The 140,768-nt window shown below is 49.4% G+C and overlaps 5 protein-coding genes across 12 annotated transcripts in view; 3 read left to right on the top strand and 2 right to left on the bottom strand.

Annotated features, from left to right (window-relative positions):
* Positions 1-21,302, bottom strand: part of Xkr7 (XK related 7) — a 24,226-nt gene extending 2,924 nt beyond the window's left edge. The window contains exon 1 of the mRNA XM_059259686.1: positions 20,719-21,302. Coding sequence (XP_059115669.1) covers positions 20,719-21,302 — 584 coding nt within the window. The remainder of the gene's footprint in view (positions 1-20,718) is intronic.
* A 16,791-nt stretch (positions 21,303-38,093) lies between these two features.
* On the top strand, positions 38,094-44,931 carry Pdrg1 (p53 and DNA damage regulated 1). 2 transcript variants are annotated; one of them, XM_059259684.1, is made up of 5 exons: positions 38,094-38,270; positions 39,548-39,623; positions 40,650-40,724; positions 43,482-43,562; positions 44,110-44,931. In XM_059259684.1, exons 1-5 carry the CDS (start codon positions 38,184-38,186, stop codon positions 44,190-44,192), a joined length of 402 nt encoding a protein of 133 aa, XP_059115667.1. In that variant the 5' UTR covers positions 38,094-38,183; the 3' UTR covers positions 44,193-44,931. The 2 variants fall into 2 exon arrangements, with proteins under 2 accessions (XP_059115667.1, XP_059115668.1); XM_059259685.1 differs by lacking the exon at positions 38,094-38,270 and adding an exon at positions 38,354-38,447.
* A 1,703-nt stretch (positions 44,932-46,634) lies between these two features.
* Positions 46,635-96,550, bottom strand: Ttll9 (tubulin tyrosine ligase like 9). 6 transcript variants are annotated; one of them, XR_009378932.1, is made up of 15 exons: positions 96,467-96,550; positions 85,571-85,614; positions 80,190-80,282; positions 73,538-73,649; positions 72,381-72,566; positions 65,273-65,341; positions 64,851-64,925; positions 63,234-63,324; positions 59,041-59,081; positions 58,122-58,209; positions 54,118-54,176; positions 53,233-53,358; positions 51,439-51,552; positions 50,744-50,868; positions 46,635-47,036 (listed from the first exon to the last, which is right to left on the bottom strand). XR_009378932.1 is itself a non-coding variant. In XM_059261648.1 (15 exons), the coding sequence occupies exons 1-15, from the start codon at positions 96,542-96,544 to the stop codon at positions 46,960-46,962; spliced, it is 1,449 nt and encodes a 482-aa protein (XP_059117631.1). In that variant the 5' UTR covers positions 96,545-96,550; the 3' UTR covers positions 46,635-46,959. The 6 variants fall into 6 exon arrangements, 5 of the variants coding, with proteins under 5 accessions (XP_059117631.1, XP_059117633.1, XP_059117632.1 ...); XM_059261648.1 differs by having other exon boundaries at positions 53,162-53,358; XM_059261650.1 differs by having other exon boundaries at positions 51,439-51,572.
* A 10,241-nt stretch (positions 96,551-106,791) lies between these two features.
* Positions 106,792-118,545, top strand: Dusp15 (dual specificity phosphatase 15). 2 transcript variants are annotated; one of them, XM_059261654.1, is made up of 8 exons: positions 106,792-107,204; positions 107,840-107,873; positions 109,451-109,533; positions 112,498-112,547; positions 113,438-113,512; positions 114,830-115,001; positions 115,943-116,211; positions 118,257-118,545. In XM_059261654.1, the coding sequence occupies exons 1-8, from the start codon at positions 107,184-107,186 to the stop codon at positions 118,366-118,368; spliced, it is 816 nt and encodes a 271-aa protein (XP_059117637.1). In that variant the 5' UTR covers positions 106,792-107,183; the 3' UTR covers positions 118,369-118,545. The 2 variants fall into 2 exon arrangements, with proteins under 2 accessions (XP_059117637.1, XP_059117638.1); XM_059261655.1 differs by lacking the exon at positions 118,257-118,545 and having other exon boundaries at positions 106,794-107,204; positions 115,943-116,405.
* Positions 118,546-134,957: 16,412 nt separating this feature from the next.
* On the top strand, positions 134,958-136,166 carry Foxs1 (forkhead box S1). Its single transcript, XM_059259683.1, has one exon. It carries the CDS (start codon positions 134,983-134,985, stop codon positions 135,970-135,972), a length of 990 nt encoding a protein of 329 aa, XP_059115666.1. The 5' UTR covers positions 134,958-134,982; the 3' UTR covers positions 135,973-136,166.
* Positions 136,167-140,768: the final 4,602 nt, after the last annotated feature.

Below are 140,768 nucleotides of genomic sequence, written 5' to 3'. Positions count from 1 at the left end.
CCATTCCGCACCAGCCCTTGGCACAGTGGATTGAACTGTCCGCTAGGCACAGCTGTAAACTCCATGCCAGTGACTACATCATCTGCTAAACACAGCACACTCAGCTCTTACTGCACAGTAGGTGCTCAAGTCATGCGTTTACAAATGAATGAATGCGTAGTGGCAAGTTTGTTGACTTCTGTGGCTCTGATAACCTTGGAGTAGATAGGAAGGATCTAAGCCCTGAGATCAATTCCTGACTCGACTTCTAATTTACTCGGTTGAGTCTATGCTCATCCCTGCCCAAGTAGCAGAGAGGATGGATGTTAAAGAGCAATGCTCACATGGTATGAGGAATTGAGTCTCATTTCCCCCTGTGACCACAGAACCTGCCTTTGCCCAGACCCTGAAAATCTTTGAATATGGCAGGTTAGCTCTTTGTCCAAACCACAGAGGGATTCTCTAAAAGCGGCTTCCCAGAAAACAGGCAGAGAATGTCCAACACAGACCCAGTGACCTATTGCCTGAACCTCAGACTGAGGCACTGGGGATGGGAAAGTGCTGGCATTTCTAGGACATTGGAACCAGGGGATCGATGGTGTGCTGACAGCTTGCAGAAAGAATCATGGTGCTACAGGGTCTCTGTATGATAATGAGAGGGGTGGGCTTGATGGCTCCGACCCTGGACTCTCTTCCCCAAAATGTGGCCAAGAACATCCAATTTTGGGTCCTCTCAGCCCCAGCTACTGCTGCTGGCACATCCCCAGGAGGACACCTGGCAGCCAGGAGGGAAAGGGGCTGTGTCCCTTGGCTGCTTGGCAACCCCAGGACTGGACTGCGCTTCTTCTGATGAGTGGTGGTAAGTCATCTCCCTGTGTCACCCCATTTTCGGAGTCTCCTGCTCCCGCCCCCCACTCTCACATGGGATGCAGGCAGCATCATTCAGGCATACAGCAGATGTGCTTCAGCTTAGCTCTGTACTAGGTTTTGTGCCCCTTCATATCTCACCCTTCCATGAGAGGGAGATGGGGAACTTTGGCAGGAGAGGGGGGCAGTCAGGGAAGATTTACTACAAGAAATATCCCCTCAACCTCCCTCTTCTTCCTGACAGTATCTCATGTAGCTCAGGCTGGTCTAGAACTAACTAAGTAGCTAAGGATGACTTCGAACTCCGAATCCTCTTGCCTCCACATTTCGAATGCTGGCATTACAGGCATGTACCACCATGCCAGGTTCTGTTGGTTTTATTTTGTTTCTGTTTTTAAGGTAGATTCTCATGTAACCAGGCTGACATCAAACTCTTTACTTAAGCTCAAGCTGGTCTTGAATTCCTAATCCTTCTGCCTCCTAGCTCCCTTTCCATAGGCACCGAAATGCCTGGTTTTAATTTCTGTTTTCAAGTACATGTTGGCACTGGGCATGGTGGTACTGTCTCTAATCCCAACATTTAGGAGATTGAGGCAAGAGGACCACAAGTTCAAGGCCAGTTTGTGCTACAAGAAGAGACTTTGTCGCAAAAACAAAAAACAAAAAACAAACAAAAAAACCTATCAAGTCAATCAACCGATGGAGCAGTAAAATACAATAAAAAACACTAGTGGTGGGGGAAGCTGAGGGGATGGCTCAGTGGTTAAGAGCACTGGCTGCTCTTCCAGAGGACCCAGGTTCAATTCCCAGTACCCACATGATGGCTCACAACCACCTGTAACTCCAGTTCCAGGGGATCAAATGCTCTCTTATGTGGAAACTGCACTCACATGGTGCACAGACATACATACAGACAAAACACCTATACACATAAAATACAAATAAGTACATCTTACACACACACACACACACACACACACACACACACACACGGACAGACGGACAGACGGCAATAGAGGAGGGCATTCAGGAGAATTGGCAGATGCAAAGTGCAGAGGCAATGGGAGCCCACACCCTTTCAGGGGAATAGGCTGGGCCTAGACCGGAGGCCTCTAATCAGATGGGGCACAGAAAGACCAGAATTTTTATAATTCATCACATTGTGGAAGTTTGTTAAATTCTGCAGCCATGTCTAGGCTGCAGGACTAGGGGCATTACTCAGCAGCGGAGGACATGCTTAGTATGCACAAGGCCCTGGGTTCTGTTCCTGAAAAAAGGAAATCTGGACTGGAGAGCATAGGTTTAATTTTTAATCTGAATCCCAGAATTGGAGGTGATCAGATCAGCTCGGAGCCTCGAAAGCCTACTCCGAGGGCTGGCTTGGAGGGAAGCCAAGGAGAGACTGGGGCTGGTCCCGGCTGGAGTGTCAGGGCTGAGCTAAGGGAGTGGTGCACCAGAGCGGAAGAGAACAGACCTGGAAGCAGCCAGAGGTGAGGGCTATGGGGTGGGCGGCAGGTGGCCCCAGGGCTTCTGAGGGCCCTGGAACCCAGACCTTCATCCCAGGCCTGCTCCACAGCCCACTCTCTTCCTCATTCCTGTGGCTCTGACTTCGAACAGGAAGGAGAGGCCAGCTGGTCCAATGTGAAAGGACCTGGGGAGCTGGGGAAGAGCAATACCCTGGAAGTTTCTCTGAGGCTAGGAGACCATCTGTTTCCACCCAGGTTAGGATGAGGGCGGTGCCAGCCCCGCCAGCATCCATCACCACCTGGCAGACCTCCCGTTACTGCCCCGCCCACCCCTGATCTTTCCTCTGCCAGCTTCCAGCCAACCGCAGACAAAGGGCTCCCGTCGTCCAGGACTGGGATGGAGAAGGCTGGAAAGGAGGCTTCTGCCACCTGTCCATGGTGCTTGGGGGTCAGAGGGTAGCATAGAAACCACCCTGCACCCTAGGGACAAAAGACCTAGCCTTTTTGAGCCCAGCCTCTCTCGGGTCCTTTTGGCAACAGGACCAAAGCAGTGGCTGTTCCTTCCAGTCAGACTCACTACTCGCTGCCAGGGGCCTGGGAGATGTTCATGGGCTTAGGAGAGTGTTTGAGGCTTGTGGGGGAAATTTGGCTTCAAAGCCCAGGGAAAAACTGCAGAATCAAAATTAATAAATGTTTAATTAAATGTCTGCAAAAACAGAACATGATGTCAGCTAGTCATTTGCAATTTGGCTTTTATCTGGTTATATATAATTTACATTTGATGTTTGATGTGGCTATGTTTTAATATGCTTGATAGATGTTGAGCCACAGAGGTCTTAAGACAACACTGTCCAGGACATGAAACCTCATTTCCCTGGCCTCAGTTTCCCCTTCTCTGAAACAGAGCTGGCACCTGTCATCCTGTCTGCACCACAGTCACCAGAATAAAGATCCCATAGGCAAAATGGAGGTATACTGGTGTGTGGCTTTGTGTCCCAGCCCTGCCCTGAACCCTGCTTTGTGGCTTTGAATGGTCTCTGCTTCCCTGAACCTTATTTTTTTTTCCCTTGTAAGCATCAAGTGATAGAGTTAACAGTAATTTCCAAACTGTAGAGGGATGTGCACACAGTGGTGGCGGAAAGAAGAGGAGCATATCTTGGGTGGAGGTCTCTGGCTCCTTCTGACCACCAAGCAACTGCTCTTGGAACCTCCTCCAGGAATCCCACTGCACTCTCCACTGCCTTCTCTGTTTGAAAGGAAGTTGAAAGAAGCGGATGTCACCACGGATGGGACTGGTAACACCCACACAGGACACCCCATCTCAAGACAAGGAACCCAGACTTGCTTTTCTCCAAAATGCATCCAGTCCTACTCCCATCCACCTCTCCAGTCCCTGCCCCATCTGTCTCTCAGGTGGGTGCTACACCCTGGTACAGGCACCTCCCATCGCCTCTTGCTAGGACAGCCAAGTCAGCCTTCTCTGTGGGTCTCCACGAAGCCACTCCTGCCCCCTACAGTCCATTCCACACATAGCAACCAGCAAGGAATTCCTAAAGCCTGAGGGATCAGGTCACCCCCTTTCTGGAAACCTCACACAGGCCTCTAATCACACTTACAATGAAACCCAAGCTTCTCCCCTCAGCTCGCAGGCTCCCAACCATCTGGCCTGCCCATTTCTCTCACGGTGTCTCCAACCACTGTCTGTTCCCCACACCCCAGCTGCATCGGAAGTTCCCTGCCAGACTTGCTCCAGCCTCAGGACTTTCTCACTTGCTGCACGCTCGCTCAGCCTGGAACACTCTTCCCCAGATCCTGCTCTGGCAGGCTCCTCATCAGCTCTCCTGACACATTCTTTGAGGAGGCCACCCGTCCCACATTGCTGCTTCTCACTTCCAAGGATCCTTCTAGTCCATCACACGCCTGCCTTACTTCTGATCCTCCAGCCTTATCTCCTGAGTGCTGGGATTGCCGGTGTGAGACACCACATCCTGTTTATGAAGCGCTGGGATCAATCCCAGGGCTTTGTGCATGCTGTGCAAGCACTCTGCCAACTGAGCTCCATCCCCAGGCCCTAGACGTTTTCTTTCCATTCTGTCACTGGTGCTCATGAGGCAGGGACCTTGCTTGTATTGGTCACCAGAGTTGAGTCTCATATATGTCTCCTTTCAGGTCTCAGCAGGCCCTGGGCCTCTGTCTCAGTCAGCACAAAGTTAGAACACTTCCCAGAACCCCACTTTCCATCCATTCTGCTGTTCTTCCTCCGGGAAGTCTTCCCTGGTGCCCCTCTAGCCTGGTTAGGCTACTTTCCTCTATGATTCTCAGATGTCAGTGCGAGCTCTTAACCTACAGGCCACTGTAGGTTGTGTTCTTATTTTATAGGGGTATGGAGACATCTATTGGGACCAAACTTTCTGGTTCCCAGTCTTCATCTGTTTTTTTGAGATAGAGTCTTGCAAGATATATATATTTGGCCTGGTATTTGCTAAATACTCCAGGATGGCCTCAAACTCACGAGATTTGTCTTCCCAAGAGTTAGGATTACAGACATGAACCCTGTTGTGTCGTTTCTGACTTCCTGTCTTTAAAACAAACAAAAAATTCATTGGTGTGTGTGTGTGTGTGTGTGTGTGTGTGTGTGTGTGTGTATACACACGTGTATAGGTACGTTGTGCCATGTGTGGAGGTCAGGGGACATCCTGCAGGAGTCAGCTCTCTCCTCCCATGAGACCCAAATCAAGTGGTCAGGCCTGGGGATAAGGGCCTTTGCCTTCTGAGCCATCTCGCCAGCCTCCAACTCACTGTCTCATGCTAAGGAGAGACGAAGCATGCTCTCGAAGAGAAATCTGAAGAACCAGTAAGCATAAACAGGTGGGCTGGGAGCAAAAATGCCTGGTCTGAGAAGTAGCGAGGCCAACAGTTAGTGTTTGAATCCACCTGCCCAAAATCGACAGCTACCTCAGGACTCTATAACCCCCATGGGCAGGCAGCAGGGTCAATAAATGCGGAGAACTCTCTCTTCTTCCCCTACCAGGTCACCCCTGTGACCCAGCATCTTTCAGAGCCCAAGGGATTTGCTTTAATGGACAGAAGGAGGGGGAATGTGAGGGGTGGGGCTCAATGTTCCTGAGAAACATCTGGGCTTTTCCCATCTCTCTCTCGTTGCTGAGCCACCCCAGAGTCTCTAGCATGAGGTGATGTGTCTGTCACTGGTTTTAGACATTGAGACAGGCAAACCTGGCCTCAGACCCCAGGTCAGTGCCTGTCCCTTGAATGGCAGTCTTCTCTATCCATTCCTGTACCATGGTGGGTCAATCTATGAGTCTTTTGCAGGGACTCCAAGCCAGCCCACCTGTCTACCCCGTGAACTACACATCATTCTGTCATCCAGTCATCTGACTGTCTGCCCTGTGGACACAAGCTATGCTTTCTCCTTGTGGGTCTGTCTGCCTGGGGCTCCCAGTCCGTCACTGACTGGTCCATCTGCTGGCCTGCTGCTCAGCTCGTAGCTCGGCATGACTGCCCGTTTTCCAGCCGTCCTCCCCTGCTTGATTCTCTTCTTCCTGACTCTGGGTTCCTTTCTGTCTGTCTGTGTCTCTCACATCCTCAGCTCCTCCATCTGTCGGTCTCCGAGTTTCTGAGCGTGTGTTCTCGCCCCTCCCCACTCCCCCTCAGGGCTCTGGGCCAAAACCACAGCAGCTTCCAGAGGCTCCCCCGCTCTGCCTGTTCCATCCAGGAAGCAGCCTGCTAAAGACCTCTGTCTCCAAGATGGACCCCACCCTGTGACACCTGCAGGCTGAGGGTGGGGCTGGGGAGACAGCAGGACTCCCATCCTCCAAGCTCTTTACCATCTTGTAGGATGACAAAGGACAGTGTGCAGGGCTTATCGAGAATGATATCAACTCACATTAAGCAGCAACCTCCCAGCGCAATTAGGAAACGGGAAAGTGGTAATATGGTATAAGACACTTAAGCCAGGCCTCTTGAAGGGGTTGTCCACTCAGAGGCCTTATCAGAAAGGAGGCCTAGTATTTTCTAGCCAGGTATGATGATATTCGCCTGTAATCCTGTGCTTGGGAAGCTGAAGCAGGAGAATTGCTGGTCTGAGGCCAGCCCAGACTGTATAGTGAGACCCCATCTCAAAATACAAAATAAGGAAGCTGAGGCAGAAGGATTTCTGTAAGTCCAAGGCCAGCCTGTGCTACACAGTAACTTCCAATTAGTCTGTACTTCATAGTGAGACTCTGTCACTAAACAAAGCCAAAAGTCAAAATTACTAACTGAAGGAGGGTTGGTAGTTTCTGGCAAGGCTGAGACTGCTTCTAGGCTGGCTGTCCCTGAGAACAGAGGGTCAGAGGAGACCTGGCTAGGTGAGTTTCTCTTTGTGGGGTGGGGTGTCTCTACCCCCTGCCGAAAGTAACTGCCATTCATTCAATACATTCTGTTTTGTACCCTGCTAAAATCTTCACTGCGACCTATGACGTCTGTGGATAGGAATCCATTCATTTGATGTGGGGTGTGTGTGTGTGTGTGTGTGTGTGTGTGTGTGTGTGTGTGTGTGTGAGAGAGAGAGAGAGAGACAGAGACAGAGACAGAGACAGAGACAGACAGAGACAGAGAGAGACAGAGAGACAGAGAGACAGAGAGAGAGACAGAGAGAGAGACAGAGAGGAGGGACGAATAAGCATGTGCCCTGTCATTGAACTATCTTTTCAACTGCACTTGACATTTATTTCCCAAATTTTTCTGAGAACCCATTATGTGCCAAGAACTATGGTAGACACAGGGGTGGGCAAGAGGAGACCCAACCCGTGTGCTAGGGACTCTTAAATAATGGACGTCTGGACGTCGATGAAATCTGCATGCAAACAGAAGAACATGTTTCCCAGGCTCCAGTCATGTCCCAAACAGGGTCAGCTCAGCATAGAGGAAACCAGTGGGACTGGAGAAGGGTTAGCAGCCAGGAGAAATTTTCTGGAAGTCGTGCTTGCTGATCAGTCCGAAGCAGGCACATGAGCTAAGCAGGTGAAAAGGGAAGAGGAGGGAGAGTCTGGGAGAGGAAACAGCTTGAGCAAAGGTCCTGAGGTTAGCGAGGGGGAGAAAGGGAGAGACGAGGTGGGCTGTGTGTGAGATGGTCTTTACCACGTGACCCAGGAAGGTTTTCAGTGGGGCAGTAGTTTTAGAGGTGACACTTAGCTGTGGGGAACTCACTACAAGGGGACGAGAGTGGAGGGTATGCTGCCTGACAGGTGAGAGTGAAGGATGGCCTTTTATCAAAAAAGGAAAAAAAGGAGGAGAGATCGGGCCCAAGGTCCACAGATGGGAACCACTGGAGGCGTGTCTCAAGACGGGGTGCTGCCCCTCATTCCAGCAGGGAGGGTGTGGGTCAAGCTACCCAAGGAACCTGGCCTCCACCTGTGGCTTCTACGGTGCCGCCCAGGAAGGGGGGCTTCAACACCTCTTCCCATTGGTTTACCCCTCAATTCTGAGCGCTCCTGCAAGGATGCGAAAATAGGCCCTTCCTGGGGTTGGCAGCCAAAAGAATCCTAAATGTCAGTAAAGAATGTGATTTTACACGTTTGGCTCCCATTTCACGTGGTGCAGGGAGCCAGGCTGTCTCCCTCCTCCTTCACAGCCCCTGCAGAGTCACATCCCCTCTTCCTTGCTGGCCTCAGGCCAAATACTTCCGGCCACTGACTTTAGGCCCTAGCTAAAAACCCGTGACTTTCTCCCATCCCGCCCTCTCTCATCAGCTCCCAGCCAGGGCCCGTATTCTTGCCTATGAGTAGAAAAACAGACAGCTGCTCTGAAGCAAAGTATTTGGGATCAAGTTCTGGTCTCCTTTCTCTGGACCTCAACTTTGCCATCTATGTTATGGGTTGGTGATGTGCAGGAGAGACTAAAACTCAGCTCCGTGTTCTCTGAAGGTCCTTTTTTGGCTCTTTCTCTTCCTCTCTGTCTCTGGGTGGAGCTAGGCTGTCAGGAGACAGTGGGAAAGGCCTTGATTCTAATCTCCTGGTGACATTTGAAGGTACCGGGAAACTAACGCAGAGAGGAAGAATCACATCTGGTTGTTTGTGGTTTGACAGAGATTTCAGAAGTAGAGTGCTCTGAGCACTGAGCTGATTTCATTTTCTGGGGCTCTGGGAAGCTACAGAGGCATGTCCCATCTGAAGTGGCAGCCATGCCTCAGCTCTAACCATCTATGCCCTGGGAGAATATGGAATTCATTGACAGAATATGGAATTCAATGTTTTCCCTTATGCATTTCTCAAGCCCAGCTGGCAATTAGGATATCAATGGAAAAAGGAAAGTCCTGGGCTGGAAATTACGGCAACTAAATAAAGAAATATCACATGATTTTAAAAGAAAGCCTTCCTGGGTTAATACGCATCGCATGCTCGGTGGTTTAGAGCACTGGCTGCTCTTCCAGAGGACCTGACTTTGGTTCCCAGCACCCACATGGTGGCTCACAACCATCTGGAACTCCAGTTCCAGGGGATCCAATGCCTTCTTCTGACCTCTGCAGGCACCAGGCACACACATGGTGCACAAGCATCCATGCAGGCAGAACACTTTCATACATAAAAATGAAACTTTAAAAACCCAGGCATGGCAGTCCACACCTGCAATCCCAGTGATGGCAAACTGGGAGCCTAAGACAGGCTGATCCCCAGAAGTTAACTGGCCTGATAGTCTAGACTTCTTGGTGAAGCTCCAGGCCAATGAGAGACTCCTGTCTCAAACAAAAGGAGAAGCGACCCTGGAGAATGTCCTCTGACCTACACACACACCTGCACACACCTGCGCATGGTACACACACACCTACATGGAAAACCCTCGTGCACATACAACAAAAATAAATTTTGAGACATTTAATTCACTTAAAAATGTGTTTCGGGGGCTGGAGAGATGGCTCAGAGGTTAAGAACACTGACTGTTCTTCCAGAGGTTCTGAGTTCAATTCACAGCACCCACATGGTGGCTCACAACCATCTGTAATGAGATCTGGCTCCCTCTTCTGGCCTGCAGGGATACATGCAAACAGAACACTGTATACATAATAAATAAATAAATCTTTAAAAAAAAAAAAAATGTGTTTCGGCCGGGCGGTAGTGGCGCACGCCTTTAATCCCAGCACTCGGGAGGCAGAGCCAGGCGGATCTCTGTGAGTTCGACGCCAGCCTGGGCTACCAAGTGAGTTCCAGGAAAGGCGCAAAGCTACACAGAGAAACCCTGTCTCAAAAAACCAAAAAAAAAAAAAAAAAAAAAAAATGTGTTTCATCCATCCCTCTGCTCCCATTCCAAGGGCCGGAGGCTACCACGTTAGATACCGAAGACACAGAACACTGTTGACCCCACAGAGTCGGCAGACAGCCCTGAGGTCTACAAAACCAGGCTGGCCAGCAGTCAATGACATTAATGATACAACGTGAGGTTCGTCCACCTAGTCACTCTGCTTTTGTATGTGTTTAAAATTTTGCATACTAAAAACTAAAACACTACTTTAAGAAGCAGGTGATGCCAGGGATCTAGCTCAGGGGTAGAGCACTTACCTAGCATGTGTAAGGTGCTGGATTTGATCCCAGCACTGTAAAAAGTAACAGGTGAAGTAAATTTAAAACGTAAATACACAAAATGAAAGCAATGGAAAGAAGGTGAGATAACATTATGCGGAACGAACACATCCCGGGCTGGGTCTCCTCGGATGTCTCTGGTTTGCGGCCTGCAGCCTAGCAGTCCAGCAGCATGGGACTCGGTATGGTAAGACCCCAAGTTAAGGCCGTGGGTTGAAACCATAAGGGGCTTTACAGTCATCCAGTTTGTCCTTTAAACTGAAGTAAAGTTACTGCTTACAGCATCTCTGCCAGCTAGGCACCTCTTCCACACCCTCGGCTGGTGGGCACTTGTGCCCTTGCAAGAGCACCGAGGTCTTCTTGCTATTATGCAAAAGACCCCACCTCAGTTTAACCTTGGATCATCTGTGTGCACACTACCTTGGGGCCACAGAACAAGGATCCTTCCTTGGTGGGGCTCAGTAGGTGAGGCTTATTGAGAATTAGGACCCCAAGGGCTCCTCTCCAGCCCCTCCCCTTTTGTTACTAAGCTATAGGATTGGCTGCAACTCAGACCACAAGGGCAGTGCACCCCATGTTTTCAGAGGATGCACCCTGTGACAAGTGCTGGCATCTCTGGAAGAACCCAGAGGCTGAACCATCATCTCTTCCACTTTATAGACAAGCTCGGGCTGATGAGGCCATTCTGACCGGGATCACACAGCTACAAGGTGACAGGATCCTGACCTGCCCAGCACCAGAGTGCTCTCTGCTGCTTTGTTTTCTTTCCTGAGCCCTGGGAAAACTCAGGCCAAAGTTCTCAAGGCCCCATATGAACTTTGCAGACAGAGAAAATGACTTGCCTAGGACTCTGACCTCAGAGATGCTTTTCAATTCACGTTAACATTACTAAGCACCCACTTCACACAAGGAATCTTGCTTCTTCTGTTTCCCAAGTCAGCTATGCCTTTTTCCTCTGGGGAACTGGACTCAGGGTTGCTATGTTTAGTCTTACCCTCAGCCCACGGGCAGCAGAAGGCTGAGACTGGAGTTCCAGCAACCTCACTGCTGTGCCCAAGCTGCAGGCTTTTACACTGCCTTAGTTCTGATACCACAGCTACGGAAGCCAAAGCCTGTTCCAGCGGGCTTCTCATCCAGGAGCTGGCTGGACGCAAGGCCAGCAGAGGTAACAAGGACAAGGCCAGGCCTCCCCTGGCTTGTGATCTGTGGGAAAACCAGCCAGATGGGCTGACAGGAGTGAGTGATGAGCCCAGGGGACAGCAGAGAAAGAGCCCAGAATGTTAACAGCAGGTACTTTATTTTACATTAAAATAAAACATTTTAGATGCTTTTCTGATTTGTTTCTTCCCATTCCCAAAATAATACCTGATTGATCGGTCTACAAGAACACACTCAACCCGGCTGGGGGATGGGTCAATGGGTAAAGCACTTGTGTAAGTGTGGAGACTAGCATTTGAATCCCCAGAACCCACGTAAAGTATTTGTATGTGTATGTGGTGAGGGCAGTGCAGGAGTGTGTGGGCCTGTAATCCCAGCACTCCTATGGTGAGATGGGAAACAGAAACAGGAGAGTCCCCAGAAAGTGGTGGGCCAGCTAGCCTGGTGTACACAATCGCAAAGCAACAAGAACCCCTGTCTTAAGGTGTAAGGCTAGGACTGACCATCCAAGGTTGTCCTCTGACCTCTACACATGCCCAGAGCGTGTCCACTCTTGCACTGACATATGAAGGCACAAACACACACTCACACATGTGCACACAAAAGATTTAAATATATATATTTAATCAACACTGGAAAGACGGCTCAGCCATTAAAAGCACTTGCTGCTCTGGCAGAGGACCTGAGTCCAGTTCCCAACACCCAAAGCAGGCAGCTCATAGCTGCCTGTAACTTAAGCCAGGATCAATTGACCTCTGCTAGCTTCGGAGGGCAACTGCACTCAGAATCACACACCCACACATCCACATGTATACATATAACTTTTAAAAATCTTTTTAAAGAAGCATACTCTTAGCCAGCAGAAGGAGGGATGGCTTAGAACTCACACACAGTCGGGGGGAGGGTAGGTTTGACCACATGGCTTTCACCCCTGGCTTTGCTGCCAAATGGGAGGCTATTCCTCTCTGTAACTCAGTTTCACATCTATAAAATGAGTCAATAATGCTAGTTAACACTGAACACTATCATGGGCTGAAAAATGCTTAAAAATGTATAGAATGTGGTCTATGTATTCTCTCACCATGCCAGCACAGTGGCCATTCACACAGGAACTAGTATCCCTTCCTCACAGATGAGAAGAAACCCAAGGTTCAGAGAAGTCAAGTGGCTCATTGAAAACTATGGCGGTGGCAGGAGAGGGTTTTGTTTCTGTGGGTCCTTGTGCTTCATCCTGTCTGTCACAGATGCGATGATATAATCTGAGTCTTAATAAACAATAACTCCAATTTTTAGTAATATTCTTTATTTTTTGAGACAGGGTCTCGCTATGTAGCCCTAGCTGACTCTCTACATAAACCAGTCTGGCCTTGAACTCTCAGAGATCTACTTGTCTCCCAAGTGTTGGAATTACAGAGGCAGGTGCTACCACACCCATCAAAATAGCTGATTTTTACAACAGACATGAATGTATACATTTGTGTCCTAGTGAACTAAAAATCAGAAGTAAAATCTTCAGACAATACAAGAAATATCTAACTGTGGGCTGGAGATGTAGCTCAGGCCATGGAGTGCTTGCCTAGCATGGACTGAGTCCTGAGTTTGATTCCTAGCACCACATAAATCAGAGTGTGGTGGTGCATGCCCTAAAAACCTAGATCTTGAAGAGATTAGAAGTTCAAGGTCACCTGAGGCCACTTAGTGGCCATCAAGGCCAGCCTGGGACACAAAAGACTCTGTCTCAAAACATAAGAAAACCCAAAATCTAATCAGCAAGTGGAAATCTCCCTTAATCACACCTCTTCCCAACGAGACAATTGTGGGTGAGGCTGGAGTGCATAGCTCTTCCATAAACAAAACTGCCAAGCAATTTCCACTTTAGGTTATTAAGATGACCTTTGCTTGGTTGAAGAAATGGGAGATGGTGTGAGGGGCTCAGGGCAGTTTTGAGTTTGTTTGGGGAAAGCTTTGAGAAAGAGACAACACGGAGTGTGGTCTTGAAGGGTGTCTTAGGGTGACTATTGCTGTGATGAAACACCATGACCAAAAGCAAGTTGGAGAGGAAAGGGTTTATTTGCCTTACACTTCCACATTGCTGTTCATCTCCAAAGGAAGTCAGGACAGTAACTCAAGCAGAACAGGAACCTGAATGCAGGAGCTGATGCAGAGGCCATAGAGGAGTGCTGCTTACTGGCTTGCTTCCCATGGCTTGCTCACCCTGCTTTCTTATAGAACCTAGGACCACCAGCCCTGGAGTGGCACCACCCACAATGGAGTGGACCCTCCCCCACTGATCGTTATTAAGAAAATGCCTTACAGCTGGATCTCATGGAGGCATTTTCTCAATGGAGGCTCCTTTCTCTCTGATGACTCTAGCTTGTGTCAAGTTGACATAAAATCAGTCAGTACAAAGAGTGTATAGAAGTTCCCTGGTGGGGAGTGAGAAAGGATGCTGCTTGAGAAAGCAGCCCCTGGGCATCAGGGACCAGTGGCTTGCTTCTGGGGCCTGGAGACAGAGGGTGAAGCCAAAAGCTCTGATGCAGGATGGGGAGGAGGGGAGCCGGGAACATCTTGGGGCTCCTGAATATCAGATCCAGGATCCCCAACTGCCTTTGGCTGTGGGGAGAGTCGGGTGGGGGTGAGGTGAGGTGGGAGGGACACGGTGGAGGAAGCTGATAGCATTTCCCGGGACAAGAATTTGGACACCTTCACAAAGACAGGGTGGTGAATGGAGTAGATCTCAAACTGCCTCCTCCTCTCCCCAGGGACGTTTGCCCCAGCTGCTGGGGTTCAAAGCCATTTCCTTGCAGCCCGCCCTCCCTGGCTCCCCAGGGTTTCTCCCCTGTGTGGTCTTTATAGATCAAACAGAGGACAGGGCCTAACTGCCGCCTCTGTGTCTGTTAGGAGAAGCTCTGGTGCACTGTTGCCGCCCTGATGGCAGGAGGAAGGAAGGGTGGAGCGGAGGGAGCCGCTGGCCAGGGTCTCCCTGGAGGTGGGCGGGGAGACCACACTGGAACAACCCTGCCAGTTCAGCACAGGGAGGAACATTTGTGAAGGGCCGCAGCCAAGTCCAAGCAGTCGTAAACATGTTTCAGATGTGGGTGTGATGATTCAAAATGCTAGACTCATAACCAACGCAAGAAAAATGGGTACCAAGGCTAAAATGACAGTGAGAGGACCCTGACGCAGTCTGGAAAGACTACAGACCCTAACTTGCGACCCCTGTCACAGGTATTTATGAAAATAGCCAGGGCTGATTACAATCGAGTGCTGCTGTGTTCCAGGCAAGAGGTGCTAAACATGATACATATATTATTTAGCTTATCACACCCCAAGCCAAACGATGGAATTATTGTTACCAAGACACAGGTAAGTTACGGCTTTACCCAAAGTCACACAAAGTGGCAGATGCAAGGATATAGCCGGTTCTGGCTAATGGGTTGTGGACATTTTCCCCATGAATGAGGAAACCAAGGAAGGCCCAGAGAAAGACAGAGATCCTGTGGACCCAGCCTGATGTGGAGTCCTACCTCTGCTGCCACCACTCTGGTTCAGCCCCATCCTTGCTCACCTAGATCTTATGGAGACTTCTGTGTCCCCAGACTCGCCCCAACCTCCCAGCAGTCCGTTCTTCACTCAGCAGCCAGAGTGGATACTGCAAAAAAAACGAGTCCATAGCTTCTCCTCTGGTCAGACTCTCTGGGCTCCCCCATTGGAGTCTAAAGGCCCTGTACCACAAGCCTCACTTCATCTGCCCCTCACTGATGCTGCCTCTCAGCACTTCTGGCTGGTCTGTTTCTCTATGCCTGCAACACCCTTGCCCTTCCTGAGACCCCTCCCACACCTCTCCCTGACTAGTCCAGCCATCTACCCACATGCCACCTCTTTAGTGAGGCTTCCCTTCCCAGATCACCTGCCCTGCCACTCACTAGTTCCTTGCCCTGTTCAGCTTTGTGTGTGTGGTGTACGTGCCTGGGTGCACGTGCAGTTGTACACACGGAGGCCACAGGAGGGTACCGAGTATCCCGTTCTTTCCTTTTCCGCCTTATTCCCTTGGAACATGGTCTTTCACTGACTGTGGGGTAAGACTATCAGCCAACAAGTCCTAGCCATCCTCCTGTCTCTGCACCCCCAGCACTTGGGTTACAGGCACACATGGCTTTTTATGTGAGTATTAGGCATCAGAATTCAGCTCCTCACAACTGTGCAGCAAGGGCTTTCGCCCGCTGAACCATCCCCCCACCCCAGCCCCTACTTCATCTTTTCCCGTAGCATTAATACCATGTGACCCACTATTATTCACACTGCCATCTTAATCACGCTTTTACCCTTGGCACTTTTAACAGTTCCAGGTATACAGCAGGTGCTCCATAAATACCTGCTGAATGAGTGACCGCAGATAAAATACATGAGTGCCATGTCACTGTGGCTTACAGCCCCCTGCCCTCACCCCTGGCTACTGCTCACAGAACAATAACGGTGCTAACGGCAGCTACCAGTTTTTAAATTATGTTTAAATTAATTTACTCTGTGTGCATATGTGTAGGGGTGGCATATGTGTGCCACAGCTCACATGTGGAACTCAGGGGTCCTCTCCTTCCACCATGTGAGTCCCTGGGATTGAATTCAGGTTGTCAGGCTTTATGGCCTTCGCCTTTACCTGCCAAGACATCTCACCTACTCTGCTACCAGGGTTTGAATACTTAAATAGTGGGACTAGCCCTTGCTAAGTCCTTGGCACATGACACAAAACAACATGAGAAGCAGACAGGTACAGTGTTAGTCTCTGCTTTCGAAGGGATGGAGACTATGTGGCTGGACAAGGTAGTGGGTGCAGGATCTGAGTGGAGACAGACCCTGAATCCAGAGTTCGTGTTCTTCACATTACACCAATGATCCAGCTTCCCAGAGGGGAACCCGGAGCCTGATTTCACAGCAGCACTGACTCACTGCAGAAGCCCTCTGGGGTGTACGGCTCACTGGCACACACAGGCAGAGATAGAACAGCTGGACTCGGTGAGCTGTTAGAGGGACCTAGAAGCTCACCGCTGCCTCCCTTCCTCCCCACTTCAAGGTGCTCAGACTCTGACAGCTGGGAGGAATCCCATGCCAGGTCTCCTCACACTAATTGGCTTAGGAAGCCATGCTTATCTGGGTAAAGCCGGGGCCCATGAGTTCAAGATTAGGGAGAGCGGGATTCATGGCTTACTGCTTTGCTGCCCACAGGGTCAGAGGAGGCAGAGTTGGGACTTTAATTGGCTTAACAGCCTTCAGTGGCTTAACAGCTCAGAGGGCTGGGGTGGGAGGTGGATAAGGACAGCCTGGTGTCCAGCCAATGGCCAGATTCATGCCCCACCAAGGGATCTGTTTGCTCTCCTCCCCAGAACTCAGTCTGCTGCTGCCTCAAGGCATTTCCCTATGATTCTCTTAACACCCAGTGTGTCATGATAGGGATGGGGCTGGGTTTGGGAACTAGACAAAGGGGTAGGCACCTTCCCTCCCCCTCACTCCTGTGACCTCAGCCAAGTTCCTTGACTTCTCTGGGTTTTGCTTCCTTGTCGGATGAATGAATGTATCAGTCACCACTGAGGGAGGGTTTTAATGCAAGCAAGATGTCTGGAACATTCCAAATTGCCCCTGCTGCAACATGGTAGGTGTGCAGTGTCTATGAGCTCCCTCCTTTTACATTTCAACTAATAATGTCTGTGTGAAAGGACTTTATCTCTTGGGAAATGTTTGCCTGGGGTTATGTAAAGAAGACACCCCCGCCCCCACACACACTCCAAAGTTTCTTTTGGCTGATACTACTTTTTAATCTCTCTCTCTCTCTCTCTCTCTCTCTCTCTCTCTCTCTCTCTCTCCCTCTCTCTCTCTCTCTCTGTGTGTGTGTGTGTGTGTGTGTGTGTGTGTGTGTGTGTGTACCTGTACCTGTACCTGTGCCACTTCACAGGTGTAGAGGTCAGAGAACAACTTTTGGGGATCAGTTTCTCTTTCTGCCATGGTGTCCTGGAGAGTGAACTCAGATTGTCAGACAGACTTGGTAGCAGGCACCTTCACCCACTGAGCCATTTCATTGGCCCTCACTGAAACTATTTTTTTCTTAAAAAAAAAAAATCTTAGTAGTTGATTTCCCAATTTCCTAATTCCCATTTCCCTTGAGAAATCAAGACCTGGCCATATTAGATCCATGATTTCTCATGGCATCATTAGAGGGACCAGGTGGTACCTTTGTTGTGTCTAGGACACTTGTTTCCCAGAACTTGTCAGACACCCCCTTGTCTGACACTCCATGCACCCATGTCTATGTGATCCTCCTGGCCTTTGAAGGCAGTCTACAGGCCTGAAAAGTTGAAATTATCTTTATGATTGAACTTCAAAACTAGGGTACAGGATCCGGAATAGAATAACCTGCAGTCTCCCAGATTTCAATCTGAAGAGCTCAGGTGCAGTTCCCTCCTTGTCATCCCAACCTCACCACTCAAAACATCTGCAGGAACAGCTCATGTGGTAAAATGTTGTGCCAACACCACTTAATTTCCAGGCATGCCAAACCGGATGGCTTCTCTCTACCTTCTCTGAATGTTTAAGAATCCAAAGCTTGTGGGACAAGGGTCTAGAGTATTCAGTGGCAACAGACCCAGAGTCAGAACTGTAGCCTGGTTAATGTGGCTTGGTGTGCACTTCTCAGCCCCAGTAGCCATTTCTATGAGATCTCTCCTAATTGACTGCAGATTCTGAATTTAGTGAACAGTCAAGCTGTCAGTAATTGCTTTCCAGCTCTCTGTAGACCCCAGCCTCACTTCTTTCTTTAAGTGATTTCTATTCTATGCAGGGAAGTACCCAGCAGGTGACCAACTCATTTCAGGACCTCTCCAAAGGGCAGGCGTATTAGGAGGCAGAGGAGACAGAATTGTAACCTACATATAGAAGGGGTATTGGGGGAGGACCCCAAATTGACCCTGATGACCTTAAACCGTTCTGGGCAGCAGGTGGTCATATGGCACTGTACCACATCGTCATGGGTCATGAGAAAGATATAATACCTTAGGATCACTGCATCTAATCATATCATTTCACACACACAGGGAAACTGAGGCTCAGAAATGGAAGAGCCTGACTCAAGGTCACTTTCAAACCAATATGAAAACATAAATCCTCTGAAAGCACAGCCTCCCCAAATCCAGCATTTTCCCACAATCCACAGTTTCCTCATCGTTACCCACAGGGTTCCACTGCCTCCCCCTCTTTTCACATTCTTATCTCCACACAACAGAAGCTGGACTTTCTGTCATCATGCAATCTCACAATCTCAGACTCATAATTCTTCAAGCTTTGGGGGACACTTTGGTGCCAGAATTGCAAGGTGGATGAATTGAACTTGGTTTTTGAAGATGCAGACTCTTGAGTTCCAAAGCTCCCAATTGCTCACTGTGTGACCTTGGGCAAGGGTGCCCCACTCTCTCAGCCTCCGCTCCCTCATCCGCCAAGTGAAAATTATAATACTAACCACATGACAGAATTATTAGAAAAGATACAGGAGAGAAGGAAGGTAAAAAAGGCAACCAGTGGGCTTGGCAGAAAGTGAGTGCTTAATAAAATAATTGCAATGGCAGTGTAAATCAGGGTTTGAGTGCCTAAGTGAATGGTTAAAAGAAATGCAATCAAGAGGAAGAATTCACAAGCTAGGGCCATGCAAACCCTGTCTAAAATGCTTACAGGCCTGATACCACTACAGCCAAATTCTTTTTTTTTTTTCCAGGAGAGATTCTGAGTTTTTCAAATACCATATACTATGGACACAAACCACTTCCATAGTTGGGTTTCCCCACGCTCATCTGACTGTTCCCTCTCTGGTCATCTCATCCCAACTCTCACCTTCCCAGTGTAGAACAGTGCAAATAGTAGATAGAGTTCTTTCACTCTCAGAACCACAGAGTCCAGTGGACTCTTAGCCACTTCCAGCCAGCCCCCAAGATGTCCATCTATGGTCATTTTCCCCCCATATTTGAGAGAAACTTGGTTTCTGTTTAAGAAAGAAGATTCCTATTAGCATCATGTAAGTGGATTCTGAATGGGGAGGAGGAGGGTAGCCTGTGAGTTGTGGGGCAGCTGGCCCACTTTAGGCTGAAGGGAAAGGGGGACCAAGCTTTGGCTACCCAGAATAGGAAGTTACCATTTCAGAATCTAAAAATAACCCACCATCTGTCCACTTGGGCACAGAATGATAAATGCAGATTAGTTCCTGGATGTAGACATGAATATTTTTGTGTGTCAAGCTAATAATAATAAGACCACGGATAGTGTTTTCCCCTTCCCTGACTCCAGAGCAAGCAAAGTAGAATATGCTCATCATCTTGTCAGACGAAGATGGGGAAACTAAGGCAGAGAGAGGAGGATCGACAACATAGCAAGGATGACGCACAACAAGTGAGCAGCTGGGCCAGACACCAGGGGTCCAGTTTCCAGTGCTCAGTCCAACCGTATCTTCTGAGTCAGGCAGAATATAGTGAAAAGTAAATTTAGTGTACAGAGTAAATAACCATCCTGTAGATCTGTAGAGGGACTTTCCCCATGCTCTCCACACATCTGTTATGATAATTCCTTACATCCCCAAATAGGTTCCAATCTGCAGAGTCCTCACACAGACCTCCTCTTGCCTAGTCATCCCAACAGGTTAAAAAACTGTAACAGTAAGTCAGTGAGACAGGAAGGTAGAGAGTAAGTCAGTGTGAGATGAGAAGGATAGAGAGTAAGTCAGTGAGACGGGAAGAGTAGAGATTTCCTCTCACTTCACAGGTGAGGAAACAGACCTGGAGGGAGGAGGAGGAGGAGGTGTGCCTAAGATCACACAGTAAGCAAATTCATTTTGTCACGGCAGGGAACAGCCCAAGGAACTAGAGTGATTCTGATTCCAGAGGAGCTGTGGTCTAGAATTTCCCCCCTCTCCAATTAACTCAGCCCAGCAGGCACCCTACTTGCTGGCAAAGGAAGAAGCCTGGAAGTGAACAGTTTGAATGGAGCCCCAGCATTGTTTTCCGATCTGAGGACTAAGGGGCAGCCAGTAGCTTGCTAGTGTCAGAATCAAGATTCGAAATCTCCTTGGCCCCTTTTGTTGGGGGTGGGGTGGGGCTCTCTGGAACTCCTTAGGAAGTAGGAGCCAAAGAGTGATGGACTGGATTCACCACACCCTTTCTCAACAAAACCAGGAAGTTTAGACCGGATAGTCATTTAGCTGCCTCACATTCTGCCTCTCCCAGGTTGTTGGGGGTGGGCTGCAATTCTGAACTGAGTGCCTCTGAGAGCTGGAAAAGACTTGTGAATATTTCCACAAGTCTAGGCTTGGTACCTGGACATGGAGGAGGGATCAGGACTGGAAGGATCCCTATGCCCTGTTCCAAGCATAACACTTGTCCCCGTGCTCCCCAACTCCTCCTTGCTCACGCATCACTAAGGGTCCCTGGCCCCTTCTTGCCCTATTAGTCAGATCAAAGCTATGGATCTGGTGTCCAACAGAGTTTGGCAGAGGCAAGGAGCTGACTGAGAAGGAAGCAGAGCTGCGATGGAGTGGGTCGGGGTGAGGGTCAGGACAGGAGCAGGGCGGGCTAGAAAGGCCAGAGCAGATCTGGGGCAGCATTCCACTCCAGGACTCAAGCTTCCTTCACCTGCTCTTTTCCTACCTCCAGACCTGGCCGAGCTGCAGGAGGTGAACGAGGGTCTGCAGCAGCCAGACGCAGAGGCGGCAGCAGCGGCGGCGGTAGGTGCTGGCCGAGGACTGCACGGGCCGGGGGACCAGCTCCGGGCTGCCTTCTTTGGTCCTGAAGGCGACAGCGCTGTCCTTGGTGCTGATGGCGGCTCCGCCGATGTCGCTGTCCTTGGTGCTGACGGCGGGTCCCGGGGTCCCCGCGGGCTCCGAGTAGTCGTAGACGAACCAGCGGAAGCTGAGAAGCTGCACCACCAGCGAGGGCAGGAGCACGAAGAGCAAGGTGAGGCCGAAGTAGGTGTTCTGACCCTGCAGGTAGTAGGAGGCCGCCAGCCACAGGTCGGTGGCGCCGTCGGAGAAGAACACGAGCAGCGCGCACAGCACCCAGCAGCAGTCTCGCAGCTCGTAGCGCGGCCCCGGGCCCCCCGCCGCCGCCGGGCCCGGGCCCGCGATCTCCGCCGCTACCTCCCCGCGCCCTCCTGCCCCGCCCCGGGCTGCTCCCGCCGGCCCCTCGGGCCCCGGGCCGGCCGCGGCCGCCGCTCCATCCGACTTCGCGGCCATGTTGGCGGAGCAGGAGGCGGGGAGCGACTTCCGGGCGGCGGAGCGGGTGGGGTGCGGAGTGGGGAGGACCCTGCGCGGGCGGCTCCCGCCTCCCGCTCTTCCTCCGCCGCTCCTCTTCCTCCTCCCCTCTACCTCCTCCCCTCTACCTCAATTATTCATCCTTGCCGGCGCCGCCCCACCCGGACTCCGGCCTGGATGTGGGCCGCCCCCCTGGGAAGGGAGGGGGCCGGGGCGGGGAGAGCATCCCGGGTCACCCTTGCATGGCTTCCTCGGAGGCGTGGGCCCCAACCACATGCATTCTGCCTCTGGCCTCCCCCCGGACCCTACTTCTCTTTGACTGCTCCCGCCCTATCCTCTCCTCTTCCATTGATCTCCTGCGGTACCTCCGGTGATTTGGGTCTTGCAATGCCCCAAGGAGGGTGAAAGGCCAGGGTCTGCGAACAAAAAGGAGTAGGAGCAGCTGCTTGGGTACCTGCCGTGACCCTTTAGCAGTCACTCCATTCCAACGCCACTTCCTAGTTCCCCCGTGTTCACTTATTGTTCCATCCCCTCCTTTGATCTTGAGAGGTCTCTTTTTTTCATTGTCTTTTTCAAGCTGAGAAACTGCAGTTCTGAGTTGCGGTTTCTTGCTCACTCTTCCTTCTTTCAGGAACCGCGTTCGTCTGGCCACTAGCCCGGTTAGGGAAGGCAGAGAGAAGGGGTGGGAGGGAACCCCTGGGGGAGGAAAGAGCAAGTGCAAACTGCTACCCCACCACTACTGGAGGCCACATTTTCTAGGATGACCGGATGAGAAGAAAGAAAGAACTGGCGATTTCTGATGGCTAGGACCCTGAAAAGCCAGAGGTGGCAATCAGGGCACCCACTGCAGAATGTCAGCTGAGGACATTCTTATGTAGCTAGGGCAGGACTTAGCAAGAAGACTTGGCACCCAGAGTAGAGCAAGGATCACAAAGCAGCAGCCTGGAACTGGAGAGACCAGAGAGACATAAACATGGTCTGTGAGAGGAGGTGGGGGGTCCCTCATGTGCCTGGGCACTTCCATGCCACCACCAACGTTGGCTTGGGTCAGATGTCCTAGGACATTGTTTATTAAACGCTGGAACTGTTTCTTTGTCATTATTCTCAGCAATGTGGAATCACTCATCATTTTAGTCTCACAATCTATGTGGTTTATATAGTCACCCACCCATTTTATAGATGAGGAAACAGAGTTGAAGAAATTCATTCAGTGGCTCAGAATTACACAGTAAGTGCTAGAAACGAATTCAAATGTGGCTCTTGAACAGGCTTTGAAAGCTCAAGGGCATGAAGGGGGGGGGGGAGGGGAGGAAGCGAGGTGGAAGGACCACCCTGCCTCAGAGTGACAGGGAGGAGAGAGGAGACAGCTGGCCTGGGCTGGGTGGAGCCGCCATCTGCTGCCCTGAAGCCTGGCTTCCCTTTCGTGTCCAGGGACTGTTTTGGTCTCAGTGATGCTTGGGAGGTTGGGGTACCAGCTGTTGCCTAAAGCTAAAAGCAGAGGGGAAGTGTTAGGGGCCAAGGGAGTTTTCAAGGCTGGATTCCAAGCCAGCAGCCCACATTTAGACGGATGGGAGGCTGGAAGGTCTGAATTAGGAAGACTCATCTCTGCCTGTTTGTCTCCTACAACCCCAGACCTAGAAGCCAGTCGAATACACAGAACCTTAGGTGGGGTCAGCAGAGTGAGACCTGCTCCGGCCACCCCCCTGTCAGTTCTTAGTGGTCCGTATCACCACCTTCACAGGTGCTTGGATGGGCCTTGGATAGGATCCCACCTTTGGGCCAAGCTAAATGGAAATCTCCATGCAGCCCATAACCGGTTTAATCAAATCTGCAGCAGCAGAAGTCAGGCTGTAGGGTCTGTTTTCTGATGCCAGGAAACCTGGGTTCGAGACCCACAGTCCTTTCGTGAGTCTGTGGCTTTTGGTTTTTCTTGGCTTCGTAGAATAACAGATATAGAGAAGATCACATGCTTTCCTGCTAGGACTATGCTGCAGACAATTAATGGGAAATTTAAATAGGGGTAATGCTTCCCATAGGAGCCCCGCTGAACATCCAGTGGTGGCCTGCTCTCTGTCCCTCAGAGACATCTTCCCAATACTTTGGCTATGAGTGCCATAGCACCCTGGCCTTTTCCTTCTTTGCATTGACACACCAGCAGTTTATCTCTTCGTGTTTGTCTGGTTAGAGTTGTCTGAGATCTTCCTGAGACTTTGGGAAAGTCACCCATTTTTCTTTACCCTGAGACCTTTTAATGTCCAGAACTGGGTGTGGTGCTCAGTAGGGATCCTATTAAAATATGGAGATAACCTTCTATACTCTATGTAGTAACATTTTAAAAAAGAAAGGAAAAATAAATAAATAACCATTCAATGAAACCCAGGCATTGTCACAAGCACCTGTAATTCCAGCACTTGAGATGAAGGGTGGGGGCTAAGGCAAGAGAATTGTGAGTCCAAACCTAATCTGGGGTTCATAGTGAGTACCAGACCAGCCTGAGTTAGGTAGCAAGACCTTGTATCAAAAAGGAAAAGAACAACAACTATAAAAACCCTCCAGAACGTCGGACAAGTTAATGAACAAGCAAGTGATAAACTCGGTGACACATGTGACCTTTTTCTCCCCAGTTTATAAAGGTGAACTATTCAGACAGAGGTGATGGCCTCTGAACTTCTTAGTATAGTCTTAGCGGTTCGAAGATGTATACATTGTTACTAGTTGTTATTTACTAACTAGCAACTTTGGGGGTAGAAACTGAGCCACTGGGAAATGCCGCCTCAAGGCCATGTTTTAGGAAGTAGCAACATTGGCATTCAGGAGCCCTATGTAGAGTTGGAGCGACTAGACCAGTTGAAACCACACGAAGGAAGGGCTTGATGGAAGACCTGAAGCACGGGTCAAGTAGAGGATACTGTAGAGGGAATTCTGTCTGACCTGGAGATTTATACTGCTGTGCTCTGAGGATGGCACTTGAGTTTAGATGTCATGAGTAGAACCAAGGGACAAGGGGACTGTGTTTCAGAGGCAGCTGAGTGGGGCTGGAGACAGCTTGGGCAGATTCTATAGTGGGGCTGAGCCAGGTATAACCAAGAGTCTGGCTGGTGTGGAGGGAGGTGGACCACACACAGCAGGTCAGAACCAGACAGGCCCTTTGAGATCTCATCCACTTCCCTAAGCCTCTCTCACTTCACGGATGGAGACACGGGGGCCCAGAGACACAACCTAAGTTAACCAGTGGCGATGGTAAATCCGGAGCCTTGCCCTAGCTCCTGGAGACATGATGGTCTCTCTAAGTTATGTGGAGAATCACTCTTAGAAATCGTCTTTGTCACATTTCCTTACTTGGCCTCAGGATGCTGCTGAATGAGGGCTTCACCCCGCCTACTGTACCCTCTGCTTGGGCAGTTCCTGAGAGTTTCTAAATACTTGCATGTGTGCAAACTATGCATGGGATAATCGATACTACACTGTTTATAGAAGCAAGTATTGAGCATGACCCAAATGCCGATCATGAATCTGGCTAAACAAGCCATGGGACTTGTGACAATGGAGTGGCCTGGAGCAATGAACGATCTGTCCTGACATGGAGAAATCCTCATGAAGGAGAAACGAGGACAGAAGACAGGTGAATCTATGTGAGAGTGGGAAATAACAACCTTTGATTTTATATGTTTATTTAAGCATAAAGAAACCCTGGGGCTGGTGAGATGGCTCAGGGGCTAAAATGCCATGGACAAGCCTGAGGACCCCAGTTCAGTTCCCAGAATCCACAGGGAGGAAGAAGGGAAACGACTCCTCCAAGTTGTCCTCTGACCTCCACATGAGCCACGGCGCGTGCCCCCTCCTCCCACATGCACACAAAATAAATAAATAAAACTGTAATAAAATCTTGTTTAAAAAAAAAAACAAACTTTGGAGTTACATAATAAAGATTGCTTTAAGAGGCCACTGAGAATTGGAGATAAGGATGGAAGGGAAAATGCATTATTTTTCTCTGTATATGTTTTTTTGCAGTCACATGAATGCATTTGCTTGTTAATAAAATAAAATTACATTGGGGACAGCTGCTATGTAAGTCTGGCCGGATGTTATATCACAGGAATAAGCTGTCAGTGTGGTCAGATTTTCTAATTATTCAAGAGAAGACAGAAACTGCAATTTTACTGTAAAATTTCCTGAATTTTAGACGTCAGCTCCAGGTTTCTTCAAACACTTCTCTGATTGGTAAGTAAGCCAGTGGGGCAGATGTGGCCTGATCTTCGGCCCCAGCCCCAGTGACTTCCTGCCCCTGGCCTGGAGTCATCAGTACTCCAGGTTTTCCTTCTTCTGTGGGCAGCTGTAGGCTGAAAAGTGACTCCTTCTGCCTCTCCTGACACCCTTCAATCGCTGCCCCTCGGGGCTGTGGCACTGAGGGCTTTTAACTCAAGATCTAGAAGGCAGAGAGAGGCTGTGAACTCTCGGATAATTCCCTCCCCTGGGACCCTGTCGGCATGGAGGCCCAACTGCCTCCTCCTGTCCACCCATCTGTCCCTTGGAAGCGGGGAGAGGAGCGAGGCTGGCAGCAAAGGGGTGGAAAGGGCTTCCCATCAACACTCACACCACAGGGCTCTGGTCAGTCGTGTGAGGATCAGATCCAAGAGAGGAAACCTGAGAGCCTGTCAGAAAAGAAAAGCCAGCCATACACTCTCGGTGAGTGTTGCGGTAACTCACCAGATTCCAAATGCTGAGGCTACCAAATCCCAAACCCAGAACAACCTTTAAGGGCCATCTCGTTCAGCTCCCTTTGATAGACAGGGAGACAGACTGCTCCCAGCTCCACTCCCCACCTCAAGACCTTGTTACCTTTTTCCTGGCTGGCTAGATGACCCAGCCTCCTCCCTGGGCTCTCTGTATACCCCCCGTCTCTTCCTGAGGTCAAATCTCTACCCTCAGCTAGAGAACGCTCTTAACAGGGCCTCATGTGCACTGAATGCCTTCCAACTCTTCCCTGCCTCGCTTCGGCTCAGCCCTGCAAACATCTCTGTCCTACCCATCTCTCCTCTCCATCATCAGCTTCTTCTCTTACCACCTTCCTGTCACCCACCCTGTTCCAGCTACACAGGGTACTTGCTCTTCCTTTTATGTCATTTAAATTATTTTTGTATTTGGTGTTGAAATTTGAACCCAGGGCCCTGTTCACGCTAGGTGGCTTACGTACCCCTGAGCCGCCCGGCAGTCTTCCTGGTTCGTAACAAGCCAATCTCCTCCCTTTTCTGGACCTTTGTTCCTGCTCTTCTCCCAGGCTTCAAGCCTTTGCCTTTTCTCTAAGATGTGGCCTGTGCAGGGGTCTTCCCTGTCCTCAGCCAGAGCCTCCCCGGTGCTGGATGACAGGTGAACACCACCAGGCCTGGCTTCGAGGGGCATTTTGTTGCTCACCATATTCAGGACACCGGTCCTTTCTCCTGCCTTATTTTTTTTTTTTCATCCTGTGTGTCACTACCTGACTGTGATACACATGCAGTTGTTTCTGGTACACAGTGGAAGGCCTGCATGCCTGGGTGGTTACTCCCCATTGAGGCCTCAAGACTTTGGGGAGCCAGCAGGCTCAGCTGTGGCAGCAAAGGGCAGAGGCCTGCGACTGTGGTGACAGCCAGTTCCTCAGATTAACAATCCCAAACATCCTGTTCTTCTCTGTAGGATCTGAGAGTCACTCCAATAAACACAATGTCTTCATTCATTCATTGACTTCTCAATATGTCCTCAGGATTAAAAACTGAATGATACCAAGGGGGCACACTGGGAAAGCTTTCTCCTGTCCTGTCCCACAGCCACCAACTTCCTCCCAGAGGTAACTGATGGAACAAGAGTGTTTCATTTGTTTTGTTTTTGACAGGGTCTCATTGGCCCAGGCTAGCCTCAGACTCACTATGCAGCCTAAGATGACCTTGAACTTCTCATCCTCCTGCTCGCACTTCTTACAGGCTGGGGATTGAACCCAGGGTTTCGTGCATGCTAGGCAAACACTCTGTCAACGGAACTCCAGCCATCCCACCTTCCCTCTTTTGAGACACGGTCTCACTAAGCAACCCTGGCTGGCCTGGAACTTGCTCTGTAGACCAGACTGGCCTTGAACTCACGGAGATCCTCCTGTCTCTGTCTCCTAAGGGTTGGGATTAAAGGTTAGTGCATTGCCTCTTCAAGTGCTCATCTACCTTCCTCCATACCCATCCACACCATTTCAAAACAACCAGACACTGACCTGTATCCAGTCCCATGTCTGGCCTTTCCCCTATATGACAGGATTTTCAGAATCTGCTCTGTTCCAGTGCATAGAGAGTGCATCATTCTCTGTTGTAGAATCAAGCATTCCACAGCGATGGATGTCCTGTAAACTACTTTACCCATCCCTTAAATGCTGGGCTCTTGAGTGGCCTCCAGCCTGTGACAATATGCCAGAAACTTGATGGGTACGCCAATTTAGATACCTATTAGAATAAGTTTCTAGTTATAGGCCTGTTGATTGAATGATATGAATGCTTCTGATTTTGATAGATGCTCTCCTTGGGGACTGCTCCAGTCTATCCTCTAGACAACAGCATTAAAGAGCTTGCTTGTAAAGGCCTTTTAAAGGGTGGTCTTCTGTAGCAGTGCTGCAGGGAGCCTGAAAGAATGGACCCTGGTGGGTAGAGAGTTCTCCAGGAGACCCTATGCTGAGAAAGAATGAGCTGAAACCTGGTATCTGAGCTGAGAACCCCACATGGCTGGCTCCCAGCTAAACCTCCAGGTGGATTTCTTGGCTTTTGTTTGATCAGTTTTGCTTTGTCTGAAACACAGTCTCACTTTGTAATCCAAGCAGCCTCAAATTCTTGAGTGATCCTCCTGCCTCAGCCTCTCAAATGCTGGGGTTAGAGGTGTGAGCTACCCTGCTGTCTTTGCATTGTCTTTCTTTATTATTACCATTTTATTTTACTTTATTATTTTCTTTTACATGTGTGAGTGTTTTCCCTGCATGTATGTCAGTATACCATGTGGGGGACTGATGCCTGAGGAGGCCAGAAGAAGACATCAGATACTCTAGATTTGGAGTTCCAGATGGTTGTGAGCCACCATGTGGTTGCTGGGAATCAAACCCGGGTCCTCTGGAAGAGCAGTCAGTGCTCTTAACCACTGAGCCATCTCTCCAGCCCCCACCGCTTATCTTTCAGTGAAGTTGTAACATGACTTGTAGAGGGGTAATCACTCCACCGTGCTAGGTCTCAGCTTCTGCTTCAATTGCAAGGATACCCTACTTCATATGGGTGTGGGGATCTAAGGGCACGCTGAAGGAAAGTGCTCGGCGGGGCTCCCAACACACAGTAGGTGCTCTCTGACTCCTCATCTGCTTGGTGTACACACTACACTCCCATCAGGGACATATCTCTTTTGGCTAGTGATATAGCATAGGCCCTGCTTAACAGTAAGTATTCAATAAGCATTTTTCAGCGGGTGTGTCCACTTGGTAAGTCCTCTCTGTCCGCCAGGCCCTTCATCATGGCCTAGCCCATTACCCCATTGTCTCCAGCCACATTAGCCTTGTCCAAGTTCCCTCCTGCCATAGTGACTTGCTCTTTACTGTTTTCTCTTGCTGAAACACTTCCATTACCCCGTCCCTATCTATAACTTCTTTTATGAGTGTGTTAGTTCAGAAACATAGGTGGACACTGTGTGAGTTTCCATAATATTAGAATTTATTGATCAACAATAAATTAACGAGCTTTGTTGATATCTTTGACTGCCATTTACCAGGTCATCCCAATTTTCTTTGCTATCTGGCAATCATAAATAATCGTGTGTGTATGTGAGAGAGAGAGGGGGGTTCTCTGTGTTGCCCTGACTGTCCTGGACCTCGCTCTGTAGACCAAGCTGGCCTTAGACTTACAGAGATCCACCTGTCTCTATTTCCCAAGTGCTGGGATTAAAGGCATGTGCCACCACCACCTGGTGCATAAATTCTTTTGTTCCAATCTTAATTACTAATATTAATTCTCAGATCACATATTACACTTCATGCAGGTGTTATAGGATGACTATAATGGGGTTAAAGGGATGCAGAGTTCACAGAGATCTCCCTGGAGACAAAGGCAGAGAGCAGATATTATTGTAGGTGACTAGACAAGACAGCAGAACATCTAGGTGGGACACTGACAGAGGCACGCAGAACTCCAGCACACTTGAGAAGAAGCACAGGGCCAGTCTGGATAGTTGGAATTTCAGATATTGGGCAGTTGTATAGATAGAAAGATGGGAGGTCAATTCCAGTGGAATCAAGCAACGGAGACCACTGTATTGAGCTGAAACCTGGGGACAGTAGGGAGTCTCTGCATGGTCCCTACACACACACACACACACACACACACACACACACACACACACTTATACACCATACACCAGGTGAAAGGTGAGTGGGATGGTGAGCAGTCACCCCCCACCCAATGTTAGGTGTCCTTTTCTCCACAGGGTTCAGGGAGAGTGCTACATACTTCATTCTTCTGGTATATTCAGTAAGCCCTCAGGCTTGGTTTTTCTGATATGGTTTTGATACACCCACGTGCCCATATGTTCTCAGTCTACTTTGTAAGTTTATAGGTGACATCTTTTTCTTTGGAGGAGTACGTTGTCACTTTCTGCCTGACAGCTGGTGCCTCTGCCTGGTGCTACACAGTGGTGGGGTCCATGCCCCATAGCTGGTTCTTTATAGCAGTGGGGTCTGTGCCTCATGGCTGGTGCTTCATAGCAGTGGGGTCTGTGCCTCATGGCCGGTGCTTCATAGCAGTAGGGTCTGTGCCTCATGGCTGGTGCTTCATAGCAGTGGGGTCTGTGCCTCATGGCTGGTGCTTCATAGCAGTGGGGTCTGTGCCTCATGGCTAGCGGTGGGGTCTGTGCCTCATGGCTGGTGCTACACAATGGTGGGGTGCATGCCTCATGTCTTAGTGCTACATGGTGGTGGGGTACATTCCTCATGGCTGGTGCTTCACAGTGGTGGGGTCCATGCCTCATGGCTGGTGCTACACAGCGGTGATGTCTGTGTAAATAATGAAGATGCAGAGTCATCCTTCCCTTTATACTTGCAAGTGCAGCCAAATGATACTTGTAAAATGGAGTCTCCCAGGGCAAGGCACAGCTTGAACCCATTCACATGGCTTAGAGCATCACACAGCTCCATCTCCACATTTTTCCTTTGCTTAGTTTATTTCTAGTTATCCTTAGATCTCAGCTTAAATGTCACTTTCTCAAGAAGCCTTCCTCCACCCCTAGATTTAATTTAGGACCCTCCACACAATCTCACGGGACTGTGAGATTTTGTCTGAGCATTATCACAATTAGGAAATGGTACATGAATAAATGTCAAACACGTGATGCTCATGGCTGAAAGCCTATACAACCAAGGACTGGGCTTGTCCTGTATACCACTGGGTCCCTGGGGGCCTAGCACGGTGTCAATACTCACAGCCATTGTCCCGAATGCCAACACTCATTTCACAGAGGGTCAATCCACACATTCCTACCCAAGAGTGAGGACATTTTGACCCCTCCATTCCATTATCACTCCTTAATTTACCTGTAAAGGTAAAAGGGTGGAGGAGAAAAGGGAAGAGAAGAGGGAGAGAAAAATAACAGGATCCTGGGGCTGAGGATGTAGCTAGGTTATTTTTAGAGCACTTCTCTAGCATGCAAAAGCCTTGGGCTCAATCCCCAGCACTCTGTAAAACTAGGCATGCCTGCAATCCCAGTACTCTGGTGGTGAAGGCAAGATCAGTTCAAGGTTATCCTCAGCTATATATTAGGTTTGAGGCCAGCTTGGGCTACATGAGACCCTATCCCAAGACAAAACAACAAATTGGGTCCCTAACTTGCCCCAAGATTCTTAGGTTGTGGTCATGCTCAGTCATTCAACAGATTTTTCTGGAGCTCATTCTGAGGCCCTTGACCCCTGAGAGGAAGTTCCTGGAATCCATGTCTTATACCGCTTCTGTCCTGGTGAGAATACCACATACACAAAGGAAAAAAGGCCCAGTCCAAAACAGGGAGAGTGGGTGAGGCCAGAAGTGAGACCCAAACTGGCTGAGAGTTGATCTGGGGAGTCAGGATCGTGTGTCCTCAAGGGAACAGTGGACACCATTGAATAAGGAAAACAAAGGGCATGCCAGAAAGGGCAGTGGGGGGCACCTTTGAGGACCTGGACCCAAGAAGAGTGGAGGAAGATGTGGAAAGACTAGGACAAGGAAACCCACCTTGAGGAATGTCTTAGTCACTGTTCCATTGCTGCGAAGAGTCACCATGACCGAGGCGACTCTTACAAAAGAAAGCTTACAGTTTCAGAGGTTTAGTCCACTGGCATCATGTCAGGGAGCAAGGTGGCATGCAGGCTGGCATGGTGCTGGAAAGGATCAGCTACATCCTGATCCACGACCAGCAGAAAGAGAAACTGACTGGGCCTAGCATGAGCCTTTGAGACCTCAAGGCCGCTCCTAGTGACACACTTCCTCCAACCAGGTCACACCTCCTAATCCTTATAATCCTTTCAAAGAGTTCCATTCCCTGGTGACTAAACATTCAAATATATGAGTCTATGGGGGCCATTCTTATTCAGGGGACCATTGTACCAGCTCTTCTTATCATCCACCACAGAAAGCAGTTTAGATGCCTGCCTGCAAGAGATCAACAAATACAATACTTACAGCCATCGCCAAGGGCAAGCCACAGAAGACGGACATATGTGGACCAGTGAGGTGGCTCAGAGGGTGAAGGTGTTTGCTGCACAAGCCTGAAGAAGACCTGAGTTCCACCCCCAGAACCCATGTAAAGGTGAATCTGAGCTGGACTCCCTGATACAGACCTACGATCTCAACTCAGCAATGTTACCTGAGAAGCTAAGAGAGGAGGATCCTAAGTGCAAGGCCGATTCCGGCCATTGAGTGAGTTCAAGGCTAGCCTGAGCTACTTAGTTAGACCTAATCTCAAAGTAAAAAGTAAAAAGCTAGAGCTCAGTAGTAGTGTGCTTGTTCAGCATGCAACTTTCAGTCCTGGGGGAAAGCAGGACAGCTCTAATCACAGAATTTCACATGAAAACATTTAGGATTGAGGTTGTATAAAGATTCGCTCCTAGAGGCCTGGAATATTCTGGACTTGTACTCTTTTGGGGGTCATTTAAGATGTTTCAAGTCAAGCCACAGAGCCATCTGTTGCCTGGTGAAAATCTAGGCATGGGGAATTGGAGACATGCCCCCACCTGGTGTCCCCATCTGGCTGCATGACCTCAGGAGGATCCTGTCCCCTTTCCTGACCTTAATGTCCTCATCTGCCCAATGGGAATCATATTTCTGCGTTATCCAGAGATGTGGGAGGATGAAGCAAGGGCACAGGAGAATCTCATGAATGAGAGAGATTGTGCTCTGGGTCATGGGAAGAGAGGAATGGATGCCTCCTTTCCACCTTCCAAGCTCACAAAGGAAGTAGAGGGAGGAGCTGGGGACCACCCAGGCCAGCACGCAGCCCATTCTTAAGACAAGAGCAGGAGTGTGGGCACCTGGACCATGGACCAGAGCCATGGACCAGAGCTGGTGAGGCAGCCACCCAAGCTGTCTGGAGCATGGGGACACTAATAAGTGCTTTGCTGTACTCTCCACCCCCAGTGCAGCTGCAGTTGCAGCTGCAGCTGGTCACCTCTTCAAGGGCTAGAGGCATCAACCTCCCGCCCACAACAATACACCCACCACAGCACAGATGAGTGCGGTACACTTGCCCCTCTCAGCCTACCATCCCACCTGAGTCAGAGGGTCTCTCCCAGACAGAACCCATCACACCCATCCTTGCTCAAAACCTTCCACAGTTTCTCTTCCATCATTCCCTTCATCAGTAGAGCCTGGTGGGCAGTGCCTCTTCCTGTCCCCACCCCAGGATCTCAGCACAAGGTTAGGAGCCTAGCCTTGTGAAGAAGCTGCCTTGGTTACAATTCTGGTTCATCACCTTATTCCTTCATCAGAAACATTGCTGAGCACTTACTCTGGGCCATACGCTGTTCAGGAACATATCAATGTGCAAATGAGATGGATTCGTGGCTTCACAGTCTCCTTTATGGCTCAGGGATATTGACAGGTGACACCCCAAGTTAAATACACAGCATACAGGACAAATGAGCAGAGGAAGCTCTCCAGGAATTCTGGGAAGAATGGTTCTCCCTACTTCTCTGTAGCCCAGACTGACCTTGGGCTCTTTGTGATCCACCTGCCTCAGCCTCTGGAGTATTGGGATTATGTGTACCATCTTAAAAAAATAAAAACCTTCTTAACGTCTCTGTTACAGTGGTGGTAGGTGGGTCATCTAGGGTAGACTAGGGAGGAGGTGAGAGTCGTGGAGAGTTTCAAAGCACTAAGGAGCCAGGGAGGCAGACAGAGAGGTCAGTACAGTACGGCTGTGATCTCAGCCAGAGGCACAGATGGTGGCTTCATCTGCCTGGTGCTTAGGGGACCCCATCTGTAAGTTAGACGTGGAAGCATCGACCCCTACCCTTCACCTCATCCAAAAAGACAGGCCTCCAAGTCCCAAGCTGATGGCTATAGCTAGGAACGAAGGTTTATCCTCTGAGAGGTTGCAGTAGCCTGAGGGCCATGCTTCCCAAGGAGAGTCGTGGGTGCTATCACTGAACACATAGAAATGGCAGGAAGGACTCCAGGGGATGGACAGAGCACTCTTGCTATTGGCTTCAGTCCCCAAACACCAAGACCCAAGAGCCATGCCCCTAAATTGATGTGGTTAAAGTTGTGGACAGACCCAAGTAAGACCAGGTAGAATTTTTTAGATTAAGAAGGAACAAAATAAGGCTGGGTGGTGGTGGCCCACATCTTTGATGCCAGCATTCAGGAGGCAGAAGCCAGCAAATCTGAGCTTTAGGCTAGTCTGGTCTACAGAGAAAGCTCCAGGACAGCCAGGGCTACACAGAGAAACCCTGTTTCAACAACAACAACAACACAGAGAAGGAAAAAAAAGAGGAGGAGGAGGAGGAGGAGGAGGAACAAAAGGTCCCCCGCCTAGAGCTTAAACTGCCTCTGCAGTATGTTAGCCATGTGGGCCCCTACCTTGGACTTAACCTGCCGGTCTCCTGGGCTGGCTGTGCCACATTCAGTGACTGAGCATGACGGCACCGTGCACACTCTTGGTCCAGAGATACAGCAATGAACTCGACAGCCAAGGTCCTGTCGGGCAAACCTAGCCGTCATCTCAAAGGGAATAATACAGTTTATTCTGAGCCACCAACATGAGAGCCCATAGTCCCAAACACAGACTCAGTTTATCTCAGATGACTGCTCCACCATGGACAGAAGTTACATGAGTTATTTTGTTGCTTGTTTGTTCCTTTGTTTCTGAGACAGGGTCTCACAATGGCTGCCTGGTTGGCCTGGAAAACTCTATGTAAAGCAGGATGGCCTTGAACTCACAGAGATGTCTCTGCCTCCCAAGTGCTGAAATTAACGGCATGAGCCGCCAAGCCCAGCCCAGGTTACATGCGGTCTTATTAGTCTTAGAACAAAATAAAGGCAAAATTCAAGCCATTTATTAAATACGTTGGTGGGGACTGTAGTTAGATGAAGCACAACACAATGAGGTTTTAGACGCTCTCTGTCAACATCTTTAGCGTTTGGGTGTCGTGGGATCTAGTGGTCTACTTAAAATATATTCCAAAGGTTTTTACTTGATACCCAAAAAGATGTTGGGTCACAGAGGTGGGCAATGAATGGCTGGTAAGGAGAATAAAGACAGCACAAGGTAATTCATCTCTGAATCTACAACATTCCAACTCTCCACAACCACAAAGGTTGAATCCGTCAACCAGCCTCACAGAGTCTTTCAGATGGGTGTGACTTCTGTCTGGTAACTTCCATCCACAGTCTCCATTTCAAGAAGCTCAGAAAGGGAGCTGTCTAGAGAGAGGAAAAAATATGATGTGGTAAGTGCAGAGGTGAGGACACAGAGCAAGCTAAAGGGGCCCTCGGGATGTGGAGACATGGCACGGCTGTACAGGAGCAAAGGGCCGGGAGGAAGTTAAACCAGGCTAAAGGCAAGTGTGTGCAAATGTCCTGAGAATCCCTCCATTGGCCACGACTCCCTTACTGCCCGCTGGTCCAGTGACCCTTCACTCTCTGGATGGATGGATGCAGCAGCCCCATGCGCAGAGCATCATTGGCAACCCCACGGAGGAGTAAAGCCCCTGGGGATACCATCCCCCTTTCCTCTCTCCTCTTCCCAGGGCTTCATCCCTGCAGGCCTCACCTGGTAGTCTCCACTGACCTTGCTTCAGTGATCAGAGACAAGTACCAGGTCTGGGCAGCAGGGAGTGCGGCTGACACCCAGTGAGAGCCTGTGGATTAGGCATTGACACTCTTCTCTCCAGCCATATATATCCAGTGCCTCCTTCGCCTCTCTGGCCTCATCACCTACCTTTCTTCCTCACCCCTCTGTTCCACTTGCATTAAAGCCAAATGCTCACCCCAGAGTCTCTGCGCTTGCTGTGGCCTCTGCCTAAAGTGCTGTCTCACCTCACCCAATAGCCACACGGCTCACTCCCTCACCTCCCCTACACTTCTGTTCCAAGGCCACCTCCACAGAGAAGCCCTCCCTGACTGCTTTATCCCAAACAGCTCCTGCACCACCCCATCTCCACTTGACATTGCTGGGCACCTGACAACACCTATCTGCACTTGAGACAGGATACATGTGCTCGTTTCCCTGTTCATTGTCCACTTCCTGCCCCAATCTGAAGGCGGGCACACCTGGCTTTGCTCATGGTAGACTCATTCATGGATCTCCGTGCCTGGGAAATTGCTACATTTTTATGAAATGAATAGAATAGTTAGGAAATATCAGAGATGTCCCAGAGTCCACAGCCTGTTCATCTTGACTCTTGGAGATGATTGTGACCTCCTCTCCAATGTCCGGTGACCAGATGTGGCCTCTTAGGGATGGTCAGAGCCAAGAAACTGTTAACATGGGGCCTACCCCAATCCACTCCATGTAGGCCCACCTGGCAGGGGTCAGAGGTGTCTGCCTGTCCAGCCATCTTTGGCCCCAAGGTGGAGAGACCCAGGGCTAGGGTCCAGGCCCCAGGGATTCCTGGAAAGGCTCATTTCTCCTTTGGCAAATATCCCCACTTCCTTCCCAGGGCTTGTGCCTGCATTTCTGAACCAGAAGGTGTTTACACAAAACATCCTGGGTTTGGCGACAAATTCACCCTCCATGAGGAATCCTTAATGAAGCTTCTCCTTCCCCACACCAGGCAGCTGCAAAGTAAACCAGCTCAGTCTCCGGGAACTGAAGGCAGCCCAAAGCCAGACAAAGAGGAGGTGCTTCTGGGCTTCAGGCGCCACAATTTGAGAATGTCCAAAGACAGTTGTGCTGTAGAGACCAGAGCGCTTCCCCCACCCCGCAATCTCTGTCTGACCTGCCCTTCTCCCAGCCTCAGCCTGCAGCTATAAAACTAAAAGGTAATGATCCTGTCTATACAAAAGTGGCCATGAAATTTAAGGGAGGCAGAGCATGAAAGGCCTAAGTTGCCAGGAGTCAATAAGGGAGACTAAAAAAATGACCATCAGAGCTAGGCCTTAGGGCTGGGGAGGAGGCTCAGTGAGTAAGAGTGTTCACTCTGAGAGAATGAGGATCTGGGTTCGAATCCAAAGCACCTACACAAAAATCCAGACATGGTTGGGTGGGACTGTTACCTCAGCATTGGGTAGCTATAGAGAGCTCACTAGCCCCAAAGAGAGGTTCTGGTTCAATGAGAGGCCCTATTTCAAGACAGTAAGGTGGAGAATGCCAGGGAGACACCCGTTACCGTACACTGGCCTCTGCATTTGTCTGCATATGCACAGGTACCCCCACAATTACGTGCATGCACCATACACACACAACGCATACACCCACACAAAGTAAAATGAGATGGGATGCAGCTCAGTGGTAGAGCTGAGTGCGTGAGAGGTGCTGGGTTGATTCTTGTTACACACACAGAAAAGCAAAATTGCATCCGTGAGGCAAAAACTCCCAGGCCTCACCTCTGAACCCCGAGCTTTGCAACCTACAGTAAGAGGTTGGGGGACCCTCTGGTTCCGCTGAGCAGCCATCCCCCCCACCTCCTCTGGGAAGTCTTGAATACTAATTTACTCTTCAGCTCTTACTGACACTTCACTGTTCACCCTGGACAGTTTCCAGCTCCTTCTGTGTGGGGCTCGGCTTGCTATTGTGGACATTGGATTCAAGAAACGCAGCGGCCAAATGAAATTTTAAATGATTGCTATTTCCTTTTCATCTTTCGGAGAGAGAGAGAGTGAGGGGATTTCTTTCACCCATTATTTACAAACTGGAAGCTGAAAGCGTCATCAGTTAAATGCAAATCTCTGCCACACTAAACATAAACAGCGTCATTAAACAGGACTTAGGATTTCTGTGTCTCCAAAGCCCTTATCTCTAGAATAATTAATATGCAATTATTTTGTCATCAGTGTTCGTTGTTTCCCACTAGGATGACGTTCCTAGAATCGGGATGTTTTATTCGTTGCTGCATTCTTGACACTCAACCTGGCATACGGTGGATGCTCAAGAACCCTTTGAAGGCAGGGAGAGCCAAGAGGCAGCGCACTGGGCGCTCGCTCAGAGACTGAAGGGGGCGCTCCTGCCCCGCTCCCAAAGCTAGACCCGCCCCCTCCGGCATTCCGCTGGTGCGCATGCGCCACCCCTCTAAAGCCAGTGTTCTTTTCACTGCGCAGGCGTGCCGGAAGTCCTTAGCGCGGCGCGTGCGCGGAGGGAGCCGAAGCGGGGTTGAGGCCGTGTGAAAAGCGATATTAGGAGTTGCGTGTCGCCATGCTGTCCCCCGATGCGGAGCGGGTGCTGCGGTACCTGGTCGAAGTGGAGGAACTGGCCGAGGCTGTGCTGTCGGACAAGCGGCAGGTGAGTGACGCGGCGGCGGCTAGCTCCGTGCGCAAGCGCGCGGGGTCCCGGAGCGAGCGCCCCCTCTGCGCTGGGCAGTCGCTTTCCTTCCGCCCTGCCCCTGCCGGCCCCCAGATCCTTACCCTCTGCATGCTGCTTCCCCGACACCGGTTTCCAAACGCAATCCAGACCCCCATCGTGAGTCAGGTTGCGGCATTTGGTTGGGCAGTAGGATGACGAGGAGGGGGCGGGGGAGGTTGGAGGGTTTCGTAGACCCGAGAAGGGAGCTTGGCTCCGGTTCTGTGGTAGGTGGTGAGTCTCTAAGTTCCTGCTGGGGATGTTATCAGTGGATTTTGATTGATTGGTTGATCTAAACTTTAGAGGGTCTCATGTATCTTGGGGCTGGCCTAGAACTCACTACGTAGTCTGGGATATCCTTGAACACAGTTCGTGGTCCGCCTTCGTCAGCCTCCTGAGTTCTGGGATTATAGGCATTAGGTTTTAAAAGAGTTTTCTCTGGCTGCTTCCTTGCGTGCAGAGAACCGTTTAGATCACTGGTTCTCAGCCTTCCTATCGCTGCGACCTTTAATACAGTTCCTCATGTTGTGGTGACCCGCAACCATGAAATTATTTTCATTGCGACTTCAAAGCTGTAATTTTGCTGCTGTTATGAATTGTAAATATCTGTGTTTTCCGATGGTCTTAGGTGACCCTGTGAAAGGATCAAGACCCACAGGTTGAGAACCACTTATTTAGTTATCCAGATGATCTGGATTTGGACCAGATGGTAGTGATGGGGTGAGAAATATACTGTGAAAATCGTCTCCAAAAGCTGTCATAATTACTCCTTGTGGTCTATAGTGAGAAGGCTCGATGGTTTACAAGCAGCAGGATTCCTGTGTACTCCAGCCCCAGAGTCACCACCTGAGTAGCTGTCATGGTGGTGTCCTACCATACTGTTCCAGTCTAGGGTGGTTGAATGTCTGGTGAGACTGTCAGAATTACCTACAATAGCCTGTCAATAATCCCTGTCTAGAGGAGACACTCACCTCCCTGATGGCCCTGGTATACGCTCAAGTTTGAATGGACAAATGATTCTTCATTGGTAAACATTTTCCTAGCACCTGTTCTGGAGGAAGGGGGCTCCTGTACAAGCAGAGGAGCTGGCAGCTGAGTGGGTGAAGAACACAGTCACACTTGAGTCCGTCCACGTTAGGCAAGACATTGGGAGTTAGCCAGGAAGGATGCTTTCAGGTTGGGGCAGGAGACAGCTGAGTTCTCTCTGCTTCTGTTTTCAGATTGTGGACCTGGACACCAAGAGGAATCAGAACCGAGAGGGCCTGAGGGCCCTACAGAAGGACCTGAGTATCTCTGGTAAGTTGTGACATCCTCACTGAAGCCCTGGAAACTGGTTCAGTTCTCTTCTGAAGGCCTTTGTTGTCGCTGGTAGAGACCAGGCAGGAGGCTGGGACTGTGACTCAGCCTCACAGGAAACTAAAACAGCTTGCGGAGAAGAGCGGGTAAACGTTGCAGGTCAGACATGTGCTGTGACTCAGGATTGTAGCTGCTCACTTCAGTGACAGGCCATTAGCTTATCACTCATTGATGGCAGATGCTGAGAGTGCTCACAGCACATAAAAGCAATAACAGTTCTGCCCTTATGTTCCACACGAGGAAAAGCAGAGTAAACGTAACTGAAAATTGTGAGAAAGCTAACGCTGGAGTTGGCCGTGAGTGGGTGTTGAGACTGCCTAGGAGGGAGGAGGAGGGGCTCTTTAGATGAGGCCAGGTGGCTGTGGCAGTGTGCGCAAGCAGGGGACAACATGAAGCACTTCTGGAAAGATGGGCAGCATTCAGGCCGTAATGAAGGGCACCGACGTGCATCCCACCGGCTGCTCATCTCACCAGAGTAGAACCCAGAGTTGTCCTGCAGGACTCCGTGACCCAGCCCCACAGGAGCTCCACCATGGTAGCCCCACTCTCCCACTCTCCCACTCGTTGACTCACTGGTCTCTTGGTTGTCCTGGCATCAAAGGACTGCCGATTCCAGCTGTTGCCGTTCCCCTGCCTGCCTCTGTCTGCCCAGGTATCTAAGGGAGATGTCCTTCCTTTCCTCAGTTCTCTGCCTGGATGTCACATCTCCAAAGAGGCCTCATACTTCTCCTCTCATGCTTCCCATCACCCTTAAACAGCTTTATTTTTTTATAGTAGTTTTTAGCAGTGTGTGGAAAAACAGCTTGTTTATTTCCCGCCTTTTGCTCTAACGTGAGTTCCACAAGGGCAGGAACTGTCTTACTGGGCTATGTTCTTAGCATCCAAACAATGCCTGGCAGATAGTCAGTGCTTCAAAAAGAAGATATAAAACATGTTGAAGAAATAAATGTCTGTTTGCTGTTTCAGAAGATGTGATGGTTTGCTTTGGGAACATGTTCATCAAAATGCCTCACCCTAAGACAAAGGAAATGATCCAGAAAGGTAAGGTGTCCTGGGAATGCTCCCCATCAGTCATAGTCCAGCACTGAGAGTCCCGCTTTGGCAGTTGGAGAGGCAGCTGTGCTGGAGAGTTGATGTGGTTTTGGTTCCTGCTCTGCCACAGTGGGTCAGTTCCTCACCTGTAAGTGGGGCTCTACACAGCACAGTTGGGAAGCTGAGATAAACCGTATGTCTAGCATGATTCTTGTTTGCTAGTGAGAAGTCAGTTGGGTTACAAAAACTTGACAAATTGAGCTTGAAATACCATTCTGTTTTCTTCATTAAAAAGTTGTCCAAAGGAAGGAAAGAAAACCAACAACAATTTTTTTTTTCCCTAGAGTGCTGTTGAGATGGCTCAGCAGGTAAATGTGCCTGATGATGACCCGAGTTCAGTCCTCTAGACCCACATAGTAGGAGGAGGAACCAACTCAAGTTGACCTCTGTGCTCCCGCCACGCACATACATCACACAAAATAAAGACAACAACAAAAGCAGTTTCCCAGATGCTCAATAGTGGCCTCATAGTGTAGTCCCTTGGTCATTGAGTATCATTGTAGTATTGCAGGCTTTATATCTGTATAGCAGGCTGGGGAAAGGACTTTTGTCATATGCGGTCTTTGTTTTCTGTTTGAAAATAAGGTCACTGTGCCAAAAACCTTACTGGTCAAGGCCATTGTAGCTGTAAAGGGCCTGGATAAGTGAGCTTTCGCATGAGTCTGTGTATGTATGAGTTGCACTGGGTATGTGCATGCAAAGGTCAGAACAGGATGTTTTCCTTTATCATTTTCCACCTTACTGCCTTGAAGTGGGGTCTCCCAGCCTCTTTGGCTAGGCTGGTTGGCCAGCAAGTTCTCTGGATCTGCTTGTCTCTGTCCTCTGGTGCTGGGGTTACAGGCATGTTCAGCCATGCCAGGCTCTTTTGGGGAAGGGAAGGATGAAACAGGGTTTCTTTGTGTAACAATCCTGGCTGTCCTAGACCTCGCTCTGTAGACCAGGCTGGCCTTGAACTCACAGAGATCCACCTGTCTCTGCCTCCCAAGTGCTGGGATTAAAGGTGTGCACCACCACCGCCCGGCTCATGCCTGGTTTTTTAACATGGGTGCTGCAGATTCAAACTCAGTCCTCGCACATGTAGAGCCAGTACTTACTGACTGAGCCATCTCCCCAGCTCCTGAGGGAGCTTTTATTTTTCATGTCCCCTGCAGTTGAGAATGTGCCGAAAGTGGATGTGTGACTGGGAGCCTAGCCCAGTGGTAGAGCATTTTCCTAGCCTGTGTAGGGCTCTGGGTTTCATCCCCAGCACTGCTAGAAAATGTAGTGTAGGAGGAGCAAGCCTCTATGGTCTGCCCAGCCTGGCATACTGCTCAGGTCTCCAAAACCATGAACTGCTGGAATCTCTTTGGAGAAGCTCTGTAAAGACAAGGCTGCTGCTGGGTCCTTGCCTGGGAAAAAGACAGGGTTCACTTGTTTTCTCTTTCATGTCCTTGAAAAACATGTGGATCCAAAGGACCAGCAAGGTTGCCTCAGGTCCTGAAGACAGGATGTCTTTATACTTTCTGGAACTAGACCAAGCCTGGAAATTTCGGCTATTCTATTAAAACAGTGTGGTTAAAATGAAGGGTTGGGCTGGAAAGATGGCTCACGTTAAGAGTACTGGCTACTCTTCCAGAGGACCCAGGTTCAGTTCCAGTCATCTACATAGTAGCTCACAACTGGTGTGACTTCAATTCCAGGGGCTCCAACACTTTCTAGGCATGCCATGGTGCACAAACATATATACAGGCAAACACACACACACACATAATAATAGTAATACATTTTTAAAGTTATTTTTAAAAAATTAAGGGTTGGGGGCTGGAGAGATGGCTCAGTGGTTAAGAGCACTGACTGCTCTTCCAGAGGTCCTGAGTTCAATTCCCAGCAACCACATGGTGGCTCACAACCATATGTAATGAGATCTGGTGCCCTCTTCTGGCCTGCAGGGATACATGTAGGCAGAACACTGTATACATAATAAATAAATCTTTAAAAAAAAAAAAAAATTAAGGGTTACTGTGCATGGGTAATGGGCCAAAGACTATGCAGCTGAAAACTCAGGGGTCCTGATGACCCACAAATGTTATCTGATCTCTGTGGGGGTTCTAGGAAGTCATCAGGCTTCCCCCAAATCAATATAGGCTGAACAAGTTCATAGGACACTTTCCTATTTATAGTGAGAGATAAAACCATTACCAAGGCTGTGAAGCATGGCTAGTCAGGGGTTTTCCTCATCGGGAAGTGAGAGTAGGCAGTGAACTCATTGAGTAGAATGTCCCTCCCAGCAGTTGATTGATCCAACTTTGATAGGTTCCTGTGTACCATTTCTCAGGTGCACATTATGGTGACTGTAAGCTGGTCCTTCCTATCCACCATGGCTGACCATATCCAGGTTATGCTGGAGCAGTAGGCTCTCCCATTGGCTGCTTAGGTCATATTTTCACAGGACCTTGATGGAACTTGGATTTGTAAAGTTTCTTGGCTATCCACCAGTCAATACCCAGCATGCTTTGAGTAAGTATGAGTGGCAGGCCATGTTCTGGGCCAGCTTAGGGGCTTGAGCAGGTAGTGTCCCTCTGGTATTTAGCCCTTTCTCAGCTGATCTTTGAGGTCACCTTTCCTTCCTGTGTGCTACAGGCCTTGGCTCTCAAAGGTGTTAGGTGGAGACTGGGGTCCCTCTCTGTCATATAACCTTGTCCTGTCTGCCTGCTGCAATTTTTTCAGATCAGGAGCACCTGGATAAAGAAATAGAAAGACTCCGGAATCAACTTAAAGTGAAAGTTAACCGCCTCTTTGAAGCCCAAGGTATTACCTGGCAGGGCTGGAAGCTGGGAGGGGAGGAAACCATTGAAAGAATGTTAGAGAGCAGATGTGGAACGCCACTCGGGAGGGCCGTGGGAAATGAGCAGTGGTTGTCTGTAGCTGTTCAGAGGTAGGACGCAGAGGTTTGTGGAGCTTATTCTTGTCTCAGCTCCTTTTCCAGGCACCAAGAGCTGCTGGGGTGATCTTGCATGGTGTGGGTACCAGGGTAGCGAGGACAGGAGAAACTCAGAAGGCTTCAGTCAGAGGGCAGAGCTTAAGTTTGGGTCAACTTGCGCACATCAGATCACAGGTCTGATCAGAACCTGCAGGTCTGTGTGCAGCAGTCATGGCTTGGCGGCCAGCTCTTGGCCAGGAGCGGTGTTGACTTGTGTCAGCCCGTGCACTGCAGAATCAGGCCCAGCCCTGCACCTCTCAGGCCGAGCTGGCAGTGGTAGTGCAGTGTGAGCTACTTTCCTGGGCCTGGCTCCAGAGTCAGCAGTAGGTTGGGCAGCAGGGGCCCCGTTTGATTATGACTGTCTTCTCCTTGCAGGGAAACCGGAGCTGAAGGGTTTTAACCTGAAGCCCCTCAACCAGGATGAGCTCAAAGCCCTCAAGGTCATTTTGAAAGGATGAGACCCAAACAGCAGGATGGGGACCTCTACTAGGACCCTCCAGCCTTGAGACCTGCAAGGACAGGATTGTCTCTTTAAGGGGACAGGCATCAAGAATGTGGCTTCTGTACAAAACCTTTTTCTGTAGTGCTTGGCTGCTTTGTGACAAGAGAGAACCCTTAGCCTGTTCTGTGGCCACCAGAGCTCGGTAGACACAAGACCTATTGACAGACCCCGGCAGCCGTCTGTAGGTGTGTGGGGGTGTGAGAATGGCTGCCGCCGGCGCTTCTCAACAGTAGCCTGCTGTTCAGATGGGCCTGGCCAGGGATCGGGGAGAGGGCGGACTGGGAGCTTCATTCCAGTTTTCTGCATGGTGAGGCACTTTCAGGCAGTATGTGTGACAGTTAGAATATGGAGGAGACAGACATTCACTTCATTGTGAAGCAGACAGACCCTTAGTGCCCCACACCAGCTGCAGGGTAGGCACATTTCCCCCGTGCCCCCTCCTGTCCCTTTTCCTGCTGGCTTTCCATAGCAGGTGCTGTCAATCACCCTCTGGTTGCTCTGGAGATGGGAGGCCTTACAGACTGCTGGCCCAGGGCAGGCAGGCAGTGTCCTTCCTAATATGACTCAAGATGGAGCATCCTCACAACCCCTGACAGCAGGGCTTGGCTAGCTGGCCTGACTGCATAGTGGGAATGTGCTGTGAGAGCAGAACTGGCCTCTGTTCCCTGAGGCTCAATAAACATGAATAAACCACAGCTCTGAGTTGTCGCCTCCCTCAGTTCCTCACCAGGGCCCAGCCCTTTACTAGAGTGCTGCTTAAGAAATGAGGTGGCTCTTGCCTTAAAATGAATGACATGGAGAGTAGACAGATAGAGGCCACTGCCTGTTCCTCTCGCTGCATTTTGGTCCTAAGTTTCTTCCAAGATGAAAGACGGGGGTGGAGAGGAGGCTCTGGGATTAAGAGCACTTGCCTTTCTTTCAGAAGACCAAGTTCAGTTCCTAGCTCCACGTGATGGCTTATAACCATCCATAACTCCAATTCTAGGGGATTTGATACCTTCTTCTAACTTCCACAGGTACATGTACACATATGTACATAAAAGCAAAACACTCAAATGCCAGTCTTTAATCCCAGCACTCAGGAGGCAGGTGGTTCTCTGAGTTCCAGGACAGCCAGAGCTATGCAGAGAGACCCTGTCTCAAAAAACAAAGGAACTAAGAATTAGAACTAAGCCAAATACTTTAAATATTGCTGATGCCTTCAGGGAATATTTAAAAATGTGTTGATCAAGAAAAACACCTAATGTATGGCAGATTTGGCCCATGCCTGCAGTTTTGGTTTTTGGGTTTTATAGACATTCCTGTAATAGACCCAGACCAAGGTGCATGTCTTCACTGGGGTCTAGTTAGAAGACCCCACAGCTTCAGAGAGGGAGGCCCTGGCTTAGCCCAGGCTGAGGGAGGTTCTTGAACCATGAAGTGGGCCAAGCAAAGCAAGGGCTGAACAGTGTGATCTACTGACTGTAGATGCTGTGTGGTCCCCTCAGGGCCGAAAGGAGGATGTTACTGTCTTCCCCACCGTTTCATGAGATTCCAACCGACTGAATAAAATACAAACTCGGCAGATTCTCTTCGATGGCAGGCACCTGGTAAATCTGCCTGGCACACAGTTTCTCCCCTGGAATATTGCTTCTGCCTGCCTGCCAGGGTGGATGCTAGGCCAAAGAGCCCATCAGTTCTGCATCCTTGAAGTGAGAACCTAGAGTCCATACCCGGGGTTTGTGGGTGTGGGATAGAGTCCATGCCTGGGGGTTATGGGTGTGGGAAACTCCTGAGCTCTGGAAACAGAAGGTCCAGGGTGGCTCAGCTCCCAGCCTCCCATGGCCAGTTGGTTCACGTCTTGCTTTGCTGGTATTTCTTTCCCATGCTTTTCTTCGGGCTTACTTTAGGCATTCAGGATTGTATTTGTAGGCAAAAACACTGCCCAGAGGTAGGTAGAGCTGCCTGGCCCCCGCTGGAAACCCCTTCTCCATGGAGAAGTTGCCTCCAGCTCAGGCTTACAGCCACCCCCTAGCCCAGGAGGAGGCCTCTGAACAGAATGTGGTAATGCCCCTGACTCCCCATGCGATCTTGCCTGTCAATTGTAGCCTCACTTTCTGATTTTAAAACTCAGTCTCAAATGAGAGGTAGGTTTTCCCAGGTCTCATTTTCATCTGAGACACAGGAGACTCCAGTTCTGTGGTTTTCACATGGCCCGGTCCATGGGTCCATGTGAATCAAGGCATTGCAGAGGACAGGGTACATTTAGGGCTTGGCACTCTCCCAGGCTTCCAGTAGACAATCCAAAATCATTTACTTTGCAAGCATAGCTTAAAGACAAGTTTCCTAGCCCAGCGGACCCTTCACCATGACCAAAGAGACAGCAAAATGCCAGTGGCATCCTGAATCAGGCCAGTGCTGAGTGACTCAAAGCCTGTGCTTTATTAGATGTGCTCTCTGGAAGGTAGAACTTGCTGCTTGGCCTCTTTGGGCCGAGTTACCAATCTGTCGAGGATGAGCCCACCCAGTCCCAAGGATTAGCTGTCCCTGGTTCAAAGATGCCAGGGGGTGGGGTGGGGGTGGCTGGAGTGAGGAGTCTAGGGTGTCTGGTCCAAGTAACAAGCAGAGGCTGCCTATCCAGTAAAATGGCTGCCAGGCTGGAGGGAGGTGAAGACTGGTACGCTGTGCTGGAATCCTGTGAGAGGCCAGGGCGGCACCTGCCAGGGCCTCGTTCCTGGCTGGGGTCAGCCAGGAGTTTTCTTCTGTGATTGAAGGGATCGGAACAACTGCCTCAGCTGCTCCTTCCGATCGTTGATGCAGCCTAGAAAGAACACGAGGTGTTGGTTGGGGTGGCCTGGATATCTCCTAGCTGGTACAGGAGGGGGCACCTCTGAGTATCAGCTTTCTCAGGATGGCACCACCCACCTTGTAGAGTGAGTTCAGTGGTCAGCAAAGGCTGGAGCTGACTGGGGGTTCATCTGTTGCTTCAGGCACTGGCCCCAGATGGCTTGTTGAGCCCTCCCAGGAATGGTGTGTAGCCAGGAAACTCAGAGAGGTGGTCATTTACCCCAAGAACTGTCATTTACCCCAAGAGAGTTGATCCCAGGTTACGTGGTGCCAGAGTCACATTCAAGTGCTCTCCAGACTAGCCTGCCCTTGTCTGCTCAGTGAAAGCACACATCAGCAGTGCCTGAGGCTAACTTACATCCCTTACCCAGCACATCCTGGAAGTGTGTCCCAGGCAGTCCATGCGAAAAGGCTGCCTCTCCCGGCACAGTTCCCAGGCAACCTGTCCCTGCTTGGTCTCGGAGCTGGTTCTGAAGGCAACACCAGTCTTTAATCTTAGCCAGGCGCATTTATGATACTCATAAATGCTGCTTGAATAACCTGACACACCATGGCCACAAGAATTGACCTGGAGATGCCTGCTTCCTACTTAGTAACTCCAATTCCATCCTTGTCTCCAAGGCTGTCCCAGCTGTCAAGGCTTCAGCACCCCACCCTGTGCGTCCTTGACATTTTCCGAAGTGATTCCAGGGAACCTGCTTTAACGTTGTGGCTCACTCATCATGCCAAATCTTCAGGTTCAGTGCAGACCCTTTCTTGGAGCTCTAGACTCATCCCTGATCTTTTTTTTCTAGCCCTTTCACCTAATGTCCCTGAACACATTCCTAACTTGCCCTCAACCCTCAACATTCTCCCCTGCCTGCTCCCCAAACAACTCCTCCCATTTACCACCAACACTCAACTAGCAATTTGAAAGTAATTCTAGAGACTTCTACAGATATGGTTCTCTTTCTGCTCTGCCTGTTGGAGTGACTGCAAATCAACCATATCTTCATTTTAATAAGTATCTGCATTTTTCCAAGTCCAGTGTCTGCTGTTGGAGCAACCATTGGCAACGAAGACAACCTGAGCACTCAGCCGACCTGCTGAGCGTGGCCAGGAGGGGAGCGAAGAGTCACCCAGGCATCTCAGAACTATTGTCAGTCCTCCATGCCGTACCTAACACTCTGGTGGCCTGAGACACCTCTCCCACCCACCCCCCACCTCCTCCCACCTCCAGGGTCTTGTGAATGTTAGGCAAGCACTCTACCATTTTGCTATAACCCCTCTTTGACACGGGGATTTACTAAGTTAATTAGACTGGCCTTGAACCCACTCTGTAGTGCGGGCAGGCTCCCTAGTGGCTGGGTTTACAGGATGTGGCACTAGACCTGGCTAGGTCAGCCCCTTTCTACTTAACTATTAGTTAGATTTTATTGTGTGCAGCCAAGCCCAGTCCTAAATCATACTAAACTCTTTAAAAGATATCAAACTTCTCATCATGAAAGAAACAGGAACTCAGCGCTCAGGAGCCAAAGGCAGGTGGATCACTGAGCTCAAAGCCAACCTGAGTTTCATGAGTTCCAGGCCATCCAGAGCTACATAGTGAGACCTTGTCACAAAAAATAAAATTTTAAAAAGGAACCTTAAAACAAGCAAATGAGAAACTCGGGAAAATGTTTACTGTACATTTGATGGAACAGGGTGGGATGGGCTATATCTTCCGCCATTAATGTCATGTCATTACAAATGTAGGAAATTATAGGCAGTCCAGAGAAAAACAGGTCCAGGCCTGGCATAGCGCACACCTTTAATCCCAGCACTCTGGAGGCAGAGACAGGAGGATTTCTGTGAGTTTGAGGCTGGCCTGGGCTACATAATGAATTCCAGGCCAGCCAGGACTGCATAGTGGAACTTTGTCTCCAAAAAATTAAAGAAATAAAGAAAAAAAAAAAAAAAAAAAAACACAGGTAAAGGGGCCAGGCATGGTGGCACATGCCTACAACCCCAGCACTTTGTAGGCTGAGGCAGGAGGATTAGAAAGGACTTCGAGCCCAGCCTTAGCTCCATGGTGAATTCCAGGCCAGCTTGGCCTGTGTATGGCTTGGTTGGTGGAATGTTTGCCTGACACACGTGAGGCCCTGGCTTCCAGTCCTGGTAGCACGAAAACCTGGCATGTTGGCACACACCTGTGGTCCCAGCACTCAGGAGCAGAGACAGGAAGATCATAAGTTCAAGATCACCTTGGCTGCATGGTGAGTTGAACGACAGCCTGGGCTACATGAGAACCCGTCTTAACCACACCCCTAAACCCACACACACAAAAAAATTTCCTATAAGAGCTTGGTTCATGTTCCTTCATAAAAGTAGTCTATTATTAAAAATAAAAAAGGAAAATCGTAAAAAGCCAGGACATCTTACAAAAGAAGAAAGACAAATTAAAAACTGGAGCCCCCTCAGAAACCAATGGAATTCACATACAATAATAATGAATTCATAAGGGACAAAGGCTTGGACTCCAGTAAGTCTACCCCTTTGACCCAGTGGCTCTGCTTCCAGGGATCTCAAAGGAAATAGTTTCAATGGGTTTCACAGGAGAGAATGTTCACCACGATGTTATTTTGAAAAGTAAAGAGATGAAATTATGCCAAATGCCAAGTGATAAGAAATCGGCTTGGTAAACGCTGGCATACACTCAGGCTGAAATGCTCTACAGCCATGTCATAACCGCTTTGTAGCTTACCTGGGACTAGGAGAATCTAGAGGTCAGGATTCGGGGGTTAGGGTTCAGGCTGGCCCATCACCATGACAACAGCCTTCTACAGTCTGTGCAACTGTTGGAGACCATTTCCTCACCCGTGGGGTGATCACAGAACTACCACATGGAACATGGTAATGCACGTAAACATTTAGCTCAGCCCTGGCTAACACATGCTTCCCATGGGAGGGCCTTTGTATTCCTGAATGGAGGGATGCCACGTGGAAAGCGGGACTCTGAATGCCAGTCTGGTGCCAGATTTATAAAAATATGAATATATGCATTTTTTAAAACTGGAAGGAAACACCAGATTGTTAATGATGGTTATGTCTGGATGTGTTTTAAAATTCCCTTCTTTAGTTTTCAAATATTCTACAATGAGTGTGAATTTCTATAATTGGGAAATTTTTCACATTTTATATACGAACTTTATCGCAGAGTCCTGCAGTTGTTAACTTTTCTAATGATAATTTGTTCTCCACCTGAGTCCTGAAATCCCCCTCCTGATGGCTCAGTAATCTCTTACCATACTGGGCAGGGTCCTATCAGGAGTGTCCAATCTTTTGATATTGTGACCAGACATTGTCATCTACAAAATTCACACTTGAAAACTGTGCAAAAAGTTATACACACACACTCAAAGAAAAATTTCGTAAGTATTTTGAGTATACGATTTTGTGTTGGGCCACAGTCATTGCTACCCTTAGCTGCATTTGGTTCATGGGGTCCCCAGGTTGCAGGTTGGACACACACCCTGAAAGACACTACTCATCTGTATGTTATGGATGAAGACCAGAAAGGGTAAGCCACTTGCCTGAGTCACACAGCTGGTATGCTGCAGATTGGATTTACATGATCTTACTGCTATGCCAAGCTGACCCCCAGTCTACCTGCACTTCCTATGATATTTCTGTCCCACTCACTTTCTGTCTGACTCGGCATACCTAAGTGTGTGTTGGTCACAAAGTTTCCCATCCCTGAAGGGTCGGAAGGCCCCTCCTCTCTGCTGACAGGGCCATCATTCCACATGAGGTCGAAGCCCCCAATTCTCTTCTCCTTTCCTGTGAGTCTAGGGGTGCAGAGGGTGAAAGAATATGCAGTTGGTGAGGCTTTAAGAGAGAACCAACCCACCCGACCTGAGCCAGGTGCCATGTAGCTCTCCAACAGGGCCGCCCTCAGTTCTTCCGAGGCCCTATTCACTGTTAATAATATGCTCCTAGTTTGTGGTTTCTGGTTTAAAATATGATCCCCTCCCCAACCCAGGGATTCACCCATCCTTGAAGCTGGCCCTGTATTGTTTCCACTGGACATGGTGTTAAGATTGTCAAGTAGCCTCTTGGTAGATGCTGTAAGCCAGGTACTAACAATGAATTGCCTCGGTGAGTTAATCTAACAACCCGAGGAGAGTTACAATGCTCCCTACTTTACATGTGAGGAGACTGTAGCTCAGTGAGGTGAAGTGACCAGCCCAGGGTCTCACAGTCGGGAAGCCCTGAGTAAATCCAGCTACACTGAGTTCTTGGGCCTATGGACATCTCAGTTTCTCCATCTATGAAGCAAGTATCTCAAGGTTCTGAGTCGCCTCTCTCTCGACAGGAGCCCATCGGCCATGGACAGGGCATAAATGACAGGACCCCACCTGGCCTCCATGTCCACCACATGCAGGGTGTCTTCCAGCAGGCAGGTCTTGAGTTCGTAGTCCTCCTGGCTGCTGGCCGTCAGCGAAGGAGATGCATTGACTTCTAGGAGCCACCTGGGGAGGGCAGAGGATAACTGTGGGGGGGTTGTCAGAGATCCTGCCCGCCTTCTGCCAAAAGGTTCATGGATGTAATGCAACAAATATCAGCATCTTACAGCTTAGAAAAGCATCCAAAAGATGGGCAAACACACCCAAGTGAGGATGGGAAATGAACGGAAAATGAATCCACGAAAGCACAAGGGCTTGGCATAGCTCTAAGTTCAATGGTTGAGTAAAGATGATGCCCAACAAGGTGGTGGAGAAAAATCTCACAACAGCCCTGTCTAGAAATGTTGAAACAATGGTTAAAGGGTTGGAATAAAGTTACCCCATGTGGGCAGAAAGATACTCCTGGAAGCTGTAAGGTCACTGAATAAGAAGGCCAGTGCTGGAGTGGGTTACCCCCTGAGTTGGTGGCCAGGCTATTACACTGCTATTGTTGCGTGCCAGGACTAGATGGTAAGACCCTGTTGCTGAAGACACTGCACATGGGGTGCAGGACACAGAGAAACTAGACCGGGACTGGATGCTCCCTCCTTGCTGGTTAGCACTTGGGGGCTAAAGGCACTGTGCAGGCTGGTGGGGGGGAGTTAACAGTTTTGCTCAGCTGTAAGTGCAAAATGCTAGTACCATCAGCATACCAGGTAAGACGTGCCCACTGGGAAGCTATTTTCCAACTGGATCTAAGGCCTGTCCTGCAGGAGGGAACCATGTGTGATGCTGTCAATCAAGACGAAACTCTGTAGCTGGGAGGGAATAGGCCCTAGTGGATAAGCTCCTGCTGTTGTTTTGCTAAATGGACGTGATACCCAGGAAATGCCGTCTAAATCTCGGTGCTTATACATCCCAATTGTTTCTGCTTCAGCCCCGGCCTGGGAAGCCTCTTTCTACAGATGGCCACAGTTACTGCAGAGACTCATGGGTGCAAGAAAATAGCAATGGTTATGGTGGCATTGCAGCCTGGTGCTCAACCCTAAAAGAGAGAAGAGAGTCAAATCTCTCTCACTCCCTCTGAGGCTCAGGTAGAAGAGTAGTCAGAAAGAATGTAAGGGCCAGAGCAATGGGAGGAACACTGTGAAATGCTGTCCCTGGGCAGGGTGAAGCTGTTGTTGTCTCCAAGTCAGAGAGGCTGTGATTTCCTACGTGAGACCCTCACAAGACTTGCCCATTCACAGTCCTTGGGAAAGGTGATGGGGGCTCCCATGGCCTCCCATGAGTTGAGGGCGCTCTCTTCCCATTTTCTAGAAACTGCTTAGCCAGGCTCTTGAGAGTAAAGTAACCCCACTTCAACTCATTGGCTTCCCCAGCTAGACTAGGTAGAACTGTTTTCTCTTTTTCTTTTATCATGGCCCCTCCACTGTGAATAGAAATAGACTCTTCATGAAAGGTCTAGCAACATCAATTCAGCAAACAGTTGGTAGAGGTCCCTTTAGAACCAGGCCTGCACTGATTAGATCTCAGCCCCAATTTACAGACTGGCAAACCGAGGCACAGTAAAAGGAAGCATGTCCGAGTTGGCACATCTAGGAAGTAGCAGAGCTGGGATTCAAATCATGGTGTCTGCACTGGAATGTGTAGCCTATCCTGACCCCTCCTCCAGCTCTCTGAACCACTGCCCACTTACGGCTTGAGGTCCTGATCAATGAGGATGTCATAGCCATACAGCTCAAAGCAGTGCTTATCACTGATGATCACCTTCTGCACGCTCTGCAGGCTCTTGATGAAGATGTTGTCCATGTCACTGAAGAGTGTCTCTACGGCCTCAGGACCATGCTTGGATGCCAGGTACTGTCGGAAGCGCTGGAGCATCCATTTGCAACCCTGAGGCCCAGGCAGTCGCAATGAGAGAGAAGCCCAGTTCATTGGAGCCCGCCTGATAATCCTTGAATGAGCCCATGGGTAGGGCCCCTCAAGCCTGGTGGGAGGGCTCCATCTGAGCCCTGGGATTAGGAAGTTTGGGTATGCTCCTCACTATGGAGTGAAGGCCTGCATAGTTAAGGTCCATGGCCTACACGGGTGGCTTCTCTTGGTGACTACACTGGTAGCCTTTTAGGGCAGAAAGGCGACCAGCAAGCTTCTGCTCCTAGGATTCTATGATGTGAGATGAACCAGGGGAGGGGAAACAAGAGCGGGCTGGGAGCTCACTCATCCATGCCCCCTGGTCTGGCCCTTAACTCTGAGAAGTCTGAGCATTCTATAGTTGTACTGACTTTTGGGCTATCATATGGATTGGTGACAAATAGTAAGTGGATATGATAAATTGATGATAGATAGATAGACAGACAGACAGGGAGATATATAGGTAGACTGATGATTGATGGGCAGAATATCTGTATGATATGCCAGTTGATGGGTTGGTTGATCAATAAGAGATACCTAAGATATAGAATACATTTTGTTTAGGGGTACATTAGTTTGACATTCAAATATTGAGGTTCATGCCAGATGAACCCATCTCTGCAGATGGAAAGGGTGACCCTGCCCTCTCTGGTAAACTCTGGCCTGTCTTGGGCTCCATGTCACTCTGCTCGTCCCCCCACAACTTGGCCCAGAAGGAGGGCAGACGTCTAGCTTCCTCACCTTTTTTGGGTGGTAGTCGGGAGATGTCTTCTGCACGGCGACATTGGTGAGGTGAACATCTGGCAGAGGTTGATGGTCAAGGGCTAGCATGGACAGAGAGGGGCAGCCATATTCCCTGCTGCCCCAGGGACTGAACTGAGACCCTGGCCCTGGCTTGAAGTTGACAAGAAAAGCTAAAAATAGCGCAAAGTTTATATGCATGGGCTTTGGAGTCAGACGGGCCTGGGTGCAAGTCCAGGGTGCATCTCAGGGGAAGGGAGTTTCTGAACAATCCGGCTAACCTCTCTGAGCCTGGTTACCAGCTGTGCTGACTCACTTTATGTCAACTTGACACAAGCTAGAATTATCTGAAAGGAGGGAGCCTCAATTGAGAAAATGCCTCCATAAGATCTAGCTGTAGGGCATTTTCTTAATTAGTGACTGATGGGGGACGGCCCAGCCCATTGTGGGTGGTGTCATCCCTGGGCTGAGGGTCCTGGGTTCTATTTAAAAACAAAAAAAGCGGGCTGAGTAAGCCGTGGAGAGCAAGCCAGTAAACAGCACTCCACCATGGCTTCTGCATCAGCTCCTGCCTCCACGTTCTGTCCTGACTTCCTTCAATGATGGCCTACAATGTGGAAGTGTAAGCCAAATAAGCCCATTCCTCCTCAACTTGCTTTTGGTCGTGGTGCTTCATCACAGACACCTAAGACACCAGCCTGTTGACTGGGAGTACGCAAAGCACACTGGCTTCCCAGGTGATTTGAATGATTGGATGAAGTGCCTCTTGAGAGCTGAGAGAACGATATTACAATTTCCAACTCACAAGGCAATGCCTGACAAGTGCAGAGACCACACACAGAGGGGGCTGGACTGGTGGCCCCTTTGTGGGAACATCAGAAAAGGGATCTAGTGTTGGGGAGGAGGCAGGGTGCTGAGACCCAGGCCTGCGAGTCTGCCATTTGTCACACCTCCAGTGTGACACAGTGACCCACAAAACACCCCTAAAGTGCCATCTCATTTGCTCCTGAACAATCTCCACCTCATAGGCGACACTTTAGAGGTTCAGAGAAGGACAGTGCCGCCATTCAAAACCCCTCCTCGCCGGGCGGTGGTGGCGCACGCCTTTAATCCCAGCACTCGGGAGGCAGAGGCAGGCGGATCTCCGTGAGTTCGAGGACAGCCTGGGCTACCAAGTGAGTCCCAGGAAAGGCGCAAAGCTACACAGAGAAACCCTGTCTTGAAAAACCAAAAAAACCCTCTTCCTCATCCTTCTCCCAGGACTATGAAGAAAGAAGCTGTGAGTTCCAGGAGGGAGGAAAGGGAAGGGGGAAATGTCATAATTATATTACAGTCTTTATATTACATAATGCTATTACAACTTGACATTTCCCCCTTCCCTTTCCTCCCTCCAAACCCTCCCATCAATAAATCCTATGGGGACAGTATATTTTAATATATCTAACAATAAATGTAAATTTTATTATCTCTCTTGGGGAAAAAAGTAGAAATGGGATTGTTTACAAATCAATCATCCATGTGGTACTTGTCTCATTCAGACATGTCCTTGTCAGGGCATTCTGACACCTCAGTACTTCGACATGCTCAGTCGATACTGAGCATTGTGCGGATCAGTGCCCTGTAACCCACTCCCAACACTCAGGCTGAGTTGTGCTGTATTTGTGTGTGTGTGTGTGTGTGTGTGTGTGTGTGTGTGTGTGTGTGTGTACGTATGTGTGTGTGTGTGTATGTGTGTGTGTGTGTGTGAGTGTGTGAATTATTGCATGTACACTATATATTATATATACCAAAGTTAAGATTGTCATTTCACTGGGCGGTGGTGGCGCACGCCTTTAATCCCAGCACTTGGGAGGCAGAGCCAGGTGGATCTTTGTGAGTTCGAGGACAGCCTGGTCTACAGAGCAAGATCCAGGAAAGGCACAAAGCTACACTGAGAAACCCTGTCTTGAAAAACAAAAAACAAACAAAATTGTCATTTCTTGTTTTGTGATCCAAAAATTATTATTTTAAAGGTTGGTATGTTTAGAGCTGGGGAGATAGCTCCATCATAAAGAGCTTGCCCCCCAAGCATGAGGACCTGAGATTGATCCCCAGAAACCACGGGAAAAAAATTCTGGGAATGGCCAGGTGTGGTGGCACACCTATTTAATCCCAGCATGCAGGAGGTACAGGCAAGTGAATCTCTGTGAGTTCAGGGTCAACCTGGTCTACAAGTTGAGTATCAGGCCAGCCAGGGATACATGGTGAGGCCTTGTCTCAAAAACCAACCAACCAACCAACTCTGGACATGGTGGCATGTGCCTGTAGTCCCAACACTGAGGGAGGAAGACAGGATCACTAGAGCCAGCAGGCTGGCCCAGCAGATGGTCTGGGTAAGCTCCAGGCCAGTGAGGGACCCTGATGCTCCTTCATAGTCTTTTCTGCGGTTTTCTATATATTTTAATGTCAAGACTAAAAGAATTAAAAGAAGGGTGGAAAGTACCATGCAGTCTCTCTGTGACTACTTAGTGAGTAAAGCCTCATTGAATGGAAATGGGCCCCTGGGACAGGCCCTGCTTCTTCAGTATATCCTCAGGATACACAGGGCTGCATCAACACTCTGAAGTGGCTTTTACGGAAGGGTCACTCTGGCAGACAGTGTTCGTGTGTTTTGCATGTTGTTACTTAATTTTAATAAAAACAAAGCAGAAATACAAACAAACTAAACTAAGTTGATGACATGCATGTGGAACATGCTTGTTGGAATTACAGGAGAAAATTAACATATTGGAGATGAGTTGGCAAAACAAGGGAAAGAAGTCATAAAGCATACACAAGCATGAACAGGAAGGCCCAGGCAATGGGCAGGCAATACCGTCTATTACTTAAGGCACACACTTCAACAGAGAGACGAAATCGGGGCAGAGAGAGGAGGCTGGCTCAAAGCACGGGCTGGAATCCTCTTCTCACGTATGTGTGTGTGTGTGTGTGTGTGTGTGTGTGTGTGTGTGTGTGTGTAGTTTATCTCCTTTCCACTCATTTTTCCTCCCCAAGACAGTTTCTGTGTCTAGTCTTTCTTTCTTCCCTCCTTTCTTTCCTTCCTTCCTTCCTTCCTTCCTTCTTTTTTTCTTTTTTTTTGGGCAGTGCTGGGACTAAACCTACAGCCTTGCATATAAGGCAAGAGCTCGCCACTGAGCCATATCCCCAGCCCTGTTCCTTGTCTGTCATTCAGAGATGCCTGTGCACAAAACTAACCAACCAACCGTGGATGTGGTTTGACCTGAATGGGAGCAAACTTTCTGCTGTTCTCTCTAGTTTTTTTTTTCCTGGAGACTGTTTCCTCTCAGTATCTAAAGCATGCTCCAGCACTCCACTTATCAGCTGGGTAGTATTCCACTGTATACATGCACCACCTGCCTTGTCTCCGAGGTTTTGCTCTCCATCAAGGATTGCCACGTGCAGCCTTTAAGCCTGTCGGTTCCCATGCTGTGGGTGTGTCTGTGGTGTTCAGAAGGGCTTGCTGGCTCCCAGGGTATGTGCATCTGACTTCTGGCAGTTATTTATCAGCTCATTCTGAGGGTTACAGCACTTTCATGCTCACCAGCCACACACACATCCTCCTTCTCCCTAGCTTGGCAGGACAGTGGGGTGTCCACCCATCGGGTAGTGAAGAAGGAACTGTATTTGAGTGAATGAGTGAGGAGAGCACTGTGAAGGTGCATGAGGCAGGGTGCAGAGGTTCTGAGAAGCTCAACCTGTCTGTTCCTGTGAATACGGGTAAACCTGAGTGCTGGACACCCATGAAGACCACTATCCAGGGGAGACATTTGAGGGGCGCTGCTCTGAGCAGATCCCTCTCCCGAGAGCCTGGGAACCCCCAGAGAGAAAGAACTGAGCTGATCTTGAGCAGGGACTCTGTGCTCAGATCCCAGGGAACCTGGTAAGTATCCTTGGGGTGGAAAAGTTCCGGGGTAGGTGAGGCTGGCTGGAGGAGGGGACTGGAAGGAATATCACTGGAAGGATACAATGGTCATCGATGCTACTCAGTGTGAAGCGGGTGTTGGAGAACCGGGCAAAGCCATCACGGTATAGCCAAGCCCGCAGAGGGATGTACTGGTAGGGATGAGGGAGAGAGAAAAGGGAAATGATGCTCACTGTTGGGAGGCTACCTGGATTCTCACCTGTCTTCCTTCTGCCCAGAAGGCCCTGCCTTCTCTCATAGCAGCCTTCAATCCTTCCCTCCATTCCCACCTGTGACTCCACCCCTTCCTCACCTAGGGGTGCAAAAGAAACAAAATGATGGTCTACCACCATGCATGACACTCCACCAGGACCTCAAGGTCCTGAGGGATGGGCTAAGCCGGAGACACTGAATTCTTGTTCCCAGTAGAGTGTACATCATGAAGGTTAACTAGGTGCTGAATGGATAAATGAATGGACTATAAATGGGTGAAGGGAACACTGCAGGCCCTGGAGTCCAGGTGTCTGGATTTGAATCCCTGTTTGGCTAGTTACCTGCTGTGTGACCTTGGGCAAGTCATTCAACCTCTCTGTGTCTGTTTTTGCTTTTACTTTTTTGAGGTGGGATCTTGCTATACAACTGGCCTGGAACTCACTATGGAGATCAAGTGGGCCTTGAACTTGAGATCCTCCTACTTCTGCCTCCCAAGCACTCTTTTGGTTAACCTTTATGCATCCATTCTCATCTGTAAGATGAGGCTAGTAACCGAAGGACTCACTGAGTTGTTACAATGGAGTGAGAGGCACCTGCTGAGTGCTGGGGCCTGGTGCTCAGTACATGTTTGCTATGGTTCCCTGCAGAGCTGAGTGAGAGAGGTGGGAAATACAGCTCTGGACACGGGCAGTAGGATGTAACACTAGGGACATCCGCCTAGTGGCCTTATCCATCCCTGGGCTCACAGGAGGCCCGCCTGGGTGACTCACCGACATCACCAGAACGTAGACTCGCAGATCAAACTTGCGGCCTGTGGGAAAGAACTGGTTTGTGTAACAGACACTGGCTGTCTGTCGGACGGTGGGCTAGGCTTCCCATCATATCCGGAGATGGACAGACAGTCAGGGGTCTGCCTGTCTGAGGCTCCAAGCACGGTTACACGGGGCACAGGGAGAGGATGGGTGGGTAGTGTTGGGACAAGGCTGGAGGCTTAGTGGCCAAGGAAAGTCCTATGAGAGGTGAAGACTGACTGACAGACACACGGACAGGTGTAGGCCCAGTCCAGGCTGGGTAGAACCTTCTGGCTGGACCTAGATACAGATGGTCAAAGAGCCTGAGCCAGGGAGGGGAAAGAAAGGAAAGTGAGGCAGGTGACCGGGGAGACAGGTGACCGGGGAGACAGGTGACAGGTGACAGGGGAGACAGGTGACAGGAGACAGGTGACAGAGAAGACAGGTGACAGGGGAGGCAGGTGACAGGGAAGACAGGTGACAGAGGAGACAGGTGACAGGGGAGGCAGGTGACAGGGGAGACAGGTGACAGAGGAGACAGGGGACAGAGGAGACAGGTAACAGGGGAGGCAGGGGACAGAGGAGACAGGTGACAGGGGAGGCAGGGGACAGAGGAGACGGGTGACAGAGGAGACAGGTGACAGGGGAGACAGGTGACAGGGGAGACAGGTGACAGGGGAGGCAGGGGACAGAGGAGACAGGGGACAGGGGAGGCAGGTGACAGGGGAGGCGGGTGACAGGGGAGACAGGTGACAGGGGAGACAGGTGACAGGGGAGGCAGGTGACAGAGGAGACAGGTGACAGGGGAGACAGGGGACAGAGGAGACAGGGGACAGGGGAGACAGGTGACAGGAGACAGGTGACAGAGGAGGCAGGTGACAGGGGAGGCAGGTGACAGGGGAGACAGGTGACAGGAGACAGGTGACAGAGGAGACAGGTGACAGGGGAGGCAGGTGACAGGGGAGGCAGGTGACAGGGGAGGCAGGTGACAGGGGAGGCAGGTGACAGGGGAGACAGGTGACAGGGGAGACAGGTGACAGAGGAGACAGGTGACAGGGGAGGCAGGTGACAGGGGAGGCAGGTGACAGGGAAGACAGGTGACAGAGGAGACAGGTGACAGGGGAGGCAGGTGACAGGGGAGACGGGTGACAGAGGAGACGGGTGACAGGGGAGACAGGGGACAGGGGAGACAGGTGACAGGGGAGACAGGTGACAGAGGAGACAGGTGACAGGGGAGGCAGGTGACAGGGGAGGCAGGTGACAGGGGAGACAGGTGACAGGGGAGACAGGTGACAGGGGAGACAGGTGACAGGGGAGACAGGTGACAGGGGAGGCAGGTGACAGGGGAGACAGGTGACAGAGGAGACGGGTGACAGGGGAGGCAGGTGACAGGGGAGGCAGGTGACAGGGGAGACAGGTGACAGGGGAGACAGGTAACAGGGGAGACGGGTGACAGAGGAGACGGGTGACAGGGGAGACAGGGGACAGAGGAGACAGGTGACAGGGGAGGCAGGTGACAGAGGAGACAGGTGACAGGGGAGACAGGTGACAGGGGAGACAGGTGACAGGGGAGGCAGGTGACAGAGGAGACAGGTGACAGGGGAGACAGGGGACAGAGGAGACAGGTGACAGGGGAGACAGGTGACAGGGGAGACAGGTGACAGGGGAGGCAGGTGACAGAGGAGACAGGTGACAGGGGAGACAGGGGACAGAGGAGACAGGGGAGGCAGGTGACAGAGGAGACAGGTGACAGGGGAGACAGGGGACAGAGGAGACAGGTGACAGAGGAGACAGGTGACAGGGGAGACAGGTGACAGGGGAGACAGGGGACAGAGGAGACAGGGGAGGCAGGTGACAGAGGAGACAGGTGACAGGGGAGACAGGTGACAGAGGAGACAGGTGACAGGGGAGACAGGGGACAGAGGAGACAGGGGACAGGGGAGACAGGGGACAGGGGAGACAGGGGACAGGGGAGACAGGTGACAGGGGAGGCGGGTGACAGGGGAGGCAGGTGACAGGGGCCAGGCCACGTGCGGATGAGGACAGTGATGCAGACAGGACAAATCTCCATGCAGTCTTTGAGGTTTGTTCTACAAACCACAAGGAACCCCTGGCTGGAGGGTTTGCAGGCCACCTGGATTCTCACCTGTCTTCCTTCTGCCCAGAAGGCCCTGCCTTCTCTCATAGCAGCCTTCAGTCCTTCCCTCCATTCCCACCTGTGACTCCACCCCTTCCTCCCCTAGGGGTGCAAAAGAAACAAAATGATGGTCTACCACCATGCATGACACTCCACCAGGACCTCAAGGTCCTGAGGGATGGCTACAGGGCTACTGTGTTGTGTGGAGTCTAAGGGACTGGGGCAGCGGAGCACCGTGGGACCAGGACAGCCACCCATGGGGGAGACAGGAGCAAGCTGAGACCGGGACAGCGGAAAGAGAGGTGGTCAGACAGACAGACAGACAGCTTTAGAACTGTGGAGCCTAGTGAAGAACAGTAGAAAGGGGACTGGAGAGATGGCTGGGTGGTTAAGAGTGTGTACTGCTCTCCAGAGGACCTGAGTTCAGCACTCAGCACACATATCGGGGGGGCTCACACCTCCTTTATCTTCAGCTCCAAGAGACTGGATGCCTCTTGCCTCTGCACCTGCACTCACCAGCACATACCACACACAGACACAAGCACCTACACATAATTAAAATAATAAACATAGATTTAAAAAAAAGAGGACAGTGGCAAGGACGGACCAGAGGCACCGGACACTTCCCAGATGCTGGCTTAGCAGCTTGGGGGAGGAGAAGCCCTGGACCGGGTGGAGAAGCTGCAGAGTGGCCAGACTGGAGAGCACTTTTGAATCTGAGGCACATTGGTATGGAGTTGCTGGGAGAGTCCCAAGTGATTTGGGGTTCAAGGGCAAGGTCTTGACTGAGGACAGAGAGCTGGGGGAGGGTAAAAAGAGAAGAGACCTGGTGGCTATACCCCCACCACCCAGGGTCATTGCCAGGGCACAGGGAGGGGATTGCGGGTAGGCAGGTGGCATTAGCATGGCTACAGTGAGACCCCTTAGGTAACCCATAAACACAGGGGAAAGCCCGAGGCTGTGGTGATATATTGTGTTCCCCAAAATATTGTGTACCCCAATAAACTTATCTGGGGGTCAGAGAACAGAACAGCCATAATATTAAACATAGAGGTTAGGCAGTGGTAGCACACGCCTTTAACCCTAGCATTCCAGAGGCAGAGATCCATCTGGATCTCTGTGAGTTCAAAGCCACACTGGAAACAGCCAGGCATGGTGACTCATGCCTTTAATCCCAGGAAGTGATGGCACAAAGCAGAAGGGTATATAAGACGTGAGGACCAGGAACTAGCTGGTTAAGCTTTCAGGCTTTCAAGAAGCAGTTCAGCTGAGATCCTTTTGGATGAGTACACAGAGGCTTCCAGTCTGAGGAAACAGGATCAGCTGAGGAATTGCGAGGTGAGGAAGCTGTGGCTGGTTCTGTTTCTCTGATCATTTAGCATTGACCCCAATAACTGGCACCAGGTTTGTTTTTATTAATAAGACCTTTTAAGATTCGTGTTACACAAGGCAGCTGCCCGGGCTTCAGGAAGGGAACTGTTCCCCAGCAGCCTCTGCCCTGGCAATGGCTTCTCCCACAGCATTCTTCCTCCGTGTCTGCTCAGGCGATCCCAGAGGTGACCTGGTTCCCTGATCCCCATGTCATCCTCTGTCCCCTTGCCCTGTTCGCCATAGCACTGTGTGGCTGAACTTCTTCAGGCTTGCAGCTGCCTGCTCACATGGAGCACAGGCTCCTAGAGCAGAGTCCCGGAGGACAGTGGCTGGCACCAAGGGGGCTCTTTGTAAATGTTTTGTTGGATGAAAGCATGAATGAATGAACTGGCTTCCAAGGAGAAAGCATGAATGAATGAATGAATGAATGAATGAATGAACTGGCTTCCAAGGAGAATTTCCCCGACCCGAGCGGGAGCAGGAAGAGCATGCCAGGCTGGGGGAGTTATCATGCACAGGCCACAGCTAGGAAGAGGAGAGTGCAGGACAGGTCTCTGTCCCTGTCCCCTTTCAGGCCTGATGACAGGCCCGGTCTTTGCTGACTTAGGAGTTGACTGAGTGCTCAGAGGGCACGGGACAGACAGACACAACCCAACCATCTTACCTCCTATCAAGTAGGGGTTTTCCACGTAACGCTGAGCCACGTAGTTCTCCACTGGTATCTCTTCTTTCTGGTCATCAGAACTCTTTGTGTCCTGGTTGTGATAACACTAATCAGTAACACACACCGAGAGTGCCCTGTGTACTGGGTGCCATGCCAGCCACTATACCTGGGGTATCTGATTGGATCCTTATGTCGATCCTCTCAGGTAAGAACTAATGTTATTCCCATTTTACAGATGCACACCTGAAGCACAGAGAGGTAGGGTGACTTGTCTGAAGTCACACACCTGGCCAGAGGTCCAGCAGGGATGTGGAGCCATATGTAGTTTGAGCCCGGAGCCTGAGTTACTCTTTAGACCTGTGCTGCCCCAGAAGGCAGCCGCTGTCCACATGTGGACATTGACATTTACGTTCATATTGATAAAAGGCAAATGAAACTACATGCTGTGACATGGATAAAACCTGAAGCCAGTGCCTGCATGAAATAAGGCAGCAACAAAGGGTCCACTTCTCTGAGTCACCAGAATCGTCAAAGGCCTCAGAAAGCAGCAGGGTGGTGGAGGTCAGTGTGGAATGGGTAGAGTTTGGACTTGAGGTGGTGCAAAAACTCTGGCCATGGGGTTTTGTGACAAGTATACGAGATGAATGCCCCCAGCACTTCAGAACTGAACACGGAAAAATGTCAAAGGGGGCTCAGTCAGTAAACTGCTGAATGCACAGCATTAGGACCTGAGTTCAGATCCCCAACACCACACACAAGCAGGGATGTAAGCACTGGGGAGGTAGAGACAAGAAGATCCCTGGAGCTCATTGGCCACCCAGTCTAGCTGAATGGGTGAGCTCCAGATTCAGTGAGAGGCCCTGTCTCCAAAGTAAGGAGGGTAATTAAGGAAGACACTCAACCTCTGCTGCCTGACCCTCCCACCATGTATTCAAATGGTCAAAATGCTAAATTGTGTGTTCTATACAGTTTAATCCATCGAGGGGGTACTGTTGGAGCTGCGGGGGTGGGGTGGGGTGGGAGGCAAGGTGCCTGATAGCCAAGCAGCTGCCACTGAACCATGCCCTCTTGTCCCTTCAATTCTCAGAGGACATAAAATTTCAAACTTTTAGCCCTTTGGTGAGTTTAGTGGTAGATCACTTGCCTAGTGTGTAAAGGCTCTGGGTTCTGTCAGAGAGGGAGGTGGGGAGGAAGGGACGAAGGAAGGGAAGAGGGAGGGAGGAGAGAGAGGTGGAGGGGGGAGGGAAGGAGGGAGGATCAATTTCCTTTTGGGAGTCCAGAGTTTAGCCTGAGAAGAGAAATCACCCATGCCACGGCTGTAGAAGTTCCAGCACAGTGCTCCCGAGAGAACCTCAGAGCAGGGGTCCCCTTCCTCTCTTACCCACCAGCTCAGGGGACAGCAACGCTCCCAGGTACAACCCTCCCTGTGACCCCTCAAGCCTATCTCAATGACCTCATGAAGAGCCAAGACCAAACCCCACAGTCACACACTCTCTGGGCTCACAAGCCACCCCGTGGTAAGCACATGGACTAGGGGCTTCTGGCTGTCTGGGCAGTGCCTCCTCCTGCCCAGCCAGGCCAATCCTTCCCAGGCCCCTCCTCACTACTTCTACTCACATGGCTGGCTGAGGGGTTCACGTTGGCACGGGCAGGCTGCGCCTCCACAATGGTGAGCTTCTTTCCCACAGTGCCCTGACAGGTGCACGGGATACATAGACATGTGTGTAATGGGAGAGCCATTTATTAAGCACTTGCTCGTAGCCTCTGGGAGTTGAGTCTTCCTGCTCCCCACCCCCAGCACCGCTGTCAGCCCCAGGGTTCAGAAAGCCCTGGTCATATTTTTAAGAGCACAGCTGCTGATTGGGATCCTGCTCATAAGCACATCCGGATCCTCAGCAGGCACTAAAGAGTGGGGCAAGGTCAGGATTTGAACCCAGGGCTGACGCTCTTGTGGGCAACCTTGGCAGGCAACCCTGTGAGCTTTGGGGGAAGGAAGGTGTGGCCTCCTCCTGGAGGAGGAAGGAGAAAGGGGGACTCACCTTCCTCCAGTCCATGATGTCCTTCAGTCTCCGGAAGAGAAAGATGCCCTTCCCCTGAGATCGGGCGACCTGACGGGGGGGGGGGGGGGGGATGGAGAAAGGCAGAGCTCATCTCAGGGTCCCTCCCTGGCCCCCATTCCCAGGGCCTTCCCCAGCTCATCTCTGTGTCCATCTCCCCATGGGCTCTGGTCTCTGCTCAGATGAATGGCCATTCAACCCCCATGGGGCTGAAGGAGGAAAGTGAGCTGGGATTTGCTACAAAGACGTACATTTGCATGAATAATGCAGAAGGACAGATACTTAAGAAACCATCGCAGCCAGTCCTGGAACATATTATCCAATGCTTTTTTTGGAAATCAATTTGCCTTCCTAATTAGGTTTTGCTTCGGCTAGTACTGGAATCATTCTGCCTTTACTGCACCCTGCCATAGGTAATTCATGGCCTCCCAGAGGCGAGGGGGCTGGGGGAGTTTTTTATATCTTGTCGTGTTCCTGCCTTCTGAGATGTTCACCTGCCTGGCCTTGCATAGGAACATTGCCAGCTTGCCCACCACCCTCTCCACACCCCACAGTTCACTGGTACTGCAGGATAGTTTTGTTAAGCAAGGTATGTTGGCATGTGTGTGCGTGCGTGCGTGCATGCATGCACATATGCATGTGTGGTGTGTGTGGGTGTGTGTGTGTGTGTGGGTGTGTGTGTGTGTGTGTGTGTGTGTGTGTGTGTTGCTGAGGATCAAACCCAGGATCTGGCTTTTAGTAAACAAGCAATCTACCACTGAGCTACAGACCATTCCCAGGACTTACGCTGTATCTGTCACTTAGATGGCTGACGTTTCCCAGCAGAACCTACTATCTGGCCTGGCTTCTGTGGCCTTTGAGACCAGCTTTGGCTTCTGGTGCCAGCTCAGTCCTTTAGTTATCTGAGCTACTGAGCAGGACCTCAGGGAGGCATCTTTTCTCTGGCATGAATGCACCCAGTGAGTGCAAAGCCTCCTTCCCTCCATTCTCTGAGCAGGGCCCCAGGCCCTCCAGGCTTCAGAAGGCCTGACAGCAGGTGGTTTGCCCACATCTGGGCAGAGCTGGAAGCAGAGAAAGACAAATGCCTCTTCCTTTCTCCTGCTTTATTCACTCTGGGACACAAGCCCATGGGGATCCAAGGTGAATCTTCTCTGGTCAATTAAACCTCTCTGGAAACACACGCCTAGACACCCCAAGGGTGTGCCTCATTAATTTTGTAGGTGTTTATTAATCCGATGAAGCTGACAATGTGTTATCATCACAAGTCTAAGCTCTGCCAGCTTGACACACAAACACATCACTTTAAGCACAGTACTCTGCCCTGGCCCCACAGGACGGTGGCCATCCCAGTGTGAACTGCATTCCTTCTGACTTCAAAGCCTCCCCACTGTCTTAACAGTCTCAATTCTGTTCAAAACTCCTAAATCCAGTCTAGGCATGGTGGCTCACATTTTTTAACCCCAGCCCACAGGAGGCAGAAGTAGGCAGATCTCTGAGTTCCAGGACAGCCAGAGCTACATAGTGAGACCCTCCCTGTCTCAAAAAATAAAACAAAGAAAAAAGTCCTAAGTTCAGAGCCACTCACAATGAAGCACGCCTTTAACCCCAGCACTCCGGAGGCAGAGGCAGTGGATCTCTGAGTTTAAGCCCAGCCTGGTCTACAGAGTGAGACCCTGTCTAAAAAAACAAAACACAAAGCAGTTCTAGGTCCAATGTCTCTTCTGACACTCAAGACAATCTACTCTGAGCCCCTGTAAAATTAAAACACAAATTATATACTTCTAACACACAATGTCATAGAAAGAAATTGCCATTTCAGAAGTGGGGGGATAGAGTATAGCAAGGTAATATAAGGTCAAAGCAAGACTGAAATACCTCCAGGGCAGCGTCTGGGGCTCATGTGGACTCAACAGCCTTGGGGAGCTCCACTCCTCCAGCTCTGCCACCAGCAGCTCAGTCTTTCCCTTAGACCTGTTCCACTCCATGCTTTGGCTCTCCCTGGCAGACATGCTTTGGTCATGGCATCTCCAGCTTCACACAGTGGCTTCTCGGGGCACTTTGTGGGTAACACTCTCCTGCCCTACACTGACGGTCTGCATGACTTTCTGGAACCTTGATGAAAGCTGCCACAACTCCCTCTCAACTCTTGTACTTTTACGGCTGCGAAACCAGAGCCATGTGGATACTGCTGCTGAATTCTGCTGCCAGCGTGAGGTGCAGTCTGGTGCTGGGATTGAACCCAGGGCCTTGGGCCTGCTAGGCAAGCACTCTACCAACACAGCCACCTCACCAGACCTTGTAACTGATTTTATACCAGTGTGGCCACTCTCAGTCCTTATTCCCTTATCAGTCTTGCCCTGCCCCCAGAGACCATATCCATTATGTAACTGTGAATACTGGTACCATTTGGGAAGTGATGCTTGTAAATGTCTCCCACAAAGCCTCTCCCACTTCATCACACCCACAAACTGTGTTTGATCAACTCTTCCTAGGGGCTCTTGGCTGAGGGTCTTATGCTAATGCCATGCGATTGGCTCAGGCATCGGCCTTCAGGATGCCAGGGAGTCTGCTGGGGGGAAGTCTGTGTCTTCTTCAAGGGAGAAGTCTGGTGGCAGGTGGAAGTGTGATGAGGGGAAGGTGGAGATGCAGGAGCCATGTTGTGACCCTGGAGGAGCAGCTTGCCTGCTGGGTAGGAATTAATGGCATGGTTGAGCTACCCAATAAACCTTCCTTGGCTTGACTGTTCTTGTTAAATAATGTCACCCAGGGTCTAGGAACTTCAATGAGAAGACTTTTTTTCATCTTTAGTTTTATTCATATCTAAGCAGACTTTTGCATTTCTTTCTGTGATGCGTGCTGGCAACACGTCTTGGGTGTATTAGTTATACCTGTGACTTTACCAACAGAAGCAATTACAGTCTCTTTATACCACGTGACAACGGTTTCCTAGATGTCAAAAGAGTACTTGTGTGTCTTAAGACTGAAGCTCCTGTGGGGATGGAACCTGCTGTTAGGCCCTTTAATATGTAATGAGGGCGAGAGGATGCTTAATAGTGTGTGAGCTGCACCATGGAGAGTGCATGGGTCTCCACTGCAGGAGAGTACTCCCCTGAATGCATCAGCTCTTCCTCTCACCCACCCCCAGGTACTCTGAGCTCTGCAGATGGTGACAGTGCAACTCGGGGTGGGGGTGGGGGGATGGGAGGACAGCTGCACATTCTGCAGCAGCAGGACCTTCTCTCTCACACTTTCCCCCTCCCTCCCTCCATCCCTCCCCTCCATCCCTCCCTCTTTCTCTCCTTCCCTCCCAGTCTTTCAGCCCCATCTGCCTGGCCCTGCTCACCTTCTCCAAGAGGCACAACTCTGGCATATTTAGTCTTTCTTGACATCCTGGAGGGCCCAGACTAATGTGGCTTTAATAACTGTTTTTCAGCATAGCTGCTTTCTTTTGTAATTTTCAAATGTTATGCTTTGAAAGCCCCCATTCTTTACTGTGTTTTGTTTTGGGTTTGTGAGGCAGTCTCACTACATGTCCCTGGCTTGCCTGGAACTCCCTGATAGACCAGGCTCGCCTCCAACATACAACAATTCTCCTGCCTCTGCCTCTCGAGAGTTGGGATTATAGACATGTGCCACCACCCCTGGCTGAAAGCCACTGTTCTGTCATGGGAATATGCTTCTCTCCAGTTTCATGACATTGTTCAGATTTCATATGTCAATCCTGTCTCATAAAAATTGGCTTTAAATAAAGCATTCTTCTGTGACTCAGTTAGTGCATGTCCCCACATACACAAAGATAGACAGTTCAGAAGACTCACACTCTTGTTTAAGCCCCTGGGAGATGGTTTTTCTGCTCTTTACCAGCCATGCAGGACATCTCTCAGGAGGGTTCAGTGACAGCCTCAGCAGAGGAACAAAATGCCTTAGAGTGGGGAACAGCTAAGGTTGTCCAAGATACCACCACCTGGGGCTTAGAGCAGCTTCATGGACACACAGACTGACGGACAGGCACAGTCCTGACCGGCATACCTGCTGCCTCGTACCCTGAGAGTGGCTAGAAGAGATGCTGTGCTCCTGGGGTCTGCGCCCTGCCCAGGCCCTCTATCCCAGCAGAGAAGTGGGGATGCAAGGGCAGGTGGGAGAAAAGCTGGATGTGTGTGACTTCTTTTATACTAGACTGGACTTAAATTCCATTTGTTTTTGTTTGACCTTTTTCAGGGCTGAGGGTTGAATCCAGGGCCTCAGGAGGGTTGAATCCAGGGCCTCAGGCAGGCTAGGCAAGCACTTTACCTCTGAACTATGTCCTCAGCCCTTAGACTGGGCTTTCCGTGGCCAAACCCAAAGACCTGTTTGTTTGCTTGGTTTTTTTTTAATTTTTATTTGTGTGTGCACATTTGTAAGTGTTGGGAAACACACAGGTGTGTGGTTTGTGTACCTGTTAAGTGCTCGTGTGTGTAGAAGCCAGAAGTCAACCTCAGATGTCATTTCTCAGAAACTTCACTTTATTTCTTCATTTTGAGTAGGGTCTCTCTGTGTAGCTCTGGATGTCCTAGAACTATGTAAACCAGGCTGGCTTCAAAGACACAGCAATCCAGCTGCGGCTGCCTCCCACGTGCTGGGATTAAAGGCACGGGCTGTTACACCCAGCATATTCGCTTTACTTTTTGAGACAGGAGTTTTCATTGGGATCTGGGGCTCAGCGATTCAGCCAGGCAGACTGGCCAGTGATCCTCAGGGATCTTCCATCTCTAATGCCTCAGTGTTGTTGGCACAAGTCACCACATCTGGTGTTCACATGAATGCTAAGGCTAAAACTCAAGCCCTTACTCTGTAGCCCAGGATGACTTTGAATTCCTGATCCTCCTGCCTCTACCTCCCAAGTGCTGGGATTACAAGCATGAATTACTATGCCCAGTGGCCGAAGGCTTATTCTTCTTATCCCTAAGAGAGTAAAGCTGAGAGGTGGATGGTCCTACGGCACCAAGAGTCTAGAGAGTGGTACTGTGGTGGGGGCTGGGGGTGGGGCATTACCAAAGCCCCCTTATGTTTTCTGTGCCTAAGAGGATGCCTAAGAAGAGGATGAGGTTAGAGTAGCAGGGCATAGCCTTCTGTAGGGGACTGAAGAGGCTTGGGATTGGCTGATGAAGATGTGGCTTCTTAGCACAGGTGCCTGGAGGGGGATTGGCTTGGGCAAGGTAGTACAAAGGAAAACACACTAGTCCACGTGGCCCCTGGGCTCCTGGCTCTTCCCCAGAGTTCTGAACAGGCTGGTGAGGCAATCTGGTGCCAGCAGGCAGAAGAGGATGAGCAGAGAGCTACAGGCAGCCCCAGGGGCTTTAGGCTAAATGGGAACCAGCATAGTAGGTGGCTTCCTTTCCCAGCCCACTGCTTTGTCATGGCAATACCATGACAGCTGTGGGTAGTGCCATCCGTCCGTCCGTCTGTGTTTGTGTGTGTGTGTGTGTGTGTGTGTGTGTGTGTGTGTGTGTCCCATAGCTGAGGCAGCTGTGGGTAGTGCCGTCTGTGTGTGTGTGTGTGTGTGTGTGTGTGTGTGTGTGTGTGTGTCCCATAGCTGAGGCAGCTGTGGGTAGTGCCGTCTGTGTGTGTGTGTGTGTGTGTGTGTGTGTGTGTCCCATAGCTGAGGCAGCTGTGGGTAGTGCCGTCTGTGTGTGTGTGTGTGTGTGTGTGTGTGTGTGTGTCTGTGTGTGTCTGTGTGTGTGTGTGTGTGTGTGTGTGTGTGTCCCAGAGCTGAGGTGTGCTGGCTGCGGAGGATGAAAACTGGTGCTGCTTCTGCTCGGCTGGGCCTGGGATTTGTTTCCTTGCTCTATTTTGAGATTGGGTCTTACTGTATGGCCCAAGCTGTCCTAGAACTCGCTGTGTAGCTTAGTCTGGCCTTAAACTTTAACATTCCTCCTGCCTTGCCTCATAAGTACTTGGATTTTAATTCCTTATTTGCCACCTGAGAGCTGGGTGACCCTGAGCTAAGGCCCCCTGGGCCACCTACTGCTTTGTCTGTAAGCTGAGGCAGTCCTGACCCAGGACTGTCACAGGATTCCCTTTCCCTGACACTGTGCATGTTAGACATAAGGACACAGGTTAGATGAAAGGCTTGGGGTTAGATGCACAACAGTGAGCCATTTCTCTTATCATTTCCAAGAGTCCAAGAAGCACCTTCCCTTCACCCTGCCCCAGGAAGCTCTGGTCACTTTCACAAACCTGTGTGGCCAGGAGTGGTGTTGCACGCTTTTAATCCCAGCACTCAGGAGGCAGAGGCTGGTGGATCTCTGTGAGTTTGAGCCCAGCCTGGTCTATATAGTGAATTCCAGGACAGCCAGGACAAAATAAGCAAACTTGAATGTGTACATGCCTTACCTGGGAGCAGGTTCAAAGGCAGAGTCTCTGGGCAGATGGGGTGAGCCTGGACACTCTGATCTAATTCACATGAGGGAACACCCTGGCTCTTGCTCCTGGTCTTAGGTGATACTGAGTGGCAAAATTGGAAGGCAGGGTCTGGAGAGATGGCTCAACAGTTAAGAGCACTTGCTGCTCTTCCAGATGACCTAGGTTCAATTCCTGGCACCCACGTGGCAGCTCACAACGGTCTATAACTCCAGTTCCAGAGGATCCAATACCTTTTTCTGGCCTCTGTGGGCATTGCACACAAGTAGTGTACAGATACACATGCAGGCCAAACATGCATGCACATAAAATAAAAATAATTGAAAACATTCCTTTAAAAATGAAGGAGTGTAAGGCAGTGGTTCCCAAACATACTGCAGCTGGCAACCATGCAGGAGAGCCGGGTACAGGACCCCTCAAGTGTCTGGTTCAGGAGGCCTGAGGGGCCTGTGGAGATGCTTTCCTGCATGTCCCGGGGCTCTCTAAGGGAGCAGAAGCCTCGGAGTATGGATGTGGAGGGAATGCCCTACACCAGGCTCCCCAGCCTGGGAGCTCAGGCAGGACATCCATGGCATGGTTCTGGGACAGAGTTGCTTCTTTTTCATGGAAACTACACAAAGGGACAGGAGGGATTCCTTCCTGGGACCCCAGGCCCCACCCCACCCCCGACTCTCCCTGCAGAGGCACTCACAGGCTTCATGATCCAGGTGATTCCAGGGTTCTTGCGGAACTCCTCCACAAACAGATGGTACTCACAGGGCATCTCAAAGGTTTTGGGGAAGAAGTCACACTTGGCTGCCTCCACCTTTCCCGCCTCGCGCTCCAGCTGCTTCCGGAACCTCTTCAGGTTCTTTACCATGTAGTTCTTCCTGGTAAGCTGGGCAGCAGGGCACAGGGGAGGCGGTGAGCCTCCTGCTCCCTGCCTTGCCCCCCTCTTTTTTAGAAACAATATTTCATTACCTTTATTGGGGGGCACTAAAATGAGAGAAAGAGGACATGATGACCGCTTTCTGAGCTTTTATCCTCAGCAGTAAGTTTCCACTTGCCCCAGGTTAGGACATTTCCCTCCACCCATATACCACAGAGGGAAAAGAGTGTTGGGGGACTACTCTGACCCTAGTCAACCAACAGCTACTTCTGTAACCATGCACCAAGGCTGGGGATCCTATTACAATCACTTCCGTGTTTGTGGACAGAAATAACAACCCACCCCTGTAACAGAAGGTACACTCGGACACCTTAAGACCAATGGAGGGCCCGACATAGTGGCCCACCCCTTTAATCCCAGAGACAGATGGAGCTCTGTGAGTTTGAGGCCAGCCTAGTCTACATAGTGAGTTCCAGGACAGCTGGGGCTACATAGAGAGACCCTGTCTCAAAAACAAACAAACAAACAAACAAACAAACAAAAGACCAATGGAAGTGTAGGGGGAGTTATCAAGATGGGGATACTTGAACCCTAGAAAAACCCCCAGGCTCCCTTAGAGTCAGCAGCACCCATCTCTGGCCCCCCCCCTGTCTAGAGAGCTCTAACACTTGCTAATAAGCTTTGTTTTTGTTTTGAGCCCTTTTCTAGTATTATGATTATTTAACTGATAGAACCCTCTAGAACCAGAGGTCAGAAAGCAATCTCTGGGAGTCAGTCTCTCCCATTATATGGGTCTTGGGGATTGAACTCAGGTCCTCAGGCTTGGCTACAAAAGCTTTTACCTACTGTGCCATCTTGCTGGCCCTCCTGCGCACCCAGCCTCCACCCTCAGAGTAGCAGGAATAGTCAAAAGGACTCCAACAGACAGCCTGCTGGTCTGGAACCATTCACACTTCTCAGGCATGGAACCTGACACTCACCTCATAGTGGTTCCGAAAGTGACTGATCCGCACATGCTCATCCATGTAGGTGTGGTCAAAGTTCTCACGCAGCCAGCTGACGTCACACCAGTAGAAATCCCACTCGCCTTCACTGCGGTGAGGAAGACAAGGGTCAGGACTGAGGACTGAGGCATTGCTGGGTCTCATAGCACCTAACATGAGTGGGTGGAGGGCAAGTGCTGGCCACAGCGGCTGGCTTCCCTGAGGCACCAGCAGATACAGCCATCCTGAGCCCAGAGGGCCTTATATAACTTCTCAACAGACTGGTCACACCTGCTCCAGTCCCCACCATTTCCTAAGGTGCAGGGTGCGCCCTGCTTGAACATCCTGTCCATCACCACCCACTGCTGCCTCTGCAGGCTGCATTATAGGGTGGTGGAACAATAAATCCACCCTCTCTGCCCCATGCCCTGCTACTTTGCTTTGGATTTTGATTGTCCCCAAAGGCTGGGGTGTATCATCAGCCTTGGCATCACTGAAAGGTGAAGGAGCCCTTGAGGGATGGGGCCCAGAAGAAGGATGTTAGTCTATTGAGGGACATGCCCTTGAAGGGGATATTGGGCAGGCTCTTAGTGCCTCTCTGGCTCTTGACTTTTGGCTTTTGGCTTTGCTTCCTGGCTACCATGAGGCCCCACCATGCTGTTTGGCCTTGCTATAGGTCTAAGAGGAAAGGGCCAACTGATCTTTGGCTAAGACCTCCAGAATCAAGTAAACCTTTACTTAAAAGGGGGGGGGTCTCTATGTAGCCCTGGCTGGCCTTGAACTCACAAAGACCCACTTGCCTTCACCTCCCTAGTGCTGGGATTAAAGGTGTGTACCACTACTGGCAGCATCTTTTCTCATTTTTAAGTTGATTGTCTTAGAAGATATTCTGCCCAAACGATGGAAACCTGACTAAATACTCTCCACTCTGCTTTTTTTTTTTTTTTCCTATTGAGGCCAATCTGATAATACAATTCCAGTTAGGCCTCCTACTGTAAATAGGAAAATGAAGCCTAAGGCTCATAGTAGGCTGAGTTTTGAAAAACGCCTTGAGGGATCTGAAGTCGAAACATACAGCAGTGAGTAGGTGGCTACCTGGAGTGATGAACGGAACCGGTCCTGACCTTGAGCAAGTCAGAAAAAATGTCATGGTCTATTGTATTTCCCAAAGGCCTACACTGTCTCTTTCATCCCAGCGGCTGCAGGCTACAGAGACCCGGAGAAGCCATGAGAACCTTCTTCGGCAGATGGTACAATGAGTTCTCAATGTGTGAGCAAAAATGACAGCCTTTGACTGCTGACACGCGGTGGCCTTGACATGGTGCTGATGCCCCAGCAGCACGTGGACAAGCCACTCCGCTGTGGCTCCTGTGAACCCTGACCTGCATGCGGGAGCTGCTGGCCAAATGTCTGAGTAGCTGAGCACTGAGATTTCTATAGAGCAGGGGGAGCAGTGGCCAACAAGTTCCGCTGGGTGTTGAGTTTCCAGAGACTCAGGACCAGACTGTCTCTTAGTTCCTCAGCCGCTCAACGAGCGTTTCTCCTGGATGCCAACCATGCATAGGAACCTGGCCTTCGGGGTGCTGGGTGCTGTGGAATTCTTCCGTCCCTTCCACTGTGTGGAAATGTCTTTGAGCATGTGAGCTCCGTATTTCCAACAAGCTCCAAATGACTTTCTAAAAGTTTAATAACCACATCCCTGCTTTTAATTGAGTGTTAAGTGGGAAAATAATATGTACTGAGACAAACTGGTAATCACTGTCACATGATACAAAAGGCTGGTGTTTAAGTAGGAACCAGTGAGTCTCTGGGGAAATCCCAAGTAAATCACATGGGCTAGGATAAAAATGGCCTGTGGGATGGAGTGGCGCTGTCAGGAATTACCCATCTCCACGGGTCAAGAAAGCAGAAAAGGATCTGCTTAGGGAGGAGAGCCAGCAGGATGGAGGAACAAGAGAAGTAACGGGGACATGAGCAAAGTAGAGTGACGTTCATGTGTGGCAACACCATCACGAAACTTACTGTTTGGGATGCTAATTTAAAAATTTTAATAAAAATTTCCCACTTCCAGATTTTGTTCTGAGTTTCTTTTTAAACAGGCTAAGGGGTTGAATAGATGTTTTCTGTAGAGAGTTAGACATGACTCACATGCACAGGAAAATGTTATCATTAATCACCAAAATATGAAAACCATCATGACATCCCAGTAAACATGTACCTGGATGGCAATTTTTTTAGATGGATAATAATGAGCATTGGCAAGGATGTGGAAAAACTGGGGTTATGTATGCTGCTGCTAGAAACATAAAATGGAGAAGCCACTTCAGAGGATTCTGATACTTCCTCAAGAATTTAAACACAAAGTTACTACAAGATCCAACAATTCCACAATAAAACATATCCACTCAAAATTTGTACATGAATGTTCACAGACTTTATTTATAACAATGTTAGTGTGGAAACAGCCCAAATGTCCATCTGCTAATGAATAGATAAGGAGAATCTGGTATGAAATGGAATATTATTTAGACAGAATAGGGGTGGGGATGAATAGCTGATGTGTAGCCTAGAATGCATGAGGTCCTGGGTTCTGCCTCCAGCACTGGAGATGGGGGTAAGGTGCTGATGCAAATGAATTCATGCTCAACATGGCTGCGCCTTTGAAACGAGACCAGACAAACTGGGCAAGGCGGCTCACACCTATAATCCCAGCACTCAGGAGGACCGCTAAGGGTCTGAGGTCAGCTCAGGCTACAGAGAGAATATCAGGCTAGCCAGGGCTACTAGTGAGATGCTGACTCAGGAAGGGAGGAAGGGGGCAGGAGGAAGGGAAGGGAAGAGAGGGAAGGGAAGGGAGGGAAGAGGACAAAGGGTAATTGTCCAGCTCCGTTTGTATGAGGTGTTGAGCAGAACAGATTGAAGTCGAGGTTGGGCTGTAGGGAGAGGAACTTGGGAGGAACTCCTGGAGGGCGGGGTTTCTTTAGGGGAAGAGGAAAATGTTCTGGGGTGGGACAGTGAGGATTACACAATGTTATGAGCATAAAAGACAGGAATTGAACTAGGCCTGGTGGTGCAGGCCTGGAGTCCCGCGCTCAGAAGGTGGAGGCAGGAGGATCAGGAGTTCAAGGCTATCCTCGGCTACATAGTAAGGCTCAGGACAGCCTGGACTATAAGAAAAAAAAGGCATGGAACTGGTTTTTGATGTTTTTGTTTTGAGACAGTCTCACTATGTTGACCAGGCTGGCCTTGAACTCAGAGCCCGGCTGGAATTGTATCTTTTTAAAAAAGGGTTTATTTTCTGATGGGTGAAATTACCTTTCAATAAAAAGGGGAGAGATGAAGGAGGGGATGGCAAAAGGTGACAGGTAGATCTTTCACCGTGGGCTGTCACTGTCATGGCTGCCCTGAGCTCTGGGCAGGCTCTGGGCAGTTTGTTCTAGAACTGTCTCCTGAGGTTATGTTCACTGGAAGACAGCAGTGGGATCCAGGAACACGAGGATATGAACGGGCAAAGTGATCAGCACCTCATCACTCCCAGCATCCCTGGGGGGGGGGGTCTGTCCGTTTGCTCATCTGTACGCGTGGAGGCTGTCTCCAGGGGTGCCAGTGAGAGGTGGGGGTAGGTGGGGGTAGGTGGGGGGGTGACAATGACAAAACACCTGGCCAGATGTTGCCAACACTCCAGTAAGCTTGACCAAGATACATCTTGATCCCCAACAATCAAGACAGAAATAACTGCACAGTGAGGAACTGTGAAGTGTGTTTCGGGGCGAAGCAGTCACGAGACTGGGGAGCAGAAGGACCCTTTGAAAGTGACCTTTCAGCTGAGATCTGAAGCGTAAAGAGGGCAGTGGGAGAGGGTTGTAGCAGAATGGGGCCCCAGGGCTGGAAAGGGCGTGTTCAAGGATGTGAAGGAACGCCACGGAGGAAGCAAAGATGTCAGAGCTGAACATGAAGAGCGGGCTAGGACCCAGGAGAGCCAAGGCTTGTAGAACAGCATGGGCTGGAATCCATCCTGAGACTGCAAGGTCTTCATGCACATACCTCCATCATGCTCACTCTGTGTGGCCTTTCTTTTTTTTTTTTCAGAGCTGAGGACCGAACCCAGGGCCTTGTGCTTGCTAGGCAAGCGCTCTACCACTGAGCTAAATCCCCAACCCCAAACTCTTTAATAATGGAGGAAGATAGTAAATGGCTAACAAAGGCCAGGGATCCTTCCCATTCTGTCATCCTTAAAGTACCCAGATGCCTGTCTGGCTCCTGAAGTGGTTGCTGCCATTTCAGGCTTCACATCCCGTTCCTCATCAGGAAGCAGGGAAAGGGATGTGTTCGGCCACATCTGTTCTAAGTCTGAACAGACAGGCTGATGGTCTCAACCAAGACCTAACTGTTTATAAATGTGAGTCTGCCAAGACTTGGGTTCACAGGGAATGAAGAGATGGAGAGGCGCTGGCCTGTGGGTGCTTCCTGATTTGACATCTCTTCAGGCAGCCAGTCTAGGATGAGCCATTGAGGATGACTCTCAGTGTCAGCTTCAGATTCCCTGCCACCTGACCGGAGAACAGAGGCTGGGAGAGACAGGTGGGGCCCAAGGACACCAGCAAATGGGGACAGTTTCCTTTTCTCTGAACCACCTTCCAGCTCCTCACTCTCCTCTAGCTTGTGCCCTGATTCTCGGACTCATCCTACAATACACGGTGCCTCTGGCTCCAGGGAAGGGAAAGCCGTTCTGTTCCCAGGATGATTAGGAGATGAGCAAGGCAAACCCAGAGAAGCTGCCACTATCATCTTCATTAGCACGGAATAATAATGAGAGGGCCACCCGGATGCCACCTGCCACAGCAGCTGACCATTTCCGGTGGGCTGATTCAATCCATCTCCTGCCACATGAAGCTCTGGGCTTCAGAGCACTTGCTCACTCCTTCCCTTGCTCATGGAGAGGCTGCTGGAACTGGGTGGAGCCAAGCTGAGATTCTGAAGACAAGGCATTAGGCACACACCCTGCTCAATGGCTCAATGGCTTTCTGTGCAGAGCGCTCTCAAAATGGCATTTTCATTACTCTGTGCCTTGGTTTCCCGCTAGTGAAATGGGGATCATAATAGCATTTGCCCGGAAGATCTGAGGTGGAAGATCAGTGGTGTGGTTAAGAGACAGTTTGTGTTAAGTTCTACAGGGTGCCTAGGAGGCTTAGTGACCAGAACACAATGAATTGCTCGTTGGGTGCCTTGACATGGTTGGCTGTTGACTCCCTATCCCTCAAATCTATGCTCCTCTTTCTCCACAATAACAGAAGCTATCCTGGTGACAGGTGAAACAGGATCTCACCGTGTAACTCTGACTGTTACCATGAGACCAGGCTGGCCTTGAACTCTCAGACATCTGCCTGCCTCTGCCTCCCAAGCGCTGAAATTAAAGGTGTGCGCCACCATACCCAGCTGGAATCTTTTCATTTACCTGGGAACATGTGGCACACATTATCCAGACTTCCTTGCAGTGAGGTGTGGCACGTGGCTAAATTCCACCATGGCTGCTGAGGGGCAATCTCATTCACTGATCTCACCTCATCCCTGCCACTGCTATTTGAAGGCAACACTGAAGTTCCGCCTCAGTCATGAAGATGAGGCTTCCCTCAGAGGAGGGCAGGATGGAAAGGCTGAAGGAGATGGGCTCCACATTGTGGTAGTGGTGAGGGGCATGCTCTGCCATCTCCGAACTTTCATGTCAGGAACTTCGCCTGCCAAAGTCTCTTGTGGGTTTCTGTGACACACACTCAGCCCTCAGTAACTGCACCTACTGCCGCGTGCCACGTATTGTTGTCTCTGTCACTGTCCCCAGAGCTAACACAAAAGAAGAGGTGAAGGCCTGCCAGTCGGGTCCCTCACTCTAGGCTGCAGACTAATAAGTGGCAGGGGAAGAGCAGTCCTTGGCCAGGCTGGTCCCTGGTGAGCTGGGCAGCAGGTCTGTGAGATCACGTTCCTTGTTTCTGCTGAGAGCAATGAGACACTGGCTGGGCTGGAGTCCTACAGGGCACTCACATGCTGTGTTAGTTTTCTCATTGTGGTGCCCAAAATACTGGACAAGAAGCAATGTAAGGGAGGAAGGAGTTGGAGGGGGTACAGCCCATTAGAGTGGCAGGAGCATGTTGGTCAATTCTCCGAAGTCAAGAAGAAGGAAGGGATGAATGCTGTTGTCCAGCTGTCTTTCTCCTTTTTAAATTCAACCTGGGACACACACACCCCCCGCCCCCAGCCCATGGGATGGTTCTGCCTACTGTTAAAACAGATCTTCCCACCTTGACTAACCTAATCTACAGACACCCTCACAAACATAACTAGTGGCTTGTCCCCACAGATGATTCTAGGTCCTGTCAAGTTGATAAGTGATAACCCTCGCACGTGCCATAGGGTCTTACACAATTGGCCAGCACCTAGAAAGGTATCACATCACACTAAATGTTTGTAAGGCTTAAATGCAATAGTGACGATGTCAGCAATGCATGCAACACACTGTGGTGCTAAAGAAACCTCACATCCGCTTTAGGGCAAGTCCAGGAGCTACCAAGGAGCTACTGAGAGGAAGACAAAAGGAACCCAGGACCTGGGAGACCAGGGAAGAAGGGCTGATTGGAGGGAGTAAAAGATGTCTTACTCTTTCACTTCTACCCATCCAGGTCTGTGGCGTAGGACGTCCATCAGTGTGTTCATGAGTGCGGTCTTGAACCGAATTAATGTTCTCGGCTCTCTGCAACATAAGACAGCAAAAAACATGCTCAGGACCGTGACTTTCCTAGGATGTCCCCAAGGAACGGAACAAAAGGGAGGAAGAAAAGCCACGTTCTACCTGCAGATACCACAGGCAGAAGTGCTGCATCTCAGAGCTGGGTACCACAGCCCGCCAACACTTAGACTACGCAAACCGAGACTCAGCATCTTTGAGCTTTTGAAAAATAGCAAAGCATACAGTGCATGCCTGTAATCCTGGAGGCTGAGGCAGGAGGAATGCCATGAGTTCAAGGCCACCTGGATTTCAGAGTGAGTTCCAGGACAGCTTGGACCATAAAGTGAGACTTTATCTCAAAATAACAATAACAATAATAATAATGGCTGGAAAGATGGCTCAGTAACTAAGAGCATCCTGACTGCTCTTCCAGAGGACCTGGATTCAACTCACAGCACTACATGGCAGCTTATAACCATCTATAACTCCATTCCCAGAGGACCCCAGTGCCCTCTCTGGCCTCTGTGGGTACCAGACATGCACAGATTACACAGACATGCATGTAGACATAATACTCATGCACATAAAAAAAAATAGTAAGCCAGGCATGATGGTGCATACTTGTGATCCTAGTCCTTGGGAGGCGGAGGCAGGAGGATCAGTTGAAGGTCATCTTTGGCTAAATAGTTTGACGCCAGCCTAGGCTGCACGAGACCTTATCAAACAAAATAAAAATAAAATGATTTTTAAAAACCAAAACACATTTCTCAAGTCTGTACTATGTGCCAGGCAAGTCTGGCTGCCTCCAATGTGCTGTGACTAATTCTTACATGACGTGGTAAGTGTTTGCAGATCCCCTTCCCAAGCATTCAGCTGGGGAGATGGAGCAGACGTACCTTTCCCTGTTCCTCCTACTAACGCAGCTAAAAACCCCAAACAGTATGTATAAGCAATGTAAGAAGACTGAACGGTACACAGGGAGGCTGCCGTGGACCAAAGGGATAGCACTAGTGACTTACCCAGCTTCCTTCAGGCCTCTCCATGTCCCAGATGTGGAAATGAAAAAGACAGCCAGTGGGCATCCAGAAATGCTAATGGCCATCGGCCCTGAACAACCTTTAAAGGTAGCCTGCTCTCTCCAGCCTAGGGAAGCCCAAGACAGAGCAGCCTTCCACAGCAGAATGTATAGTAATAGCTCCACTCTAGTGAAACATGGAGAGAACACCTGCTGTCTACCTCCAGGGGTGCCAGCAAAGGTCAAGTGGGGAGTCCTCACTTCTCATGAGGTTGCATCAGTGTAGCCCAATACTGGCTCTGTCACTGGATGGTGCAGAGGAGGACGAATCCAAGGCTGAGGCTTTCATCTGCCTCAGGCAGTACGAGTTCGAGTTGTCCCGTACCATAGGATGCCAAGGGTTGGGGAAGCCTGAACTTCCCCCATGCAGGCATGAGGTTGTCCCTCCAACTCTGAGCTGATGTTAAAGATCACAATTACCAATTAATACCACTGAAAACAATTGATTGAATCAATAAAATAAAAGTTCTTGAAAGACCAATAAACTTGGAAAATCTATCAGCAAGACGGACAAAGAGAAGACACTGTTACCTCCAGGTGGGCTGAAATGGGGGGGCACTACAGACCCTACAGATACCACGACCACAATAAGAGCACACCAATGCCTCTGCACACCTAAGTATGGCAGCTGAGAAGACATAGTCCTCGAAATGCCCGGGACCCTACAGCTCTCCCGGTGTGGCACACATTTGAGTAGCTGTATATTCCTAGAGAAACGGAATCCATTGTGTGAAAACACCCCCAAAAGATGGGCCTGGGCCCACAGGGTTTCCCTGAAGAATAAATTCCTTGAGACGTCTGTTCTGCACTGTCTTCTGGAAAAAGGAAGAGTGGGCCCATCTGTGACATTAGTGTAACCTAATAGTGAAATAGGATGTGAACGGTTAACGTAAAAAACAAAGCTGCAGGCTAGGGCCTGGTGTGTGGCGAGCCACAGAGCACCTGCTTAGCATGCAGGAGACCCTGGGTTACACTTCCATCACCAGACATACAGGTGTACACATGTATGTTCATAAACATACACCAACAAAGGAAATTCATAATACAAAAATAAGAATTACACTTCATAACCGAGTGGAATATTTCCAGTAGGCAAAGCTGGTTCACTGTTAGAAAATCTAATTGATACAACTTATCACAGTATCAGATTCAAAAGCAAAATCACATGATATCGATTAAAGCAAAAAAAAAAAAGCATTCCCGTGATTCAACCTCTAAAAGACCAAATTAATATCATTAACACTAGACTCTGGATATTAAACTTACAGTTTTGGGGGAAACAGAGCAAACGGACAGATGGACAAACCTAATAACTGACAGATTTTACCCCCTAGGGTCACAGGTCATGAGTGGCCCTGGGAGTTTCCTTCCAGCTCTCTTTCAGGGGACACGATCTTCTCTTTTCCAGCTAATATATCTTTATGGATGGGTTTTCTTCTGATTCTCTAACAGAACAACAGATTGAATAAAAAATATTTTTTAGACATGCATAGTGGTGCACGCCTTTGATCCCAGCACTTGGGAGGCAGAGGCAGGGGAATCTCTGTAAGTTTGAGGCCAGCCTGGTCTACATAGTGAGTTCCAGGACAGCCAGGAGTACTTAGAGAGACCCTGTTTCAAAAACAAAATTTTTTTTCCTTGAAACAGAGTCTCAAGTAGGTGAGGTTGGCCTTGAGAATAACTGTTCTCAAGTAACTTTAAAAAGCAGAATAAGAAGGTTTAGCTAGAAAGAGAGCAAGTAGAACATTACAAAGGAGTACCTAATCCTGAACAAAAAGACAGCTTCAAAATCCACCAGATAGGTGAGATTATCAAGCAGCAAATACCTAGTGTCCACACGAAAGTGGGAAGGAATGATAATTACCACACAGTGCAGATGGGGAGCTGAACGTGCAGCGATTCCGCCTATTAAAACCACGGGCAAGCTGGAGGGTGGTGGCGCACACCTTTAATCCCAGCACTAGGGAGGCAGGGGCAGGTGGATCTCTGTGAGTTCGAGGCCAGCCTGGTCTACAGAGCGAGTTCCAGGACAACCAAGGTTACACAGAGAAACCCTGTCTCAAAAAATCAACCAAACAAAAACATAAACACCCACTATTGTGTTGAACACATGAATCCAGCAAGCCCCTAAACACTGGGAGGAAGCAGCCATTGTACTGACAGAGGCCTCTGGAGAGGCCTTGCAGGTCAGTTCTATTAAGACTGAACTTGCAAAAACTCTAAATTCAGTACTTCGGCCAAGTATGTTCCTAGGTGTGTTCTTAGAAGCACGTGCAAGGACCTCTGTCAGGGACTGATTGCTGACCTTTGCTGTGGAAACAGCACGCTGCAGCCTGCTCATATCCCCTAGGCACTCTCCACTCTGTGTGTGCCAACCAGAGGGCCTTCCCCCTCAGCACCTGAACTTCCCTCTCCTCACCCGAACCCCCGCCTGGGGGTCACTCAGGCCTAGAGCAGATCTGAAGCTGTGAGGACTCAACCTCCCTCCCCCACCAGAACACAGCCGTGGGTGGACTTGGAGCCACTCTCCAGCCCGGCTTCCAGGGTCTACCCTCTCTGGGCAGATGGAGCCCACTGGCCTCAGCAACACCAGTTTCCTCTCCCTGGTTACCTGCTCCCCACCACCACCACCATCACCACCACTTCCTGGTGCTTCCTGGAATCACCTTCCAAATATCTTGCTCTGGGTCATTATCTGGGGTGTGCTATCTGGGGGACACACCCAAGACTTTCACAGGGAACCAGATAAGGCAGGTGTCTAGGGTCTGCTATGGGACAGCCTGGGACAAAGTTCCACATGTTCAGAGCCCCACTAATCAATACTAGGACTACAGTTTTTGTGTTTTTAATTATGTTTTTCGAAATTGCAATTTTATGTGACGAACGCAGGGTGCAGAGGAGAAAGGAAACCAATAGACTACTTATATCCCCAGCTCCTGAGCAGTCAGGGGTGGCCTGTGATATGGTTATGAGCAATAAGATAAAAGCACAAGGAAGGCTGAGTTCCTGGGAAAGTTTGGGGGGATATGCCCTGAACCCCGCCCCCCCCACCTCTTCCTGTCTTTGTTGTTATTGTTGTTTTGTTTTTGTGAGATGGGCCCTCATGTAGCCCGGGCTGATGTTAACTCTCAATCCTGCCTAGGCTTCAGCAGGCCTGAGATAACAGGTGTGAACCATCAAGCCCAACTTTTCGGGTCTCGACTGTGACTTGAAGGCTGGAGCTGCAGCAGCTACTGAGTGCCCATGAGGAATCAGCACAACCATAAAGCTCTAACGTCAAACCTCTGCCCAGCACTCTGGCCACTTTATCCTATGAAGGAAAGAAATGCAATTTGCTGCTGTGTTACTTGTAGGCAAACAAAACACGTTTCTTGTGCCCTGGTGCAAACAGCCGGATGGGTCCTGTTGACTGAAGTGATCTTGGTTTCATTAGGGTAGGAATGCAAGTTCAGGGTCAAGACCTGGGATGGAATTAAGGAGCTCCGCATGTAAGAAAGAGAGAGAGACTTGGCATTGATGAAATGGTACCAAACATTTGGAGAGAGAGGCTAGAAGAGCCCTGGGAGAGCTGCCCGACGTCACCACGCCAACCATAGGAACCTCAGTGAACAGTGAAGATCCAGCACCAGCTACAATGTGTGCAGTGCAAACCCCCCCATACCCCCAAGTCTCCAGGAAAGAGTACTGCTTTCCTGCGCAGTCCAGGTAGGTTGTGCTTAAGGCAGACTAGTAGGTGCTGAATTCGGAGCCCTGGCTGTTACGAATGCAGAGTGCCAGAGGGGAGGGATCAGTGTACAAAAGCATCGGGTTCACAGGACTGGCTCCCAAGTCCAACCAGCCCTGCCCCGCAAGTGCAGGATTCCCTGCAAGGCACTCGGCTCTTTTGAGTGTCCAGTTTCTCCACCTGCATAATGAACACATTAGGAGGGTCTGCATCAGGGGTGGGGGGGTAAGGATTTGATGACACAGCACAGGGAGTGGTGGGGTGGCCCACTAGGGCTACAATCATAATTATTGAACTAAATAGTAGAGATATAGTCAGGTGTCATGGAGCTCACCTGTGATCCCATTGGGAATTCAAGGTCAGCCCGGGCCACAAAGGGAGAGCCTTAACTCAAAAAGACAAATGTGGGGAGGGTAAAACAGAGATTGAGGAGGGGACAGAAAGGAGTGGGGAGGGAAAGAGGGCAGGAAGGAGGGCCGGTCCTGTGCGTATGGACTGAGTGAGAACACTCACCGCTCTTTTCCTTTTGACACCCCATGGCCCTTGTTACTTTGATTCTGTAGGGAGAAAAGAAAAATGATGTAACGGTTTTGCACATCCACCTACCTTTCCTGTTCAACCTGGTTCAGTGAGTGAGCTGATCAAACTACCACACTCAGCGGGGCATAGGTCCTCAGGCGTGAACATCTAGCCTGGCTGTGTTCTCCCTCATCATCTCCGCCCAGAAATCAGGGCAGAACTTACCTGCTTACCAAGGAATGAATTCTCCATCACTGGAGAACTGTGCCACAGGCAGGATCGCGGTATGAAGGTCTGCACGACAGCGCTTCAAATGCCAACCCAAAGCTGCACTTGAGAACGCCTCTGGCTCCGTGAGAGGAGTCTGGGCCTTCCATTCTAACTTTGAGTGTTGATTGTACGCGAGATCTAGGAAGGGACTGTTGTAGTGGGTTTTTTGTTTGTTTGTTTGTTTGTTAACACTTTGCTCTTTGGGGGCCCTGCCACCTGGCTCTCAAATGAACACACAGAGACTTATTCTTACTTTTGAATGCCTAGCCTTACCTTGGCTTGTTTCTAGCCAGCTTTTCTTAACTTAAATTATCCCATCTATCTTTTGCCTCTGAGGTTTTGCCTTTCTGTATTCTATGTCTTTCTTTACTTCTTACTCCATTGCTGGCTGTGTGGCTGTGTGGCTGGGTGACTGGGTGGTTGGGTGGCTGGATGACTATGTGGCTGGTTGGCTGTGTAGCTGTGTGACTATGTGGCTGTGTGGCTGTGTGACTGGGTGACTGGGTGGCTGTGTGGCTGGGTGGCTGTGTGGCTGGGTGGGTGGGTGGCTCAGTGGCTGTGCGGCTGGGTGGCTGGGTGGCTGTGTGACTATGTGGCTGGGTGGCTGTGTGACTATGTGGCTGGGTGGCTGGCCCCTGGTGTCCTCCTCTCCTTCTCCTTCTTTTGCTCCTCCTTCCTCGCTTCCTTCTATTTATTCTCTCTGTCTGCCAGCCCCATTTGTCTCTCTCTCCTGCCTGGCTATTGGCCATTCAGCTCTTTATTCAACCAATCAGGTGTTATAGGCAGAGTTAAGTAACACAGCTTCACAGGGTTAAACAAATACAACATACAAATACAAACAAATACAAAAGAATGCAACACATCTTTGCATCATTAAACAAATATTCCATATAAATAAAACATAACACATCTTCAACTAATATTCTACCACAGACTGAGCCCATTTCTCAGAGTGATTTTCTTACACCCCAAAAGACCTACCCAATCCTTCTATGGGTAGGTGTGTTTGATAGGAATTCCAGCCACGCCCCCACGGTTGCACATGTCTGATCATGTGATCTATGCAAATGCTTGGAGTAGCCATGTGCATGTGCGGGTTGGCCCTTAAAAAGGCAGGCTCCATGTCCCCTCCCACCCCCTTCTCCCACACGTGTCCTTTCAGCAGACCTGATCACATCTATCCCTTTCTCCTTGTCTGAATAAAACTCTTGTTAGTGGATTCTGTGGTGTTTCATGACTTTTCCTCACAGGGTAAGAGCGCCACTAAAAACCACCATTGTTGTCATGCACAACAACCACTCCCGGCGCCATGTGCCTGGGAACCTGTACCAGGGAGTCTGCTCCGTCCATGACAGCCCACTGTCCATTTGCCTGGCCGCCGGATCCTGCACACACCACTGGCTACTTCGATTGGTGAGTCCTCCACTTTTCAGCCAGCATAAACAGTCTCCTGGATCCATGGGGATGACCGTCGAGTGTCCGGTGCCCCACTGATGTCCCTGAGACTAGGAGTACCCCCGACCATGGTCTTCATTGGCTACAGTCGGTCCCTATCACAGGCTAAAATTTCTAGCCATCTCCCACATCTGCAGTTTGAGATATAATTCTCGTGGTCAGACCCCCATCTTTGGGTATGTCTTCAGGATGTGTAAGGCCGACACATTTTTTCTGGCTTGACAAGCAGTAAATGCTGTCGGACTCCTGGGGAGTCCTTGCCTTCACATGCCTTAGGCCCCTGCCTTACATCTGATGAGACATCTGGCAGCCTGTGCCTGGTACAGATCCATCCTTGGCCTTAGGGATTTTTTTTTTTTTTTTATTTTTTGCCTCTCTGCTGCAGACATGGGAAATAAGGCTTCCAACCCCATCAGTCCCACCTTTCCCCTAGGATGCCTTCTGGAAGCTTTAAAACCTCTCAGCTTAATGCCTTGCTTAAAGATTCCTAAGTTTGTCTGTCTCTGTACTAAGAGATGGCCCAAATGTGCCTTAGAAAATAACAAAAAATGGCTGCTGAGGGTTCCTTAGACCCTGATATTTTATGGGAATTATATAACTTCTGCCAGCAAACAGGCAAATGGAAGGAGTTGCCTTACATTATAGCTTTTTTCTATTTAAGTTCTAAACCTTCTCTTCTGGATTACTTCTCTCCTGCCCATTCTCTTAGCTATGCCTGAACCGGATGAATCTCTGACTCCAGAACCTCTAACTCTAGATCCTGCAAATGAACCTCTGCCTATCTGACTTTTCACTCCCACTCCTGCTCCCAGGGCGCCTGTCCCTTCAGCTCCTCCTCTTGCTTCCTTCTCCTCTTCACCAGCAGGCATTTCAAAAGGCTCAGCTCTGGCTCCGACCTTTACACCTCCTGCTACTAGCTATTCAGACCCACCAACCATTCTCCCTTTGTGAGAGGTGGCCAGAGTGGATGGACTAGTTAAGGTCCGTGTCCCATTCTCTCTCACAGAACTCTCTCAGATAGAAAAGAAACTGGGTTCTTACACCTCTAATTCTGCTCCCTTTATTAAACAGTTTCAATATATTACCCAATCTTATAGTCTCACCTTTCACAACGTATATATGATATTTGCTAATAACCTACTTCCTGAGGAGTGCAGGCAGGTTTGGGAACAGGGTAGGATGCATGCAGATGAGGCTCACCAAACTAACCCCACACACCCTCCAGGGGCTGAGGTGGTTCCTGATCAGGACCCACATTGGGATTATAATACCCAGGGTGGGTCTCTAGCCAGGGATAGGTTTATTACCTGCCTCCTGCCAGGCCTCCGTAAGGCTGCCCTAAAACCAGTAAACTATGAAAAACTAAAAATGATCATTCAAGATAAGGATGAAAATCCATCTCATTTCTTAGAATGGCTCACTAAGGCCCTCCTTCAATATTCTAGCCTAGATCCTGAAAGCCCAGAGGGCAGGCAGCTCCTTATGACCCACTTTGTCTCACAGAGCTTCCCCGACATAAAGGCAAAACTTAAACACTTGGAGAAAGGCCCTTTGACCCCACAGGTAGAAGTGTTAGTGGTGGCATTTAAAGTATACCATGGGAGAGATAAAAAAGCCCCCCAAAAAATGACTGGCAGATGCTGGTACATGCTGTTCAACCGGCTCCCCGAAAGCTGCCAGGTCCCTGTTTCAAGTGTGGGAAAGATGGCCACTGGGCCCAGGCTTGCACCACCGCCCCACAGGGGGACACCAATAGGGCCTTGCCCAAAATGCTGCCAAAAGGGCCACTGGTCAGCTGACTGTCCTAATGCACCTAGCGGCATAGGAACGCCAGATCAGGACCACCCTCTGGCTGACTTGCTAGGCTTGGCTTTCAGCAACCATTGACGCTGCCTGGGTCCTGCTCTGGCCACTCCCATCTCACACAGGGAACCCAGGGTAGCAATAACAATATCTGGGCGACCCATCTCCTTCCTTCTGGACACCGGAGCTACCTATTCTGTCCTGAGAGAGTATTGGGGACCCACTTCTTCTTCTCGTCTCCCTATTGTCAGGGAGGGGAAATCTCACCCGGCCCGGACACGGACAGGATTGACAGATTGCTAGCTCTTTCTCGATTCCCACCACTTAATTGTATTTTCAGAAGCATCCCTCTTACACACACATTCTTAGTGGTGCCAACCTGCCCTGTGCCTCTAATGGGAAGGGATTTTCTAGCTTACGTAGTAGCGTCCATTTCTTTCGCTTCCCACATTCGCCTCATCCCAGACGCGCCAGCAGCTCCTCTTCTTAGTCTCCTAGCCACCCACCCTACTGACTCTAGCAGTTCCTTTCCCTTGCCAGCCTCTTAAGTAGACCCAAAAGTCTGGAACACCCAGAACCCTTCTATTGCTAGGCACCATCAGCCTGTTATTATCCAGCTACAAGATCCTGCCAGGTATATCACCCAAGCTCAGTATCCTCTCTCACTCCAGAGCCTGAGAGGACTTAAGCCTATCATTTCTGACCTTCTCAGGAAAAAGCTGCTCCGCCCAACCTCTTTGCCTTTCAACACCCCCATACTTGCAGTTAAAAAGTCTAATGGAACCTACTGCCTGGTTCAAGACCTCCAGCTCATTAATTCTGCAGTGGTCCCTCTCCATCCAGTAGTGCCTAACCCTTATACTCTCCTATCCACTATCCCTTCAGGAACCTCTCACTTCTCAGTCCTAGACCTCAAGGATGCCTTCTTTTCTATTCCTCTCAGTCCTCAGTCTTAAAATACCTTTGCTTTCACCTGGACTGACCCTGACACTCACCTGTCCACACAGCTGACCTGGACTGTTCTGCCACAAGGATTCAGGGACAGGCCACACCTATTTAGTCAGGCTTTGGCCTCTGACCTGCTTTCTCTGTCTCTTCCTGGCTCTAAACTAATAGTGTGTAGATGACATTTTACTCTGCATCCCATCTTTACATGTTAGCCAAATTAATCCCAGAACTCTGAAATGAGAAGCTGGTGGATCTCTGAGTTTGAGGCCAGCCTGGTCTATAGGATAAGTTCTGGGACAGCCAAGCTTAGGCAGTGAAGGAAACCATGGAAAACAGACAGCCAATAAAGATGTAATTGAATGAGGGGGGCATGTTCCAGCCCCAGCAAGCAGCAGAATGTGACATCTTCAGCCACATAGTTGTGGCTTTAGAGTCAAGGATAGAAGAAAGACATTATGGAACCTTCCTCTGCAACTAAGGAAAACCACCGAGGGCAGGCATAAGTCAGGGATGTCCCTGAATGGAGGCCTACAGAGGCCCTTGAGTGAGGCTGTGAAGGAGAATTCTGGATAGCTTTGGAGACCCCAAGATTAGAGATGCCAGAGTCATGGGAAATCTGCTGAGGAAAGCTGCTAACAGGGAGTGGAACCAGCCCAAGAGAAGGAAGCATGCTGTAGTCAACAAAGCTGAATGGACTTGGAGATCTGAAAAGCACTTTGACATCAGACATGGAGATGCAGAGTTTGGAGTTTTCCCAGCTGGTTTTTGGTCTTGCTTTGTTCCAGTATTTCCTCACAATGCTCCCTTCCCTATGTTTTGGAATAGTAGTATATATCCTGTATGTTATCTGTTTTTTATTTTGATTTTATAGGGAATTACAGTTAAAAGATTGCATTAATCTCAGAAAAGACTTTGAACTTTGGACTTTAAAACATTGTTGAGACTGTGATAGACTATGGGGACTTTTGAAGTTGGACTAAATGACTAAATGCATTTTGCATTATGATATTATTACAAGTTTATGGGGTTAGGGAGTGGAATGTACTAGTTTGAATGTAATTGGCCCCCATAAACTCATAGGGAATGGCATTATTGGGAGTTGTGGCTTTGTTGGAGTAGGAATGGACTTGTTGGAGAAAGTGTGTCCCTGTGGAGGTGGGCTTTGAGGTCTCATATATGCTCAAGCCATGCCCAGTATCTCAGTCCACTTCCTGTTGCCTTCTGTTCAAGATGTAGCCAGCACCATGTCTGCCTGCAGACCACCCTGTCCCACCATAATGATTATGGACTAAACCTCTGAAAATTAAGCCACCCACCCTAATTTAAGTGTTTTTCCTTTATAAGAGTTGATTCCATGGTCATGGTGTCTTTTCACAGCAATAGAAACCCTAACTAAGACAGAGGTCAAGGTTGGGTGTCTTTCTCAGTCAGTCTCCACCTTATTTTTTGAGGCAGTATCTATCTTTTTGAGTATAGAACCTAGTGCTCACTAAATCACCTAGACTGAGTAGCCAGTAAGCCCCAGGATCCTCCTGACTCTACCTCTTCAGTGCTGGGATTACACGCGCGCACGTGTGTGTGTGTGTGTGTGTGTGTGTGTGTGTACATATACATATTATAATATATGTATATATTTAATGTGGGTTCTGGGAATCAAATCCAGATCCTGATGATACTAACTTGTAATAGGCAGAAAAATACCACCCCAAAGACATCCATATCCAAATCCCTAGAGCATATAAATATGTTACATTACAGGCAAAAGGAAATTAAGGATAAGCTGGAATTAAGTGGCTACTCCAGTGACCTTACAATAGAGAGCTCATTCTGACTATCTGAATAGATCTGATATAATCACAATGATCTGCAACTGTGGGTGAAGGAGGTGGAAGTGTCAGAGTGATGAATGTGAGGAAGATGGGCTTTGACAGCAAAAGCAGACCAGAAGCCAATGAGAGAGGGCAGCCATTAGATACCAGAACAGGCATGAAATAACCTCTCCCAGGAATACAGCTCTCCATGGTGCCTCTAACTCAACACCTCGCTTCACACTTCTGACCACTAGGCCTATTAGATAACAAGCTTTCTAAGCCAATAGGATTATGGTAGCTTGTTACAGCAGCCACTGGAAACAGATACGAACAGAAGCAAAACTGGTTAATGTTTTCTACCTTAGTCAGCAGCCTTGCTGAACTATCAATAGACGTAGCTTATAGATTCCCTCAAGTTTTCTATGTATATACATGTTGTCTATGAACAAAGGCAAATTTACTCCCTCCTTTTCCGTGTCTACGCCTTTTGTTTATTTTTATTGCAATGGCTAAACCCTAATACAGTGCTGACTCTAAGTTTTTATTTGTTTTTTGTTTGTTTGTTTGTTTGTTTTTTGGTTTTTTTTTTTTTTTTTGAGATAGGGTTTCTCTGTGTAGTTTTGGTGCCTGTCCTGGATCTCTCTCTGTAGACCAGGCTGGCCTCAAACTCCCAGAGATCTGCCTGGCTCTGCCTCCCAAGTGCTGGGATTAAGGCATGCGTCACCATCGCCCAGCTGACTGTAAGTTTTTAGTGCAAACATCTTTAATTTGCGTCTGGTCTTAAGGGACATTTCCTGTTTCAACTTTTAGAAACGATATTGCTGAGGCCATTAAGATGGCTCAGTGGATAAAGGAGCTTGCAACTATGTAGCCGCTCGGACCCAAATAAACACACACAGGCTAATATTATTTTTAAACTATGGCCATGGCAGGCTTCTTGCTATCTAGTTCTTATATCTTAAGTTAACCCATTTCTATAAATCTATACTTTGCCACGTGGCTTGTGGCTTACCGGTACTTTTACATCTTGCTTCTCATGGTAGTGGCTGGCAGCATCTCCTCTGCTCTGTCTTTCTCCTCTCTTTCTATCTGTTTGGATTTTCTGCCTGCCTCTAAGCTGCCTTGCCATAGCCCAAACAGCTTTATTTATCAACCAATTAGAGCAACATATTTTCACAGCATACAGAAGGACATTCCCCCATCACAACCAAGCCTGACTATCTGAGTTCAATCTTGGAGACCCACATGGTGGAATGGGAGAATGGACTCCTGCAACTTGTCCTCTGACCTCCACACATGGGGCATGGAACACAGCTGCACACTCACATCAATTAAAAAATGTAATAAAATTTTGTTTTTAGAGAATGATGTTACTATAGGTTTTTATAACATCCTCTACCAAAAGGGGTAAATTTCCTGCTATTCCCTAGTTTTTCAAGGACAAGTACTTAATTTAATTTTTTCTTAAGGCATCTTTTCTTATGTCACTATGGAAATACTATGAAATTCATTAAAAACATCCTTCACTGATAATTATTGTGTTATTCACCCATCACAGTCATCAAGCTCTAGTTCCTCAGAGACATTTGCCATTTACTTCTGCCTGACACCACAAGAACTGTGTGTGTGGTGCATGCATGCATTTTCCTGCGTAAGAGTGCATGACCTTGCTGCACATGTAGAGGTCAGAGGGCAAGCCTGAGTATCAGTCCTCACCTTCCATCTTGTTTGTGACAAGGTCTCGTTTGTTGTCGACTGCCCTATATGCCAGGCAAGCTAGCCTTCAAGCTTCCAGAGACTCTCCTGCCCCCACCTCCCATCTCACCGCAGGAGCACTGGGGTCACAGAAGTGTGCTACTGTGCCCAGCTTCATCTTAGTTCTGGGCTTTCTAACTTGGGTCCTTTCACAGAAAGCACTCTTCCCACTGAGCCACCTCCCTGGGCTATGAACTGTAAATGTGATGTCACTGTCCTTGCTTAGCCTTTCCCAGAAGGCATGAGGACCCACCCAAGGTTAAGGGTTCTCAGAAGAGATTGGTTTTATGTCTTTTTCGGAATAGTAAATGGTTTATCAGAACTACTGCATCATCTGTCTATGACAACACAGACACATGACAAGCAGAAGGGGAAGCCTAAGACTGTGGAGCTCCGTGCAGTGCCCAGGGGCACAGTTCTCCCAGCCCTTCTTTTCTGGGTTCAGCAACCCAGAGGCTCAGAGGATATTTCCCATGCCGCACAGACACACCTAAGCCTCAGCTGATGGCGAGAAGTTGGTGGCTCTCATCTATCAAAGGTAAATCTATTCTAATGAGTACCTTTGCCAGGGTTGGGACCCCCTGAAGGGTCCGGGATTCGGAAAGAACCCTCAGTTCCAATTATTGGCCCTACTCTATTTATGATACAATCTACCTCCGCTCCAAGGGACAGGAAGAAACAATGGCACTGGTGAGATTTCTTTTCTTTCCCTTTTTAAAAAATCCTTATGGATTTCTATTGTACCACCAACCTGCCCCCAGGGCAGAGGGGGTTGGGGAACCAACTCTTATCCCAGCCAACCAACAAGCATTTCTGTACTGATATACTGGGACAAGGGACCCTGTTACAGTTGCTTCTGTGCTTATTCGCCAGGGCAGGATCTTACTAAAGTTATTGTTGTGATCATAAACAAAGAGCCCGAATCCCTGCTGTAGAAGGGCCACACCTTTAGACTGACAGAGGGAGTGGGACAGGGATTGCCAGGTGGAACACCGTAAGCCTTTGGGCTTGAAACCCAAACCCCTTAGGAGTTGACGGTCTTCCCAGCTCTGGGGCCTCCTCCTCTGTCCCAGGTCTCTCTAGTGCTTGCCAATAAACTTTTCTTTTGCTTTGCCCTGAGACTGTTCCCTGTCTGGTAATTCTTTAATTCATGGAGAAAATGACCCCATCTGCTAGCTGGTGTTGGAATGATCCATGCAAGATAGTTATTGACAACCACTCTGATTAAGCCAACTAAAAGTTTTAAGTCCTTTTTATTAATAGCCAGACTAAGAATGGACTTGTGACTCTTGCTGCTCATGCTCTGGGGTACAGAGTTTTTAAAGCAAAAGCCATAAAGACATAATTTACATCACAGTTAGATTAGGGTCAAAGTAACCTTGAAATGTTTGTTCCTAGAAGAGCATAGTAATTATTTTAGACATAACATGCCAATTATTTTTTACTTATATCATTTCTAGTTATTTTAGTTTAATTATTCTGATTAGTACAACTGAACCATGCTCAAGGCCATGGGAATCTCAAATGACAACTGTGGGGGACGGGGGTAGAGGGCCTGAGAACTGTCTAAATAAACACAAAATGGAGTCCGAACAAGATGGTGTTGCCTTAATCATTTCAGTATCAAAAGAAAACAGGATTTATGGGAAGGGCTACTGCAGCAGACACTTGTTTTACTTTTGTTAATGACACTTTAATAGTGAGATGTCTTCCAACGTGGGTGTTAATTCAGAAGTGAATCGTGACTTAACAGTGGTAGTGCAGGTGGAGGGCATAAATTTATTCAATCCACAAAGTCCAAAGAGGAGGCTTTATTGGATGTAGGAAATGAAAACGGGAGTCAGAATAGCGCCTCAGTTTCTCTAACTTGATCAACAGCAGTCACTCAATAGTGATAGCTGTATGCCGGCTTTGCTTGGCACTGGGATACAGGGATACAGGGAACAGGCCGATCCTGGAGTCTAAAAGGAGAGACGATGCTAAACAGACGTTAGGCAGAATAACAAAGTCTGGCAGGGGTAGTAAATTCACAGCACGCTGCTGGTAGACAGATTCGCTTTCTGTGCTGAAAGGGGAAGAATCAGAGGTGCCATCCCGACAAGTTGAAACACGAGAGAAGAAGCTGGTTGGGGCCAGAATGTTGGGTTCTAGAGCGACTTTTCCTTCCTTCCTTCCTTCCTTCCTTCCTTCCTTCCTTCCTTCCTTCCTTCCTTCCTTCCTCCCTCCCTCCCTCCCTCCCTCCCTCCCTCCTTCCTTCCTTTTTCTTTCTTTCTTTCTTTCTTTCTTTCTTTCTTTCTTTCTTTCTTTCTTTCTTCATTCATTTATTTATTTTTTGTATGTATGTATGTATGTATGTATGTATTTATTTATTTATTTATTTATTTATTTATTTATTTATAGTCTTAAAATCAGAGTTGGCCTGTCGTTTCCTAGAGCGCACGAGCTTGTCTGATTTGAGACTCAGCTAGCATTGGGATTGGAACAGCCACTAATGGAGATTTGATGGGTGAATGGACGGACAGGCGGACGGACAGGCAAACGGGGGATGAAAGAATCTCTAAAGGTTTCTTTAAGTCAGGAAAGTGTCTAGGGGCCACAGAAATAGCTGGGTGCAGTTTGGATTCTAGACTCAGTAAATTTCCCGCCAGCATGCCCGTCTCGCGGAGCATGCGCCACAGTTCGTGTGGCGAACGGCATGTCGGGACTTGTAGTCCTTAGAGAGACGGGTGTATTCTTCACACTCCCGCCCCCCTCTCTAATAACTGCCCCCAATCTTCCTGTTCTGAATCCCTCCGCGATTCCCTTTCTTATAAGGACATCAAAAGCATCGAAATGGTGTCACTCTTACCTTCTGTCGCGACATGACACGGGACCAAACCAAACCGCCACCGGTGCCGGCGAGAGCGTGTGTGTGTCTGGTTTCCATGGCAACGAAGGGAGGTGTCCGGATCCACCACTCTGATTGGATGACATATTAGGTCACGCCTCTGGACAGTAGCCGCTCGGTCCGACCCGGGCCTCTTGGAAGAGATGCCCAACCTTTTGCTCTTGTGCCACTTCTCTGCCTAGGATACACTTTGCTAGAGGCTGCCCGCCCGCCCGCCGCTGCACTTACTGTCCAGATGTCCAGATACACTCCCCCCGAATCGAAAAGCAATGCACTTGAAAAATGGTCACGTTTCAGAAAACGCAGTCCTCCAATTCTACTGAAGGAAGTTTCCTCACCAGGACACCTGATTATTTGGTCTCCTCAAAACATTGTCTTCTTTCTTTCTTTTTTTTTTTAATTTGGGTTTGGATTTTTTGTTGCTTGAAACAGGGTCTCACGTTACCCAGGCTAGCCTCACTCACTTCATAACCAAAAACGACCTTGAACTCCGGATACTCTTGCCACAACCACACCTCTACATCTGGCTCCCTCACTATTTCTAACTCTTAAGCACCCAGGCACAGTGGCATTTGCTTGGGAAGTAAAAGCAAGAGGATTCGATGGCATCCTTGGTTAGAAGATGAGTTTAAAGTCAGCTGGTGTGACATAAAATCTTGCCTCAAAAACAAAAACAAACAAAAATAAGCTATTTATAATCTTATACAAATTCTGATTTGTGTGTATGGTACTAGAGATTGAACCTAGGACCTTCTGTATAATAGACAAGCACTTTACAACTGAGATATATCCTACACAGAAAATAATAATTTTTTTTTTTTTTTTTTTTAAAGACAGGGTCTCTATGTGTAATGCTGGCTGTCCTAGAATACACTTCGTTGACCAAGCTGGCCCCAAACTCAGAGGTCTGCCTGCCTCTGCCTCCACCTCCCAAGGACTGGGATCAAAGGTGTAAGCCACTAGCCAGGCTGTAATAATAATTAAATACCAATTGTATGCCAGAGCTAGCCCCCATGCCTGCTGCAGCGTCACGCTCTAGTGCCTACTTCACACTGTCCATCTCAAAGTGGTTCTCTGCCTGAGCACTTGGAACACACATTCCATCACCCCCCACCCGTGGGCAGCCTTTCCAAGCTCATCCGGCTCAATCTGTGGCCTGTTCTTCCAATGCAGTCTCCAACCTGTTTCCAGTGGGTGGTTTGACCTTTAATTTTCATCTCCACATTCTGAAATCCACCCTTACTGAAGGCACTTTCTGCTCCTCTGCCCTTACCTCAACTGGTACTTTATCTCAGGACTTCTCTAACAATCTATAACTCCGGTCTGGAAAATTTCCTCTAAATCCTCACTATCTCCTCCTGTAAGTATCTAGAAAGAAAGAAGAGAGGGGAAGGAGTTCTTCTCTGTTTTCCACTCTGCTCCCAGAGTGTAGAACAGTGCTCGGCACTTGGCACCTGGCCAACACTGTCCAGGAACTAAATGAACTATGAGAAAATAGTAATTAAACAGATAGTTACCAACTGTGAGACTAGAATACAAAGCCCCAGACTAAATATATGTCCAAAGTAATTGAGAGCAAATATTCAAATGTTCATATACACATGTTCACACCTGAAGGATTCACAACAGCTCTCAAATGGAGACAACCTGAATGTCCACCAAGAGATAAATTAGTTACATATTAGATACATATAATCGAATGTTGCTCAGCCATAAAGAGGCACACTGATGTTGATATGCAGATGAACCTAAAAAATATGCTAAGGGAAAGAAGACACATAGAAGGTCATAAAGTGTGTGTGTGTGTGTGTGTGTGTGTGTGTGCGCGCGCGCGCGCACGTACACTCACGGGGGGAATGCCCAAACAACTCTCACAAAACATTAAAAGAGGTCACCACCCTGGCTTCTACAAAAGAAAAATGGGCAAAAGATAGGTTGTTAGATACTTTTGTTGTTGACGTAAGAAAGGAAAGGTTTGCTTTAGCTCAAAGTTTGAGGTACACAGCGTGCTGGGGAGGGGTGTTGATGGGAGCATGAGGCAACAGGACTGATTGCAGCCCCAGTCAAGAGTCAGAAAAGACAAATGCGGGTGCTCGGCTGACTTCCTTTCTTTTTTGTGTGCAGCCCAGAACATCTTCTTCTTCCCATGCAGCCCATGGAATGGTGCCACCTTTTTTTCAGATGAGTCTTCAAACTTCAATTAACCCAATCTAGAAAATTCCTTATGAGTAATCCAGAGATGTGTCTCCCAAGTGGTTCTAGACCCTGTCAAGCAGACAATGTTACACATCACAGACAGGAACAGGGAATTTTCTGCAAATTCTACAAATTTGTTTCTGTTCATTCTACAAATGAATGGGGATGAGAGCACACATCTGTGATCCGAGCACTTGAGGAATAGAGACAGGAGGATTGTTGCAAGTTTGAGTACAGCCTGGCTATCTATTGAGTTCCAGGCCATCTAGGGCTACATAGTGAGAACTTGTCTGGAAAAGAAGGGAGGGAGAGAGAGAGATGAGAGGAGGGAAGGGAGGGTGAAGGGATAAAAGAGGGAGGGGAGAAAAAGACTAGAAACTAACAGCAAAGCATCTGAAGGGCATAAATAAAGACAATTATAAATTGGGGTTTTAAATACATCAGTTGCACATGTGGGTCCAGAAGATGTTTTCATTCTGTCCTTAAGGATCCAGATACTGGGGCTGGAGGGATGGCTCAGGAGTTGAGAGCATTCACTAATCTTGTAGAGGTTCCAGGTTTGGTTCCCAGCACCCACATGGCAGCTCACAGCCACTTGTAACCTAGTCCCAGGAGATCTAACCCCCTCTTCTGGACTTTAAGGGTACCTGCATTCACGTGTGCACATACCCCCATCACATATATGAATGATTAAAAATAAATAAGTTTAAAAAAGAATCCAGCTCTGCATGGCTTTGGTGGAGGTGGTGGAGCAGCAGCAACAGGTCTAAACTGGGGTGTTGGTTCGGTTCTTCTGGACTTCACAAGGTAAATTTCATGAGCACCTTGTAAACAACACAGGCCATGCAATGCAGCTTCACACAGAGCTTGGAAGTACAAAAACACTGGAGACCCATGCTTCGAAAATGTCCCTGACAGCAGCGGCCTCAGTTAATCTCCAGATGACAAATTTATTGAATGGCCTTGACCTTGGGTATGCACAGGATCCAGGAAATGAAGCCATTAGGCTGTAGTGGTTCCTTCCTGGTTTTAGTTATCTCGGGAGCCAGAATAGAAACTCCTTTTATATACCTTCTCAAACACTTAACAAAAAATCATCTTTGGCTGACTTGTGTACAATGCACAGTCTATGATTGTATTAATGCAGATATATATGTTGCCTTTAAAAGTTTATGTATTTTCAGATCAGGGGGACCAGACACTGATGGAAATGGATGACTCAGGTGATCTAGCATCCAGAACAGCTTCAAGGCTGCTGACTGAGATGATCCAGCCTCACAAAATATTCCAGCCAAGACCTAACAATTATCCTGATTTTCTCAAGATTCCCTCAAAGATCACTAGCATCCCCAGACAACAGAAAGCAGCCTAGAGAAAATATCATCCACATTTCCAAAATATTGGTTATGGATGTTTGTTATCATTTAATGGGGGTTGGCTACAAGTTGTTATTGGTAATGGTTAGGAAAAAAGCTAAACAAAGGAGATTAGATTCAAGAATCTCTTTCTGAAAAGAAACAGGGGGATATAGAAATAACAGGACAAATAAAAGGGTAGATTATTGAATCTACTTTTAAACCAAAAAACGCAACTACTAGTCTTAAATATTTCACATTGGTATGGATTTTTTTATATTGATACAAATTTAAAGTTAATTTTGTTATACTGTATGTATGTTCCTACTCTTGTTTGGGTTGTTTTGTTTATGAAACTCATTTAAAATTGTAATGTATAATTAAAAAATACAGATTAATAGTCATCTATAATAGTCAAATTTATAGTCATGTTAGATATATTTTCAACGTCATAAACAGATATATTTAGATAGATAGATGGTCTTCAATACTTCAAATACCTACAGAATATGGCATTTAATATGTTTAATAACCTAAGGTTCATGACAGTGAGACAGCACCAATCTACTTCAGAGAAGATGATGGGCATCAAAAAACTCTATATGGAGTTTGCTTTCTTTATGACAAAAGCTAGCCATGTGGACAAAGAAACTACTTTTGCCTCAACTGCTGACAGTTACTGTCTAAACTGGACTAGCAGGATGCAAAAAAAGGTGACTGACAGACTTTGCCAAGATAAGGTAGGACAGTCCTTCAAAATTCCCTGCTTCTCAGAAGTGTCTGTCAGATACACTAGGCCTGTGGCCAAAGTTGGATGCTCTAACATGATAGAAGGAACCTAGGGTGACTGTGCAGGAAGCCAGCTGTCCCTGTCATTAGGTAACATTTCACCCTTCTGGGGTCTTTGATGGAGTTGAAGACTAGTTAGTCATAGTTAAAGTTTTCCTTAGTCGTGATAAAAGGTAAATTAGGTACAAAACTTTAGAATCACAAAGATAAATAATAGAGCATTTTCTCTAAATTTGTCAAACACAAATGGACTGGATGCTGTAAATATAATTCTTACTTAATAACTGTTTTTGTTGTATATAATCTTACTATGTTAAAGTTAAAACCTTCCTTTTTTATTTAGAGGAAAAAGGGAGAAATGCTGTGGAATATTCCTTTACAGTGTCTGAAGATTCATCGCTCAGATTGGTTTAATAAAAAGCTGATTGGTGGGTAGCCAAGCAGGGGTTATAGGTGGGACAACCAAACTAGGAGAATGATGGGAGGAAGAAAGGCGGAGTCAGGGGGATGCCAGCCAGCCACCGAGGAAGCAGGACATGTAGAAAATGAGGTAACAAGCCATGAGCCACATGGCAAAGCATAGATAAGAAATATGGGTTAATTTAAATGTAAGAGTTAGCTAGTAACAAGCCTGAGCTATCGGCTGAGCATTTATAATTCATATTAAGCTTCTGTGTTGGTTATTTGGGACTGGTGGCTAGGATTGGGAAAAAAATCCATCTATAGGATGGTTTCTCCTAAAGGCAATAGAGAGTTTCTGGTTGTCACTTGTAATTCCCACAAACTTGGTGACTTAAAAAAATCTCATGAATGTGTTGTCTTAAGGTTCTGGGAAGAAGCCTGGAATAGGTCTCACTGGATGAATTAAGGTGTCCACATGGCTGAGTTCTTTCTGGGAGCTATATAAAAAAAAAAAAAGTAATTCTGTTGCCTTAAAATTTTCACCAGCAACTCTTGAAATCTCCTGTTTGTGAGACAAGCAGCCTCCACCCTGAGGAAATGAGCTGGTTAGTGATACACCTGGGTCCCTCCCCACTCTTACTGAAGTAGAGATTCTCTCTCCCCCTTTAGCCAACCTCCACGCTCAGCTATACACTCCCAAAGATGTTGGCTATCTTTTAAGTGTGTTTTGAATCTTTTCAAGGAAGCTTGCCGTCCTACAGGTAGCTGCTCCATTGGCCCCTTGATAGGAAAAAACAGCTCAGAAATACTGTCCCCTCACCACAGCTCCCTCCACCTTCAAAACCAGAGCCCTGTGTGCCCTCTGCTTCCGTCATTATATCCCTTTAACCCTATTGCCCTACCTCCCCGTCACCCGCGAGACCACTCCACTGGGGATTTCACTGGACACGCCAGCATCATTCTACCTCAAGCCCATTGATTAATGAGTTAATTAATGAGATTAATTAGTTAATCTACCTCCAGCCTTACCCTGCCCCCTTCCTGTGTAACACAAGGTACTCAGAGTCGACAGCAAGTGGCGTGTACAAGTCTTGGAGAGCCATCATTTTGTTTACCACGGGGAGCCACGGATTGGTTTCCAGGGAGATGTGTTTTAGCAGAATTTTTGTAAAATAGTCACTTCATGATTCATTTAAGAAAGTTGAGCTTTTCAATAGCTCTCACTTGCAGAGCAAACAGTTTATCGCTATTAAATGTGTGATGTCTAATAACTTCCTTTTTTTTTTCTCTCCTCAGGGCTTTTACCACAGCAGAGGTCTCTTGTACATGTGATTTGATCGTTCCCTCTAAGCACCAAGCAGGGACACAAAGGGCTACTGGGGCTGCCCCTTTATAGATGAAATAACCAAAGAAAATTGGCTCTCCCTCCCAGGTCTCCGGTATGGGGCCTTGTCTCCGGGATCCTTTATTATCCTCCCATTCCCCACAATGTGTATATTGGAGACAAGATTTCATATAGTCTAGGCTAGCTCGTTTACAAGGTAGCCAAGGCTGGATTTGAACTCCTGATTCTCCTGAATCTCTCTTCCAGGTGCTGTAATTACGAGAGCACACCTCCACACTTACCAGCATTCCTTTGCGACGTCAGGGGCTAGGCCTTCTGGGAGACTCAAGTCAACATCAGCATGTCTTTGGTGTAACTTTCACCTATAACTTGACATCCAATAACCACATGTTGAATTATTGATGTTTTCCTTTTTGTGGCAGAGATAATGATTTTTCAAGTCAGGGAACCTAGGAGTCCCTTCCTTCCCTCTCCACCTCTGTCGGCATATCCTGTGAGCCATACCCTTAGATCTTCACTCATAGTGAGTGCTTCCCCTCTGCAGCTTCTCTGTCTGCCCCATCCCAAGTGGTCTTCATCTCCCACCTGCACAGCCGAAGTGGCCTCCCTGATGACTTCCCTAAGAGGAGGGTCAGGGGGGACACAGCGAAGGACTTAAACCTTTAAACCAGCTGTCATGGGCCCTTGGTTTCTGTCCCATGGAGCAGAAAATGACAATAAGCCTAATTGTGCCGGGAGGGTTCTTTGTGCAGGGGCCCTGACTGCTCTCTTCAGCCCATGTCATGCCCCTGCCTCAGCTCCCCCTGCTCCAGTTGTACCTGCTCTTCCCACAGGCCACACTCTCCCCAGCACAGGCCTCTACAATGCTGTCTTTCTGTCCTTCTCCACTCTTGCAGTAGCTGTGCCAGATCTAGCTCCAATGTCGCCTTTCGGAGAGGTTCCTCATAGTCAACTGTGACCTTTGGTAAGTGCGTTATGTCTGTTCACCGTTTTCCTTTGCCTTCTTGCCTAGATCTAGGACATGCGTTGTGTTGATACTAAGCACATAAGGCCACCAGCGTCTGCCATGCAGATTGCCTGAGTTGAAATGAGTCCAAAGGGGAAGCCACACACCACATTTTGAAGACTTAACGCATCATCAATAATTTCTAAACACTGACCAAATGCTAAAATGATGGTATCTGGATATACTGAATTAAATCAAAACATTATCAACAACTAATGTGCATCCACGGTTTTCATACGGATACTAGAAAAATTCAATTTCTACATGTACGTATTTTGTACCTCATGGGAGGGACTAGGCCAGGGCCTCTTAGATTTTTTTCCATTTGTGATCACTGCCCCTTTGTGGTTCGGGTTTCTTTGTTTCTGAGACAAAGTTTCTTGTAACACAGGCTGGCCTCAAACTTGCTATTCTGACCCTGCCAACCACTGCCTCTCAAGTGCTGGATTGCAGGAGGTTACAAGAATACTGGGGTTCAAACTCCATGGTTCATGCATGCTAGACAAACACTACCAGCTAAGCTGTATCCAGCCCTTTTCCCCTAAGAAATAATCTCTGGGCATATAAGTGTATAAAGTAGGCATACAAATCAAACATTTAATGATAATAAATCATAAAAGGATTTATTCTGAAATAAATTTTAATCTACATATAATTTTATCATATATATATATATAAAGGCCTCTAACAAATATGCATTCTAATGAGATGATGTACTTGTTTAATTTCTGCATAAAGAACTAAATCTTGGCTGAATATTTGATACCATAGGACATTTTCCAGGATTGATATTTTAATTTTATAATCATCAATGCTGAGAATGCCACTTTGTATAAATATGTAGCACAAATGTCAGAAGTCATTGAAAAGTCTGTCCTAATCCCAACCCAAAATTCATGTAATCATTTTTAGGAAATTGAATTCAGCAACTCGATCAGCATTTAAAAAAAAATTCAACATAACATAATTGAAGATATTTTTGTTTGACACATGCTGAGGAATGATGGCAGGAAAATATTGAGTCTTTTCTCCCACCCCCATAATTAAAAGTAGTTTGTACTGTAAACACACTACAGTTCATAACATACCAAAGTCTCAAATCTGGCCTGAGGTGTTTCAGGTAGAGTTCACGAGTGGTGTGTGTTTGACAGCATACTCAGAGCAGAATGTGCGTGTTGCAGATTCAAAGGCAAGGCTGCAGTGATGGGACATGGCGCACGCAACACAGGTGACTGCTGTCTGAAACACCCCAGACTCACTATGTGCTTAATTTTGAATTTTTAGCCATTACATATTTAGAAACCTTTTACTGTTGCCCAAAATTTTCACAACCGTCACACATCCAGTTTGGGCCAAACCCACAGCTTAGGAAACTGAGGTCTAGACTGCTAGCTAAGGAAGTTAAGAACTGCCTTCATCTTAGCCCATGACTGTGTCCCTAGTACCTACCTCTCACTAAATATTTGTTGAATAATTTGGGTTTTATGAAAACAGAGAAGGCTGAGCCAGACATCCCATATACACTGTTGTTGTTTGCTTTTGCTCTTTTGGGAGGCCTGTCATCCAGTTCCCAAAAAAATCACTCACGGAGGCTTATTCCTAATTATAAATGCCCGGCCTTAGCTTGGCTTGTTTCTAGCCAGCTTTTCTTAAATTATCCCATCTACCTTTTGCCTCTGGGTTTTTTTCTTTCTCTATTCCTGTTTACCTTTCTTTTTTTTTATTTAGCTATTTATTATAAGCCCCAGATCTCATTACAGATGGTTGAGAGCCACCATATGGTTGCTGGGAGTTGAACTCAGGACCTCTGGAAGAACAGTCAGTGTTCTTAACCACTGAGCCATCTCTCCAGCCCCCTGTTTACCTTTCTTTACTTCTTACTTCATGGCTTGCTGTGTGGCTGGGTGGCTGGCCCCTAGCATCTTCCTCTCCTTGTTCTCTTGTTCTTTCTTCTTTTCCTCTCAGATTCCTCCTCCCATTTATTCTCTCTACCTGCCAGCCCCACCTATCCTTTCTCCTGCCTTGCTATTGGCCATTCAGCTCTTTATTAGACCAATGAGGTGTTTTAGACAAAACATAGCTTCACAGAGTTAAACAAATGCAATATAAAAGAATTCAACACATCTTTGCATCATGAAACAAAAGTTCCACAGCATAAACAAATGTAAGACATCCCAATATTCTACAACATGCTGTGAACTCAAGGAAGGGAGAAACCTAAAAGAATGGGTTTCTTTTTCTCCAATTATACTTGAAACAGACTCTCTGTGGCTGCCTGTGTGGGCACTCCCCTGTAGTCACTTAGACGGATAGGGATGATGGCCACAGGAACAAAGCAGGCTCAGCTGTTTCTGTTCAGTTCCCATAGGAAGCGCCTAGACTCATTTATTTTAACGTGCTTATGCAGACAGATAGTGTCACAGGGGGACTTTCTCAGATTATTCAACAAGTCAAGTGTGATTACAGGCTTGAACTGTGGACATCTTGTTGCCGTTTTCTGAGCCAGGACACGGCTGACTGGAGCCTTTCTACACGTCGCTCTCCTCCACATTTACACCCCCCACCCCCCCCACCCCGGTTTCTTCACGCCTCTAATGGCAGTTATGTCTGGTCCTAGTAGAGTTTCCCACGTGGCACCGTCTCCTGGGGGCCAGAGAATGTGGAAGGGTGGATAGGAGAGAGGAAGGTTGAGAGGCAAGTGGACTGATGGGTGAATGATGGATGGATGATGAGAGGATGGATGGGAGGGAGAGAGAGAGAAGATGAGTGATGAGTGAATGGGTGGACTGACGCATAAATGGAAGGGAGGGCAGATAGATGATGGATGGACGAAAGATGAATGGATGGGTAAATGGATAGAACGGGTGAGTAGATGTGGATGTTGGGAAGAGTGGGAGAGCAGAAGGATGGCTGCTAGGATGACTGCATGGGCTGGGGGAGATAATGGAAGGAAATTTTTTTTTTTCTGATTTCTTGTCCCAAACAAAAACCGAATAGCAGAGCCCTTAGCAATGAGTCCAGCCTCCATACTAAAGAAACCCAGGTTGGAAAAGCTGGCTGCTTTGCCCCCAGCCGCGGGCAGGTGCAGGCACAGCCGCAAACTGAGTGTCTGGGCCCCGTTGGGGGCTCCCCACCACATCCCCCCGCCCACTGCCGCGCCTGACGGTGCCAGGGTGGGGGGAGCGCCCCGCCCCCACCTCCGGAGGTGGCGTCCCACGCGGCCGCAACAAGCTGCCGTTGTCCCGCGGGCCGTGGGCCCCGCACACTGGGGCTTTGTCCGGCCCCCCGCCACGACCCACGGGGGAGGGGGACCCCACATGACCGAGGGGGTAGGAGGAGCCTGCGGCGGCGGCGGCGGCGGCGGCGGCGGCGGCGGCGGCGGCGGCTCCATCACTTTCCTCCGGGGCCAGGGGTCGGCGGGTGGTGGCAGCGGCAGCTGGACAGGGCTGGGCAGGGCCGCGAACGCAGGGCCCCTAGTCCCCCGTCAGGCTGCAGGCCCTGGGCCTGGGCCAGCCGGGCAGCTGTAAACCCAGCGCTCTCCAGGCGCCGAGCTGGGGGTGCGCCCGGCCACCCGGCCTCTGGATCATGGGGAATGGCATGACCAAGGTAGGGGGAACCCCCGCCACGCCTGACTGTCCCCGCCCAGCGGCCGGGCCCTGGACAGGTCGCTGACCTTCTGCTCCTGCTCCGAGATGTATGCCACATCTCTGTCACGCTGCCCTCGGAGACTGCATCTGCCTTTCTCCGTCTCTGCCCGTGCCTGTCTGTCCTCTGCGTGACTCTTGACTCCTGCTGTGCCTTTCGCTGGCGTCTCCAGGAGCGCCTTTTTCTCTCTGCCTCCCTGTGTCTGTGAGGGTCTGAGATTCCTGGACTCTGGTGTCTCTCTCTCTCTATCCTTCCAGCTCTGCTCTGCATGGCCTTCCACCTGGGCCTGCCTCAGTCCCCTCCATTCGGGGACCCACTCGGCGCCCCTTCCTGATCTCTACCTGGGACTTTCTACCCATCCCATCCCTCCTCTTCCACCTGTCCCCAGGCTGAGGTCCCTGGCCCCTCCTGTGGTTAATTTGATTGCCTGTTCTTGCATCCTTACCAGAGCCCCAGACCCCTCATGCAGCACCCAGACCTATCAGGGAGATGGCTTCCTGAGGTCCCATCACCAATAGAGAAGAGCCGCGGGCCCCAGCTACCATGGGTGGGAAGGGGTGCAGGCTGCCCCCTGACCCCTGCTGTCCTTCCTCCAGGTACTTCCTGGACTCTACCTTGGAAACTTCATTGGTGAGCACTTTCCACTCTGTCCCAAGGCCATGGCACACTGCCTGTCCCAGGCCTGTGTCCACTATTCACACTCAGGCCCACACAACTTAGACGCACTCAAGAATGGGGTGTGGGGGAGGTAAGGACGCCAGGCTGGGAGGAGAAAGGACTCGGAGCTGGAGCGTTAGGGGGTTCAAGGGCAGGCAGTCCCCAGGCTGGGAGGATCATTGATGTAGGATCCCAATTCAGCCTTCCCCCAAGGCCCGCACAAAGGGCTCAGGATCTGAGCCTTGCCCACTTCCTCAGCCTAAGGCCCACCGGTCCCCAAGGGCTCTTCCATAAGGTTTTCTTTGAGGTCTGCCTGGGGGTATGGCTTCCCTCAGGGGGAAGCTGGAGATTCTCCTCCCACAGCCTCCTCTGAATAGGAGCTGGACCGGATCCTGTAAGCAGAGTCCTGAGAGGAACCACTAGGCAGCCTCAAGCCAGGGGGTGGCAAGCCTGCAGGTTTCCGCCTTTTTCTCTCCTCCGTCCCTTCCACAACTTCCCGTGGGGGGGGGGGGCGGTGCCCTCCCCATCCCTGCCTTCACAGGCCCCCAGGCTGGTGGTAGGGAGCCAGATCTGAACATAGACAGACCTTTGACTTTGTGGTGAAGAATGTGCTGAGACTGGCTGGCTCAAGGCCTGGGGACCCAAGGTGGAAAAGTCACAGAGAAGACTCAGGTGACCCACCCCACAGCCCTGGCTCCTTCCTCCCTAGGAGCCTCCTCGGCAGCTCCTACCACACTGATTTCTGAGAGGATTCAGCTTAGTCGTGTGTTAGTTCCACAAGGACAAGAGCCATGAAGTTGACCCCAGACTCAGTGCCCAGCCAAAGCTGGCACATAGCGGGCATATGGGGAATATTTGTTGAATGAGGAAATAGGTGCATGGCTATAAGAAGGACTATGTGTTATTTACCCTGGTTATAAAAGGTGCATGCCAGTACATCTCACTCCTCAGAGATGACCACTGACAGTCCTAAGGGGTGTAGTCCTGAGTATTTTGTCATATATTGTAGATACATATGTAATATTTAAAACAAATGGAACCTCATTTTGCATGCTGTTCAGGAGGTGATGTGTGTCCCACTTAAAATATATATTGGGGAAATCATCATATATCAGCTCATAGGGATCATTTTGATTGTTGCACAGGAGTCCAAAGTACAGTTGTATTATTTTTTCATTCTGTCTCTTTTGGGTAGACATTAGATTGTTCCAAACAGTTAGCTGCTTCTGCAATAAATAGCACTGCGGAGAACTTCCGCCTCCATGTGCAGCTTTCCATGTTAACTGCTCTGTCCACAGATTCCTAGAAGTAGAATTGCTGAGTCCAAGGATGAGCTAGGGAGATAGGTGCTTGGGATGGGAAAAACAGCACCGGCCTGTCTTTGATGGGTGCCCCCGAGGCAGGGAAGGAATGGGCAAGCCAGCAGAGGGTGGGCCAAGCTGGAAGGGAGAGGTGAGGAGGCAAGCTGGGCATTGCCTTTCTCTGCGTTTGGTCATTAGGAATAAATTAGTCACACTGCCAGTTTAGCTCAAGCGTCCTGTTTCTTTCAGATGCCAAAGACCCGGATCAGTTGGGCCGGAATAAGATTACACATATCATCTCTATCCATGAATCACCCCAACCTCTACTGCAGGTACTCACTCCAAGCTCTCCATTCCAGGCTGAGAGGTGGGGAGGGAGAGCTGTAGGTCCAGGGCTGCTCCCCACCCCATCCCTACTTTCTGGTACTGGAAATGGAGCCCAGGTTCTCTAACATGCTAAACAAATGCTCTGTTCTTGAGCCACAGTCCTTGGACTGCCATCTTGCCCCCAGCTGACTCATCCACTGTTTGGTGACTGAGGCCACAGAGGTAAATGAACTCATGTAAGGTCATATAGTGAAGAAGCTGGCCAACCAGGATTTGGACATAGGCCATCTGACCCTAGAGATCTCATATCAATCCTTAATATTAAGACATTAATGCAGGTCTCATATTAATCCTTTTTGCACCTACCTGGGCATCCTTCCAATTGCCAAGTGTCTGGATCATTCCAAACAGAAGATCCCGGGTTCTGTGTCTTGCTGTGCAATCTTGGGCCATGAGGTCAGCTCCTTGGGGCCTTTGATCCCGACTGCCCCAGAGGGCTGTTGTGAGGGTGCAGAGGGTCTGCCAGATGTGGAAGACATTTCTGCATGCTGTAAGACACAGTCTCATTGGATGATCGGTTTTGCTCTCATGGAATCCTAAGGAAAAGATGAGGGAGGGTGTTAGGACCCAAAGGGAGAAAGTAAGAAACTCAGACAACTGGTGCTAGAATCAGGAGACCATTTATTCTCTTTGTGACCTTGTGCACAAGATGAGCTGAGCCCCAGTTACCCGTCTATTAAATGGAAATGTTACAATAGTACTACTTCACTGGGTTTCTTTGAGCCACATATAGATGTTCAACAAAATATAACTGGAAAAAAAGATAATTTTTTTAATACTCTTATCCCAGGCTAGGGAGATGGCTTGGTGTCTAAGAGGACTTTCTGCAGATTCCCAGAACCATGTAAAAGCCAGGCATGCCCACATGTGCCTATAATAACTCTGGCACTGGAAGTAGAGGGGGTGAAGATAGGGGAATCTCTGGGACCAGGTGGCTGCCAGCCCAGCTGAAAAACATCTCCAGCTTCTGTGAGAGAACCTGTCTCCGTGGGGATGTGAGGATAAGGTAGAGGGTGACAGAGCAAAACACCTGACCTCGGCATGCATACACACAAATGTATATAGTCACCCCCATACATACATATGTGTATTCATAGGCACACACACACACACACACACACACACACACACACACAAAAGAGCCCCTGGTCTAGAGTCTGTGTCTACTACTATTACAGAGAAGGAATGGTAGATCAAAAAGGCTCTGGAAATCTTAGATTTAAAAAAACAAACAAACAAACAAACAAAAACAACAACAAAAAACAGGCTCTAGGGGGCCAGAGAGATGGCTCAGTGGTTAAAAGCATTTGTTCTTGTAAAGACCCAGGCTTGGTTGCCAGCACCCACATGGCAGCTCACACTGTAAACTCCAGTTCCAGAGAGATCTGATGGGCACTGGGCACATAAAAGCACACATACATACATGCAAGCAGAACACTTATACACATAAATAAATCTTCTTTTTTTTTTTTTTTTTTTTTTTTTTTTTTTTTTTTTTTTTTTTTTTTTGGTTTTTCGAGACAGGGTTTCTCTGTGTAGCTTTGCGCCTTTCCTGGAACTCACTTGGTAGCCCAGGCTGGCCTCGAACTCACAGAGATCCGCCTGGCTCTGCCTCCCGAGTGCTGGGATTAAAGGCGTGCGCCACCACCGCCCGGCCAAATAAATCTTCTAAGTTAAAAAAATAAAAAGACAGAATCCACCGCGTACTTGCTATGATGACCTTGGGCAGGGTCTATCACCCTCTCTGGGCCTTGGACTTGTTTGTTTGTTTTTGTTTGGTCTCCTATCAAATTTAATGGTCTCCAAGGGCAGCTGACGATGATCTGTGACTTTCATTGTCTATGAAGCAATTTCCAGGCTAGTGCAATCTGATTTTGCATTCTAGGGCAGCCTCGTTCTAGAGCACTGGAGTATGTAGTCTGAACAGATTGCATGGGCAGGCTTTCCAAGTTATTAATGTGTTTATTAAAGAAATGAGTGCTGAGGGAAAGAGCCCTGCCCAGACACCTCCCCAGCAGCCGTCCCTCCCAGCAGGGAATTCAGCAGGCAGGGTTGGATGCTCCAGGGCAAACCCATGGCCAAACACACTGCAAAGGGAAACTGCAGATCTTGCAAACAATGTGGCATTCCATGACCTTGGAAGTGTTAGAAAGAGATGGGACACATTTCCCTGGACACAAGAGGACAGGTCCTGTGTCCTTGAAGAGTCACAGTCAGCAGCAGACCGGGCACCTGAAAAGGGCTGTGCAAAGTCACAAAGCATTGAGGGAAATCTTTGAGAAATGGCAGTGAAGGGCTTGTAACATGGACAGAAATATCCCTAATACCCTGGTGTGGAGTTTCAGCAGGAAGCAAAGCCTGTCAGACCAGTTCATGAAGCTGTTGTTGATGTTGTTTGCTGCTGCTGCTGGTGGTGGTGGTGGTGGTGGTGGTGGTGGTGGTGGTGGTGGTGGTGGTGGTGGTGGTGGATGTGTGTGTTGTTTGTTTGTCTTTTGAGACAGGACTTACTGTGACAGCCCAGGCTGGCCTCAGCCTCCTGAGTGCTAGGATGATGAGTGTGTGGTCACTATGCCTGACTGTTCTTTTCATGGTTCATACTCTTCAAGGCAAATGAGCTCTGTCCTTTTCACTGCATAACTTTGCAATCCCTGCCTAGAGGCGAGTCCTTGAAGAAACACCTTCCCAGCTTCCAAATCCTCATGCCCAGGTCACCTGTGGGTGAGGATGCCATCTTCATAGACGGAGCTGGCAGGTCCATACAAATAGTACCTGCTCTTTGTGGGCAGGAAAACAATGGTGGCCTAGAGAGGGGCAGGAAGGGGCCAGGGTCACACTGGCCTTGGCAACTCAGGCTAGGGGAGAGGTGCGGGCAAGGCCTCACCATCTGAGCATGTGTTTCATCCCTGCAGGGTATCGTGTACCTTCGAATCTCAATAGCTGATACTCCTGAGGTACACATGTAAGTTCCCCTGGATGGGCCCAGAGCTGACAGAGAGCTGCCCCTGGGGTGGGGGTGAGGGCCTAGAGTATTCAGGCCAGAAAGCTGTCACAGGGCACCTAGAGTGTCCCTACTAAGCTCTCTCCAGGCCTCAGCCTCCTCCCCTGTGATGCGAAGAAAGTGTCCTGTCTCTTGGGACAAGGTACACAGCAGATGTGAGGGTCAGACTTGACCTGCATCCTGGCTTGCAGTTAAGACACCTGGTTCACAGCCAGCCTTTTCCATTTACTGCTGTGTGACCTTGGCAAAATCACTTGTCCTCTCTGAGCTTTAGCTACATAACGGCAGGATGTGATAAGTTGATGTTTGCAAAGATGAGGTGACCTGAGTTGGGGATGTGGGGCTGGACCTGGCAATTGCAAGGACTCTGGAAAACGAGGGTTGTATTTGGTTTACTAGCACCGATATCTCAAGCTTGGGATGGACCCAGGCTGAAGCCTGTCCCTTTGGGGCTCTTCTCCCAGTCCACTGCTAACTACTGTTCCAGATCCTCCAGTTGCAGACCCTAGAGAAATAGCACCTAGCACTCCCCACAGCTCTGTCCTTGAAAGGCCAGAATACAGCCATAGGGGAAGCTTGTTCCTCATACTCAAGTCAGCTGGTGGGGCCAGCCTCTCTTCCTGCCTGCTCTGCTGCCTCCTTCCTGAGCAGCGTCCCAATTCACTGCACACGCTGACTGCACTGAAAACCTGGGGTTCTGTGTCCCTTGCTGTCTGTAAGTGAGGAGGAGGAGGAGGAGGAGGAGGAGGAGGAGGAGGAGGAGGAGGAGGAGGAAGAGGAGGAGGCGGCTCCTGAGAGACCTGCCCCTCCCCCACCCCAGCACTCCCTTTTCCTGTTGCTTTCTTCTCTAGCAAAAAGCACTTCAAAGAATGTGTCAACTTTATCCACAGTTGCCGCCTCAACGGGGGTAACTGCCTTGTACACTGGTGAGTTCTGAAGGGCTTCCTCCCCACATGCATGCCTATCCTGTGGGGCAAGTTCGCTCTAGACTGTCACGGTACTGACGACAGTCCATCCCTCATCGGGACAGACCACTCAGAGGTTCATCAGTCCTGGGCTGTAGCCCAGCAGCAGTGTTTTTCTGAGACTTGGTTTCCTCATCTGTAAAGTGGAGGGATGAATGCCACGCTGACAGGGCTCTTGAGGGAGCTGGGTGGGGTCACATAGGTAATCCACGCATCCTAGCCCCTCGCCTCTCTTCCCTTTGAGGCAGAAGTGCATGGCTAGGAATCTTCTCCAGTGTCCCTGACCCAAAGGGTGCCGCTCATCCCATGGCATCTCACCGAGGGTTCTGGCTGGGGCTGAGGGACTAGCTCTCTTAAGACCTAGCTCTCCAGCTGATGGTGGTGGTGCACGCCTTTAATCCCAGCACCTGGAAGGCAGAGACAGGTGGATCTCTATGAGTTTGAGACCAGCCTGGTCTACAGAGTGAGTTCCAGGACATCCAGGACTACACAGAGAAACCCTGTCTCAGGAAAAATAAAAAAAGAAAAGAGAGAAAGGGAAAAAAAAAAGAAAAGAAAAAAGGACCTAACTCTCCCCATATTCAGCTAACCTAACCTCTCCATCTTCAAATCCACAGCCCACCTTCTACCTCATGATTGTTGTATATACTACGTAGAATACTTTGTTTTGTTTTATCTCGTGGGCAATTGAACTTAGCCTCGTACACACTGAACAAGCACTGTGCAATTCACCCATTGCCCTAGCCCTACAACATTCTTGTCTAGCCCTATTTTTCAAGGCTTGGCTTGATGTCACTTCCTAGGGAGCCTCCTCCCTACACCTCTCCTACCCCCACTCAAGAAACCTCTATTTGTATGGCTCTTCAAGCCCCAGACTCATCTAGTCTTCAAGTATCTGAAATTGCTGCTGTGGTTAGTGGCTGTTTCTCCAAACTATAGTGTAAGCTCCAGGGCAGCAGAGACCATGAGTTTTATTCCTTACCATACCCCAGTACCTGAACAAAAACATGATGGGGCTGGGGGGGGGGGGGCGGGTTGTTGAATGAATGAATGATGTTTCAGCAAATCCCTTGGAGTAGGGGACAGAGTACTGGTCTGAGGGAAGGGAAATGTCACAAGCCAAATCTTAGAGCTAGGAAGGGAATTCCAGGCAGGCTCCCCATGGTTGGGACTCAAGGGGCAAGCATGGGGAGGCTCCAGTAAGGCAAGGGACCTGGCAGGGAGGGCCTATGGAAGGAAGAGAGACTCTCCTGATGCCTGGGGTTGTCCGGGATCCAGCTTTGCAGGTATATCTCGAAGTACCACCATTGTGATTGCCTATGTGATGACGGTGACTGGACTAGGCTGGCGGGAAGTGCTTGAAGCCATCAAGGCCACCAGGCCCATCGCCAACCCAAACCCAGGCTTTAGGCATCAGCTTGAGGAGTTTGGCTGGGGAAATTCCCAGAAGGTAGGGACTGGGGCTGTGCAGGGCTGGGGCTGTGCAGGGCTGGAGCTGTGAAGGGCTAGAGCTGTGAAGGGCTGGAGCTGTGCAGGGCTGGAGCTGTGAAGGGCTGGGGCTGTGCAGGGCTGGGGCTGTGAAGGGCTGGGGCTGTGAAGGGCTGGGGCTGTGCAAGGCCTGGGAAGCATCCTTGATCTTAGCACCCATTGGAGGGGATCCACCCTATGCCTCTCGGCCCCCCCCCCCTTCACTCTCAAACTCACAATCCTCCTGCCTCAGACTCCCAAACACTGGGATTGCACCACAGGTCACCACACCTGGCCTGGGTTTTCAGGTTTGGTTTTGTTTGTCTTTTTAACTGAGAGTTCAGATGTTTATAAACCAGACTGTGGCCAACACAGGTGTCCCCAATACAAGGTAGTCCAGAGTTTGTCCACTTGGGGTCTGTGTCCTATTCCACCCAGCGTCTTTCTGAGGCCAAAGGAATCCTTCTCTTAGCACTTCTGGGGGGACAGCACATGGAAATACCAGCTTGAGGCCACACAGCCAACTAGGAGTGGGAGAGAGAGAGAAAGGAACGGAGTACCTGGAAGGTTCTCAGAAGGTGGCATAAGGGACTCCAGGACTGCCCCAGGCCAGGGGCAGACAAGGAAGAAACCCCGGATGTGTGGTGTCTTTGCGTTCACAAAAGGGGGCAGAGGCTCAAGGCAGGTGGTTTAATGCGGTTTGCAGCGGCCAGTCTGGAAGATGGAGTGTCAGGGTAAGTGGGGTTTAGGTGAGGCGGGCGCCCCCACCACCACCACCCCCCGCGCACACGGGCCCCTGCGTGAGTGTTGGAAAGTCTTAGAATGAAGACAGAGGTGACTTAGAAGAGCCAGCTGTGGGGAGGGGGTGACGGTGGCAAACTGGTGGCGGCTAGACCTGCGCTCCGCTCCCCCTCCCCGCCCCAGCTTCGCCGGCAGCTGGAGGAGCGCTTCGGGGAGAGCCCGTTCCACGACGAGGAGGAACTGCGCACGCTGCTGCCTCTCTGCAGGCGCCGTCGCCAGGGTTCGGCGACCTCCAGCGCGTCGGCCACAGCTTCCTCGGCCGCTTCCGAGGGGCCCCTGCAGCGCCTGGTACCGCGATCGCCGCGGGACGCCCACCGGCCGCTGCCGCTGCTGGCGCGGGTCAAGCAGACTTTCTCCTGCCTCCCGCGGTGCCTGTCGCGCAAGGGCGGCAAGTGAGCGGCCGTGCCCGCCGCTCCGCCCGTCCTCACGCCACAGCCCTTCACGGGCGGCCGGGGCTTCCCGCGCCCGCGATGCACCCAGAGCCCGTGGGAGCCTCGCCCATGCCCAGTACCCACCACGCTTGTCTGAGTCCGTCCTCAGCGTCCCCTCTGAGTCTCCGGTCCGCCGGCCTGCTTCAAGCCACCTGGTGCCTTAGTCCTTGGGCCCGGGGGAGGGGTCCTGGACCTCCACCCCGACAGTGGGGGAGAAGGAGGGAGGGTCGGGTGGGGCGGACCGGCCTGGAGGAGATTAAAGAGACACAGATGCTGCCTGGCCAGGTGCCTCTGGTCATTCCGCAGAGCCTGGGTTTTGCGTCCTGCAGGAGGCAGGGCGGAAGCAGCTTCCAGGGACCCGGGAGAGCGCCATTCCTTGTCAGTCTGCAGAGCTGAATTCCAAGACCATTCCCCTCTGTGACACACACACAACCAACCTCCATCTCTCCCTGAGCCCTGAACTTCTGACACCGCCCCGAGCCCCTTTTCTTTGGGCGCATCACCTCTCTGAGGCCCCTTCCTCTTATCCAGCCCCCCACCCACCCACCCCCGACACAAATAACTGGCCGGTGTGCTCCAGTTGGTGGAGTTGCCTTCACGTTATCTTTTACTGTCTGAGATGGCTTTATACTCAGGGAGAACACCCAGGCTCAGAGAGGTCAGGCAGCTGGCCCAAGCACACACAGCTAGAGCAGGTCATTCCCAGTTATGAGAGTAGGGAGGAAATAACTCCTAGTGTGGAGGTTCCTGAAGGGGAAGACTCAGGACCAACTAGGGTGCGGGGGGGTGGGGGGTGGCAGGACATCCAATAAAGCAGTAAGTAACCCTATGGATGGGCAGAGGAAGGGGTGTCACAGGAGCTGAGTATCAGAGGGAGCTGAAGTCATTAGCACTCAGCGGACTCTCGTGGCTTCATGGCTGATGGGGAGGCACATCCCCCAGCACTAAGCTGAAGGAATGGTGAACGACCAACACCAACCCCCAGTTCCTCATCCACTCGGAGTGTTCGTTGAGCATACAGAGTGCCAGGTACTGTGCTGGACCCCGGGGCTACAGCAGTGAGCAAACCCTTGTCTGTACATGGCTGACATTCTAGTGGAAGATACCATAAGAAGGGGTAAGGGAGTGGACCATCGTGCCATCTGACCGGAGGCGGGAGGGGCAACTGGCAATCTCAAATTGAAGGCGCAGTTACATGAAAAGTTAGGGCCGTGTGACCAGAAAGGTGGCTGGGCTCCCCGGGGGACAGGGAGCCTGCATCCTCCTAATTGGCCGGTGGCACCACAGTCCACCTGTTTTCTAGCCCTTCTGTCCCAGTGCTGTTCCCTCTTAAAAACAAAAAGATGGTCCCAATCCAGAGACAAGACCAAGCCCTTTGGTATAGTGTTCCAGACCCTTCCAGAGGCTCCTTGACCGGAGTATCACCTCTCCACATTGCCTCAACAGTGCAGGGCTCTCAACTGTTCTAAACACCGGCTCAGCTGACCCTCATTCTACCCTCCCTAACAGGTACCCCTTTTATCAGAGGGGAAAATGGAGGCTGGTGCCCCAGGTCATGAGCAAGAGATGGTGCTAGGATGTCAACTTGGGCAGCCTGGCTGCAGACCCTACTCTCTTCATTATTTACCCTTTGTGATCTAGAAATGTGAAGGGTTCCTCTGACACATAGGAGGCTGCTTGGATGGGCAGGACACCTCGGGTTGGCTTCTAAAACTCCAGCTTCGGTTGGAGTATAGTTGGGAAAACTATCCCACCTATACTAAACACCTACAGACTTTTTTCCCTAAACAATCTAACAGCCTCCTAGCATTTGCTTCGGATTAAGCAGTCTAAATATTTAGAGACAGTTAAAGTATATAGGCGCAAGTAGTCCACCACTTGGTTTAAGGGATTTGCCAGGCATTTTGTTATCCAGCGGGGGTCCTGGAACCAACCTCTCACCAACATAAAAGGACAACTAATTATTACTCATGTTAATCACATGAAATGTTTTGTGCCCCCTCTAGAGCTCACAGGTCTGAGTCTGAAGTGGACTGTGGCTGCATAAGTATCATGGGACAGCTGCTGGCATGTGGGACCGAGAGAAGGAGAAGAACAGCCTCCCACAGGTGCTTGTGAAGGGGAGATTTCACTCCCCACCTGTCCATGCTGCACTAGCCGCTGCACTAGGAATTGTTTTTTTCTTTCAAAGCCTCAGTTCCACCACATACACAACAAGGGTTGGAGCAGCCTGAACTACTCAACATCTTTCATATTGCAAATATTTCTTGATAATAAAAAAGTTCTAGAACCAGGTGTGGTGGTGCATATCTACAATCCAACACTCAGGAAGCAGAGGCAGGATTTTTATTCAAAAACCAGCCTGGGCTAAATCATGAGACTCTGTTTCAACCTCTTCCCTTCCAAAAGATACCAACCCCCTCAAAAAATATATCAGTGTGAAAATGTTCCCATACAATTTCAGTGGATCTTGGATCCCACCAGGAACCTGTAAATTCTAGATGTAGTTCTCAGGAGGTGGCAAGGGGGCACAGACACAGAGCTTTGGATCCTAGCTATCCCTGGTGGTGCCACAGATCTTTCTAACATAAGTATACGCTATTAAAGGCCCCGATGCAGCCAGGCCAGCAGAAGAACGAGCAGCCAGTTGGTAGGCAATTCCAAAATGTGAGGGACAAGTGCAATCCATGGAGTGTCTACATGGGAATGAGAGTGGGAAGCCGGCTAGCATCCTTCCCAGTGATGAGATGGTCGTAACCTGCCCCTCTTCGGAGTCATCTGTGGCTCCTCGCTGTCCAGGTGCTGTAGTCCCCTCCTCACCCTGGCCACAGAGGCCACAGGAAGTAACCCTCCCAGGTCCTATCTCTGGCCCCCCTCTCCTCTCCAACTTTGTTTCTTTCAGTTTCTTTTTTTGTTTGTTTGTTTTGTTGTTTTTTTGTTTTTTCAAGACAGGGTTTCTCTGTGTAGCTTTGCATCTTTCCTGGATCTCGCTCTGTAGACCAGGATGGCCTCGAACTCACAAAGATCCGCTTGTCTCTGCCTCCCGAGTGCTGGGATTAAAGGCGTGTGCCACCACCGCCCGGCTTCTTTCGGTTTCTAAATGCTTCCTCTCATCTCACAATGCCTACATTGCTTCCTTCCTCCACTATCCTGGCCACTCCTCTCCTTAGCCATCTCTTCCTGGACACAGCTTTCCCTGGGGCATCCATTGATTTAACTCACTAAGCTCTAACCCACTGCTTCTCCCAAGTCATCCCTCTGCTTCCCCCATGATCCTAAAATGAGCCTGTCATCTCCTGGCACACCATGATCTCCCTGAGAGTGACAACCTTGAACACAGAGCCTGGCATGCAGTGGCCATCCAAAGAGTGTTGAATGGTGGTCGCATGGCCTGCCCCTTAAACTTTACATACTGCTATTCGGAGAAGAGTGTTCTGGAGACATCCTGGCGGCCCCTGCCTCGCCGCCCACCAGGGGGCGTCACACACACACACACACACACACACACACACACACACACACACACACAAAACCTTCATTTCAACCCTCTCGCTGTCCCAGCACTTGTGGGTAAAGTTGGACCTTCAAGGACAATCATGGTCTGCCTCTAACTCTCTCTTCTCTCCCCACCACATGGATTCCATATCTGCACATTCCCCTGATTCAAATGTATTTGTAACCCCTAAACCAACACTTGCCTTGCAAGCAGAAGGGACAGAAGTCGGATGAGATCAGGACTGGAGGAACTGGGAAGGAGTAGTTAATGAAGGGGGCACTGTCTAGTGCCACTCAGGAGAGGGGAGCTTGGTTTGTAGGGCAATAGGCTTGATGTGCAGTTGGTTATTTGTGGCTCGGGGAAAGGTTTGGGAGAGTTTTAAAACGCTTCTTCAAAACAGCCAGTTTCAGACATGTTGACTGGTTTTTATTCTGGTGGTGCTGGGAGATTGAACCCAGGGCCTTGGGCATGCTGGGCATGGGTGTTATCACTGAGCTGCATACACCGGACCCCAGCTCTTGACAAAGAATTTGAATCCTGTGAGTTAAGCATAAATAAAGGAACACTCCCTTCCCTTTAGCTCTTGTGCTACAAACAAGTGTCTGTTGCAAGGCCACATTTAAAATATGTTTCTTTTTGCCGAGAGAGAGAGAGAGAGAGAGAGAGAGAGAGAGAGAGAGAGAGAGAGAGAGAGGTTGCATTATCTAGAATGGCCCTGAGGCAGAGTGTGAGGTGCTGGCTAGTGCTTCTGAAACACGGAGGACATGTCATACCTCACTGGGTGAACTTGTAGGCTTTTGCAGGAGTTAACACTGGTTAATGAATCCACAGTTTATACACAGCCATATTCTGAACAAAGAAGCACAAAACAAGGGTATGGGGTGATGGGTTGGTGATAATGGTGTGACCAGAACCTCAGAGGAGCCTAACAGAGACTCCCTACAACAAAACAATCTTGAGTAAGAGAACCAGCTAAACATACACCCTCAGACACACACGCCCGGCTCTTCCAGGCCAGGCTGCTCACTGTTCCCTGAATGTACCATATTTTCCATCCCAGCAGGACTTGGCCAGGGCTGGTCCAGGAACATCACTCCGCCTCACAATTTTCTACTCACCCTTAAAGTCCAGCTCGATTCATCCAGCACATGTTGGCTGAGCACCCTCTGTGTGCCAGGCAAGTCTAGTCACTGGGGCCACAGCAGTAAAAAAGACAATGGTTCTCTAGTTGCGTCCCAGGCACCCTCTGCCCTGAGCCCAAACTGTCTTTGAGTTAGAAGACCCTCCATACAATGAATAAATGTGACATGTGGGCTGTAACTGTGAGCTGAGTGCTTTGTGCACACGTGGGACTGGTTAAGGGAATTTCCAGCGGTATTGTCTGTGGTGGTGGTTGCTGGGAGCACCACCTCTGTCCATCCTGGCAATTGGGAGAGACATGTCCTCATGGTTCTGCATTCATCAAATCTGCCACTATTTTATATCCTGTCATCTATTGTTTCTTCAAGTTGAGAAATTTTTATTCCCGTGCAGAATCAATATGCAAAGCACTGACCAGGGCATTCTAGAGTTAGTCATGACCTGTCTTCCATACATCTGTACTCATCACCTTATTATCCACATCAGTCACAAGCTGGAAGTCGTTGCACGGGAGTTCCTTGAGACCAAGGATTGTTCTGTCTTGGGCCCCATCTAATTCCCACCTCTGGATAGATTATAGTAGGAGCTCAAAGAATATGGGATGGCATAAGGGTGGAGGAGAGAGACAGGAGGGAAAGGAAATAAGATGTCAGGATGTCCCTCACCCTGTCATGGTGCCAGCCTCATCCAGGCCATTCCTCTTCGAGTCCCCCACTCATCTTCAGGCCTGGGCTGTGCACAGGGGCAAGCATCTTCAGGATTCTGACAAGGAGGAAGCCTCCATCTGGAAGACCTGGCTCCTCTGTGCCCTCAACAAGAGTATGGACTTCTATGACATTCGAGAGTGCATCACCCAGGTACCCACCTCCACACCCTTAAACTCACGATGGGTAAACACTGCTTGGAAAGGAGGAAACTGGGTTTGTCTGAGGACAGGCAGTAGGCTGTGGTCATTCTCTCTGGGGTTACCTCCATTGCAAGACTTCTTGGGGGACCCAGGGAATAGCTGGCCATCCCTGATTGATAAAATGACCAGGCTTCAGGCTCTCTGTGATGAGGAGAGATTTTCCAGGAGCCCCTGAGGGAAGTGAGTGAACTAGCCTGCAGGACAGACCAGATCAGTGTGTCCTCTCAACCCCATCAGCCTGGCCAGCTCAGGCACATCTCATCCAAGCCTGATAGTAGCCCCACTCTCTCTAGCAATTCCCTCATTCCCTCCCCCCATCTGCCTTTTGTGCCCTGAGTTCCACTTCTCCCATCACGATCCATTTCATCCTTCCTTCCCCTCCATCAGCCTGGCTCCCTGCCTGTCCCCATCTCCTGCCCTTCCTTCAGTCCCATCATTCTATCTGCCTCAAGCCACACCCACCACTCCCCTATCACCCACAGGTCCCTCCCTCTTCCCCACTTGCCCCTCCAGATCCAGATCCCTCACTGATCTGCATGCCTCCTTTTTGCTGTCTGCTTACCTGTCATCTCTGTGAATGCCTCTCTGTCATCTGTGGCTCATTGCTGTGTCCTCATCTCCCATTCTATGTCCCTAGCACCTCCTCAGCATCCTGTCTACCTGTGACCCCGACTCTGTCATCTTCCGGATTCTTCAGTCCAGCGTGTCTCTCCCCAGCATCTGAATCTATCCCTTCCAACAGCCTCATCATCTCTTTCTTTACCTCCAGGGCAGAAGGGTCTTACGTTCTGAAACTTACAGGTCCCATTAGTCCTAGCCGGCCTTCAGATTACTCAGTGTTCTCTCTGCTCAGGTGGAAATAGCCTAGCAACTTCTCTGAGCCTTGGTCTCCCAACTCATCTTCACTGCTGGCCCTCTATGATGCTCAGAATAGCTGAAGCTAATCTGAAGATTAGCCACAAAATGACAAGGAGTGTCCCTGCAGGATGCCAGAAGCCTCCCTACACCAGGCCCTTTGCCTGGCCACAGTAAGGGCTTAGTCTCATCACACACTCCTGCCTCCTCTCTGGCCTAGATCTGGAGTTTGAGGGGCCAGGAGGAAGTGGTTTCTGACTGTTTACCCTCCCTCCCAGGGTACCAGGCATGGAACTCCAGATATTCCTGGAGCCTAACAACCTCTGAGAAGTTCAGAAACCCTGGTAAGGATGCTAAAGGCGCTCCCATCTGACCAACTGCCAAACTGTACAAGTGGGAACAGCTGCCCTGCATCTCTTAGCCAAAGCACCCAGGGCCGACAAGCCAAAGCCACAGGGGTAATGTTTGAGGCCCTGACTGATACCCGGTGTCCTCCTAAGCACCCCCACAGCTCTGTGCGACAGAAACAGCATTATTCCCCTTTTACCATCAGACACCCCTGTGGGAGCCCGTTCTCGGGTTCCTCGTGGCTTTACCCAGCAGGTCCACATAGAGGATGATTAGACCACGGGCTTAAGTGCAGGTGTCTGAGATGGTCTGCACTTGGCTGTGCTGGGGGAGGAGGTCTTTTGCTCCACCCCTTGGCGTCTCTATAAAAACCCTGGGGCCCAGACAGTCGGGGCCCGTTGGAATAGGTTCCAGGCCCTCTCGAGGCTGTCCTTTATTTTCTATCTGTTTATCTCCGCGATATTCTCCGCAATAAATCCTTCTATCTAATATTTCCTGCTGCTCGCACTCAAGAAAACTCTGGGGAACTGTGGGGGTGGTTGGGTAAACGCCCCACAGAATGGCGCCATGAACAGGGACTAAAGAAAAAAGAAAAAAAAAGGGACTAAAGAAAAAAAGGGGGGACTAAAGACAAAGTAATAGGGACTAAAGATAAAGGAAAATAATAGTTTTATTACAGAGTTTTTGGCGAAAGTGCTGAGTTCAGCCCTGCCAGTGGATGAGGCATGCCGGTGTTATGGAAAATATATATTTTTTATATATATTGAGAGGCAGGGGTTTTATCCTCGAGAGAAAAGGAAAGCGGACTGGAAGGATGTCCGATGCTGCAGCGAAATTCTCTTCTGTCAAAATTTTCTATCTTCTATCCCTTTCTCAATTTCTATCTGTGAAAAATAAGTATAAGGCCTAGGGTAGTAATATAGTTTAGGAAAAACTTAGAAGTGTAAGATTGTGTAGAAAAAATAGGCAACTAGACAGAAAAACTCTTCAATTTTCTAACTTTGGGGGCTCTGAATGCAAACTGGGGGAAAACTTTCTTTGGGCTATTTGGGTAGTAAAAAAGCTCTTCTTTGAGCTTATGGGGAAGAAAAAGTTTCCTATGGAAGCTTTTGACTTGGGGACAGCTGAAATGCTAAGTCCAAGCTGCGGGAGAAAGTGATTTCTCCCTGAGGCAAAAATGGGGGTGTAAAAAGCCAAAGTTTAAAGTTGGGAAGTTTTGGGGAAAGTTGGTCTTTCTCCTGGGGGAAAAAAATCTTTCTCTTAAACTATAAAGGTTTCCTTGGAAAATTTTTGGGGAAAGAAATCTCTCTAAAAAACTTAATCTTTCTCAAAAGCTCTCAAAACTTAAAAACTAAAGCCTTTAACTTTCTCTCAAAAGGGCAAAAATTAGAATCACCTGAAGACATTAGTATGGGGACCACCTGTGATTAGCTCTAAGGGAAAAACAACAAACCTCTTAAGACAGCAAAACCTCTAAGTTCTGTTTTTCAAGCTTTAAAAATCCTCTCTGCAATGCAGGAGGCAGGGACAAGTTCCTAAAAACCTCTTGTAAGCTCTGTCTCTTCAAGCTAGTAAAAGACAGTGGGTCAGAGTACCCTGAGGGAAACGCTTGGGAGAGTGTGGGTAAAGAGCTACAGAGAGCCCAAAAGGGCCAGAAACTTTACCTGAGAAAAGCAAAAAAGCCAAGCTTTTCAGTTACAACCGAGCTGAGGCATCAAGGGTTTTGTTTCTGAGTTGAGCATTTCAGAATGAAAAGGTGCTCCTAATGGTCCTAATGCAAAGATCCCCTGAAGCAATGCAAACTGTTAGCTTTGTAGCCTCTCTTCTGAGCAAAAACCCAGAGGGACTGGCCAGCTTCTGAGTTGGAGTGCATTTCAGGGATACTAGGGTTCCTGCAGTTGCAAACTTCCTGGAGCACAGAGCTGAGGCAGGAAGGTGCAGGACCCAGGGGAAGGTTGGTAATGAACAACCAAAGCTAAAGCCAGTGGGAACAGCACAGTTGTCTGCTTTCCTACAAGTCCCGGGTTGGTAGGTCCACTGCTGCAAAAAGACATCTGAAAAAAGCTTTCCTATCAGTAAGGACCTTTCTGGGAAAACAGTAAAGCTGAACTGTGTCTGAAGCAGTTGTGCTGCTGAGTCAGAACGCTGTCTGGGGAAAGAGCCCAGCCAGGGCAGAACAGAAGTATCCAGGAGTAAAGCTTTCTTTTCTGTCAGAGAAAACACCTCTTTGAGAAAAGCTTTGTTTCAACTGACTCCCCTGAGATGAGGGAGTGTAGCCCTGAGGGGTGATTGCCTCTGGAATAAGCTCTGTCCTTGAGCACCCAGACAAGCAAATGCAACCCACTGGGGGACTGGGCCAGGTGAAGGTCTGATAAGGCAAAACACCTGTCCTAATGGGAGTTTAGAAATGGCAAAAACCTCCCTTGTTAGATTTTCAGTCTGTACGCAAACCACACAGACCCAGAAAACAAACGGACAAAAAGCCCCTACCTTCAGTAGCAGGGAAAGCCGCCACTGTAGTGTCGGAAACTGTTTCTGGGGTAGAGGGGATAAACTGAGACCAAACTGGGAACTGTCTGGGAGAAAGACTCTGAAGAAACAGAGAAGGGACATAATCCTCCCCAGAAAAATATGACCTGAAAAAGCTGCTAGAATTTGAGGCAGATTCGGGGGGGAGGAAAAAAAAAGCCCCTACTTCCAAGGGCAGCTAGCAGAGGTACAGGGCCGCAGATACTTGAAGCTCTGCATCTGGGGAAGGAAGGAACAAGCAAAATGAGATAGATCAGTGGGAGAAAATCTCTCTGAAAGAGCTATGGAAAAACTCTGTTGTGAATGTTTTTCACTGACTGGCTAAGACAAACACAAGCCCCAAGGAAAGTTGCTATCAGAAATTGCCCACCTCAATGCGCGCTAACGAGGCAGGTGCAGTTCTGATTTGGGGGCCAGTGTCAATTAAAGGAGAGACACCTGTTAAAGCCAGCTGAGGAGAGACCAGAAACCTCCCAATGTCCCATAATTGAAAATGTAAAATGCCTGTTCAAATCTCCCGTTGCAAAAGCAAAAAACTTTGTTCAAACCTCCTGGGCAAGAATTTGTAAGCAAGTCTGGTAAAAGAGAACCAGTTGACTCTCAGACCCAAAAAGAACTATGGGAAATGATTGATAAAAGGGATGTGATATAAGGGACTGATATTATTATGGACTGATATAAGGGAAATGCATTCTGGGGAAGGTAGTTTTTCCACTAAAGATGGCGACATTGCCCTGAAACACTTTTGTCAGCTCGAAAATACGTTCATGGTAAACTTAAAATACAGCCTTTAAAAGAGTAAGGAAGAAAATCGTCTAAGAGTTTAAGTGTCAGTTCCAATGAAACATTGAAAGGATACGGAACTAGGCACTTCACGGTTTGGGGGGGTTGGTAAAATGACTTATTTACCCTAATAGCTGTGCAAAGTTTTAACGGTAGTTGGATGACAGAAAGCTACCTATAAGATCAAACAAGCCACTTTAAAATCCTTAAAACAAGAGAGAGCAGTTTATACACTGAACGTTGTCTTAGATATGAGGGAAACTTATGCTATCTACAAAAGAAAGCTGCCATGCTTTGTGGGCCATATTAGAGTTCACTCCAATCTTTCTGGTCCTTTAGCTGAGGGTAATGCGAAATGGAAAGATCCCTGCTCGGGATTGTGGAAGGGTCCCGATCCTGTGTTAATATGGGGTCAAGGACATGTTTGTGTTTTTTCACAAGAGGGGAATGAAGTTCGGTGGTTACCGGAGCGTTTCCTAAGGAGCGTGGAACTAAGGAAGGTCAGCTCCAATGATGTTCCTACAATGGAACCAGAATGAAAGTGGCTCAATTAGTGTTTCTGAGGTTTTGTCACTGGTTAATGCAAACAGTGAGGAAATAGAGTTCGGAGCTGTGCCGCTTTTGGCTTTACTAGCTCCTTTGGAAAAATACTTTATATCACCTAATAACTGTGCGATATTTGGCAAAGAGCTTACAGCAGCTAAATACGGTAATTTCACCGTCAGCGTGAAGGGAAGTTTTTCGGTAGAGCAAACCAAGAGTACTGCTATAATAGAAATGTTTGTCTGAATTGAAGTACTTAGGGGAACTATTATGAATTTGGGTGAAGGGACAGCCTCTAGTTAAACACCGTCTACCGCTGACAGTGCATCTCTGCTGGGTCCGGAACGGCTGAGAGAACTGGCAACTTTGGAGTGTGGCATCATCCTGGGAAGGTTACAGTCCCCTAGCAACAACTATCACAATTCTATAACAACACTCACTAAATCCCAGTGTTTTATAACAAAGCTGACTATAAACTCTAAACATTAGCAATGATGTATGTACTTCCTGTCTAGTTAGTAAGAAATAGAAAAAGATGAAAATAAGATATGTAAGTTTATAAAAATTCTCTTGTTAGATCTGTGTTAAAAAATCTTTAGGTGTTTGCTAAGTTAAATATATGCTAATGGTAGCCCTATATAAGTTTGTAAAATAGATCTATAGATCCTTTAAGAATATAAGCTTGCAAGAAGTATCTAAGGTAGTCTTAAGACATGTAGTGATAAGCTTGTAAGAAGTAAAGATGTTAGCTGTAAATGTAAGTTTAAATAAGAATAAGATGGAATGAATATAAGAAATATATAAGTAATAAGAAATATATTTGCTAAAGTAGTTCTATAGTTTCCTTAAGGAGTATAAATAAGTAGATGTTAATACGTTATATGTGAGTTTGTAAAATGTAGATGTTGAATGTGAATCTAAATGCTTTGCAAGGCAAAAAATACGTTATATGTGAGTTTGTAAAATGTAAATGTTAAGTGTGAGTCTATTCTTAATGTATATGGTGAAAGAACCTGAGACATACAGAAGTTAGTGTCCTAGCAGGCTGCAAAGCAGGCAGTCTGAACGGTTTTTCAAAAGCTCCAGAAGCCGCTAAGAAGCTAAGAATGGCGGACGCCAGAACTAGCACAAGGCATCCGCAGCTGAGATTCATGGAAAATCAACGCAACACAGAAAAACCTGAGCTAACATCAAAAACGGTGCGGTTTTAGAATACTACTGTACCTAGAAAGGTCTGTCTGTGAGAACAAAAGTTGCAGAGGCGCTTGTTTGAACTAAAATTGTTAACTGCAAAAAGTTTTGGTTGAAAACCATCTCTTCATATTTGGAAGTGAAAGCCTGATACCAGAATTTATTTCTTGTTTGAACTTTTTGAACTTAAAATGAGATAAAACTACAAAGATTTTGGTTATGGATTTCTTCATATTTGGAAGGCTCATACCAGAATTTATCATGTGAATTTTGGGACTTAAGAAATGAAATGAACAGTAGAGATTTCATTGCAATGGGACAATTTTGAGTTTATTCATAGTAATGACCTAGAACTGTTTGCTGGAATTGGGTTAAAAATGGAACTGTTTAAATGAAGAAATTTATTTCTACCTAGAATCAAGATGCAGTTTTGTGTATGTATATATGCTTTATTAATTGGTGATTCATGTATTCTGTGTTAAAAATGCAATTGTTTTGTGGAACTGTTTATGTAAAATGGAATTACTTATGCAACTGGTTTGTGTTACAAACGGAACTGTTTAAACAGAAGTTTGGGTTTTCTAACTAGGCTTGAGATTTTGCTTAAATTATAAAGAAAAGGGGGAGAGTTAATATTCCTTAGTCTAATTTCAAAAGTTGTTTGAGTGGATTAATGTCATGTTTTTGTTAGTAAGAAATGCAAATAGAGTATACTAAGACTACTTTTAAAGTGTAAAGAGTTTTATTAAGAAACTGCTTTTGGATGTTTTGCTAAGTTTTCAAAGTGTTAATGGTTAGATTGAGAATACTGCATTTCAATATGGGTTTGTAGGAATTGTATGAGTTTGGGTTTTTCTAACTAGGTTTGAGATTTTGTTTAAAAAATTATAAAGAAAAGGAGGAGTTATGAGGTTGAATTATGTTTGCAGAAATTATATTTACCCTATTGATATTAATGCACCCTGGTTTTGTGGAGTTAAGAAATATTTAAGTTTGATGTGAATACATCGAAGTTTTTCCTATGTTCTGTTAGCAAGAAAATTCAAATGATTGAGTTAAAGTTGTAAGGCGGAGAAAATTGTTAACTATGTTTAGCACCATATATGCTAATTCAAATGGTTCTGTTAAGAGTTTGCTTTGTGTTATAAGATTGAGAGAATTGTGACTATGTATAGCAATATTTATGTTAACCTGTTAATGGTAATGATGAAGCTAAGGGATTCTTTAAGTTTGTAGTTGCCTTAAGAGTTTTTGGCTTAGAAAGGGCTTGAGGCAGCTAAGGCTGCTGTAGTCACCTTGAACCTAATTCAAAAGAGAAATGCCATCTATATCATCCTCTACTCCCATACTGGGAGGTGTAACAGCTATGGAGATTGCTGTAAGCCATTATTAGTTATTTTTTTTATATATTAAGAAAGGGGGACCTGTGGGAGCCCGTTCTCGGGTTCCTCGTGGCTTTACCCAGCAGGTCCACATAGAGGATGATTAGACCACGGGCTTAAGTGCAGGTGTCTGAGATGGTCTGCACTTGGCTGTGCTGGGGGAGGAGGTCTTTTGCTCCACCCCTTGGCGTCTCTATAAAAACCCTGGGGCCCAGACAGTCGGGGCCCGTTGGAATAGGTTCCAGGCCCTCTCGAGGCTATCCTTTATTTTCTATCTGTTTATCTCCGCGATATTCTCCGCAATAAATCCTTCTATCTAATATTTCCTGCTGCTCGCACTCAAGAAAACTCTGGGGAACTGTGGGGGTGGTTGGGTAAACGCCCCACACACCCCCTGTCCTTGCCTGAGCTCACACAGCTTGTTACTAGCAGGTCTCAGCTGCCCAACAGCAGGGGGAGACTAGGTTCTGAGGGCCTGGTGCAGGAGCCCAGACCTTAACCTGAACCTTGAGGGCAGACCTGTGTTGCCACTCCAGCTGGAAGAGAGCTGCTGAATTGTTGATCTTGTTACTGTGTCTGCCGCCAGAGGGTGGGAGTTTGGTTTGAAGCATCCATGTCCGACATGGCTCACAACCACCTGTAACTTTAGTTCCGGGCATCTGATGGGCTCTTCTGACCTCCATGGTCACCTGCACAGATTTGGCACACATTCACATATACACATAAATAAAAATAAATCTAAAAAACAAGATAAAACAACAACAACAAAAAAAAAAACACTGTTGAAAGAAGCTCCTGCAATTCCAGACCACAAGTCTTAGCACTAAACTTTGAGACAGGGTCTGGAACAGCCCAGGCTGGCCTGCACTTGCTGTGTAGCAGAGGATGACCTGGAACTTCTGATCCTCCTGCTTCCACATCCCATGTTCTGGGATTACAACTATGTGCCATCATATCTGGTTCTTGTGTAAGTTTATTTTATTATTTTTAATCATGTTTTTTAGATTATAATATAATTACATCATTTCCCCCTTCCCTTTCCTCCCTCCAGATGGTCCTATGCATCCCCTCTTGTTCTCTTTCAAATTCATGGCCTCTCTTTTCTTTTTTGTTGTTGTTGGTGGTGGTGGAGGAGGTGGTGGTGGGTGGTGATGGTGATGGTGGTGATGTGGTGGTGGTAGTGGTATGGTGGTAGTGGTGGTGATGGTGGAGGAGGTGGTGGTGGTGGTGGGTAGTGGTGGGTTGGTGGTGGTGGTGGTGGTGATGGTGATGATGGTGGTGGTGGTGATAGTGGTGGAGGTGGAGGAGGTGGTGATGGTGGTGGAGGTGGTATGTGTGTGTGTGTGTGTGTGTGTGTGTATTCCTAAATAGTAAGTACAACCTGCTCAGTCTGCATAATGTATACTTGTATGTATATGTTTCCAGGGCTTCTCATTTGGTATTGGATAATTAATTGGTGCACTCTTCATTGGGGAAGACTATGTCTCCAGGTATCAGCATTCCTTGGTTGCCTGTAGTTCTTGGTGTAGAGTTGAGACCTCACCGGTTGTCTGTGGTGCTGGGGATGCAACCCAGGGCCTCACGCACACAAGAGGAGCACTGTACCAAATGAGTCCCAGACTACCAGAGTTTCTACACTGGGATCTATTGCTATTTCTATTGCCAGACTTATTCAGTGTTGCTGATTGAGAGAAGGAAAGTGGCAAAAATTCCCGTGATGGGAGCCAGAGGACCTTCAGGTTGTTCCACATTGTATTGAGGGCAAAGAGGAAGGATGCTGGCGCTGTGGATATCAGGCCAGGGAAGAGGCTCCCCAAGTCCCCTGTCTCTCTGGCCCCGCAGACTTCTGGTTGGAGCCGCCGCCGCTAGTTTCCAGAAAATTCTCTTCTGCCTGCGTGCTGCAGCGCCTGCTGTGACATCTGGAGCCCAGCGTGCTCCTGCGGCGGCGCCCAAGGGCGAAATCTCCCAGTGTCTGCCAGGGCGGCATGTTGGTGCGGCCTAACTGGAGCGTGAGCGCACCTACCAGCTGCTGGACAGGTCGCCTTCCTCTGGGGTAAGCACCACAGTGTGCCCCGGTGACAGGGCCACAGTGGCCTGGACTGTGGAGAGTGCTCACTAGTAAACGTGGCTTCAGGCGTGTGGTCTCAGAGAGATCATCACTGGGAAACAAGACACCACCCAGAGGCACCAAGGATGAGAAAGAACGTGGGTATCAGGGCTGGTGGCAGATTCCTTTTAGGCCTGTAGAGGGCGCAGGCAGGGGGCAGTTTTGGTCCTCGGATGTGAGACAAAAGCACAGGACTTGGGCACATGTTTAAAGCAGGCATTAGGCACAGTGGGCACAAGACAGGCATTGGTGAATAGCAATGGGCAAGGGATGGGCACAAAAGCATGGAGTGACCATACAGGGGTAGGAGGCAGTGACATAGACACTGGAGCATGGAATAGACAGTCCTGGAGTAGATGGGGATTGAGACATGGAAGTGGGCTAAAGGCACAGGCACACAGGGCATGTAGGTATGGGATATGAACCCAAAGTGGGCACCAGGTGGGATGCAAAGTTCTTGGTCCTGCTCTCACAGTCTCTGTACCCTTAGAGCTGCAGAGCTGCAGAGCTAAAGGCCCACCCATAGGACGGCCACCCCAAGCCTGAATACCAAATCAGTCTGCGCTCTGGCGAGGAGTACCCAGGACCTCCAGACCAGCCAGAGGAGAGGCTCATCATGGCTCTTGTGAGTCTCTCCCTCTTCTCCAACCCTTTCTAAATGGCCTCTCACTGATGCTCCCTAGACCTAGCTCCCCCCTAGTCCCAGCTCGCTCTCTCTCTCTCTCTCTCTCTCTCTCTCTCTCTCTCTCTCTCTCTCTCACACACACACACACACACACACACACACACACACACACACACACACACACACACACACACACACACACTTTACAACTCTCTGGTCTCTGTGACTCAAAAATGAGCTTGGCTCCCACCAGAATGTGGGAAAAGTGTTGACTCGTTGCCAGATGCTGCCACAGGTGGAGCCAGTCTTGGCTCACCAGCTCCTCCTGCTGGAAGTTTCTGTACCTCGAGGCCTCACAAGATCCCCACCTAGCCCAGTGCCCCCAAGCAACATCCCCCACCTTCTGGCACAGCAGAATGAGTCCTAAGTCGGCTGCTAAACAACTACTAAAATCAGTCCACCACGGGGTATGGGTCCTTTACCCTCAACCCTGCCCTCCCTGAACCAGTGGAGATCTCTGCCCAGGTCACTGAACAGCAAAGTCCAAGATAGCCTTCACCCCTCTACCCTGAGGCTAGAGCCTTGGAATGCAGGATGTGGCTGGCAGCTGGGAATGGGGGTCAGCTAGAACTTGAGTTGGAGGTCCCTTGAATTTGAGGCAGATATAGGACAAGATCTTTTGTCACTGGTCCAACATGGCTACAGCTGATTCCTTAGAGCCAGCCTTGCCCTGCTGTAAAGCTCTTCCGGTTTGCTTTAAAGCACTGCTTCCCAGTGATCAGACCCTAAGAACTGTTTAGAGTAGGGCCAACCAACAGCAAAAGAGTCCTTGTTGAGTGGTGGTGACGCCTTTGATCCCAGCACACCATGGCAGAAGCAGGAGGATCTCTGGGAGCTCGAGGCCAGCCTGGTCTACAGAGTGAGTTCCAGGATGGCCAGGGCTACACAGAGAAACCCTGTCTTGAAACACCACCCCCCCTAAAAAAAAAAAAAAAAAAAAAAAAGAAGCAAAAGAGCCACTACAGCCCAGGTGCTCTGGGTTTCAGGCCCTTTGTCCTACCTATCATTTCTATTTTAGGGGGCCTGGGGGTGGTCCCAAAGCAGAACACTTGGCCGGAGTCCTGGGCTTTGGATGCCGTAGCTGAAGCACCTGTGGAAGTCTGTCTTTGGAAAAAATGAATACAGCTCTAAGGCAGAATCCAAGACTAGGGGCCAGCTTCTCCCCACGGCCCGCAGTTCTTTACTGACTGCTAGAGAGGACCTACTGAGGACAGAGGGGACCTTTCAACAAGCAGTGTGTCCTCTTTGTCCTCCCCCTGCCTTGTGAGTGAAGTGACTTATAGGATTCTGATTATGGATGCCAACATAATAAATCTCTTTCAACAACATGTGAACGAGCCTCTGTTTCTTTTCTATTTTTTAGTGCTGGGAATCAAACTCTGGGCTTTGTGCGTATGCTAAGCACTGAACTACACCCCCAGCCAATAAGCCACTTCTGTGCGGAGAAAATGTTATGATTTGACAAAGGACCGAACGAAGTTCATTGCATTTTTTTGTCCAGTCATTCCAGGGATGTTTACTGAGTTGCTCCAGTGCCCAGTGCTGGACATGGAGGACAGAGCAAAACAGCATGGTCTTTACACTCTTGGGGTTCCCAGCCTGTTCCCAGCTGAGGTCCTATGACTGTCCCCACTCCTGATCCTCACAAATGTGATGATGTTAAGGAGTTACACAATACCTGATTTAAAAACCAGAATGGGGTGCATAAGCTGGCCAGGCCCACAACAGGTGGCCACTGACTTGGGGGGGGGGGGGCAGAGAAAACACTGATCCATTGAAAGAACTGACTTTGTCCTGGCCCTTGCCATGCCCCAGCTCCAGGCTGAGGCTAGAGGAGCCTAAGTTCACAGGACATGCAAGCCCTCCTCTGCGCTAGGCTCTCCCAGGGCTCCGGCTTCTAAGGGATCCTGTCGGGTCCTCACCATGGCCTGGACAATTCCATTTTAGAGATGGGAGGCTGAGAGCTCCGCCCAGGAGGCTAGCCTCCCCACAGCAGTCACTAGAGGGCGCCAGGGCTCAGGGGAACCGTGTTGAGCAACCAACCTCCTTCCTGTCCTTGGAGCCCTCTTGAGTACACAGGCCAATAACCAGGACTTGGAAAAGTGTGGCGCCAAGGGCTCCATGGTGTGGGAAGGAGGTGGCAAAGGAGGAGAGGGAAAGCCAGAACTACGGTACCTGAGAAGCCGCTGTGGCTTTCCGCGCTCCATAGGGACACACTGCTGAGATGCCACCCTTCTCCTCCCCTGCTCCACCTCTGGTCATACCTGTGTCCCTGCAGGTCCTTCTGTCTCCAGGTTCTTTCCTTCCTTTCCTCTACTGTGACTGACACTCTCTCTGTATGCTTATTGTCTCTCTCCAAGTGTCTGGTTCTATCTAGTGTGTGTGTGCGTGTGTGCGTGCGTGCGTGTGTGTGTGTGTGTGTGTGTGTGTGTGTGTGTCTGTCTGTCTGTCTGTCTATCTGTATATATGTATGTATGTAAGCCTCCCCCAACCCCCTTGTCTCACTCAACTTCAGAGCACGTCTGCCCTCCCACCTCTTCACCCTGCAGCTGCTCACAGCTTCCCACTGCTGGACTCTCTTGCCCGCCTCCTTAGACTTGACGAGGGCGGTGAGAGAGGAGGGAAGGGCAGCGTGGTGGGCCCACCTCTTTTTGCCTTTCTAGGCTGGGAGGCTGGGCCAGTGGGTTTTTTAACGGCCTGGGCAGCCTGTGCAGCTCGCCAGCCCTGAATGCCGTCCCCGGCTCTGCAGTCCCAGCAACAGTCAGCATGCAGCAGCAACCATCACCCGGATCCCTGGCTCCTTCGGCAGAGCCCACCAAGCCCCCTTACAGCTACATAGCCCTGATTGCCATGGCTATCCAGAGTTCCCCGGGGCAGCGGGCCACCCTCAGTGGCATCTACGGCTACATCATGGGCCGCTTCGCTTTTTACCGGCACAATCGGCCGGGCTGGCAGAACAGCATCCGCCATAACCTGTCTCTCAATGAGTGCTTCATCAAGGTGCCCCGCGACGACCGCAAGCCAGGCAAGGGCAGCTACTGGACCCTGGATCCCGACTGCCACGACATGTTCCAGCATGGCAGCTTCCTCCGCCGCCGCAGACGCTTCACCAAGCGCACAGGTGCCCAGGGCACCAAGGGCCCTGTCAAGGCAGACCACAGACCCCTCAGAGCTGCCAGCCCAGACCCAGGAGCCCCCAACACCACTACTAGCAGGCTGTGCCCATTCCCACCAGAGGTGCCAAACCTCAAGGGCCTAAACTTTGGGGGTCTGATGGGATCGTTGCCAGCCAGTGTATGCCCAGCAACCAGTGACGCCAGGCCCCAGCTGCCCACTGGACCCAAAGAGATGTGCTCTCCCAAGTCTGCAGGACCAAGGGAGCTCCCCCAAGCCACCTCGCCCTCCCGGTGCCCAGCATCCGGCTTTTCGGCTGCCTTCTCTGAAGCTGAGAGTCTCGGCAAGGCCCCCACACCTGGTGTGGCCCCTGAGGGCATCGGGAGCAGCTACCAGTGCCGGATGCAGGCGCTGAATTTCTGTATGGGGACTGACCCGAGCCTTGAACACCTCTTGGCCTCTGCAGTCCCCACCCCTGCACCCTCGACTCCTTCAGCCTCTCACCGGGCCCCACTGCCTCTGCCAGCTGACTCCAAGGAACCCTGGGTGACTGGGAACTTCCCTGTCCAGGGAGGCTCCGGGTACCCCCTGGGGTTACCCCCTTCCCTTTACCGGACACCAGGAATGTTCTTCTTCGAGTGATTGACTGCAGCAGTCCCTCTGCAGGGTCTCTGTCAACTATTCTCTGCAGACTCCGTCTGGCTGTAGGACCTAGGGCGCTCTACAAGGACCCAGCCCTGGGAGGCCAAGGACTGTGAGGATCAGAAGGCAGAAGTGAGCAGTCAGCCAGGTCCCTGGGGCCTCCAGACAAACTTGGGATGAGGGCAAGTGGGACCCTCGGGATTTTCTCTGTGGTTGTCAGGGCTAATAAAGCCAGTGTGATGGTGAGGGTCTGTCTGCTGAATGACTGGGGCTAAGAACCAGGATGCTGGGTTCTGTGTGGGGCACCCATCTGGAAAGGTCCTGCTTGAGACTTTCTCCTGCTGGGGACTTTCTTGGGGAGTTTCCCAGGAAGGAAAAGTAGGGCATGAGGGCAGGCAGAGAGAAGATGCAGCCAAGGTCCACAGAGCATGGGAAAGCTGGGCTAGCCTAAGAGGCTGCTTTCTCTCCTTGAACTTCTTGTAGCTGGACACCCTTTTTACGAAGCCTCCCCATGCCCGCTGCCATCCCCTCCCAGGCTTGTTTCTATCACCTTGCTTGGGTCCTATGGACTACCAGCCCCATTTACAATAAATAGCAGGAGCTAAGGCTCAGAGCTCACCCCAGCTCCAGCGGAAGTTCAAAAGACCAGCAGAACAACGGGCACCCAGGTCTGTGCGGTCGGTCGACACAAGCTGAGGGAAGGTGCAGGGTGGAAAGCTGCCTCTGGGACAGCATGGGAGGGCCCCAGAGGAGGAGTCGAGCCTGAGCCTTGCTGAACACCAGGGCTGATAAGACACCCTTCACCCTTGTGCAGACAGGGAATCAAAGGTTAAAAAGCAGCACCTGGCCTTTATCTGTAACAGTAACGGGACCTCTCCTGGGTCCCTGGGTCTCTGAAGTCTGAAGTCTCCTGGTAACTTTTTGCCAAAATCATATTACATTAATGTGTGTGTGTGTGTGTGTGTGTGTGTGAGAGAGAGAGAGAGAGAGAGAGAGAGAGAGAGAGAGAGAGAAAGAGAGAGAGAGAGAGAGAGAGAGAGAGAGAGAGAGAGAGAGAGCGAGAGAGAGCTCACGGGATTCAGAGGCAACTTGTAGGAGTCGATTCTCTCCTTCTACCACATGGGGCCTAGAGACCAAACACAGGGCCCATTACCCACTTAAGCCATCTCACCACCCTCCCGTGACTCGTTATGAACACATTTCTTTGAGGGTGGGGGCTGTCCTAGGTACTAAGCAGAGGCAACTGAGCTCCAAGCTTTGCCATGAACTAACTATTCTCTCGAGCAGAACACGAAGTAAGGCGGTTAACATGGTGCCCACCAGAGGACCAAACAGGAACCTGAGAACTCATTGCACCTTCTGCAAGGAACAGAGAAGCAAACGGTTCCTGAGCCTCAATCACCTCTTCTGTGCCATGGGTATGGGCTGAGGCAGAGGAGTCAAAGAGCTGATGTGCCCCCATTTTAATCTTCGGCAGAGAGCTCAGAAGGCCTTACGTCCCATGAGGTGGCACCCAGTGGCTGCCCTTTCTCAGTCAGGTGGCCTAGTCTCCTCCACAAGTCCTTCCCTGGGCGGCTTATCCACTGACTTCAGCCTCTGCGGCTCCCTCCTCCCTTCAGAGGTCCCCTGGGGCTTTGGAGGAAGCAAGTTGGCTGGCCTGACTGAGCTGTCTGGTTCCCACAGACTCCAGAACTGAGGTGGGGGGGGGACCTGAGGGACGAAAGCTTGCTGTGACTGGAAGGGGATGGGAAAATGCCTGGCCAGCTGGGGGAAGTGGACTGCCCCCTCCTCCCCTCCCATCTCCCCCTCCCAACCATGTCTGCTGCACCCCAACCAGCAGAACAGTGGGTTGTTGGGAGGGAAGGTAGCAGGGTCCTATGTAGTGAGGGGTGCAGATACACAGAGGAAGGGGACCCTCATGTGATGTGGGGTCAGCATGTGGGGAGTGTGGGAGTGAGTATGCGGGGGAGACACAGTGGGTTAGAGACAGGACGCAGTCCCTGGTGGCGATTCTTTCTCAGCTGGGTCAGGGAAAGAGGCCACTGTCGGGCACTGTTCCTTGCTTTGCATTTCTCTGGAGCCCTGGTGACCCCAAGTCCCTTCTCAGCCTGTATCCTAGCTGGTAGGAAGATGGGAAGCCAGCAGGGCTGGGGGAAGTACCCAGCCTCCCGAGGATGTTCAGCCTCTGAGCCCAGTGTCCATGTCTCAGAAGAGAAGACTGAGGCTCTGCCAGGATGGCTCTGGCCTCTGCTCCTTCCGGTGCTTGTGCTGGGGTGACAGTGAGACTCAGTTCCTCTCTATGTCTTTAGTTGGTACTTCCCACACCACCATTCCACTGGTCCCCACCCAAGGGAGTAGCTGTCTCATAGAGAGTTAGTGAAAAACCGGGCTGAGGCCTTGCATGCTTGGGCCTTGGGAAGCATGCAAAAAAAAAAAAAAAAAAAAAAAAAAAAAAATAGCCAAACTCAGCTCTGGCGCCACACCTTCCTCTGTCCATAACCCCCAAGACTTCTTGTCTGTTAAGAAATGGTGATGTTCCCAAGTAGGACCTTGGTCTAGGCCTACCAAAGAAACAATCTTGGACCAGGCCCACTCCTCTGGGCCTTGGTTTTATCTCTTTGTCCAAAGGGTAGGAAGTAGGCAATCTGATTCTGTGTTTGAGTCTCAGGGAGTTATCTGACCTGGGGGACATCCCATCCCTGGAGACAGTCCCATCCCTGGAGGTACTTGGCCAGGAGGCCTGGACATCATGATCTCTGCTCAGTACCTAGTGGGCACCTTCCCGCTGGACACCCAGTGGCTGCCCTTTCTCAGTCAGGTGACCTAGTCTCCTCCACAAGTCCTTCCCTCATCTAGGTCAGTCTAGATAAAACATCTTGATACAGATGGTCAAGGCCAAGGTCACACAGTCAGACACAACAGAGCGGGCTCCTCAAGCCACCCATTCAACTCCTAGGGCCAGGATGTGGTGTCTGACACCTCGGGGACTCCATCAGTGGAGGCTCATCTGTCTCCAGTTCCAAGTCCAGGGACCATGTACTCCCCTTCAGGAAATTAGAGCCGAATGGGTCCTGAGACCAGATCAAACCCTAAAATGGAAGGCTCGGTATTTAAGACTGTTCCCGAACTCTTCATCACAGCAGCTCAGATTCTTGGAATGCACCCTTGAAGGTGTCTGCTGACCTTCTTGCATTATGTGCATTCCAGGAGGCAGGAAGGGCCTGTTCCAACAAAATGCACCCACCCTATTGGACTGCCATCCTCTGCTGGCATTTGGTCTGGCTGTCCAAGGTCAGAGTGCCCATCTGCCTCCAGGGGGGCATGGATGGGGTCCCCACCACACCCCAAGGGCCCGCCTCTCTCACAGACTCCTCCACTGGGCTTATCACAGGCTTGCCTCCCACCCACTGCTTCCTTCCCTGCTGAAGGCATCCCCCTGCCTGAGTTACAAGTTACTCATGCCTTCCCACACCCCAAGACAGCATTTGGCTGGTGAGAGACCCTCTCCCCCAGAGGGCGGCTTCCTGCAGCTGCCACAGTGATGAGAAATCAGGGGGAGGCTGTGCTGGCCGGGCACATCTGCCTGTTGGGAGTTTAGGAACCAAGGAATTCAGGCCCGACATCCTTTCCCTGACCAAGCTCCCATCACCCCGTAACCCAGGCTGCCAGAGGCAAGGCTGCCTCCAGTGCAGTCCTAGCTGTGTGGCCTGGGAAAAGGCACTTCCTCTCCGTTTTCGTCAGAAAGACACAAATGGAGTGTTCACCCCCACGGGGCTGGTGTGAGGGCATTGTAAGTTAGCATTGGCAAAGTGCTTAAGGCAGGGCCTGGCATGCAGAATTGCACTGTAAATGATAGTCAAGTGAAATAAATCTGCATTTGGGGGCTGATATGTCCCCTTACCATGGTGACAGTATCTAGCTGCTGTGTAACAAGGGGATAGAACATAAAGGAAGGATTAAATGATGCTGTGAGCTTAAATTCTGTCCTTTCTATTTCTTGCTGTGTGGATTCACTTATCTGAGCCTCAGTTTCCTCCTCTGTAAAATGGGGTGCTGTTTTTGATGCCCAGGACTGGTATGTGGGACCCCTCTGCATCCTCACGTATAATTTGGTCAATAGAGATGAAATTAGAATAAAAAAGTATCCCCACCGGAGGTCCCCCCACTCTCAGCCCAGTTCTCTCGGCCCCATCCTTTGAGTACACACACACAGCAAAACTATAAACTGGAGCCTCCTGTGAGGTGCCTGACCCTCTGTCCTCACCCTGCTGGTAACTGGGTGGGTGACTCAGGGAGACAGTTGGTGGGCAGAAGGAAGCGGCTCCATAGCTAAAAACAGACCGGAGGCTCCATTAGTCACTCGCCAGCCAGGAAGGCCAGAGATGCCCCCAGGTCACTGTCCTCTGGGCCGGACCCAAGGTTGCCCAGTGTCACTTAGGTACATGGAGAGCAGCTGATCCTTCCTCCTTGCTGGCAGCCAGCTCAGATGAGCTTCTCTGCTGTGCTCGATGCCTGCTCTCCACAGAGTGACCCCTCCTTCCAGGGTGACCTTCTATATACAGTCCCTGTCATTGGCCAACACCACCCCAAAGGAGCCCCCAAAGCCTGAGTCCGGTTAACTGCGCCGCACAATCCCTCTCCGGCAGTGTCATGCTGCCTTCGCATGTCCCCACTGTGAGGCGTTCACAGCTGTAGGGTCTGCACTACACATGTACCTTCACCTCAGAACACAGGGTTGGGGGCAAGGGCTGTGTCTGCCCCATTCGCTTTTCCTCTTCTCTACCTCAGTGACTAAA

The sequence above is a fragment of the Peromyscus eremicus genome, chromosome 4 (genome assembly GCF_949786415.1).
Source record: "Peromyscus eremicus chromosome 4, PerEre_H2_v1, whole genome shotgun sequence".
Lineage (NCBI taxonomy): Eukaryota > Metazoa > Chordata > Mammalia > Rodentia > Cricetidae > Peromyscus > Peromyscus eremicus.
This window is presented reverse-complemented; position numbering and strand designations above follow the sequence as displayed.

Excerpts from the sequence above, each read along its gene's own strand:
- Pdrg1 (XM_059259684.1), top strand. The coding sequence starts at position 38,184 with ATGCTGTCCCCCGATGCGGAGCGGGTGCTGCGGTACCTGGTCGAAGTG. Across the intron at positions 38,271-39,547 it reads TGCTGTCGGACAAGCGGCAG|ATTGTGGACCTGGACACCAA; the intron begins GTGAGTGACGCG and ends TTCTGTTTTCAG. Across the intron at positions 40,725-43,481 it reads AAAGGAAATGATCCAGAAAG|ATCAGGAGCACCTGGATAAA; the intron begins GTAAGGTGTCCT and ends CAATTTTTTCAG.
- Ttll9 (XM_059261648.1), bottom strand. The coding sequence starts at position 96,544 with ATGGAAACCAGACACACACACGCTCTCGCCGGCACCGGTGGCGGTTTG. Across the intron at positions 64,926-65,272 it reads ACATCATGGACTGGAGGAAG|GGCACTGTGGGAAAGAAGCT; the intron begins GTGAGTCCCCCT and ends TGCACCTGTCAG. Across the intron at positions 47,037-50,743 it reads TGTGACCAACACACACTTAG|GCTGCATCAACGATCGGAAG; the intron begins GTATGCCGAGTC and ends TGTTCTTTCTAG.
- Dusp15 (XM_059261654.1), top strand. The coding sequence starts at position 107,184 with ATGGGGAATGGCATGACCAAG. Across the intron at positions 113,513-114,829 it reads GGTAACTGCCTTGTACACTG|CTTTGCAGGTATATCTCGAA; the intron begins GTGAGTTCTGAA and ends TCCGGGATCCAG. Across the intron at positions 116,212-118,256 it reads CTGTCGCGCAAGGGCGGCAA|AGCTCACAGGTCTGAGTCTG; the intron begins GTGAGCGGCCGT and ends TGCCCCCTCTAG.
- Foxs1 (XM_059259683.1), top strand. The coding sequence starts at position 134,983 with ATGCAGCAGCAACCATCACCCGGATCCCTGGCTCCTTCGGCAGAGCCC.